The following is a 126,980-nucleotide window of genomic DNA, read 5'->3' as shown; positions in this document are numbered from 1 at the left end:
CTTTGCTGTAGCCTGGAACCGTCTTTTCCAGGTAGCCCCCTGGAGAACTCCCTCACCTCTCCCGTCTTCACAGGTCACCTTCCCTGACCATCCTGTTCCAACACGGCTGCCTCCTGTTCACAGTCCTCCCTGTTGCCCTCCTCCGCCTTACCTTTTATCCTTCTTCCTGACACATTGATGAATTTTGTTGGTTGTCTTTCTATACCCAGTAGAATGTGAGTCCCCAGCAGGGCAGGAGCTTTTCTCCGTTTTCTTCACTGCTAGATCCCTAGCTTCTAGAACTGTGCTGGACACACTGGGACTAGTTATCAAATATTTGTTGAATGAATGAGTGAGTTCAGATGAGAAGTTCTATTTGCCAGCACTTTGTCATCTGCTCAGCCCTATAGTAAGCTGATAGAAGCAGGATCTTCAGGGAGGTTGGCGGACACACCCTTGTTCACTGGTCATAATGATGATTTCCCCCTCATTAGGTGATGGAAAAACACAAACTTAGGACAAAAAAATCAAGTGGAGCAAGAGAGTACTGGGTGGAAACTGAGTCATGAGACCCCAATCCCGTTCACTAGAAGAAAGCTCTGTCGTGCTGACTTCCGAATTCTTCCTGAATGAGAACTGTAAAATACCAAGGAATGGGGTTACAGGGCTGACACAGTAATTTTTAAAGATGCAGTGACTTTTGGCTCAGGTCATGATCTCCAGGTCATGGGATCGGGCCTTGCTTGTTCGAGCACTCTCTCTCTCTCAAATAAATAAATAAATCTTAAAATATAAAAATAAAAACTAAATAATGCAAAGGCACAGGGGGGCCTGGAGGACTCAGTTGGAAGAGCATTCGACTCTTGATCTCGGGTTGTGAGTTCGAGCCCCATGTTGGGTGTAGAGGTTACCTAAATAAATAAGTAAACCTAAAAAAAAAAAAAAAAATGCAAAGACACAAAGAGAAAGCAGAGATTTTATGCTATCTCTGTCCTCTGGTGGGCCCAGCTACAGCTACACAGACCGTGGGGCAAACATATGCAGAGCCATCGGCTAGTGCCCCAGGCACCCTCACCCCTTTGCTCACTCTTTCAAATAAATAAAAATCTTTAAGAAAAAGTAAAAAATAAAAGATTTATTTATTTATCTTAGGGGGGTGGGGGGGGCAGAGGGAGAGGAAGAGAGAGAATCTTAAGCAGGCTCCATGCCCAGCACTTGGCCTGACTTGCAGCTCCATTTTACAACCCTGAGATCATGACCTGAGCCAAAATCAAGCACCCGTAGCTTAACCGACTGGGCCACCCAGGTGCCCTACCCACAATTCCATTTAAATGATCTGCTTTCTGTCCTCCAAATAGGACTTTTCTGGACATTTCACTTAAATGGAATCATTTAGGGGTGCCTGGGTGGCTCAGTGGGTTAAGGCCTCTGCCTTCGGCTCAGGTCATGATCTCAGGGTCCTCTGATCGAGCCCTGCATCAGCCTCTCTGCTCAACGGGGAGCCTGCTTCCCTTTCTCTCTGCCTGCCTCTCTGCCTACTTGTGATCATTGTCTGCCAAAGAAATAAAATCTTTTTTTAAAAATGGGATAATTTAACATCAGTTTTCACAAAATATTATTAAATTTTACATGTACAATTGACAGAATGTATTAATATGTGTTATACTCCATAAAGCTGTTTTTTATTTTTATTTTATTTTTTAAGATTTTATTTGACAGAAAAGTGAGAGAGGGAACACAAGCAGGGGAAGGGGCAGAGGGAGAGGGAGAAGCAGATTCCCCGCTGAGCAAACAGGCCATTGTAGGGCTCCAGCACTCAAACCCAGGACTCTGGGATCATGACCTGAGCCAAAGGCAGACGCTTATCGACTGAGCTACCCAGGCGCCCCATAAAGCTGTTTTTTAAAAAGTAAAACAAAGCAGGGGAAATAGGAATGTAATGTAATGAGACTCAACAATTATCCATTTATGACCAATCTAATTTCATCTATGTACCCATATCCAAATGCCTTGCTCTACTGTTTTGATACAAATTCAAGATTGAATTTTTTGGTAAATATTTTAATATGTGCCTTTAAAAGATACTCTTATTTTTATTTTATTATTTTTAAAATATTTTATTTATTTATTTGAGAGAGAGAGAGAGTGAGCAGGAGGGAGAGGAAGAGAGAATGCAAAGCAAACTCCACTGAGCCTGAAAAGGGGCTCGATCTCTGAATGCTGAGATCATGACCTGAGCAGAAACCTGAGCAGAAACCAAGATCACACACTTAACTGACTGAGCCACCTAGCTGCCCCAAGATACACTTAAAAAAAAGAAAGTAGAGGCACCTGGTTGGCTCAATGGGTTAAGGCCTCTGTCTTCGATCCCAGGGTCTTGGGATCGAGTCCCGCCTCTGGTTCTCTGTTCGGCGGGGAGCCTGCTTCTCTCTCTCTCTGCCTGCCTCTCTGCCTACTTGTGATCTCTGTCTGTCAAATAAATAAATAAAATCTTTAAAAAAAAGTAACCAAAATACCATTATCCCAGCTAAAATACTTAATAAGATTTTTTTAACATCAACAAGTATTCAACTATGGTTCAAATCTCCGATTGTCTTAAAAATGTTGTGTTTGTTTACAGTTCATTTGTTTAAGAGCAGAAGCCATGGGGCACCTGGGTGGCTCAGTCAATTAACTGTCTGCCTTGGGCTTGGGTCATGATCCCAGGCTCCCTGCTTGGTGGGGAATCTGCTTCTCCCTCTGCCTCTCCCCCTGCTTGTGCTCTTTCTCTCTCTGTCAAATAAAGAAAGAAATAAAAATCTTTAAAAGAAAAAAAAAAAGGAACGGAAAGAGATCTTCAGCCACCGAGAAGCTTCCATGTGCCCCATCCCAGTCACAGCCTCCTTATTTCCTCCAAAAGTACACACTGCCCGTACATTTATAGTAATGACCAAAATTGGGCATAAATAAACTTCTTTATGTTTCTTTACGGTTTTATCACCCAAATGTGCATTCCTAGTGCTACAGTTTAAACAGATCCATTTTTTTAGTATTTTCAAAAGTCTCTTTTAATATCCAGCTTTGAGGAAGGATTTTTTTTTGAAGCATTTGTTTTGTGTGAGACACTCAGTGGGCACTGGAGGAACTACAAAAAGGAATAAAGTCTGAGTCTTTATACCGGTCTGGGGAAGGGCCAGCCTTGGCTCAAGAGTTGAGGTCAATTTAATGCCAAGCAGCAACATACGAAGTGTTGAGCAATTCAAAGAAAGCAGAAATCAGGCCTGTGGGGCATGCCTTCCTATTTATCCTCACACTGGTACTGGTTAATACCCAGATCAAACAAACACCTGCTTCTTCACCAAGAGGGAAGAGCAGGGACCAGATTTACCCTCCCATGTTTTGTGTTCATTTATTTTTCAAATGTGATCGTGCTTTCTCAGATATGTTGTAGAGAAAGCAGGGTTGAGAATCTCTGCTCTAATATATACTGTATCCCCCTTACCTGAGTACGTTCTCAGTCCCCTTCCTCCTTCCCCTCTTTTCTCCTTTCCTCCCTTCCTTCCAGCAAGCTCTCTGCCCAGTGGGGCCAGAACTCACGACCTTGAGATTAAGAGTCACATGCTCTGCCCACAGAGCCAGCCAGGTAGGTGCCCTCTGACTCTTATTTCCTCACCATCCTAGTTGCTACGATGTTTTCTTAGGATGGGGATTTTGTGCAGGGAGGGAGCATCTGCTGTTGTTCATCTGTTGTTCGTCTGCTGTTCAGTGTCAGGCATCTGCAGAAGCCAAAATGGGGAGTTCAGCCTTAGTGTTCAAGTTCAGATTTTTTTGTGAATAATTATTAATTTAAAAACTTTATAAAATTTAGCAAGTATGAGTAAAGTTTGGAGAATGGTATATCATATATGCTTGTGTCCACTACTCAGGGTTATCAAATCTTAAAATCTTGTTATATGTGTTTCAGATCTATCTATACATTCTATATATCATAATATCTATTGTAAATATCTGTTATTTTATTTTATTTTTTTAAAGATTTTTATTTATTTATTTGACAGAGATCACAAGCAGGCAGAGAGGCAGGCAGAGAGAGAGGAGGAAGCAGGCTCCCCACTGAGCAGAGAGCCTGATGTGGGGCTCAATTCCAGGACCCCAGGATCACCACCTGAGCCGAAGGAAGAGGCTTTAACCCACTGAGCCACCCAGGTGCCTCGATATCTGTTATTTTAATAATAGATATATATGTATATATAAAATCTATCTATAATAGATATCCATGTATCCAGCAGATATCATATCTAAAATAAATATAATAGATAATAGATTACTTATATGTAATTGTCTATACACGTATACACTAGATCAAACTGGTTGGTTATATTTGTATTTTTCAGATCTTTATATCTTTATTTTTTTCCCACTTGTTAATTACTGAGGTAATTTTTTTGAAATCTCCCTTTGACAGTGTATTTAAATTTTTTCCTTGTAATTTTACCTATTTTCATTTTGTATTCTGAGACTATTATTATGTGTGTACAAGTTTAGAATTTTTATATGTTCTTAGTTGTATACTTTTTGTCCTCATGATGTGATCCACTTTTCCCCCAATAAATTCTTTTAGACTTACATGTTTTTACATTTTCAGTTTTAACATTTTTGTCTCTCTTAAGCAGCTTATACCTGCATTTTAACAAACCTGATGCTCTATCGATGAATTTCTTCCATTTATATTTATTGTGATTACTAACATATTTGGATATTTTCCTATTATCCTCTTTCGTGCTTTATATTTACCATGCTTTTCCTTTCTCTTTCTGTTGTTTGTCACGCTTTTTCCCCCCTGTGGTTTAAACATTTTTTTCTTTGGCATTGCATTAGTGTTAGGTGTACAACATAATGACTTGATATAAGTGTGTGTTGTGAAATGATCACCACAGTAAGTTTAGTTAACATTCATCACCACATAATTACAAATATTTTTTTCTTGAAATGAAAAGTTTTATGATCTACTCTCTTAGCATCTTTCAAATATACAGTGAAGTATTATTAACTATAGTCACTATGCTGTACCTTACATCCCCAGGACTTGTTTATCTTATAACTGGAAATTTGTACCTCTTGACCACTTCCACTTTGCTCAGTGTCCCTCCTACCTTGATTCTGGTAACTCCCAATCTGGCCTCTGTATCTATGAGCTTGTTTTTGTTGTTTTTTTCTTAAGATTGAACATAGCCATTCTAACAAGCACGAGGTGACATATCATTGTGAGTTTTTAAAAGATTTTTTTAAAAGTAATCTCTACACCCAGCATGGGCCTTGAAACTATAACCCGGAGATCAAGAGTTACACATTCTACCAACTGATAGACTGCCAGGCACCCCAAAGATTTTATTTATTTATTATTATTTTTTTAATATTTATTTATTTGACAGACCGAGATCACAAGTAGGTAGAGAGGCAGGCAGAGAGAGAGGGGGAAGCAGGCTCCCCGCTGAGCAGAGAGCCCGATGCGGGGCTCGATCCCAGGACCCTGGAATCACGACCTGAGCCAAAGGCAGAGGCTTTAACCCACTGAGCCACCCAGGTGCCCCCCAAAGATTTTATTTTTAAGTAAGCTCTACACCCAATGTGGGGCTCAAACTTACAACCGGGAGATGGAGAGTTGTATGCTCTACTGACTGAGCCAGCCAGGCGCCCCATCACTGTGGTTCTGATTTGCATTTTCCTAATGATTAGTAACATTGAGCATCTTTTCACATTCCTGTTGGCCATTTGTATGTCTTCTTTGGAAATATATCTGTTCAGGGCCTTTGCCTATTTTTAGTTGGATTATTTGTGGGTTTTTTTTGTGTGTGCTATTGAGTTATATGAGTTCTTTATATATTTTGGGTATTAACCCCTTATCAGATATATGATTTACAAATTTTTTTTTCCCATGCCATAGGTTGTCTTTTCATTTTTCTAATTGGGGGTTGGGGTTTTTGTTTTTGTTTTTGTTTTTTGCTGTGCAGAAGCTTTTTAGTTTGATGTAGTCCCACTTGTTTATTTATTCTTGTTGTTGACTGTACTTTATGTGTCATATTAAAAAAAAAAATCATTGCCAATAACCATGCAAAGGAGCTTTTCCCCTATGTTTTCTTCTAGGAGTTTCATGGTTTCAGGTCTGACATTCGGGTCTGACATGATTACGGGTCCTCAATTAGAGGAGCACCTGGGTGGCTCAGTCGGTTAAGCATCCAACTCATAGTTTTGGCTCAGGTTGTGATGCCAGGGTCATGGAATTGAGTCCCATGTTGGGCTCCTTGTGCAGCACAGAGTCTGCTGGAAATTTTCTTTCTCCCTCTACCTCTACCCCTCCCCTTGCTTACATGCACACTCTCTCTCATTCTCTCATATAAATAAATCTTAAAAAAAAAAAAATAGAAAAGAGGGATACCTGGGTGGCTCAGCCCGTTAAGCATCTGCCTTCGGCTCAGGTCATGATCCCAGAGTTCTGGAATGGAGTCCCACATTAGGCTCCCTGCTCAGTGGGGAACCTGCTTCTCCTTCTGCCTGCCGCTCGCCCTGCTTGTGCTCTCTCTCTCATTCTGACAAATAAATAAATAAAATCTTAAAAAAATAAAACAGAAAACTAAAAAAAATTTTTTTAATTCAATTTGAGTTAATTTTTGTGAGTGATGTAAAATAGGGATTTCATTTCTTTTTTTTTTTTAACATGTGAATATCCAGTTTTCCCAGAACTGTTTATCGAAGACACTGTCTTTTTAAAAAATTGTTATTTTATTACTTTTTAAAGATTTTATTTATTTATTTGACAGAGAGACAGACGGTGAGAGAGGGAACACAGCAAGGGGAGTGGGAGAGGGAGAAGCAGGCTTCCCGCAGAGCAGGGATCCCAATGCAGGGTTGGATCCCAGGACCCTGGGACTGTGACCTGAGCCAAAGGCAGACACTTAATGACCCAGCCACTCAGGCACCCCTCAAATTTTTTTGAATTGAAGTATAGTTGACCCACACTGTTACATTAGTGTCAGGCATACCACATAGTGATTGGATGAGTCCAGATGTATGTTCGGAAGTGTAGCATCCCTCTGTCACCACACAGCACTGTTACAGTACCATTGACTGTACTCCCTATGCTCTTCCTTTCATCCCCATGACTTCCTCCGTAACTAGAAGACTGTATATCCCACTCCCCTTCACCCATTTTGCCCACCCTCCTACCACCTCCTCCTACCTCCTCTCAGCAACCATGTTTACTATCTTATTTAGGAGTCTATTTCTCTTTTATTGTGGGTTGTTTTTTGTTTTTTGTTTTTTTTGTATTTGTTTGTTTTAGATTCCACATGTAAATGAAATCATACAGTATATATCTTTCTCTGTCTGACCTATTCCACTTAGCATAATGCCCTCTGGTCCATCCATGTGGTCACGAGTGGCAAGATCTCATTCTTTTTTGTGGCTGAGTAAGAGCCCACTGTCTCTATACACCACATCTTCTTTATCCATTCTTGTATCGATGGACACTTGGGTTGCTTCCATATCTTGGCTATTGTGAATAAAGCTGCAGTGAACTACAGGGGTGCTTCTGTCTTTCTAAATTAGTGTTTTCATTTTCTTCAGGTAGATACCCAGAAATGGAATTACTGGATCATATGATACCTCTATTTTTAGGGTTTGTGGTTTTTTAAGATTTTATTTATTTATTTGAGAGAGAGTGGGAGAGTGCACAAGCAGAGGGAGGAGCAGAGGAGACAGGGATGGGAGGGGGAAAGAATCCCAAGCAGACTCTGAGCTTAGCTTGGAGCCAGGTGAGGGGCTCGATTTCATGACCCAGAGATCATGACCTGAGCTGAAGCCATGAGTGAGACACACAAGTGGCTGAGCCACCCAGGTGCCCCTGACTGACTTATTTCTCTTAGCATAATACTCTCTAGCTCCTTCCACATTGTTGCAAATGGCAAGATTTCATTCTTTTTAAACATTTGATTTTTAAGTAATCTCTACACCCAGCGTGGGGCTTGAACTTACAACCTCCAGATCAAGAGTCTGCATGCTCTACTGACTGAACTAGCCAGGTGCCCCTATTTTTAGTTTTGTTTTTTTTTTTTAAAGGAACCTCCACACTGTTTTCCACAGTGTTTGCACCAATTTACATTCCCACCAACAGTGTGAGAGGGTTCTCTTTTCTCCACATCCTTGCCAACACTTGCTATTTTTTGTCTTTTTGAGACTAGCCATTCTGATAGGTATGGGGTGATATCTCACTGTGGTTTTGATTTGCATTTCCCTGATGATTAGTGATGTTAAGTATCTTTTCATGTATCCATTGGTCATCTGTATGGAAGAAATTGTCTTTTCTTCACTGAATATCCTTGGCTCCCTTGTCAAATATTAGTTGGCCTTATATGCATGGGTTTTTGTGCTCTTGATTCTGTTCCACTGGTTATATGTCTGTTTTTATGCTGGTACCATACTGTTTTGATACTCTAGCTTTATAACATAGCTTGAAATCAAAAGGTGTGATGCTTCCCATTTTATTCTTCCTTCTCAGAATTGCTTTAGTTATTCAGGGTCTTTGTGGTTCTATATAAATTTTAGGTTTTTTTTTTTCTACTTCTGTAAAAAATGTCATTGGAATCCTGATAAGGATTTCATTGATTCTATAGATGGCTTTGGGTACTATGGTACATTTTCTTGTACCTATTCGCTATTTGTATGTCTTTTTTGGAAAAATGTCATTTAGATCCTCTGCCCATTTTTAAAGTGGACTGTACTTCCCCCCTCCATTGAATTGTATGAGTCCTTTATGTATTTCAGATATTAACCCTTTAACAGATTTATGATTTGCAAGCATTTTTCTCCCATTCCGTAACTTGCTTTCTCATTTTACTGGTTTCCTTTGTTGTTGAGCCTCACCTGTTTAACAAGCAAAAACCTGGGCAGGATCTATGAAACAATGATGTTTGAACATTGGCCATCAGGCAGTGTAGGACAGCGATCCCCCCACCCCCCCAAACTAAAAACAGTCAGGTGAGCTTTTGTTTACCACGCCCACATATTGCCTGCAGGTTTTCTGGGTTTCCAGGCTGAGCCCAGCTGTCTCCTGGAGCTGAGGAGGCAGAGTGGGGAGTCCACGGAGGCCAAGGTAGCTGGTGTGTGGAATAGAGCACAGGACAGAAGAGAGAGCTTTGGAATCTTCAGAGTGATCTCTGTGAGGGTCGGCTGTGGACTGATCAGCACAGGTGTGTGAGGAAACTTGCTGTAGCAGGAAAAGAGCTACCTGAAAGCAGCAAAGTGAACAATTTCGATAACTCACACAACAATGCAAAAAGTGCATGTTCCCTCCAGTCAATGTAGGAAAACCTCATAATTCATGGGGCATGAGGTAAAATATGCTGAAATCTTTTTTTTTTTTTAAGATTTTATTTATTTATTTGACAGAGAGAGATCACAAGTAGGCAGAGAGGCAGGCAGAGAGAGAGAGAGGGAAACAGGCTCCCTGCTGAGCAGAGAGCCCGATGCGGGACTCGATCCCAGGACCCTGAGATCATGACCTGAGCTGAAGGCAGCGGCTTAACCCACTGAGCCACCCAGGCGCCCCGTATGCTGAAGTCTTTTGCCTCAGGGGTGGGGAAAATTATCCCTAGACTAGAAGCTATTAGGTTCCACCTAATAAAGCTTAAAGAGTAAGCCTTAATGGATCAAACTGTTTCTGAGTAAATTAGTTGCATTCTAGAACAAAGCTTAAGAATATTTGCTAAAATACAGAAATATTGTATACAAACAAAAACACAAACCCAACAAAGTAAAATTCGCACTATTTGGCATCCAGTAAAAAAAAAATTATGGTATGGAAAGAAGCAGAAAAATCTGACCCAGAGTGAGAAAAGAGATCAATTGAAAGTGGTCTAGAAAGTATTCAGATAATAAAATTTGTAGGCAGGTACATTAACATGGTTATTATAAGTATTCCATATGCTTAAGAAGTTAGAAGAAAAATCGAACATGAAAGATTTTTGAAAGACCCAGATGTGGGGCGCCTGGTTGGTGTAGTAGTTAAGCATCTGACTCTTGGTTTTGGCTCAGGTCATGATCTCAGGGCTGTGAGATCGAGCCCTATATGGGGCTCCACACCCAGTGTGGGGTCTGCCTGTGACACTCCCTTTCTTCTACTGCCCCTCCCCTGGTTCATACACACACACTCTCTCTCTCTCAAAAATAAATCAATCTTAAAAAAAAAAAAAGACACAGATTAAATTTCTAGAGATGTAAACTAGAATGAAAAATACATCAGATGGGATTAATACCAGCTCAGTTGCTCTAAAAGATAAAATTAATGAACTTGAATACTTATCAGTAGACACTATGTAAAACAAAACACAGTAAGAAAAAAAGACTGGGGAGAAAAGGAACAAAGCATCGGTGAGCTGAGGAAAACTTCAAGTGGGTAATTGGAGTCCTGAAGGAAAGGGAAGGCAGAAAAAATATTTGAGAAAATAATGCCTGAGATTTTTCCAAACTTGATGACAACTATAATTTCACAGCTACAAGAGCTCAACAAACCCTAAGCACAAGAAACATGGGAAAAAACAACAACAACAACACTACATTCGGGAGCCTGAGTGCCTCAGTGGGTTAAGCCTCTGCCTTCAGCTCAGGTCATGATCTCAGGATCCTGGGATGAAGCCCCTAGCTCGCTAGCTCGCTCTCTGCTCAGCGGGGAGCCTGCTTCTCCCTCTCTCTCTGCCTGCTGCTCTGCCTACTTGTGATCTCTCTCTCTGTGTCAGATAAATAAATAAAATCTTAAAAAAAAACCCCAACAACCAAAAAAAACAAACAAAAACTATGTCAACTCACATCATACCCAAATAGCTTTAAAACTGGGACAGAGAGAAAATCCTTAAAGTAGCCACAGGAGTAATGGATATTACATATAGAGAAACAAAGGTAAGGATTATTGCTGATTTCTCATCAGAAACAATACAAGCTAGAGTGACAATCTTATAGTTCTGGGGACAAAAATTGTCAACCTAGAATCCCAACTCAGTACTCAGATTAGGCTGTGTTCTTCAGTGATTTCCTATTTGAAGGTCTAGTTCCCCTGACATTGACTCTGAGATGGAGAGGATCATACAAGAAATTGACCGGGAAGTATTCTGAAGATCAACATCAGTAGAGGAGTGAAGAAAGCAGAACTATTGAAGATGCATTCAATAGAAGTCCCGGCTGACCATAGCAGGAGTTTTGAAAATGGATGTCCCTTCAGAAGTATCCCGAGTTGGGGTGAGGGGGCCAGACCTTTGTCCTCACAGGCTGATGATCATTGGTTGGATATGGATTGTGCCAGAAAGGGTTCATGATGTTGAGTGGGGCAGCTTCCTTCGCCAGGGGCAATTTCCAGAGAGGGAGTCAGCTCAGAGCACTCAGACTTCAGCACCCAAGGCGGCTAAAGGAATGAGTATCTAAATTCTGGAGGGGGATTTGGATGGCTCATGACATTTTCCATTACACTTCCAAAAACCAAGTGTAGAAAATCCAGTCTTCTTAGCATGGCTTACAGGGCCCTATGTAATCTTGAGTATGCCTACCCCCAGCTTACCTTATGCCCTCTTCTCAGCTTGGAAGTCTCTCCCACCCTCTGGCCTGGCCCCTCTTGTCTGTTGCAAAACCTCTAATCCTTCAACTTACGGTGGAATTCACCTCCTCTGAGTGGTCTTGCTGACTCAGTGGCTCTTCCTCCCAGCATCGTGGTTAGGAGCGTGGACTGTGAAGCCAGAGTTTGAACCCCAGTTCTGCCACTTGCTAGCTGTGTAACCCAAGGCAAATTACTCAACCTTTCTGTACCTCAGTTTCCTCCTCTATAAAATGGGTGTAACATTAGTACTGCTGCACTCTAAGGTTGTTATGAGGATTAAATGAGTCAATAGATGTAGAGTTAGAACAGTGTCTGGCAAGAATAAATGGTTGCCATTTGTCATTGCTAATGGAGGCCTTTATGCATTTGTGGAAGGCACAAAGGATGAGAGAGACAAAGTGTAAAGTACGTTCAGAGAATGTTGAGTAATTAAACTGGTCAAAAGGGTGGTAATAGCCTTTATATGGTATTATTACCATGTTGGGAAGAATTTTTAATGTCACAGTAAACTGTGCATTTTGGGCACCTGGGTAGTTCAGTTGGTTAAGCATCTGCCTTCAGCTCAGGTCATGATCCCAGGGTCCTGGTATGGAGTCCTGCATCAGGCTCCCTGTTCAGTGGGCAGTCTGCATCCCCCTCTCCCTCTGCCCCTCCTCCCCATCTCACCCCTGCCTGTACTCTCTGCTTTCTCTCATGCTCTCTCAAATACATAAATAAAATCCTTTTTTAAAAAGAGTGCATCTTGGGATGCCTGGGTGGCTCACTTAGTTAGGCATCTGCCTTTGGCTCAGGTCATGATCTCCAGGTTCTGGGATCAAGCCCCATGTTTCCCTCCCTGCTCAGTGGGCAATCAGCCTGTCCCTCTGCCCCTCTCTCTGCTGCCCCTCCCCCTGCTCCTGTGCACAAGCACGTGCTCTCTCTCGCTCTGAAATAAATAAATAAATAAATGAAATCTTGTAAAAAATAAAAAGAGTGCATCTTATTTGTAATCAGTAAGAAACAATGACAAAATTTGCCAATAGATGGAAAGAAGGGCCAAAGACAGGAACAGGTTGAACCAGGAGGAAAGGCCTATGTGTGGGGAGGTGAGTTCTAGGCAAGGGATGTGTGAGAAGAAATAGGGGACGGAGAGATGCCTGGGTGGCCCAGTCGTTAATCCTCAGTCTCGGCTCAGGACATGAACCTCAGGGTCTTGGGACGGAGCCCCACATTGGGCTCCCTGTACCATGAGAAGCCTGCTTCTCCCTCTCCCACTCCCCCTGCTTGTGTTCCTTCTCTCGCTGTGTCTCTCTCTGTCAACTAAATAAACAAAATCTTAAAAAACAAACAACAACAACAACAACAACAACAACAACAAAACCCTCCTTTCCCCAGGTGAGGGGAAAGGAGTTTAGAGGAAAGTAGTATGAGCACATGGAAGGTGCAGTGGGGCAATCATTTCAGGCTGATAGAGACAGGTAAGGAGTGACAGGGACATGCTGGGAGGGAAGAAGATAAGGGATGATGAAGACAGATGAGGTTTGTGGGGACAGGTAAGGACGGATGGGGTCCTGCCGGAGTGAGAGGTGGCGGTCAAGTGAATGGTGAAACCAGCGAGGAGAACCGAAGAGCTGGAGTGGGACCATCTGAAGGAGAACCCTAAGGCTGCAGGAGTGGAGAGAGGAGCGGAGTGGAATGTGATGTCAGAGAAAGGGCGGTGATGTAAGAGCCGGGCGGTGGGGCGGTGATGTCAGGGTTGGTGCTGATGCTGGCGGCGCAGTGCATTGTGGGCAGCTCCCCGCTCCGCCGCTGCCTTCGCCGTCGCCCGAGGAGGATCGGGGCCGGGCCGGGCCGGGCGGGGATGATCCCAGGCGGGAGGCCGCCGCCGCCGCCGCCACCGCCGCCGGAGGGAGCGGGCAGCCCCGCGCCGCACTGAGCCGCCCCCGCCCCCGCCCCGCCCCGGCCCCGGGGGATGCGCCGCCCCGAGCCGCTGCCTCCGCCGCCGCAGCCGCAGCCGCAGCGGGCACAGAGCAGGTGAGGCGGGGCGGGGCCGGCGGCGGGCCGGCGGGGTCGGGGCGGGGGCTCCCCTGCGGGCTCCGCGGGCCTCGGGCCCGGCTCGCCTCCCAGCGCAGCCTTCCCCAGCTCCCCCTCCCTGGGCCGTGTCCGCCCGAGCCGGGACGCCCGCCGCTGGCCTACACAGCCTGGGCCGCATCCCGAGGCCTGGAACGGCTCCCTGCCCCCCGCCCCCCCAGCCCCAGCACACACACTCGCCCTCGCCAGCCAGCCCCCCACGGCCTCTGCCTCTCGCTTCTCACCGCTGCCCCGGTCCCCACGGCTTCACCCTGCTGTCACCCTGACAAGCCTTCCCAGCTGCCTCCATAACCTCTCTCCCTCGTCCTCACTCCCTCCGTCCCTGAGGCTAGTTGCCTTACCTACTTCCTCACCCCTTCAGCAGTGCCCAGAAGCCCCTCCCGGGGACCTGCTGCTCCCTCACCTGTCATCAGGATCGCTGCTCATCGCCTGCTTCTGTCTTACCCAACCCCCTCCACGGATCCTGTCACCACCCCCCCATCCCTTCCCTTCATCTCTGCCTCCTTCCTCATCTCTTCTCACCTGTTCCCACTACCCCTCACTGGGTTCCTTCACCTCTCCTTACCTGCGCTCCCAGATTCCCACAGACACCTGGCTCACACCTTGCATAGTTACACATCAACACTTCTACTCACACACCATGATGAGCTCCCTCCCTCGTTGTGTCTCCCTGTCTCCCCATCCCACCCCACAATTGGCCCCACACTGTCTGACAGATACTTATAAAAACCTCTTCCACAAGCCCCCTCCCATGGCACACCCATGCCTCCACATACTCAAAGGGTCCTGAGGAGGCAGTAATGGGGCAGCTAAGTTCCTTGTGGTCTGTCGTCCAGCCTAGTCTAAGCTGAGGGCAGTCCTCGGAGTCAGACAGTGAGGATGGTGGACTGGAAGAGGCCGGGAAGCCCCATTTAGCCTTTGCCCGCCACCTCTTTTCCCACCCCACCTGTTCCTTCTTGGCTTGTCCATCTCGAAACTGGTTGCTACATCCCAAATTTCCACACCAACCTATAGAATCTACCATCACAGGACTGGAAGGCCCACCAGGGGTCACAAGCTGCTCCAGGCTCTCTCCCAATCCGTTCAGTTTCTTCTTCGGTCTCGTCCTCAACATGTTTCCACCTTTAGTTCAGAACCCCCCACCCCCTGCCTCCCCCTTTACCCTGCCATTGCCCTCACTGCCCTCTAGATTCCTCATGCCCCATATGCCACTTTGGCAGAAGGTGGGCAGCGGCCTATTTGATTGACATCCCCATGGTTTTGAATCTCTGAAGTTGGGTGGCTTGGAGAAAGAGTCAGCTGAGTCACTTGAAGAAGGATAGGACAAGAGCGACAGTGTCCCTTTGCATGAAGCTCTCTTCTCCACATGTCCCTCATGGCCCTCTATGACCTGTTGAAGGTGGTTTTTATGCCTTTACTACCCCATACTGCCCCCTGTATGAGGATGACTAGACACAGGAGCCTGGGGGAGTTATCCCCACCCCAGGGAAAGACAGGTTTATGGAGTTTTGGCTCCATCCATGCATACCTTGGTCACTATCTTCCTCCCCATCTCCATTCCATCCCACCTCGTCCCCAGCTAGAGCGACTGCTTTCCCACTGTGACTCTCCAGGGTCACTATGAGGGCAGAGTAGTGTGCTTATCCAAAGTGTAGGGGGAAGGGGGAAGAAAGAGAAGAAATGGACGAGGTTGACAGAAATCTCAAAAAGCGGCCCGCTGTCTGTACACATGCATATCACAGACAGACACAACAACATGCATAAGCACCCATGGACAGATGGACAGGAGCAGACACAAAGACACACGGACACACAAAGACATACACATACTCACAGAAGGACACATGTGCAGATACACACACAGACACATACATGTGCACACACATTTGTTTCCCTGGACAACGCTGGTGGGCTTTCCCAAGCCTCACACTCGGGACACTCTCTTTGACATCCAACTTCTACCTCTGCGGCCTTCTTGTTCCGGAGCAGACAGAAAGGTGGGATCAGAGCTCTCAGTGCACACCCACCGCGACCTGCTGCTCCTTGGCATTCCTCCGGCCTCTCACCCCTATCCAATACCCTGTTGTTCCCAAGACCACCCCCCCTATCCACCCAGTTCAGCCTGTCTCTCTCTGTGGGAGTGGCTGCAGGTCTGTGGTCCCTCTGAAATCCATGTGCTGAGTCCATCACCTTTGTTCATCCCATGGATCGCATCTTTGCTTCTGAACCCCATGGCTGTCAGTGAGTTGGACTCACCCCTGAGAATGGTGTGTGCCTCACACAATAGCAGCCTCCTCACTTGGCACTATCCCCAAGGGGCTGCTGTGCAGCTCCTCTCCTTGATTATCCTACCCCCTCTGGTGGATGAGCAGGTCTGCATCACTCTGGGGCGGCTCTCCCACGGGTCACCCCTCGGTCAGCAGGACTCCCTATTTTAGTAAGCTTCAGATGCTCAGCTCCATGAACATTTGGTGTCACCTCTGCATAGGAATGTGTGGGTGCAGGGGGGGGCTCCCATCAAGTCACTCAGATGGATCCTTCTCAGCCCAAGTGTCCCCTACACAAGCATGGGTGGGGGGTAGCAAGTGTCCTCCACGTTAGCATCTCTCTCTTTGGGAAATGCTGTCCCCCGCCAAGCATGCTCACACAGCATTTTCCTCTCCTTTTTTCAACACGTGTGTCCTGTTGCTGGGTTTCCCATCCCCAGTTCCTAGTTTGTGTCTCCCTTCCCGTGAATAGTATTTCTGTCTTCTCTTGTGACCTCCACCGGGGCGTTTACACAGTGCTTCCCCCAGTAACCCCTGGAGCATCTGCCCAGCGGGCCTGGGGAGGATGCCTGCCAGGAGAATGGCGCTCCCCTCCTCCATATCTGCAGGAGGGTCCCCAGTCCTTTGCCTGCCCCACTCACGGCCCCTCCCCACCCACCCCCCAGGTAGATGGCCCCCCCAGGGCAGGCCCTGCGGACACCCCTCCCTCCGGCTGGCGGATGCAGTGCCTAGCGGCTGCTCTTAAGGACGAAACCAACATGAGTGGGGGAGGGGAGCAGGCCGACATACTGCCGGCCAACTACGTGGTCAAGGATCGCTGGAAGGTGGTGAGTGACCCGGCGGGGCCAAGGGAGGGGTGGGAAGAGAAGGGGAGGAGAAGAGCAGAGAGGACCAGAGACCTGTTAAAACAGTTGTCCCCAACTCCTCTCCCCTAAGAGGGAGGTGCCCCCAAGTTCATCTGCATACTGCTTGAGGTCACTATTTTGGCGTACACTTGTGGACAATCGCTTTCTCCCAGCACCCTCTCTCACCCCTTTCCCTGCTGGGTCACGTTGCTCGGGCCCAGCCTGGAACAACTCCTGGTTGGACGTCGGAGCAGGAGCTGCAGAGCTCTGTGGGGGAGGCGGGCGGGGTGGGGGAGGGGGCTCTTTCGTTGCCGGACCTTGGAGAAGGGCAGTGAGTGAGCATGTGTCCCTCCGCTTCCGCAGAGGACGGAAAGGCCTGGCTTCGGGGAAAGAGGCCCTGCGGGCTGCTCCCACCGCAGCCGCACTCCATCTTCTCCTTCCACCCTCCTCCCTTCACTGGTTCCTGCGGCAGGTGCAAGACGCCGAGACTCCATGTCCCAGCGTGCCTTGCTCGTCCAGCCCAGGACTTCGGGCTGTTCGGCCTGCTGGGAGTTGTAGTCCGAGCCTCCTCGGGGTTCAGGCCTGGACGGGAGGGGGACCTGTGAGGGGTTGGGTGAAAGGCAGTGTCTGGGGAGTGGGACCTATGGTAAATCAATCCCTGTCCCCCTTTTCCTCCCGTCGCTTAAGAGCTCTCTGTTGTCCTCTTATTATTGTGGGGGCAGGATGGTGTAGGGCGGATTGCAGGGTGATGTTGTGTGGGCTTGTGGGGAGCCTGGAGGAGAGGAGGGAGAAGAGAGCAGGCCTACATTGAAGCTCTGTTTGGGGGTGTGTGGGAGTTGAGGGGAGAGGCCTAGCTCACCTGGGCTGCAAGGTTGAGGAGAGTGGGACCTGGGTGCTAGCTGGTATCCATGGCAATAACCAGCCCTCCAGCAGGTTCCCTAAAGGCCCAGGGATAGGGGCAAAGGTGGCAGTGTTGTCTGAGATGTCTCAGGGACTGGGAGAGGTGGTGGCACTTGGAGGACCAGAGAGCTGAGGGAAGGAGCCATTTAAGTCCCAGAGAGGACTTCCTGAGAGGAAGAGTGACAGGACAGAAATTGGGAAGGAGGAGCCTGGGCAGTGATCAAGGGAATGAGGGTCTGGCAAAATGAGGAGTGTTCCTTCAAAAACACTCTGGGTCCCCTGACACAAGAGCTTAGTTTCTGACAGATTGGAGGCAGAAGGACATTTGCCCTGAAGAGGTGAGAAAGAGATAGTGTTCACACCATACTGAGTTTGGATTAGAACTTTTCACTGCTTTTTGAGGGAGGGGATGGGAGATGAGTAGAGAGAGAAATGGCAGTGGGGGAGGGGTTGTTGGGGGAAGGGGAAAGTGTTTAATCTCTGCCAGGATGACATCTCTTAACCATCACTCCCTCCCTGGCTCCTGGAGAAATAGAGAGGGTGGGGTACCAGATGCCTCCCGTCAGCCATCTCCCTGTGAGGGGCGGGGGACAGAGACAGGAGGCAGAGCTCAGGAATGGAAGAGAAAATGAGCCCGCCAGGATGAAGGGAGGGGTGGTGGCACTAGGTGGAGTATTTACACATAAGAACATTTGACCCTTCTTGAGGGGTGCTTCTCAGGATCAGAATAGCAGACACCACCACCACTAATAAAAACAGCATTCGTTTTGAGCACTTATTGTTTCCAGACACTGTGCAAAGTGCCTTACCTGCATTATTTCACCAAACAATGGAATAGATATTATTACCCCCTTTTCACAGGTGTGGAAACAGGTACAGAGACTGACTCACCTCCCACGTTCTCAGGACGCCTGGGTGGAACCAGGTCTATCTGACGGCCAGGTCACCGGCCACTAAGCGGTACTGCTTCCCAAGCATTAGCCCACCCAAGAATCAAGAGCACAGAGATGAAGGAGTCTTTTTGACCAGTTCTAGAATAACTTTTTCATTTTACAGAGGAGGAAACGTGGAGGAAAAAACTTAAGAAACTCACTCCAGGTGACCCAGAGCTGGGCCAAGAAACCAGTTTTCCCTTTTCCTAAGTGAATGATGGTCTTATTGTATCATATTTGCCCTTCAGTAGCCCTCCTTTGACAGGGGAGGAGATCCTGAAAAAAATTAGGAGGGAAGGAATAGGGTCTGACAAAAAGAAGTTGAGAGAACATTCTGGTTACCTGGCTTGGACAGGGCTGCATTATGACTTTCATGGGCCCTGGGCGCTTTTGCCTTCATGGATCCCTTTCTCTCTAATAAAGTACTAAAAGCTATATCTTATGACTGCATTGGTATAAAGAGGAATGAATTAACATTACATATTAAAATGTTTTGACCTAAGAGGTCATTTGTTTTCCTTGTGATTTAAAAATATTGAAACATTTTTATGGCCCCCTAAAAGTATTATGGGCCACTGTGCCTGCTATGCCCGATGGGTGAGTGGCGTCTGTAGGGCCTGGGGAGGAGGGGTGTTAGGTGAGTGGGTGGGTGCAGACCCCCAGCTTGCTGCCTCAGGGAGGTTCAGTAATGAGTGTGGCAGGGTATGGAGGGGGTTAGGGGAGAAGAAACAGCTTCTGTTTGGAAGTGAAGATGGCAGAGAAATACCATTGGCCACCCTCAGAAATTGGGGAGCTGGTATTGGAAATATCTTGGTGCCCTGAGCCCTCCTTACCACCTCTTAGGAGGGTTTTGGAGCTTTGCAGATTCGGGCTTGAATCTCAGCACTCACACCTTAAAGCCCTGTGCTGTCACCAGTTGCCGGGAGATCATGGTTAAGAGTGTGGGCTCTGAATCAGAATGCCTGGGTTTAAGGGAAACTTGGCGTTGCTGCTTACTAGCAAGTGTGACCTGGGGCAGAGTACTTAATTCCCTGCGCCTTAGTTTTCCTTCTGTGCAAAATGGTGACTCTTATGACCTTCCGCACTTGTGTTGTCAGGAACCTTAGGGGACGAGCTGAGATGATGTCTGTGTGTCTGGAGCACAGAACCCAAGATGGGGCTTTTGTTCTCTCCCTCGCCCCCTTTCTTTTATGCTGGCACACAACAAACCATAAAGGATTCTAGAAGATACTAGACTCTCCCCTGAGTTTAAAGTCCCCCAGAGGGAGACATGCCGCTTCTTCCCTTGAGTGTGCTTCTATCCCCTCCGGATTCTGAAATTCTAGGAGGGGCGGCTGGGTGGCTCTGTTGGTTAAGTGTCTGCCTTTGGCTTAGGTCATGATCCTAGGGCCCTGGCATCATGCCCCCCCCAATCAGGCTCCCTGCTCAGTGGGGGGCCTGCTTCTACCTCTCCAGCTCCCCCAGCTTGTGCTCTCTCCTTCTTTCTCTGTCAAATAAATAAATAAATAAATAAGTCTTTAAAATGTTTTTTTTTTTAATGAAATTCTTCTAGGAGTCTGACTTAACTTTTGTCTGAAGTACAGAGAGACTCTGGTTTCACACTGTCTTTCCTCCTTTCTCTTTCCCTGTCTCCTTCCTGGGCACAAGAGCCTTCAGGACGCAGCCAGAGGTGCTCTTCTGTCTAAATCTTCCTTTCATCCTCTGTCTCTTCCTGGACTGGTGTCAGCTGTCACCCGCTGGGAGCTCCCAGCCCTGGGCTCTGGCTTGCCCCCTTCCCCCCTCCATCCCCATGCTTCAGCCACCATTAAACATTTAATGGGACTTGAGTGCTGAAGAAGTGCTAAGGGGCGGGCTTAGAGATGCATGGGGCTCAGAGTCCCTTTACAGGCTGGCTGGTCAAAGCAGCCTCCGCCCAATTGCCAGCACGCCCAGCTGTGCTGGTGAGTTAACAAGCCAACGGGAGGCGAGTGAGCCTTCTGGAAGATGTTCAGCGAGAGCAGGCCACCTGTGAGGTGAGCCGTACATCTTTTTTAACCAACTGAGTCCTGGCTTAGAACTCAGCATCTTTTCCTTGTCCCTCATCATTGCCAGCAGCACACTCGCTCTCCAGGAACCCCGGCGCCTCTGACTTGAAATGATTTTAATCCCTCCCCATCACTCAGCTTTGCTCATCTCCCCTGGCTGGCTCTTTCTCCAACTCAGTTCTCCCCTCTGCCTTTTCTCACTGCCTGCCCTGGGACGCTGGAGGAGGAGGGCCTAGAGGGTCAGGTCTGTACTGCCTCGCCCCCTGGGGGGGAATAGACCGACTCTCCAAACCTGCATTCCCACCAGGGTCCCCGCAAGCGCCCCTGGCCCCCAGAGGAGGCTCACCCTGGTTTGGGCATCTGACTAGGGGTCTAGGAAGTGCCGTGAGCTTCAGCAGCAGGCATGGGCAGTGAATACCCTTTGGTGAGAGTCCTCCCCAAATACCCCCTCCCCCCATCACTCTCTCCCTTTAATAACACCTGTCAGGAGACTGCCCACCTGAGGAAGGGCCCGCTTCTCTGGAAGATCCACTTTGAAGCTGGGAGGTTCTGGAAATTCGTTTTCCTTCTGGATGGTGGTGGTTTAATCTAGTCGAGGAGTAGGGGAACGGTGATATTTCTTGTCTTTCCAGAGAAGAAAAGTTTCACGATGGCCCATGATCTCTTTAGAACCCTACAAGGCTCATCTCCATATCTGTATGGAGTCAGAGGTCTCACACCCTCTCCCACCTCCCACTCTGACATCTAGCACTGTGTGTGTGTGTGTGTGTGTGTGTGTGTGTGTGTGTGTGCACGCGCACACACGCATGCACGCCCATGGGCTGAGCTGTCTCTGGCACTAGGAAAGGAGGTGGGGGCCCTGGCGGGTGGGGCAAGGAAGACAGACACAGGGTCCTCCTCTTCAAGGGTAGCCATACCCCCACCAAGGAAGGGCTAGCAATGGATGGGACGCAGAGCCGCTGAGCCTGATCCCTGTGTTTCCTATCCTCTTCTTCCATCTACGTAGCTGAAAAAGATCGGAGGCGGGGGCTTTGGTGAGATCTACGAGGCCATGGACCTGCTGACCAGGGAGAATGTGGCCCTCAAGGTGGAGTCAGCCCAGCAGCCCAAGCAGGTTCTCAAGATGGAGGTGGCTGTGCTCAAAAAGCTGCAAGGTGCGGGTCAAGGGCAGGAGGATGGGCAGAGAGGTGAAGGTTGGGATCTGGGGTCTGGGGCTAAGGGAGAGCTGATGGGGGATGCTGAGACAGGGTGGAGTCTAAGGGCCGTGGTGGGGAGAGGGCCAGGCTGAGGGAGTGGGAGAAGTCATGGGACTAGGAATCAAGAACTCACTGGAGACCCCTGAGGACTGTAAGGGAGGAAGAAGGGGTGGGAGTTGGGAGACCCCTGTCTCTGCCCCCCAGGGAAAAGCCACGTGTGCAGGTTCATTGGCTGTGGCCGGAATGAGAAGTTTAATTACGTAGTGATGCAGCTCCAGGTGAGTCCCCTTGGGGTCCTCCCTCTTGTCCCACAAAAGCTTGGGTTGTGACCATGGGTGTGGGGAGTGGGCACAAATGTCTGGGGATGAGGCTGGGCGGAATGTCAAGTGGTGCCGCGGGGAAGGGGGCAGGGCAGCCAAGCCTAGCCAGCCCCGGCCACCACCCCCAGGGCCGGAACCTGGCCGACCTGCGCCGCAGCCAGCCTCGAGGCACCTTCACGCTGAGCACCACGCTGCGGCTGGGCAAGCAGATCTTGGAGTCCATCGAGGCCATCCACTCCGTGGGCTTCCTGCATCGGGACATCAAGCCGGTGAGGGTTGCCCTCCCTGGCCCCTCCTCCAAAGCGCACCCCCACCACTTCTCCCCTCTCCAGGTCCCATGGTTTCTCCTCCAGAGCTGTGGTTGGGGCAGGAATAGCCTCTTCTACCTGTCCCTTCCTCCTGCTCTCTGCCCCAAGCCCACCTCCTCCTCTCCCCTGCCTGCCAAGAGCACACACCCCTGCCTGCCCCTGGCCCACTTCTCTCCTCTATTCTTCCCTTCTCCCTTACCCCTGCCCTGAGTAGTCCTTGAACTTTGAAAGGTGCTGGGGCTGGGGAAGCATAGAGGAATCTAGGACGAAAGGGACCGAGGGGCTGGGCTTGGTAAGGAATTCCCAGAAGCTGATTGTGTCTTGGATCCCAGTGTTGGAAGAATCTCCAATTCAAATAAGGACTGACAACTGAGGTCCAGAAAGATTGGCTGAATGGCCCAAGGTCACACAGCAAGAACAAGGCAGGTCTGCTGCTGCCTCAGAGCAGGACAGGGTCACTAAGGCACTCAGCCCTGCTGGGGCATCCCAAGGATTGAGGACTGGATGCATACCTCGGTTCAACCCCCAGCTGGGTCATCACCTGCTGTGTGATCTTGGAGAAGCCCCATAATCTCTTTGACCTTGGGAATGCTCAGCTCTCAGATAAGGGGGATCCCACCTGTCTCTCAGATGGGATGTGATGACCTGCGGTCCAAGGTGGTGTTTACACTTAACCATGGTTCTTGGCACCCCTTGAGGTGGGCCGGGTGGGTTTGGAGCCCCACGGTCACAGCTACTGTCTTCCCCAGTCAAACTTTGCCATGGGCAGGCTGCCCTCCACCTACAGAAAGTGCTACATGTTGGACTTCGGGCTGGCGCGACAGTACACCAACACCACGGGGGACGTCCGGCCCGTGAGTATCGCCGCTCGCGGGGACCCCCGGCCGCCCCGCCTGGCTCCCCGACCTGAGCACCCTTCGCCAATTCTTCCTGCAGCTGCCTAAGCAGGCCTGGCCTGGGATTTTCAGTAGGAGCAGTACCTAGCTCGGTCTACACTCAGCCCGTCCCCCCGCCCCCCGCTCCTGGAGCTCTTGTAGTTGCATTAGCCTCACCCCGTGATCCGCACCCTGTGATCTGGCTGCCCACCTGGGTCAGGGACGGACACAGGGGCAGTGAGCAGAGTCAGGAGGTGGGGGTAGCACTGGGGTTGGTGTGTCAGTCTTGGGGGTGGAGGGAGGCAGTCCCGGTTAAAGTAGGCAGAGTTAGGCTCAGTACGCAGGATGGAGATGCGGCCACAGTCAGGGGCGGCGGGTGAGGGCCCTGCTGTGTGTTCTCCCTTTTGCAGCCCCGGAATGTGGCCGGGTTTCGAGGGACTGTTCGTTATGCCTCAGTCAATGCCCACAAGAACCGGGTGAGTGGCAGAGCTGGGCCTGAGGAGGTGGGGGCGTGCGGCCCAGGTCAGGGGCAGAGTGTGCAGCTCAGGAAGAGGGACGGACGGGCAGCCATCGAGGTGGGGACAGAAGTATGGGGCAGGGGCTGGGAGCTGCCACACCAGAGACCACTGTTGGAAGAAGGCTCTGCTGCCATCTCCCTGTGACTTCACCTTCGTCCTTGTTTTTGGAGATTCCCTCCTCTCTGCTCACACCATCCACGTAGGGGGAAGAAGCATGGATGGAAGTTTTGATGTTGGGAGTCTGTGTGTCTTGGAAGGTCAGGGAGAAAGCCATGGTTTCAGGGAGACCTCAGCTCTGCTCACGGGAATTTGGGTGTCCGACCTCCCTGAGGCTAGACCCCCTCAGGAAGGGTCAGTCCCAGGGAAAGACCCGAGAGCTGTGGGTGACTCCCCTCACCGCCCCCCCACCCCCCCAGGAGATGGGCCGCCATGATGACCTGTGGTCCCTTTTCTACATGCTGGTGGAGTTTGCAGTGGGCCAGTTGCCCTGGAGGAAGATCAAGGACAAGGTAAGCCCTGTGGGGCTGGGTCTGAGGAGGTGGAGGGGGCCTGGGGGCACAGGGGCTCCGTCACCCTGTGCCCTCTTGCCTCTAGGAGCAGGTAGGGATGATCAAGGAGAAGTATGAGCACCGAATGCTGCTGAAGCACATGCCCTCCGAGTTCCACCTCTTCCTGGACCACATCGCCAGCCTCGACTACTTCACCAAGCCTGATTACCAGGTGGGAGCCTGCCACCTGGCCCCCGCATCCCTGGACGTCTCCATGGGGGCGACCGTCCCCGGCGGCACCCACACTGCCGGGACCCCACTCCCCTGCTGGCTGAGCCCTGGGCATCTTCCCCGGTCTTCCAACTGCATGACACTGTACTGTGCTCTTGTAAACGGTATTCATAGCTACGAGTTATCAACAGCTGACCCTCTTTTCGGTACTTTTCATGCATTAACTCATTTAAACTTCAAAACAAGCTTTTGGTGATAATGTGTGTTCCTTATGTGATTATTCTAACACTCAACAATTAATGAAGCCAAATGCTTTCAAATATTTCACACCAGAATTCTGCGTTGCCCCCATTTCACAGATGAGGAAACTAAGACCGGATAGCATGGCAGGGTGCAGGGCTGGGCCCAGGCACATCTCCTGACTCCCAAATCCAGAGCTTTTTCCAAGGTGCCACCATCACACCCCTAGGGGACTCACTTAAATCCTGACAGGAGAGGGGGGAATGCATTAGCAGTGTGCTGCCCAGGACCCACAATGTGCCAGGCACAAGTCTCCACACCCCGGAGCACAGCGACAGGCACACAGGGGGCCCTCAGTGAAGTGGGTCCTGCCAGCAGAGAGACCCTGCCCTGCATTCTCAAGAGAGCTAAGTCAGAGCTGGAATGGTCTGCGGGCCTCTGATGGGCTACGGGTGCCCACCACATCCTGAGCCTGGAGCCCTGGTGGTTGGCACAGATGCCTCACTTGAGTGATAGAAGGCTCTGCCCCCCAGTTCTCCCCTGGGGTTCCCCAGACCAGACAGCTGCAAGCAAGTGAGCATACAGTGTGCTATGCTGGGAACAGAGAGCGGCGGATCAAGGAGTGTGTGGGCGGGGGAATCAGGGAAGGCTTCGCAGAGGAGAGGACCAGTGGGTTAGGCTGTGCCGCTAGAGGCAGCAGTCTGTGCGAAGCGTGACCCCAGGTGGTGGCTTTGGGAAACTACCAGAGCTCCGGGGCTCCGGAGATGGTGGGAATGGCAGAGCAGTCTGGGTGGGGATGGTAAGCAGGGGACGGATCCCAGAGGGTTTGGCGTCCAGCCAGTGGGGCTCAAACCAAGATGGTGATTTGCATGCTGATTTGCATATCATGTGCATGTTTTCATTTAAAATCAATGTGCCCTTCTCCTTCCAGTGCCCCCTCTCAGCCCATCCCTGTCCTGGAAGGTCCCTCTCTTCCCCCTGCAATCCCAGCAACTGCACCCTCCTCCTGGCTAGCCCCAGGGTCACCTCTCTGTCCTCCCACCACCCCCACCCCTGCAGTTGATCATGTCGGTGTTTGAGAATAGCATGAAGGAACGGGGCATCGCTGAGAATGAGGCCTTTGACTGGGAGAAGGCGGGCACCGATGCCCTCCTGTCCACGAGCACCTCCACTCCACCCCAGCAGAACACCCGGCAGACGGCAGCCATGTTTGGGTGAGTCTCAGGAGGGATGATGGGCCAGCGGGGGGCCAGGACTGTCACCCAGAAAGTCAGCCCTCTCCTCCTCTTCCTACGTGGACACACCTGACTGTCTTTCCTATTCTTGGTGCTCAACCGTGGGGTTCTCGAGCTCCAGGCAGTTCTACCACCTCTCTGCCTTCAATGGGGGGACACAGCAGGCATTCTCCTTTGGAGTTTTTGACCTCACTAAGGAGTGGGAAGCCCTGAGGGAAATTACCTGAGCCTCACACTTTGTTTCTGTTGTTCACACACATTCCTTTAGGCAGCATGTCCTGAGCCTGTGTCCAGGGCTGGTGGGGCTCAGAGAAAAGACTTATAGCCCCCGCCCTCAGAGTGCTCTTGGGTCTGGGGTATTTGTCATGGACTGGTCCTTGACATCATCCGCGCCGGGTGACCAGAACAAAGACAGAGGCACCGGGGAGGGGCCAGCATGAGGCGGGGCCCCTCGGGCCCCTCACCCTGCCCCGGGGAGGAGCCAGGGAGACAGGGGCAGGGGCTCCGGGAAAGAGACTCTGAAGGGCCTGGTGGCACATCATGGTGCCTCGTTCTGCAAAGATACCGCTTGAGGAGTTCCCAAGTGATTCTTCTCTTCAGACCCCTTCCTGTTCTAAAAGAGGCCAGCCAGTGAACCGCACTGGAAATCTGGTGGGGCCGGGAAAGTAACAGTCTCCTAAAGTGATAGGGGGACATGGTGGCCACGCTGGGCGGCCACATCTCCCTGCAGCCCTGTGCTAGCCTGAGGACGGCCCCGTGCTAGCCTGAGGACGGCCCCCGGGGCAGGCTTGGTGAACTGGGGATGGTGAGGGGCCCACGGACGCCCCCACTCCTGCCGAGGCCTCTCCTGTGACTGCTCCCTGGGGTGGCAGTGACCTGCGGGGCCTGCACTGGGAGGAGAGAGCACCCCTGCCAGCCCCGGCCCCTCCCGGCCTCTCCAGGGTGGTCAACGTGACGCCAGTGCCTGGGGACCTGCTCCGGGAGAACACTGAGGACGTGCTGCAGGGCGAGCACCTGAGCGACCAGGAGAACGCACCTCCAATCTTGCCTGGCCGACCTTCTGAGGGGCTAGGTCCCAGCCCCCACCTGGCCCCCCACCCTGGGGGTCCTGAGGCTGAAGTCTGGGAGGAGACGGATGTCAACCGGAACAAACTCCGGATCAACATCGGCAAAGTAACTGCAGCCAGAGAGAAGGACGTGGGTGGCCTTCCCCCGCTCCCACCCTGGTTCCCAGCCCACGGCCCCCTTCCCGTTCCTCCTGTGTGCCCTCTCCCCAGCCATCCGCCCTTGGGCCCTGCCTCCGTGGCCTGGCCCCATGTCAGGATCACCAGCGTCGACCTCCCTCTGTCTCCTTCACCCTGGGAAAAGCACTTGGCCCACAGCCACCCTGTCGGCCCCCGTTCATGGGACTCCCCTCTCCTGCAGACCCCTTGTGTGGTGGAAGAGGAGCAGAGCCGAGGTGTGGGGGTCCCTAGCTCCCCGGTGCGTGCCCCTCCAGATTCACCGACAACCCCAGTCCGTTCTCTTCGCTACCGGAGGGTCAACAGCCCTGAGTCTGAGAGGCTTTCCACAGCTGACGGGCGGGTGGAACTGCATGAGAGAAGGTAGGTCTGGGGCTGGGCTCACGGCCAGGGGTCCCCTCCCTGGTCCCTTCAGCCTTCACATGGCTGCTCTGAAGGAAAGAGCAGATGCAGCATGGAGGTGGGCAGGGGCCCTGGGAGTGTTGAGGGGGTTGTCCTTGGGCCTGGGGTCGACCTTGGTTGGTCAGTGACAAGGCCTGGAGAGGGGGTTGGGGGTACCGAGGTTCCAGCTCATGTCACGAAGGGATGGAGGGGGGAGGCGGGTTGTTAAAGGGGTAGGCTGGGTCCCCGAGCCCAGGAGGAGGCAAGGGGTGAGCCGGTAGGTGGGTGTGCTTCTAGAATCTCTCCTTACAGACTAATTACAGATGCCTCTGAGGAGCTGACTAGGCTTTCTTCAGCTTTAGGGGAGGGGCCTGGGAGGAGAGACCAGGAAATGCTCCGCTCCAAGAGGGGGTGGATCAAGTTTTGGGGGTCGGGGTGCAGGGATCTGAATGTCATGGGGTCACCTGGTTGGTGGGACAGAGAGTTTAGAGCCAAAATGTGAGGGGGGCCCATGGCCATCAGAGACCAGAGTCAGAACCTCCCTGAGGCCTCTGAGAGATGCCTCCACCCTCGTGTGGCTCTGAGTGGACCTTCACCACATAGCAGGGCTGCGGTCTTCTCTGCACCAGAAAAGGGGCCTTTCCCCAGGGCCCAGCTCAGGAGGCTGGGTTGCTTCTTCCCATCCATGCCACGTGCCTCCTCTTCCCCACCCACGGCCCCTCCTCTGGATTCTGCTCTAAACTGCACCCTGACTCTGTGGTGGGACACGGTGCCCTTTGCAGTGTGGCAGTGCTCAAGACAGAGGAGGCCTGTGCCAGTCCCTGCTGCAACCCCAGGACAGGGGGACACGGGCCCAGTGCCCAGGTTGCCAACAGCCCTCACACTCACAGTCACACTCACACGGGTTGGCCTCCCTGGGACTGAAGACCATGTCTGCATCCATGGTAGCCCAGCCCAGAGGGTCGAGGAAACAAGGAGAGCCAAGGAACAGCAGTGTGGAGGGGGTGTCAGTGGAGAAGAGAGGTGGGAAGGCCCCAAACAGACAGTCCTGAAGAGCAGACTGGCTTGACCCGGTGTGAACCCTTGTTTCAGGGCTAATGGGAAGAGGAGACTGCTGAAGAGAGACTTTCTGGAAGGGAAGGTTCAGGATCTTGTAGGGCAGGTCAGAGGGTTTGGGTGGGTTCTGGGGCTCTTGGGAGCAGGAAAAAGTATGAAGCCGCTGGGATTGGATGCCCACCTTCCCCCTTTCCTTCACTTCCCTTTCCCCCACCTTCAGCCCCTCTCTTCCTTGGGCGCCCTCTCTCCTTATGTCCATCAAAACAAACCATGAGCTCAGGAAAGGAAGCCACATCAGCCATTTTCATGGCAGGCCCTGAATCTCCTCCCTCCGGGATGTGTGTATTTTAAGCCTTATTAAATCAGTAACAATCTCACGGAGAGGAAGGAGGTAAGTGCCACAGACCAGGGCAGAAGGACATTGAGAAAGCCCCACAGTGGCTCCGAGCTGCACCCGTTTCTGTCACAGGCTCGAGGCTGGGGGAGAATGAAAGTTAGCCCCCTGCCCACAGCCCGAGTGGGAGGGTGTGCACCACCCGAGGCAGCCAAGCCTCCCTGGTTCTCAGTGAGGGGGCGCCCTTCCTACAACCAGCGACACCTTCACCTCAGGGCTGGTACCCAGCCCCCTCCCAGGCTGGGAGCCTCTGGAGGTAATGCGAGGTTCCCAGCACAGTGGAAGAGATGTCCTCTGGCAGGGTCACTGGCCCAGCATGAAAAGTCAGGTGGGGCCCAGGCCCTGCCAGGGGAGCTCACAGCCTCTGGGGAAGACTGATATGTAAACACACGTGCTCCACTCTGTGGTGAGAGGGGAACACAGTGCTGGGAAGGCAAACTTGCCCCATCCCCAGCAGAGCAGGATGGAAAGGCTCCCCAAGGAGGTGACATCCTTGCCGGGTGGGACAGCAAAGGGCGTGCCGAGAGTCAGGCACAATGGCACCGAAGTAAGAGCACGCAGGCAGTTCGGTGGGGAAAAGCCAGTGACAGAGATGAGTCTGCCTTGGAGAATGGTGAACCTGGGCCTCGGCCTGGCCACCTGAGTGCCCAACTAAGGAATATGGACTTTGTTCTCCAGGCTGGGAGCCACTGGAGTTTGTTGGGGGTGGTGACACCAGCCAGGCAGGCCTGGAGGGTGATGGTAGAAGAAGCTAGAAAAACCATCTGCCCCCTCGAGGGCCAGGTGGGTGCGTTTGCCTTGACGGCAGTGGGAGGGAACCTCCAACAGGGTATGAGCACCAGATGGGGAACCTAGTGTTGGCTTTCGGGAGATCAGGTCTCCTGGGTGGTCCAGAAGACAGCGTTCCTTGGGCACGGGAGTGAGGTTTCATTTTCTGCTTGTTTGTATTCCTGGAAGGCAGTAAGCATCCAAATCCGCGCGTTGAGTGAATGAATGAATGAATGAATGGGATCTCTATGGGGAGTGAGGTGGGAGGGGGTTGGTAAGCCAGGTGGTGACCAGGCCTGGCCCCGGGTGACAGAGCTGCTCTGGCCAGTGGGTTCCAGGAGGCACGGTCCACCAGGCCACCTTCTCGAGTCCCTTGGAGAGATGGAGAGGCTGGGCACTGAGCCTCACTTGGGGTGGCTTTGCAGGTCACGGATGGATCTGCCCGGCTCTCCCTCGCGCCAGGCCTGCTCCTCGCAGCCGGCCCAGATGCTGTCAGTGGACACAGGCCACCCCGACCGGCAGGCCAGCGGCCGCATGGACGTGTCGGCCTCCGTGGAACAGGAGGCCCTCAGCAACGCCTTCCGCTCTGTGCCACTGGCCGAGGAGGAGGACTTTGACAGCAAGGAGTGGGTCATCATTGACAAGGAGACGGAGCTCAAGGACTTCCCCCCAGGGGCCGAGCCCAGCACATCGGGTACCACGGACGAGGAGCCTGAGGAGCTGCGGCCACTGCCTGAGGAGGGCGAGGAGCGGCGGCGGCCAGGGACAGAGCCAACCCTCAGGCCCCGGGGCCGAGGCGTGCACACCCTGGCTGAGGAGGACCCTCGGCAGACTCCATTCCAGCCCCCACCACCCCAGCTGAGCCAGGCGGAAGGCCGGTCAGAGACATCGCAGCCTCCTACGCCCGGCAGCCCTTCCCACTCGCCACTGCACTCGGGACCCCGCCCTCGACGGAGAGAGTCGGATCCCACGGGCCCTCAGAGACAGGTAAGGTTGGGCTTGCATCCCACTCCCTGCCCCTGGATGCCCACGGTTTTTGCCTGGAGTGTTCCCTGTGGGCTCCCCATGGGCTCCTTGGGGGCTGCTGACTAGCACCCACCAGTTGCAGGCTGTGATGAAGGTAGACAAGTTTAAGGGTCCAAAACCATGCTTGGGGGACGGTCAGAGCTTCCCAGAGGAAGTGCCTCCATGTTCTGAGTTGAGTCTTGCGTGATGAGCAGCCTCAGCCAGGTGACAAAGCAGGAGAAAGGCCTCTGGGGCCAAGGGGACCGTGTGTGCAAAGGCCCGGGGGCGGCAGTCAGAAAGCACTGCCCTGATGGCATGTTGCAGAACAGGTGAGGCTGCGAGGCAGGTCCCCCAGTCCTGGCCCAGAGGGCCTTAGGGTGAAGCTAAAGGGTTAGGGTTTGATTCTGAAGGCTCGGTGAGCCACCCAAGGCTTTTAAACATAGGTGTGCCATGATCCCCTTAGTGCTCTTGAATGAGCCTTCTGGTTGCTGGGTGAAAACGGATGAAAGGGCCCGGAACTACAAGCAGGAAGCCCCACGGCAGGTGCCAGGAGGAGAGCAGCCTGGTGGCTTGGACCAGGACCAGGGCTCTGGATGTGGGGCGGGGTGGATGGAACCAAGAGGTGTTGGAGAAAGAACTGAGGGGCTGTGAACGGGGTTGGGGGTGGTTCTTGGCTGGTGCCCAGAGTTCTGTGTGGACAGCAGTGCCATCACTGAGTGGTTTTGAAGGGAGCATGGCTCCTCAGAGGGTCTAGGGAAAGCCAAGGAGGTGATGCTGGAGGGCTCCAGGGCTGTGCTGTGTTCCAGTCAATCACCCCATGTCAGGGCCCTGCGCCAGGTGGCTCTGGAAAGTGCCAGGGTTCAGGGCCAGGTCAGATCAATCCACTGCATGCGCCGAATGGGAGGCCTGGCCTGGGAGCACGCGGGAGCCTGGGAGAAGGGCAGCCCCAGGCAGGGCCGTGTTCAGGGCCCACCCGCCCTGTCTAGAAAAGAGGGCCTCCGAGCTGAGATCTTCGGGGGTGTGCATCCTCACCGTGCCGTGGACTCTGGGAATCTGGGGCTCAGAAAGTGGAAACTCTGGGCCCCCACCCAGAGTGCTCCTAGCCAACCTGAGTTGGAGGCTCAGGCAAGGCAGGGTGTGGGCCAGCATGACTGGGTTGGGGACCTTGTTCCCACCAAGGCCAGCACTGGAGAGGGAGCAAGATCTGTCTGGCTCCCCTCTCATTTTCTCCTGCTTTCATTCATCCATTCGAAAGCGATAGTCTTCCTGAGCACCTCGCCTATGCTGGGCACCAGAGGCATCAGAGGTCATATATACGCACAGGAAGTTCAGAGTCGAGGAGGGGAGACTGACAGGGGTGGTGTAGGGTAGAGAAACAGTCCAGAATCAAAGTCAGGAGGCCGAGGCTCTGGACCCAGGCCCTCTGTTTGTCCCCTCCTAGTGATTGCAGGCCAGGTGGATCTCAGAGAGGGAGGTAAGCTATCTGGGAGGTTTTCCTCACCTTCCGATTCCTCCTGGGTGTGGGGAACAATCCTTGCAGGGGGGAACCACAGCCAAGCAGGTAAGGGGAGAGAGTTGGGGACGTGGGCACAGGCCTCTTGTACAGTCTCAGTGTTGGGTTCAAGTCCTGCTGGTGCTGTGGGCCCGCCATGAGCTGTATGTGTCTGGAGGGCGTGTTCGGTGTTTGTGGGCCTCGGTTTCCCCACAGCACACTGCATCGAAGTTAGTTAGCCTTCTACTGCTGTGATCACATGCGCTTCCGTGTTCGTGTAGCTCAGGAGGGCACATGGCTGTGGGTCTGCACACACAGCGGCATGTTTATGCAGCATGCCCCGGGTCTGCAGGAGCACAGAGAACCCCGGAGGCCAGGCTGGGGATGGCAAAGCTGAAGGGCTGGGAACCATCAGAGCAGTAATTCCACTGACGGTAACCAGAGCTGCACTCTCTCAGTGCTTCCCTAGGGCACGTGTGTCTTCCTTCCAATAGTGACGTGATAAGGCAAACCTGCCCTTTAATAGATAAGGAAACCGAGGCTGGCAGGATGCTGGGTCACCGGGTGGTGGGTATGGGGGGTGCTGCGGGCAGAGGTAGAGCTGCGGTGAGTGCTGTCTGAGGCCTGTGTGTTTAGGAGAGGAGCAAACACAGGCCAGAGTGGGTGGGGGTGGGGGGCCCTTGTCAGCAGGTGTGCCTTAGGCACAGCAGTGTGCGTGGCGGCCTGTGTGTGTGTGTGTGCACATGGGGGGGTGGTGACATGGTTTACTGAGCATTTCCGTACAGCCCAGTACTGGCGAAGCAGAGACCTTCCTTGTCAAGGGCAGAGGAGGATGAGGGGTGGGGGTGGGGTGGGGACTGGCGCATTTGTTCCTTCTTTCTTTGGTCTGGAGGGAGTCCTGATCTCAGATCTCAGGCTACATGGGGGCTCCCAAGCTTGGCCGATCTTAGAATCACCGTTTGCGGACTCCCCACCCTGCCACCTTTCTGCAGGGACCCCCCTTAGATCTTGCTCCCTCCGCCCAGTGTCTGATGTGTGAACTTCCTCTTAACCCTTAAAGATAAGAGCCCTTGCACTGCTGTTTTCCCCACCCCCCCTCCACCCCGCGCCCCCCCTCCCCACCAAGATAATGTGGAAGCAGGTATCTGTTGTCCTTTGGTGTGAATGCCATGATGCCTTCAACTTTTTCTTTACATGCACCTCACCTTCTCCCCCAGGAAACTGAAGGTGCAGATTAGAAGGGGCTAGAGAGCTAGGCAGAGGGGAAGGCAGCGGACAGAGGGTGTGATTTGGGGGAGGGATGTTTGCCATCCTTTGCCGGCTGTCTCTGGCTGATAACACCGCAGGTCAGTGTTCTCTGAGCAGGTGGACATCTGCCTGACAGCCACGAGAGCATTTCTCTGCCACGTGCCAGGCGGTGTGCTAGGGGCAGGGGGACACAGATGAACAAGGCTCCGCAGTCCTGCCCTTTTGGAGTTCATGGTCTAGAGAGGTGGGGTGAGGATGCCAAGGTGTGGACGTGAAGGTTTATCGGCAACGGCCATAAGGTAGATAACAGAGAACGCTTCTTTGCTAGAATAGGGAGCCTGCCTGGGAAGCAGGGTGGTCTCTCGAAGGCGGTACTTCAGCTGGACATGGGGGGTGAGTGAAAGGGCAGGAGCATGCTGGGATCGAGTCCATCATCCCCCAACCCCTTGCAAGCTGACCAAACTCCTGCTGGGGTGTTAAGCTCAAGCCACACACATGCGCAGTGGGAGGAGCTGTGGGAAGATGCTAGTATGCCTTTCTTTTGGACAGAGGGCCTCAGGCCCCTAATCCTCAGTGCAGCTGGGACCAGGATCCTATGCTTGGCTAAAAAGAAGGTGAAGGGAAAGCAGGGTGAGGGCAGTGACAGTCCTATCAGAATCTTCTCTCTCCTCCTTTCCATTTGGAGGTCTCACATTGGGCCCCTCTGCCCCCATTTGACATCCACACTGAGTGTCCTGGGGCCCCTCCTCTTCAGCTCTCTGGCAGCCGGCCCAAGCCATCCTCAGCCCCCGCCCCCCAAAAGCTATTTATACTGGCTTCAGTCACAGGAAGAGCTGGGGTCAGGGTGGGACAGTTCTGGCGACACCCAAGCCACCATTTCCATCTCCACAGGCCTGAAACACACAGGTCCGCTTTCCCTCTTCCCTCTGAGGGTAGAAGGGCAGAAGGACACAGACAGGATTCTTCCTGATGTCTGTGTTGTGGCCAAGGCCCTCCCAGCAGCTGCCTTGTGGCTGGGCTGGGAGAGGACAGGGAAAAAGCCACTTTGGAGAAATGGTTTCAGTCTGCTCCTCCCTCTCACCCTCTCTATTCCTCTCCTCATTCTTAAGAGTGACGTAAAGGATAATCAGACAGCTCACACGACACAGCATTTACGCCGGGGCAACCCTAAGTGCTGTGCCTGTCATAACATCTAATCCTTACAACAAGCCTATGATCTGGGAAACATGGTCAGCCCCATTTTACAGATGAGGAAGCTGAGGCACGAGAAGTGACTTGCTTGTGTTCACGAGGTAGTAAGTGGTGGAGCTGGGGTGCAAACATGAGTAGCTGGACTCCAGAGTCCTACCCATCTGCTACATTTTGCTGTGGAGTCCTTGCCATCCCCCCCAGCCCGTGATGGCGCAGAGGGCGTGCAAGGAATGTTCTCCCGGCCTCCTAAGGAGTCAGAAAAACAGCTGAGGAGACAGATGGCAGGTAGCAGTTGCAGAAGGGTCTTCCTGTGGGGGAGGATTCCTCAGCTCAGAGGGAACTCTGAACTAGGAAGGGCTAAGGCAGGAAGGCTGCCGGGGGGAGGCGAGTGACCAAGGTCTCTGCAAGGAGACCACGGTGTGAGGAGTGCCAAAGAGGAGGAAGACTGGGAAGGGATTTGGCGGCCAGAGTCTAGGTGCTGGGGCAGAATGGGGCGGCGTGCACGCCCTCCGCCTGCCCAACACTGGCCCCTGCCCGGGACGCCAGCGACGCAGGTGCTGTGAGCGGTGGGCGGCCCCCCGAGACGGAGCTGTCGAGTCTGTGCCTGACACCTCTTTTCCCTCCACTCTCTTGGTCTCTTTCAGTTGGAGGAGGACAGACTCTCGGGGCACTCCCTCCCGCGGTACAGCCCTCTGCGACGACTGGCGTCCTCCGTGTTCTCCTCCTCCACGCTGGAGACCGAGCATTACCCTCACCCTGGCGGCGGCGGCTCCTCCGGTTCCCTCATTCAGCGCAGCCGCTCGGCGGAGAGCAGCCCCGTGCGGGCGCCCCACCGGCGCCACGCGCCCCTCGCCGCCGGCAACCACAGACTCGTGCCCTCGGTGCTCCGCATCTCGCGGTCCCAGCTGCAGCAGGTGTGGGCCCGCTTCACCCACAAGACCTAGGCTGGGCTCCCCCCCCTCCTGGAGGGGGCAGGTGGGGGGGGTGGGGAGCAGGCAGAGACCATGGTTCCTTCCCAGGACGCAATAATCACACACTCATACACCCCATCCCACCCCATCATGCAATACAGCCCCCTGTAACGTTGGCCCAAGGTACTGTAGTGACCAACCCCCCTCCCCCACGTCTCCCTTTGCTTGGTGCCAGCCAAATGGTGCAGGGGGAGGTGGGGCTGTCGGTGCAGCCTCAGGAACAGGACTGAGACACTGGGCTGGAGCCACCAGTGGGGTCCAGAGTCCGGTGGAAAGCAAGGTATCAGGGAGACAAAGCATGCTGGGTCAGAGTCAGTCTGGCGTGGAGGTGATTCTGTTTAATCTGTGATTTCCTGGCATGTCAGGGCCTGGTTTGCCCCCAAGGGGGGTGGCAGAAGACGGACACCCTCCTGGGGTGTGTCTGTCTGTCTGCATAGGGCAAGGCATGTGCCCCTGTGTATGAGATGCGGGCCTAGTCAGCCAGGTTTGGGGTTTGGTAGGAAGGGCCTCCATAGTCAGGAGGCGGGGGGCAGTCCTGTGGCCTAATGGGCCTACCACATGCTACTGTCACAGAGGACAGAGCTCCTGCCTCCCTCATCTGACCCAGGAGGCCTGGAGCTCAGTCCACTCTAGGCTGCCCTTTACCCAAGGGATATATGCCATCAGCCCCTGATGGATTTGGTGGTTTAGCCCAGCCCCTTAGGATCTGAGGATGGATGACTGGGGGCCTGGCATCTGCCCTTCAGAGGAAGCTGGAGCCTTGGGGTGAGGGCACCCATCCTAGAAGCACTGGCAGAGAAGTTAGGTTATTAAGGATGAGGTAGCGCCTGTGAGTTCAGGACAAATCCCAGACAGCAGCAGCCCCACCAGTGTCCCTCTCAGTGAGTGACTCCTTCCTGTAGGTGCTCAGCCAAGCCACTCCCAAGGGGCCATGGTGAAGACAGAGAACGGGGTAGGCAGATCTGCCGGGGATATGCAGATGCAGGGGGTGGGGCGGGTCAGGATGTCAGATCACTATGTCTTTTCTGATCATTTCTCAGCCCCCAACCTGTCACTGCAGGGACCTCCAAGGTTCCTTTTCCTCATTCCTGCCCCTGTCAGCCAGCACCTCTGTTTCCCTAGGCAATGGAGTAGTGGTGAAGAGGGGTGCCAGGAAGGGTAGTGCCTATACAGAAAGAGAAGGAAAGGTTGAGACCTGAAGGTTTGCAAAATATTTATTGCAGTGAGACCATATCTGTGTATATGCTTGTGTGCATGCATGAATACTTGTGAGTATGAATGTTCTTATACATGAGCATATGTGCATGAGGCAGGCCTGCCATGGATAGATGCTCAGGCTGTGCACTGCACAATTCCAGGGAGTACCGTTTACATTGACCGCAGTGTGAATGACACCACTGAATTTGCAGTGCCGCAGTCCTATGTATATGGGTGTGTGTGAAGGTGTACTTGTGTGTGTCAGGGAGTCAGAAAAATATTTGTGCAGTCCTTGGTAGTTTCCTATGTACCTACTCTCATCTTGGCTCCTCTTTCTACTGCCTTCTCCCTTTGACTCTTCCTTCCCAACTCAACTCCCTTCAACTCCCCAGCTATCTCTGGTTGGAGTAGAGGCCTCAGGATCCTTGCCCCAGCTTGGGGATGTCATAGGAAGGTGGGCAATGCTGTTTGGCTAAAATGTCCTCATGGCTTGTTGGCTCTGTGTATAGCTAACTCACATGAGCTATGCCCACACTCACTACATTCTTTTCTTCAAAATCTGTTCTTTTTGGAGGATGTCTAGGCCAAGAGCACCGTCCTCATCTAGGAATGAAAGCCAGATTCGTGCCCTAGTACTGGTGCCGCACCCTCACCTTATCCCAGCTGCTTACTTCTGAATGTCCCCAAGGTCAAGCCTCTGTGGCTCTCCAGTCTGTCTCGGGTGGTGCTGTATTTGGCTCTGGCAGAGGGTAGAGGAGAGGTCAGGGTAGACCCTTTAAAAAGAAAGGACAGAAAACACAAAGCACAAAGGTTAGGGGGTGGGATGAACAGTAGCCCCACTCCCGCCTTCCACATTCCGCCACTGCCCCCTTGGCTACTCCCTTCCTCTTTGGCCCTCTTTCCATCCACCCAGCGAGTGGCAGGGGGTGAAGTAAAGGGGAGTCTGTCCACCAGCAGCTCCAAAAGTCAGCAGCCGTGGGGTGTGGGGGCAGGGCCCATGCTATCTGGGGTTAGATGAGACCAAGCACTCAGTTATCCGGCATTCCCTTCCAGAGGGTTCCACTACCTGAGCACGGCTCCCACTCAGTGACCAGAACCCTGAGGTACTCTAAGATCCCAAAGTGCCTTGTGACTTATCAAAGATGATGGCACTAGCTTCAGCCTCGTTTTAGCATTAAGTACATATTTCTGTTTCCAAAGCCATTGGAGGTGGAATATCCTGTTAAGCATTCCAAAGGTGGCTGAATTTTCACACAGACACAGACATAGACACAGACACACATACACACCCCAAAACTGATTCCTGTGGGAGAGGGTGTGTCCTTTAAAGTAAGATCATGATTCAAATATTTTGTCCTTTAAGGGACATCCTTTTGCATACCCTCGCTGGTAGTGGGAGAGCATCTTGTTGGCCATAAAGCTCTAAGCCAACAAGAGAGCATCTTGATAACATGATTATCCTTTGAGGGTGGCTCCGATTTCTGGAATTAGCCCAGGCCATGTGAAGCCACATGAATTGGGTCAAGTTCACGTGCAGCTCGGCAGAGCCATGCATGGTTTGGACTTGAGTTCCTAGTTTCTAGGGCCCAGGCTGGGTAGGGAAGTTGTGAGTCTGCAGTGTTGTCAGGCTCTTTTTCTCCAGAAGGGTTTCCCAAGGAGGAGGTCAGAATGTTTCAAGAAATGATTCCCTGCTGGGGAAAAATGCACAGCCTCCTCAGGGTCAGCTGTGAAAAGAGGTAGCACTCTTTGCTGTACTTGGAAATGGTGTTTTTGTGCTTTATAGTCACACTCTGAGTATAGTGGTGGCTTCCAATTATTAATTTTTTATTTTATTAAACAGTCACTAGCAGCAGTGCTTATTACGTGCCAGGCAGTGATCTAAGCACTTTACAAAATTAACTCATTTAATCCTCATAATAGTTTATGAGGTTGATCCCAGTATTATTTGCATTTAATGGATTAACCAGATTATTTAACTTACAAAAACATAAAAACACCTGCCAATGCCGAATAACTGAGGTCTTGTTGGATAGAAGTTTTAGAGTGTTTTTCTGTGTAGTGATCTATTTACTGTCCTTCCTGCTTGGCCCCTTCTCACTCTATCTAAAAGGAAGGGGTTGTCTCCAAGCCAGACTCTCCTTCCTTCTCCATTTCCACCTGATGGTGTCCCCGGGGGTGTGGGATGGTGTAGGGCAGAAGAGGTCACTCCAGAGTACCAGGGTTGGTTGAAAAGACCCACCCTATCTCTCCAGAGACCCCGCCCTCTCCATTCCACAACCCCAAGTAGCTCTGGAGATTCAGTGGGTGGGGTAAGAGCTACAGTTTGAAGGCAGAGCTCAGAACCATGACCTTGAGGTAGGGGGTGGGGGTTCCTGGGCTTCGGGCTCACAGATAGGGCAGGTACTGGCATGGGTGAGGCAAGGGTCACCAACTCACACCTCAACAGGGGCTAAGCCATGTCAAACAGTGGCAGGTTTGGGGACTGTGGTAAGTGGGAGATGCACTCCCACTGGTGTGAGCTCAGCCAACTATTGCCACTATCTTCCAATTTTTATGTGAAATCTCCCGATTTTTAATTATTGGCATCAAATTTTAAAAAAACACAACTTTTTAAAGAAAAATCACTGTGAGCCAAACAAAACTGGTTTAAGGGCAGAGACTCTGAACTCCGTTTGCAATCTCTGTGAGCCTGAGGACTCCCCACTCCCTTCTGTCCAAGGCTGCGGCACTTCAAGGAGGATGGTGTTCTTCCTGGGACCTCAAGTCAGGTGGGCTTCTTCGAGGAGGCAGCTCACACCCAGTGGAGATGTGTGGTGTTGGTGTATGCTGTGTGTACATGTCGGTGACCTCATAGTTTGTGTGCCTGAATGCGTGTGGGCCAGTGGACTTGTTTGTGGTAAATGGGGTCCCCATGGTAGGACCAGTATTTTCTCTGACGGCACAGGACCCTGGGTCAGTGAAAAATGCTCTAGTGAATTCTCAGTAATGAATAGACATCCCTACGCACTCAAGGCAGCTTGGGTCACAGCAATAACCACTCAACACTCATCCCAACGACTAGCATCCCGAACCCATCAATCTCCCTCTGCATTTCCAGTTTTAAGGAAAATGGGCACAGCCTTGCCCAGCACATGGGGGAATGATGGCACCTTTGAGCCATGCTGGCATATTAATCCTTGCTTCCCCAGCCAAGAGGGGTGGGCAGACCCCTTCAATCCCAGGAAAGTAGGGGTCCTCTCTGTAGAGGGTCCCAGGACCCTCCTTTTCTCTCCTCTGCCCTGCCTAGGTCCCTTTTTCTGGGGAGGGGTGGTGCTGTCTGCCCAGGCAGTGGTCGGGGGAGCTTGGGCCACTGGATGGCTGGGGAGCTGTGGCAAATGTGTCTGTACTGAGTGGCCGGGGAGACCATGCTTAGGAGTGTGTGGGGACCTCTGGCTGTGGGAGGATGGAATATTCTCTGCTGTCTTTGGGTTGCTTTGGTACCTGAGGAAGGAAGCATGACCCCTAAGGAAGGCCTGAATGTCACCCCACCCTACCCCAAACCCCACTGAGATTCCAACCCAAAGGGCAGGAATCGGCCCACCCCAGAGGCAGTCCTTGATAACAAGGAGTGTGGCAAATCACTCTCCTTAAGCTGGGGGGCATGTCCCCAAAGTTTGCATTATTCCCATTAGGGCCAGAGGTGCCCCCTAGGACTAGTGGGTCAGTCTCTGAAAATTTTAAAGCATCCTTCTCCCTAAGGGAGAGGCTCCCAGCCTGAGGACCACATCCCTCAAATATCCCCAATGGTTCCCCCATAGCACCCAGTGGGCTCCCCAGCTCAGGGCGCCTCGGAGCCTGAGCGGGCCCCTTCCCCCAAGTAAAGAGTTGAAAAGCAGTGGGGGAGGAGGGGCAATGAAGCCCAAAGGCCTGTGGGAACTTTTCTAGACGCTCCTTCCATTTGGCTCCGCCGTCAGTCCCACTTTATCCTCCCTTCTACCTGCACAGTCTTTGCGGGTGCAGGGGGGTGGGGTTCACCTTGCCACGAGTAACTGGCCCTCACACATACACACGCACACGCACACTCCACAGCTGCGCGCACATTTCATCCACTCTCCGGACAGCAAACTAGCAGCCCCCCGCTGGGAGAGCACAAAGGCCGCGTTTCCGGGCACCTCTCACAGGTTTCTAACTCTACTGTAACAGGACCCAACCACCACTTCCCGCCCCCGGGGCCCGCCCCCACACTCCTGCCCCCGCGGCCAACGCGCCACGAATGTACGGTCGGTCGTCTTAACTAGCTGCTACGCGCGCGACCAGGGTACCGGCCGGCCTCCGAGCCCCGCCCCCGCCCCGCCCCGCCTCTGCGCGCGCCCCAGCCGAGCTGCCTGCTGCTAAAGTCCCCCGTTCCCGGGTGAGCCCCCTTGCCACCCCGCCCTCGCGCCAACTTTGTGTTTGCTTTCCCTCTCCCCGGGTTCGCGGCCGCTGGGCCCCCTGACCCCGGGGCGCGGCCTCGCCCCTCAGTGCTTCCAGGGCCGGGGTGCAGACGAGGGGCTGGGCGGAGGAACTGGCCAGTTCTCCGGGCTCTAAGGGCCCCCGTCACCCCACCCCTATCTCTGTTACCTCGCCGCCCACAGCCTCCCCCTGCTCCCATAATTGGCCTTGCAATTGGATGCCAAAGAGCCCAGAGTTGAGGGGGAGCCAAGCTTTGAGCCTAGGTCTCTCAGAGCCACCCAACACCCCCTTTTTGCCCACGCCTCTTCGTCTGTCTCTCCTGCCCGACCCCACTCCATGACTGAGGGCCCTGGGGGTCCCCAAACACGCCCCCACTTCCAGCTCTTCTCCCTCCCCACCCCCGAAAATAAAACTCAGGGACCAACATCTGCTTCCTTTGCACTTGCTCCGTCGACCCCCCCCCTCCCACTGGAGGGGCTTCCGTGGGGGAGCAGGCGGGGTTGGGGGCCCTAATGTTTGACAATATTTCGCAAGGAGAGGGCTGGCCCCTGCCCCCTGAGAGGTAGGACTGGTGAGAAGGAGGGAAGCTCAGCCCCGGGCCCAGCTGAGCCTCTTCCAGGGACCCGAGGATCCCCTCCCAGCATGGGGAGACGCTTCCTAATCGTGGTGGGGAGGGGAGCGAGGGATGGGAAGGGGTTGGGGAGAGGACCCTTCCGGAAGTCCCGAATTCCAGCCAGTTTATTCCTAAGTCTCCCCCTCCCATCATACCCCCCACCCTTTTTTGTACTGCAATAATACTGTATTATAAGCTTGCACTATTCCCCAACCTGGCCAGCGTAAGCATGCACGAAAAACTCAAACACATACACACACACACACACACACACACACACGCACAAACACACACGGGACGCTTTTTTTTTTTTTTTTTTTTTCCCCTTCCTCTCCGGGGTGCGTCCTCAGTGTACATAGCGGCGTCGGGGGGTGGGGGAGCCTGGGCCCGGGTGGAAAAGCATGCACTGAGCCCCCACCCCTAGACTGCGAGTACTGTACAAATCCAACACTTGAAACCGACACGCACACGCGCGGCGCCGCCACGGGGGTGGGACACGGACACGCACCCATGCGCACACGGCCGCGCACGGGCGGGGGTGGGGGTCGCCCCGCCGTCTCGCGTCGTTGCGCGAGGGATCTTGTGCCTTTTTTAGTCCCTGTATGTTAATGCAGACAATCCGGAGAGCTTGTGTACTACCAAATCCTGATTAAAGACGCCTTCCAGGAACCTGCGACTCGCCTTCTTTCTTTTCATCCTTCTCCTTCCTAACCCACCACCCAACAGGCAGAGGGCAAGGGCTAGTCTTGCTGATTCTGGGATCCGGTCTGGGGGCAAATTCCAGATAAATGGATCCAGCCCCACAGCCCCTAAGACAAGGATGGGGACGGGAAGGGGGAATCCTGAGAGGTCTCCACCAAGGTGGACTCCAGGAGCCCTTGCCCTGCTGGCAGTCTCCTTTCATCCGCAGGAAGGTGATAGGGATGGAACCTGGTCTCTAGGGCTGGACTCCTAATTGCCAACTTGCTGGAGGAGGGATAGGAAGTAGAGGGGTGGGCACCTAGATCTATTCTCTGTGGATCAGTCTACTGAAGCCGTGCGCGCGCGCGTGTGTGTGTGTGCGTGTGTGTGTGTGTATGTATGTAAGGAGGCCAGGAAGTCTGGGGAGCCCTGTGAAGGGACTCTGGGAGTCTTTCCCTGCCCCTCTGCTCTGATGGGGGAACTGAGACAGCTCTAGTGTGGGGGAGAATGGTCTGTCCAGGGGGGTCAGTGAGAGAGTGGATTGTGCAGAGCCTGGGGGTGGGGTGCTCTCACCGGGCCACACTTTACTCCTTGGGGCCTAAAGCAAGTGTGGGGGCAGAAGAAGGGCAAGCTACAGCTGCATTTCTTGAGCTAGAATGTTCCCACGCTGTCAGCTCCTTGCCCCGGGCAGGTTTGGATGGGCTGGAGACACCAAGATCTGGGAGTCAAGTGTGCGAGTATCTGTAGAGACCTGGGTAGGCAGCCACCTTCTCGGGTTATCTTAGCCCTTCCACCCAGATGACTGTCAATGGCCAGTGTGCCAGGGTGGGTGGCACCCCTGGGTGTAGGGTGGAGGAGCAGAGGGAGGGCTGGAGGGCTCCTGGCTTGGCAGATGTGGTTTGAGTGTGCAGACCCAGACAGACCGACGACAGACAGGTGAGAAATCTGGGGAAGCTGGTGGTGGGCAAAGGGGACCACACTGCCAACGTCTCTGGTTTTCAAGTGGGGAAATTATGGCAATTGGGGGCTCCCCTGGGGAGGAGAGATGGGAAGGGTGCTGGGGGTGGCTGCTGAGGGAGAAGGAAGGGGAGCACGGCTGTGAGAGGCTTGTTGGGAGGGGGAAAGGGTCATGGTCCATCCTCCGGCTTTGGTCACTCAACAGTCCCCCTTCTTTGACCTTGGGACTGTGGGCTGAAGTGCAGTGTGCTGTGTCTGGGCTTGGCCAGGGTCCAAGCAGGAGAGCCGCTCTCTGTACTCTGTCTGGGGAATGGGGGTAGGTGGACAAACCCACCCCTGGGGGTGTTGCTAGTGTCAGGCAATTCAAGGCTGAGGAGAGACCAGTTTTGGTGGCAGGAAAAGATCAGAGGCGGGTCCATCCACCTCCCTCCACTTTTCCTGCTGACTGGAGTAAACATGGACTTGGCTGGGCTCTGAAGTTGGTGAAGCCGAAGTCTTTGGATCTGGACTCCATGGAGGCAAGGGGAGGGCTAGGGCTTTCATTCTCTCTGAGGGTCTCAGCTCCAGCAGCCTGCCTCCCCTCTTCCATGACTCACCCTTACCGCATCCGCCATTCCCTCAGAATCACCAGGGAGCTTTAAAAGATTTCTGGGCCTCATCTTGGACCTGAATCTGGGGGCAAGGGGAGTGGGACTCAGGGCTCTATAGGTTTTTAAAAAGCTCCCCTAGATAATGCTGTACCAAGCCAAGCTGGAGAACCACAAATATAATTGGAATCATAAAGGATCGCTGCTCTGGAGAGGGAGTAGGAAGACGTGAGTTCCCCCAGGCCCTGATTTTCCCTTGCTGAAGCGCAGTAGGCTTGCTGCCCCCTGAGCTGGAATGGGAGAGTGTCACTGGTATCCCCCTCTCATGGTGTCTGCCAGCCTTCTGGACCAAGCACACAGAGGCTGGCTAAGGATTGAGGCTGAATGAATGAGCACAGGGTAGCATGGGCAAATGCATGAATAGTCACTGGGCACAGGCATTCAGGAGAGGCTGGGTGGGGGTGAAGGAGGACTTCCCCCTCTCTGAGGAGGGAGGAATTGAGCCCAGGCCTGCCCTCCCCAACAAGGAGCTGCGTGGGGAGGTGTGGAGGGATCCTGAATTGGGAAACACAGCAGGTCCAGATGCCAGCTGGCCAGTGGGCTTGTCAGTGATCCTTAGGGCAAAGCTGTCCCCACTCTGAGATTCATGGCTCTTCCTGCTAAAGGGCACAGGATACCAGGTTTCCCTGCATGGGAGGGTGGGAGGCCAGTGAGGCAATGGAAAGAGTTTGGGATTCTGAGCCACCTTGATTGATGTGCTTTGTGAAGTGGGCATGCCAGTGGCTCTCTCTAGGCCTGTGTCCTATTCTGACCTTGTCACTGAAGCCTGATTTCAGTTCTTATTCCCCCTCCTTCCCGTGAAGTGGAAGGGGAGGGCTTTGAGATGGAAGAGAGAAGGTTCGAGCTATGATGATCTGACACAGACACTGTGAGTGGAGGGTCTGTCCTACAGATGGGATTTTCTAAAGAGATCCAGGGCCTGGCCAGAAGGATGCTCAAAGTGTCAGAGATGGGACAGAGAAAACAGGCAGAGACGCTGGGTGGGACGCATCTGGTGTTGGGTGGGTGAGTTCTGAGCTGGACAGGAGGGAGACATGATCAGAGCTGTGTCTCTCTATAGGTCCTTGGCACCTACACCACAGTCACGACACACCCAGGACCTCATAGCACCCCTCCACCTCTGCCTAGTCATCTTTAGCCTTAGTGTTGGTAACTGAGCATGGCAGAGGGCTGCAGCACACGGCCTGGCACAGAACCAGGGCTTAATGTTTGTTGAATAAATGAATGAATGAATGAATGAATGAATAATGGGAATGGTGTAGAAAAAGAAAACAATTGCCAGGGACTTCCGGCCTGGATGTGAAGAAGACTAAGCACTAAGGAAGTCCCCTGCCTGGCTCAGACAGGGTGGGTAAGTGTCCTGCCTGGGGTCTGATGCTACCCCATCTTGCACCCCCTCCCACCATTATCAGTCCTCATAGATGGTCTGACCATGAGAAAGACTATGGCAATTGAGGAAGGGAGAAGTCACAGCCTTGGGCAGAGCCTCAGCTTAGGGGATTCCCACCTTCCCTTCCACCTGCCTTCTGGCTGCTTGCTAATTGGCCTCAGCTGGGAGAGCCCCTCCTTTTCTCACCACTCTCTCTCCCATGGGTGCGGCATCGGGGCATTGCTGGGGTTGGAGAGGGAGGCAGTGATCTCCAGACCAGGGAGCAGGGCAGAGGGCAGGAGGCAGGCTGGGAGGGAGCTGACATTTATTGAGTATCTGAGTATTGAGCTGTATGCCAGACCATTGCTTATCTGACCTCATTTATGATCACAATCTCTGTGGAGTGTGCATTATCACAATTTCATCCCCCCTCTTTTTTGGTCAAATGTAGTTTTTTAAAAAATTTAAATTAAATTAATTAACATATAGTGTATTTTTGGTTTCAGAGGTAGAGGTTAGTGATTCATCAGTCTTACAGAATACCCAGTGCTCATTCCATCCCGTGCCCTCCTTAATGCCCATCACCCAGTTACCCCATCCTCCACCCCCCTTCCCTCCAGCAACCCTCAGTTTGTTTCCTATGATTGAGTCTCTTATGGTTGGTCTCCCTCTCTGATTTCGTCTTATTTTATCTTTCTCTCCCTTCTCTTATGATCCTCTGTTTTGTTTCTTAAATTCCGCATAGCAGTGAGATCATGTGATATTTGTCTTTCTCTAATTGACTAATTTCACTTAGTCTAACACCCTCAAGTTCCATCCACATCGTTGCAAACCCATATTATTTCCTAATAGAGAGACTGCACACTCTGTGAAAACAAGGACCACATTTGTCTCTTTCAGTATGTGATCCACGGATTCACGGCCTCTACCATCTTGGCCAGGACAATAGACATCCCAGGACTTCTTCTAGAAAGAAAGAAAAAGAGAAAGGAAGAATGAGAGAGAGAGAGAGAGAGAGAGAGAGAGAGAGAGAAAGGCCTGGTCAGGCCCTCAAGGGGCGCGGTGGTGTCTCTAGCGGGATGTGAGAAAACAAGTAGAAAGGGGGTTGATGATGCCTGCTTGGTGGGTGGACAGGAAGGTTTTCTGAAAGATTGGTTGAGCTCAGTCCTGGAGGAAGGACAGGTATTTGTCATGTGAGTAGAGGGAGTGACAGGATCCCCAGGCAGCGGGGACCACCAGAGGGAAAGACAGCGGTGTGAGAAGCGACTAGCACTTAGGGAACTGCTGGTGGCATCAGCAGGCAAGCGTACAGGGCAAGGATCCCAGGGCGCAGCTCCAGCTCAGAGTGAGCTCAGAGCAGAAGGGGAGGAGCCAGGTCATGGGGGCGGGGCAGCGTTGCCAAGTGCCCAGTCTAGAATTGGAACTGTCCCCTGAGGACTGTGGGGCTATTGTAGGTTTCTGCAAGTTGGAAGCAGAGAGATAGGATCAGATTTCAGTTTCAGGAAGATCCCTCTAGCAGCTGTAGGGAGAATGGTTAGGTGGGCGGGAGAGAACAAGTGGCTAGGGAACCCCCCTCCCCACCCCCCTGGTCCTGATAGGGCTGTGCCCATACAGCTGAGGCAGCAGGCGCAGAGGTTGAAGAATACTCAGCAGGACTCCCTGCAAGTCTGGATGGCACCTGGAGGTGTTGGAGGTGTCCGATCTCTGGGGCTTCTGATCTGGAGGGGCTGTGTTTAGGAAGACGGGGCCCAGCATGTTCAAAAAGGCTGACAAAGCACTGGACGCTGTCAGCTCCATCCCCACCTGAAATGAAGCTATGTCAGCCCCGGGTGGGGCCTGGTGCACTAGGGGTGCCGGAGATGTGTGTGTGAGTGTGCATGTGCGTGTGCGTGTGTTGACTAGGTCAGAGCTGGAGAAGATGCAAGGGCTAAGGTCCTGACAGGGTGATCAGGCCTTTCTAGTCTGAAAAGATCCTTAGTCTGGAAGGCTAAGGGGAGACGTGGCAGGAGTCCAGAAAACCAAGAGCATAGGCCATCACATTGCCAAGGGCTCTGCCCAAAGCTTCAAAAGGGAAAACTAAATCAAGTGGAAAGAAACTGCCTTTTGTAAGCTAGCTGCAAATTCCCGGAAGAACTGTGGACTCAACACACAGCTGGGGAGGGCTGGAGAATTCCTGAGCAAGAGGCCAGGAAAGGGCAGGAGGGAAGAGGGCGCTGGAGCTCCAATGGCACCCAGCCTGCATTTTGGGGTGTGGAGGACAGCTGAACTTTGCCCTGCTCCTGCACAGGCTTTGATAGCCCTGGTCGCCAGCTCCTTGACTGCAGAGAAAGCCTGTCCTGTAAGGAGGCAGCAAGGGCTGACCCAGACGCTTGCCACTCCTTCTGGACCTGGTTTCGTCCTCTGTCAAAGGGAGATCCACACCATGCCTCTGATGACTTGCCGCTGTCATTGTCTTCTATTGATTGAACTAAAGCTGGCTCTGGGTTTCAGAGGCAGGGAGGAGAGTGAAGGAAGTGGGAGATGGGAGACAGAGGAACTGCCAGCTTCGGGGCCAGGGGCCTCAGGGGGAGCTGGAGCATGCACACAATCCTTCCTCAGAGACTTTCTGAGCACTCATTAGGTGCCAGGGACCCTTCTAGGCCTTGGGGGATAGAGCAATGAACAAGACAGACCCAGTGCTCAGCCTCAGGGAGCACAATTTCTGGCGCATGCACCTGGGCATGTGGGCCTCCCAGCTTGTGGGTGCAGTGCTGGTGTCATCGGGCCCTGCAGGGCAGGTGACATCAGCGAATCCCTGTGTGTGCCCCTTGCAGGTGTTCTCCGTGGCGCCCCCGTTTGAGGTCAATGGTCTCCCGCGAGCTGTGCCTCTGAGCCTGCCCTACCAGGACTTCAAGAAAGATCTCTCTGATTACCGAGAACGGGCTCGGTTGCTCAACAGGGTCCGGAGGGTGGGCTTCTCCCACATGCTGCTCACCACCCCCCAGGTACCACTGGCTCCTGTTCAGCCTCAAGCTAATGGGAAGGACGAAGAGGAAGAGGAGGAGGAGGAAGAGGAGGAGGAAGAGGAGGAAGAGGAGGAGGAAGAGGAGGAGGAGGAGGAAGAGGAGGAGGAGGAAGAGGAGGAGGAAGAGGAGGAAGAGGAGGAGGAAGAGGAGGAAGAGGAGGAAGAGGAGGAAGCAGTGGCTCTAGGGGAGGTGCTGAGGCCTCGCAGTGGCTCTAGCAGTGAGGGGAGTGAAAGGAGCACAGACCGGAGTCAGGAGGGTGCCCCATCCACGCTGCTGGCTGACGACCAGAAGGAGTCCAGGGGCCGGGCCTCCATGGCTGACGGGGACCTGGAGCCCGAGGAGGGCTCCAAAACGCTGGTGCTCGTCTCCCCTGGCGACATGAAGAAGTCGCCCGTCACTGCCGACCTGGCCCCCGACCCTGACCTGGGCACTCTGGCTGCCCTCACTCCTCAGCAAGAGCGGCCCCAGCCCACTGGCAGCCAGCTGGACGTGTCTGAGCCGGGCACCCTGTCCTCTGTCCTCAAGTCTGAGCCCAAGCCCCCTGGACCTGGGACGGGGCAGGGGGCCGGGGCAGTGACCACAGGGGCGGGAGGGGTGGCCGTCACCTCCTCACCCTTCACCAAAGTTGAGAGGACCTTTGTGCACATTGCGGAGAAAACCCACCTCAACGTCATGTCTTCTGGCGGACAAGCGTCCCGGCCTGAGGAGCTGGGCGCTGGGGGTGAACTGGGCCTGGAGGCGCCCTCTGATGGGAGGGCTGTGGAGGAGGGGGCCTCCCTGCCCCTAGAGAATGGCATTGCCCAGTCAGGGCTGGAGAGTGGTGCTCTGGCTAGCGCTCCCGGGGACACCGCCCCGGAGGTGGCCACAGACTCACTGCCCAGTGGCCCAGCCCTTGCCAACGGGCCAATTCCAGTGTCCCCGCTGGAGCCAGGCCCCGAGAAACTGGCCACCATCTCCCCCAGCCGCCACGCCATGGCAGGCGCTCGCCCCAGGAGCCGGATCCCCGTCCTGCTGTCTGAGGAGGACACAGGCTCGGAGCCCTCAGGCTCCCTGTCGGCCAAAGAGCGGTGGGGCAAGAGGGTCCGGCCACAGCAGGACCTGGCGCGTCTGGTGATGGAGAAGAGGCAGGGCCGCCTGCTCTTGCGGCTGGCCTCCGGGGCCTCGTCCTCCTCCAGTGAGGAGCAGCGCCGGGCTTCAGAGACGCTCTCCGGCACTGGCTCCGAGGAGGACACACCTGCCTCGGAGCCTGCTGCCCCCAGGAAGGCTGGGCGGGCAGCCGCCACCCGGAGCCGGATTCCCCGTCCCATCAGCATCCGCATGCCCACGCCTGCCGCAGCCCAGCAGCCTTCTGCTGCCAGCAGACCCCATGGCGCTGCCCCTGCCTCTGACACAGCCATCACCAGCAGGTGAGAAACCACAGCTGGCCCTACGGTGGCCAGATGGTGACCGCAGAAGGCCTCCAACTGCGGGAGCTTCCCCAGAGCCAAGGTCAGGGCCTAGCAAGGATGCGGAGAAGGATACTTCCTGTTCTCCACCTCCCCAGCTAAGTGTCTCCTCCCGCTCAGGTTCCAGCCCTGTCACTGGGCTCAAGGGAGTGGCTACAGTGAACATGTCTAGAGGGGTCATCGGGACGCCAAGCTTGGGGAAGGTGAATGGGGGCCAGTGGGGCTCACACACATCCTCTGGTGTGCCATGAGGCATTTGAAGCCAAAGGTTAAAGACCAGAGTAGTTGGAAGAAAACATTATTCATATCGATGTAAACACGGGTAGGTGGTAGAGTAGAATGTAAAATCCATGAGAATTTTAAAGATGAAACAGAGAGGCCAGGTAGTAGTCTCAGGAGCCTGTGGCCCCTAGAGGTCCTGCCCAGGAGGACGGAGCACCAGCCCTAGTTTATCCACCTGTGCCTGGTCTCCACAGCCTCACCCAGGTCTGAAGCCGCAGGGCTCCAGGGCTCAGTGCTCAGCGATTAAAAAAAAAAAAAAAAAAAGATTTTATTTCTTTATTTTGACAGAGACAGAGCACAAGTAGGCAGAGCAGCAAGCAGAGGGAGAGGGAGAAGCAGGCTCCCCGCTGAGTGTTCAGCGATTCTGAAAATGTCTCTCCCTTTTTGTTTCTTTGCCCTTCTCTTTTCTCTTGCCTTCTGCCCCCTCTCCTTGTCCCACAGGCTCCAGTTGCAGAAGCCTCCAGGGTCGGCCGTCGCTGCTGATCTCCGCCCCAAACAGCCCCCCGGCCGGGGCCCAGGGCCCGGGAGAGCCCCAGCCGGCACCAGGCCCCCTGCCCCGCGCAGTCCAGGCCCCTCCGCCTCTGCCGCGCCGCGCCACCCCAGCGCGTCCCCCCGGAGCCAGTCCCTGTCCCGCAAGGAGAGCTCCTCCCCCTCGCACCAGGCCCGGCCCACCGGGCCCCCGCCACGGGGCGCCCCGCAGGCCCGGGCCCAGCCTGATGGCACCCCCTCCCCGGGGGGGCCCAAGAAAGGACCCAGAGGGAAACTCCAGACTCAGCGCGCAGCAACCAAAGGCCGGGCGGGGGTCGTGGAGGGCCGGGCCGGGGCCAGATAATGACGCGCGCGGCTCTCCGCGGCCCCCCACCCTCACCCCGGCCCCCCACCCGCAGCCGGCCACACTGAAACAGCTCCCAGCACAGCCTTACGCGCCTGACGCGCGCCACCCGCGGCCCCAGCTTCCCGCCTGCACCCGCGAGGACGCGCGCCAGCACTCGCCGCGCCCGCCCCCCGGCCGGGCCGGAGGGGGGCGCCGCGCCGCGGGGGGAGGGCCCAACCCCCCGTCCTCTGCCCCATCTCCGTGACCCCTGCCCTCCCCCTGCCGCCCTTCGGGTGGGGCAGGCTCACCCTTGGCCCCGGGGAAGGCTCAGCCACTTTTTCACCGAGGACTCCAGTAATGGGGACGCCCTCCCCCACCCCTTCGCCCACCCGCCAGGCCTCTGCTGCTCTCCGTGCTCCTCCAGGGACCTCTGCTTACACCACCTGCGGCGCCTTCCCTCTTCCCGGCCTTCTTCCAGCCCAAGCCCACCTGCACGGAAAGGCAGCCTCGAATTCCGGAAGTGGAAGTTCCAGCCAACCCCACAATCTCCTGGGAGCTGTGGTGGTCCCCTTAGCTACCAGGCTGGGGTTGGGGAGCTGGGACCTAGGGACCACTGGTCTACTCAGGTGTGAGAGGGCAGGTCTGACCAGCCCAAATTCAGCTCCATCCTGGACACCCCTGTGGGAGGTAGTGGGCAGGTGATTAGGGGGCTGCTCTCCTGCACCCCCAGGGTGCAAAGTTCTCCTCCCCATAAATTTGGGTGGGTCCTCAGTGGGAACCGTAGAGTGTGTGTGTGGGCTGCCTTCCTGGGCACATGTTTCCCAATGGGAAGTTGGCGGGGGGCTTTAAAAAAGGTTTCACCCTCTCCCTTGGCCTCCTGATCTAGTGCTCAGGACCCCTTACCATCAGGAATTCCTTCTTGCCATCTAACCTCAACCCTGCCGGCTGCAGTTTCAGCCAACCTCCCTCTCTCTTGAGTTCAATGGAGGTGGAGAATGGCTGGTTTTCATCTTCTCTGCACTGGCCATTTAGAGATTCAGGGACTCAGTTCTGGCCGGGTCACACTTTCTGTCCTCCTGGGGATGGGGAGGGGGCTGGATCAGACCATCATCTTCCCCAGTGGGTAGAGAAAGCAGAAACAGGCAGGTAGACAGCTGGCCCCTGGACTCAAGGTGGAAAGGCCTTTCTAACTTCCAGATTGTGTGCTTGTGTGATGGTTCCGACCCAAGTCCCCTTCTCCCCCAGCTCACCCTTCAGCCTATCCCTTCTTGTACTAACCCCAGCCCATGCAGCTGAGCTGTCCCTGCAGAGGATGAGGGCTGTGATGCTCCATGAATGGATATGGGGCTTCCTTCTGGGTCTGGCTCCTGCATAGCTCATCCCACCTCATCACGAGCCTCAACTGCCTCCGTCTGGGCCAAGCAGCACCCTGGCTGCAAAAGGGACAGCCAAACTGTCTATCTGGGACAGGTCCCCTGCAGGCCTCCTCAGACCTCAGCACCCTCAGCCTCTGTCCCCTGGCCTGGCCCCTCTGTTCTTCTCTGGGTCCCAGAAGCAAGGCAAGGCAACCATGGGAAGAGGAAGAAAGACCCCAACATGCCCCAGCTGTCTGGCAGTATCAAGCCACCATCACTTAGAAGGACGCCCGTGAGGAAGTTGGCTCTGGAAGCAGCCTGGAGGTTGCTGAAGCCTCTCTTGGAGAGTCAGCAGGCTCGGGCAGCTCTTCCCACACCAAGGTGGTGGCTTCTCTGCAAACGAGCCCAGGGGAGGACTCCAGGTTGGACAAGGTCCATCTCATGCTGACACAGAAGCTCCCAGAACACTCAGGAAACCTCTCCGGACAGAGCCCTCTTTGTCAACCCGAGACCCTCCCAAGGCCTCTACTGCCCTCTGGGTCCAGCAGAGAGGGTGGAAGAGGGGGCACTCCCTCCCACCTAGAGCTTCTCCGAATGACAATCAGCTCGTGCCAGGTGGGGACCAGGGCATGACCCCCAGTGCCCAGGTCCTGGGCCTGCTCCTTGCCACCAACCGAACTGTGAATGTAGGGCCCCCAGCTTCACCCCTGCCCCAGGACCAACAACACCCTGGTTTGGTGTTGGGAGGAAAAGGGGGCGGCCTGAGAGAGCCCCAGACCCATCCCACCCCCAGCTTCACCCAGCACTGGAGCTGGGCAGAGACGAAAAACCCTGTCTGCTCTTGGGATTCCAGACCTCCCTAGGGCTCCCATCTATCCTCGGGCCTCTGCGTCGGGCCTCTGCGTCATTGAATGTCACCGAGGGAAGGAGGGGAAGGGGCGACTGTGGAGGGGACCAGGGGACTGTCTCTGCTCCTCTCCCCAGGAAGGATCCAGGGCAGAGGAAACCACACCTCCCCGTGTCCCTACCCCCAGCAGCAGCCTCTTTCCCCTCGAGCACCCATCCCCTCCACCTAGCACCTATCCCCTCCACCAAGCTGTCCTGGTCCCAAACCCCTTCCCTGTAAAAGAGTGTCACACCCCACCCCCACCATCACCCCACCCCTCTAGCACTTCCCCATTACCACAACCTGTGTCATTGGCTCAGATGCAGGTCTGCTCACCCAGAACATGCCTCCCCTCCCAAGTCACACTGTGTACGAAGCGGGTGTAGGAGAAGGGCCGTGCCCCAGGCACATGGGCTCCCCCTTTCCCAGCCCCTTACTGGGGCCTGGCTCAGTCTTCTCAGCTCTGGGGATCAGCCCTGGCGGGGAGGAGTTGGGGGGGGCAGAGAGATGCACTTCCCCTCCCCCAGGGAAGCCACTGAAGAATGTTTACATGCCAAACAGAATGTAACACCCTTCCCCACCTCTTCCCAGTCACTGCATGGCCTCTGCCCGCCCTGCACCAGCCCACCCCCACCCCAACACCCTGGAAGCCGCTGTCATGATTAGATCGGGTCTTGGAAGGGAAGTAGCCATCACACCATTAAAAAGCCTGTGGACCTTTCGTTTTGTTGGCCTGGACTCTTCTTTCTTTGGGGAGGAGGGCAAAGCCCAGGTCCTGGGGCTAGGGGTGGGCAGTGGGGAAGAGTGCAGGTTGGTGGACAAGTAGGTAGGAACCATCGTGGAAGCAGATTGTCTCTACAGAGCTGCAAACAGAAGCTGAGGACAGGACAGATACAGGGTCACACTGGGCTGCCCTCTGTCTCTGACTGCAGAGCCTGCCGTGCTCAGCTCCCCTGGCTGTCTCTCCAAGGGTGGGAGACTGAGTCCTGCTTTGTGCCAGCCCGCCGAGAGGGAGGGAGGAGGAATTTTCATTGCCCCGAAGTAACAGACACAAAGGAGTGTAAGCTAAGCAGCTCCCAGGCAAAGAGAAACCATGGCCATTATTCTAGCAACATCTGTAGAAGTTATAAATGAATGTAGTCTGTGACCTAGCATCTCCACTTCTAGACATATGTCCTTTAGAGGGCCCGGGTAGACTTGCCAAATTCCATGTGTGCAAAGTTACTCACCGTGGTATACTGCACGGAACTCAACAAAGCCTCAGCCGTGATCTCACACTCAAAACATCTAGAAATGGGAGCTTTCTCGTTAAACTGGCACAGACTCATCTGCTATCTTGATCTTGGGGTCATGGGATCAGGCCCTATGTTGGGCGTGGAGCCTTCTTTTAAAAACATTCAGAAGCAGTCTGAACGTCCCCTGATTGGGGCTGATCCGGAAAGCGTGGCCTCCCGTACGGTGGGGGCCCCATCGCAGGGTACTGTGAGGCTCCACGGTGAAGGGGGTGCATGTGCTTTTACACGCCTAAGGACTGGCCTCCGAACATGAGAGTATGTGGGAGAGCGGAGTGTATGCTGTTCGGCTGTTTGCACGAGTGAGAGGAGTCTGGTTCGCTTCAGGGAGAGGGGCTGGGGCGGGGGAGGGGAAGCTTTCCTGCAGGGTACTTGCTGTACCTTTTGCCTTTTGGACCCTATTTCAGCGGGTGTGAAATTTTCACCGAGGCCATACACAGTTTCCATCCCAGGACACACTCCTGGCTGTGCCTGGGGTCAGAGGGAAAGGGGCCTAGCTCGGAAGTTCTGCTTTCCCTCCAAGAAAACCACGCACATGTAGCTCTAGCTCTGACGTTCCAGAGCATGTGTAACTGTCTCCTGTTCTTGCCTTGCCCCCTGTGGTCCCCTTGCTTCTGACACATGTGCCAGGGGCTCTAGGTCCTAATTTGCCAGACTTCAGAGGGATCGCCACATGCTTTCAGCTTCCTTCTTGTTTAAAAATGTCAAAAGCAGAGGCGCCTGAGTGGCTCAGTCAATTAAGCAGCTGACTCTTGGTTTCCATGCAGCTGGTGAGCTCAGGGCCTTGATCTCAGGGTCTTGGGATCAAGCTCCAAGTCAGACTCTGTGCTTGTGGGGGGGGGGGGTCTGCTCAAGACTCTCTCTCCCTCTACCCCTCTTACCCCCCCACCACATGTGCATGGGCTCTCTCTCTCTCTCTCTCTCAAGTAAATAAATAAATCTTTAAAAAATATAGTCAAGGGGCTCCTGGGTGGCTCAGTCATTGTTAAGCGTCTGCCTTCAGCTCAGGTTTTGATCCCAGGGTCCTGGGATTGATCCCTGCCTCAGGCTCCCTGCTTGATGGGAGCCTGCTTCTCCCTCTCCCTCTGCCTGCTGCTCCCCCTGCCTGTGCTCTCTGTCAAGTGAATGAATAAAATCTTAAAAAAAAAAAAAAAGTAAAAAACAGATCATATTTAGAGTATAAAGGCAAATGTAAACAGCATATAAAATAAAATAGTAAAGTCCCCCCATCCATGAATCTGATCATCTAGAGGTAACTCCTATGAATGGCTTCTTCTTCTCTCTCTTTTTTAAAGATTTTATTTTGAGATTTATTTATTTATTTGAGAGAGAGACAGAGAGTGCTCTCGAGCGTGTGTGCAAGTGGAGGGAGGGGCAGAGGGAGAGAATACTCAAGTGGGTGCCCTGCTGATTATGGAGCTGGGGTGGGGAACAGGGAACTCAACATGGGGCTCAGTTGATCCCACCAACAAAGAGATCATGACTGGGATGGAAAGCAAGTGTTGGATGTCCAAGCGACTGAGTCATCCACACACCCCTGAAAGATTTTATTTTTTAAGTAATCTCTACACCCAACGTGGGGCTCAAACTCATAATCCCAAGATCGAGTCACATGCTCTACCAACTGAGCCAGCCAGACGCCTCAATGACTTCTTTCTTATGTTTATAATACCTCTCTCCCAGGGCACCTGGGTGGCTCAGTCAGTTAAGCGTCTGCCTTCAGCTCTGGTCATGATCTCAGGGTCCTGGAATTGAGCCCCACATTGGACTTCCTGCTCAGCAGGTAACCTGCTTTTCCCTTTCCCTCTGCCTGCTGCTGCCCCTGCTTGTGCGTGCTCTCTCTCTCTGTCAAATAAATAATACAATCTTGAAAAAATAATCATAGTTCTCTCCCTCCCTCTTTCCCTGTCCTCCCCATAAATAGAAGAGCATGTTACACTTGCTATTCCGAAACATAATTTTGATGCCCAACAATATGTCTTAAAATACAGTTTGTGGTATATTCATAGAGTTGTGCAACCGTCACCGCAATCAATTTTAGAACATTTTTATCACCCCCAAAAGAAACGCCTTATCCATTAGCAGTCAACCCTAACCCTAGGCAGCCACTAATCTACTTTCTGTTTCTGTATAGATTTGCCTTTTTGGACATTTCATATACTATGTGAAATGGATTTCATAAAATATATGAGCCTGCCCAATGCTCCATGGGTGAGGACTTGCCCAGGTCCTGGCCAACCTTCTCTCTACTTCCCGAGAAAGAGAGTTCTCTTTTCTGTCCTATGGCCCAGAGAGCTCTAAGGACAGGGACCCAGAGAAATAAGCAACTTCATCAAGGTTTCTCAGTCAGGGGCTAGAGAGGAGCCACAAAATCAAGGACATTGGAGGGGGCTTTTTTAGTAGAGAGAGACCCTTGGGGATTACACTGGAGAAGAGAGACAGGGTGGGAGTGTGGAGACTGTGCCTCTGATCATCAGACACAGGGGCCTGCTGAGATTTTCCCACTGGCTAATCAGGAGTCAAGGCCAGAATAAGAGCTGAGACTAACCCAAGATAGAAGAATGGTCAGGATGATCTTCTAAGTCCCTAGCAGATCATGGTGATGAGGTGATGGAGGAGGGGAGGCCGCATGGTCATGGGAAAGTGGCCATAGGTCAGAGGGACACATGATACAAGCCCATTTTCACCAACTCCAGGTGGCATCTTCTGCATTTCTTCTCATTCATGTACCCTTAAACCCAAAGTGGCATAATATCGCCCATTACCATACCACCACCATCAACATTCGCTACCTGTATGTCCATTACCCAACTCTAACTTTATTGCTGGCACCATCATTACTCAAATCACAGGTCCCCTTCTCCCAAACTAGGCTCCATTACCACCACCACCACCATCAACACTACTAGCCTCTGATGACATAATGAGTAACAAGAGAGAGAAGATTCTTGCTCTCAAGGAACTTACACATCTTCGTCCACTGGTAGAACATGGTGGTCCACCACCACCACCACCATCATTATCATCTACCACATAATCCTTGTCACCACCACTGCCTTATAACCAGATCACTATTACCACTATCCTAGACCCATACCCCTTATCCCTACTCCAATCACTCCCATTACCATCCGTTTATCATCAGTATTCTCATTTGAACACAATTACATCATCCCATCACCATACTTTTCACTACAACTGATACCATCAGTTGGAATTAATTCCACCATCATTGCCACCATCATCATTGCAGGAAATAAGTACATGGGTTGTAGCAATGGTTAATGGTCAGTGAAGCCCCAGCGAAGATGGGGAGGTCATTTGAGGTCACTCAATGTAGAGAGGGACAAAAGGGTAAGAAGTCCATATTGGAAGCAATCCCATATAGGGAAATGTTTATCCTAAGAACTTATTCTTCCCCAAACCCTCCAACAGTTTTAGCAATAATTTCAACTAAGGAGATGCTATTTTTTTCCAGTGCACAAGTCTCTCCTTCTCATGTAGTCGGGTATAAATGAATGCTTCCCCCAGCTTGGCCTCTGAGCTCAGGTTTGGATTCCCAGGTTGGAGAGGAATGAGGATGGTTAAATATTTAATCAAAATCAGCTCTTAACTGGTGATTTAGAGCTGATCTGCCCTCTGGTTAGACCCTAGGTTTCAAACCTTGCCTGCCTAATTCTATCATCTGTCTCCAGACATCATGGCCACTGTCACCCCTACTCCTTGATGACATGAGAGAGGAGAGAGGCCATATAGGCTGGGGGCCTATACCTATAGCCAGGAGTACAGTTAATACCAAATCATTCTCTGCAGAAAGGGGCTAAGATTCAGATCTGAGTTTCTTAGGAGCCAATGCATAAGGGGAGAGGTAACAACCATCTGACTATCAGCTCTTTCTTTCTTTCTTTTTTTTTTAAATTAAATATTTTATTTATTTATTTGACAGACAGAGATCACAAGCAGGCAGAGCAGCAGGCAGAGAGAAAGAGGAGGAAGTAGGCTCCCTGCTGAGCAGAGAGCCCGATGCGGGACTTGATCCCAGGACTCTGGGATCATGACCTGAGCCGAAGGCAGTGGCTTTAACCCACTGAGCCACCCAGGCGCCCCTATCAGCTCTTTCTCATGTTAAGGTGGGAGAGACATGTGGTGGTGGCAGGGGGAAGGCACCACAGCCAATGCCCAGACTTGGCCTCATTGGCGGTTTCCCCTGGCTGTGAAAACTTCAGAGTGAGCTACTGGATGGACCACAGAGGTAAGAAGTCAGCAAAAGTTAGCTCTCCAAGATGCGAAGGGTTGTGGTATTTTATTTGTTTGTTTGTTCATATTTATTTATTTATATTTATTTATTAGTTTGATCTTAGGGTCTGGCTTGAACTCCAGACCCTAAGATCAAGAGTTGCATGTTCTACCAATGGGGCCAACCAGGTGCCCTGGTATTTTATATTCTTACATAAATAATATGATTCTATAGTATTAAATGAGGGAGGAACCCACAGTGTAGAGGTCACATGTCGGTGAGAGCAAGAGGGGCAGCTTGGGTGTCCACCGGGTGAACAAGAGGGAGAGGCCAGTGCTGACTGGGGGACCATACCAGGGTGGGAGGAGTCGGCAGGCTGGTGTGTTTGGGGACATGGAGGGACAGGGGATGTCAGGGAAGGGCCAGGAGGAAATAGAGGGAGGCACCGAGCTTGGGGGGAATCGTGTGGGCTGAAGGAAGGAGCTGGACTTTCACCCTCCAGCAGTGGGAGGGCTTTGCCCTGAGCCACTGCCATGTCAGTTTTGTGTTTTAAAAATGTCCTCTGTGGGCACCTGGGTGGCTCAGTGGGTTAAGCCTCTGCCTTGGGCTCAGGTCATGATCTCAAGGTCCTGGGATGGAGCCCCACATTGGCCTCTCTGCTCAGCAGGGAGCCTGCTTCCCCCCCACCCCTGCCTGCCTCTCTGCCTACTTGTGATCCCTCTCTCTCATCAAATAAATAAACAAATCTTTAAAAAAAAAAAAAAAGTCCTCTGTGGCAGGTGTGTGGCAAGTGGGCTGACAGGAGTGAGACCAGAGGCTAGGAGGTGTGTTCACCTGGTTCTGATCCTCCTGCTGGACGGTGTGCTCACCGAGGGCAGGAGCTGTGTCTGAGCCATCTGGGCACTCTGTGGAATGCTTGTGTCTCTTTCTATTATCACCTGTCACTGCCCTTGCCCCCAAGTTATTAGCACCACCCTTACTGCACACCATGTCACTGACTAAGTTCCCTTCCAGAGGCATCTCAGGGAACCCAGCAGCTTAGGTCAAAGGCCTGGGCCAGAGGCAGGGGTCCTGGTCCTCTCTCCAGTTACGCTGCTGAGTCCCAGAGTGGCCCTAGCCAGCACACCCCCTCCGCCCCATTTCCTTAGCTGTTCAAAGTGAGGGTTAGATTAGACTAGTGGTTTTTAAACTTTTTTTTAGGTTTACAAGTCAATTTGTTTAGAAATCTGGAGTCCTTGGGATCTGTGGGTGGCCTGGTCGATTGGGCATCTGCTTTTGATTCAGGTCATGACCCCAGGGTCCTGGGATCGATTCCCTGAAGCAGACTCCTTGCTCAGTGGGGAGTCTGCTTCTTCCTCTGCCTCTGCCCCTCCCCCTGCTTGTGCTTGCTCTCTCTCTCTCTGACAAATAAATAAATAAAAATCCTAAAAGAGAAAAAGAAATCTGGAGCTTTTGGAAAAAATCTGATGACCTCCTCCTACCTCTGCCAACCCAGAGTTTGGAGAAGCAGAGCAGAATGAAGCCGGTAGTGCTGGTCTGTGCTGTGCTTTTGCTGCAGAGGTCATGAACGAGAACTGAATGTGGGAGACCAGACAGATCCTGAGTCTTAGGCATTGCTGGTAGGCATGGCAGGACCTTGGCAAGCCCTCTCTTTCCCTACCTAGCCAATCCCCCAAAGGGAAGCTCCGAAAATAGGGGTAGGGGGCAGGCAGGAGGCATTGCGTGTATGGCAAATGGGAGAGTGATGGGTCTGGGATCCCCCAGAGTGGCCAGGCTGCCCAGTCAGTTCCAGGTGGGGGTCTAAGGGTTTACAGAGGGTTTGTGGCTCAGCAGAAAGAACTCTTCACCTGGTTACCGCCTGGCCCTCAGTCTTTTTTTTTTTTTTTAATTTTTCTTTATTTTCTCCTTCCTTCCTTCCTTCCTTCCTTCCTTTCTTTTTTTATTTTTTTTAAATTTTAAAAAATTTTTAAAAATTTTTTTTAAAGATTTTATTTATTTATTTGACAGAGAGAGATCACAAGTAGACGGAGAGGCAGGCAGAGAGAGAGAGAGAGAGAGAGAGAGAGGGAAGCAGGCTCCCTGCTGAGCAGAGAGCCCGATGCGGGACTCAATCCCAGGACCCTGAGATCATGACCTGAGCCGAAGGCAGTGGCTTAACCCACTGAGCCACCCAGGCGCCCCATTTTTTTAAAAATTTTTTAAAGATTTTTATTTATTTGACAGAGAGATCACAAGTAGGCAGAGAGGCAGGCAGAGAGAGGGGGAAGCAGGCTCCCCGCTGAGCAGAGAGCCCGATGTGGGGCTCGATCCCAGGACCCTGAGATCATGACCTGAGCCGAAGGCAGAGGCCTTAACCCACTGAGCCACCCAGGCGCCCCCCTTCCTTTCTTTTTAAAATTTATTTGAGAGAGAGCATAAGCAAGGGGAGCGGCAGGCAGAGGGAGAGGAAGAAGCAAGCAACCTCCCCCCTGAGCTGGGCGTCCAAGTCAGAGCCCAAGCCCAGGGTCCCGGATCATGACCCAAGCCGAAGGCAGAGGGTCAACCACCACCCTCCCTCCTTTTAAAAAGATTTATTTATTTATTTGAGATAGAGAGAGAGAGGGAGTGAGCAAGGGGAAGGCAGAGGGAGAGAAGCAGACTCCCCGCTGAACGACCGATGAGATCATGGCCTGAGCCGAAACCACCTGTTGGATGCTTCACCAGCTGAGCCGCCCAGGAAGCCCCTGGCCCTCAGTCTTGAATCTTGGGGGCCCAGCAGAGCTGTGGCTTCATTAGGTAAGGCTGACCTAAATCTCCCATGGAACAAAGGGCATCCCAGGAGAGTTGTCACCATGCCCTGGAGGACTCCTCCTCTTAGGGACTCTTGGAGCTCTGTCGATCAAGGGGTCAGGGGCTCACTTCCTACACATCCCAGCTACCCCATCATGGCAACCCGAGGCTAGCCCACTTGGTCCCTGAGCACCGATCTGTAAGTCCCAGAGCCACGGAGTCGGTGACCTCCCAATGGATGGCAGCCCCTCCCCCAGGCCAAAAAGACCTCCCAAACAGACCGGGATCCCTGAAGACCTGGTTACCAGGGAGGGCCCAGTGCTGGCCCAGCCCCTGGGCTGGATTCCGACTGCAGGCTCTCTGCTCTTCAGACTAACTGGTCCCGCCTCCAGAGTCCAAGGGTCCAAGTGGTGGGTGGGCCATGCTGTCCTGAGCACTACAGAGGAAGGTGGCACTGAGAACCGTTGGTGGGTGGGCAGCATGAGATTCGAGGAGCTGCTAGAGCAGGTGGGCGGCTTTGGGCCCTTCCAGCTGTGCAATGTGGCCCTGCTGGCCCTTCCCCGAGTGCTGCTGCCCATGCACTTCCTCCTGCCCGTCTTCCTGGCGGCTGTACCTGCCCACCGCTGTGCGCTGCCTGGTGCCCCCGCCAACTTCAGCCACCAGGACACATGGCTGGAGGCCCACCTGCCCCGGGAGCCTGACGGCACCCTCAGCTCCTGCCTCTACTTCACCCACTCCCAGGCCCTCCCCAACACCACATTTTGGGGAGCGGACCAGAGCCCTGGGCAGCTGGAGGGTGAGCCCTCCACAGCACCCTGCCCTCAGGGCTGGGACTACGACCGCTCCGAGTTCTCCTCCACCATTGTAACCGAGGTACCCGTGTGTGAGACCGGGGGACACGAGAGTGGGATGGGCCTACCACTGCCTTGGGTGATTACTGTGTGGGCAGGAGATGCATTACCTTACTTTTAAGAATCTGTTTACCTATCTGTAGATGGGATCTATGAATTTAAAGCAGTGAGCTTTGTTCCTGGCCCGTAGTAAGGAGCCCTTACGGGGAGCTGCTAGTGTTAGCTGGGAGGGGATTAAGGCAGGGAAGGGCTAAGATGGCTCCAGGGAGCTGGGAGAGAGAGTTGAGAAAGGTGTTTCTACAGTAGGAGGCGAAGAAACCATACAGGCCTCCTTCTTTCTCTTCTTCTTTTTGGTCCCAGGTCTGGGATTTATATAATCCGTCCAGAGGTGAACGCAGATGGGGGCATTCTGTCTGGAGAGGAGCAGACCTGTTGTCAAAGAGAAGGCCCTCCATGAAAAGAAACTGACGCTGCAGGACTGGGGGGGGGGTGCAAAGTCTCGTACCCCTCAAGCTGGGGTGAATAGTTGAGGGTTTCTTATCTGACATGGAGGTGCCAGGATGGGACTGTTGACCTTGGAAGGCCCCAGAGTCTAGAGAGGAAGGGTCGGTGCTAGCTGGAGAGGGCCTGTATCCATGGGAGTCCCCTCCCTGTTTGTCCCTGCAGTGGGACCTCGTGTGTGAGCAGAAAGGCCTGAACAAAGCCACTTCCACTTTCTTTTTTGCTGGTGTGCTGGTGGGGGCTGTGGCCTTCGGATACCTGTCTGACAGGTGGGGTGCAGTGGGGGGTGGGCAGGGGAGTGGGTGGGGAGCCCTCTCCCACTAGCTGGGGTTATGGGCCTGTTCTACCTCTGTCGTGAGACCTCCCCTCTTCATAGGGAGCTGACCCCGCGTGACCCCTGTGCAGGTTCGGGCGACGCCGTCTGCTGCTGGTGGCCTATGTGAGTTCCCTGGTGCTAGGCCTGGCATCTGCAGCCTCGGTCAGCTACATCATGTTCGTCATCACCCGCACCCTCACTGGCGCAGCTCTGGCTGGCTTCACCATCATCGTGATGCCACTGGGTAAGGCAGGCAAAGGATGGGCAGGGCCTAGGAGACTGGAGGGAGGCAGTTGTCAAGGGTGAGACTAAACCCCTCTGGTCCTTGCTAATTTTCTTCCTGTCTCTGGCCCCTGCCCTGGGCCCAGAAATGGAATGGCTGGACGTGGGGCACCGCACCGTGGCAGGTGTCCTGAGCGGCACCTTCTGGACAGTGGGCGTGATGCTCTTGGCACTGGTCGGGTACCTGATACGGGACTGGCGATGGCTTCTGCTGGCTGTCACTCTGCCTTGTGCCCCAGGCATCCTCAGCCTCTGGTGAGGACTGTGGGCAGCTTGGGAGTGGGAGATAGAGGAACTCTGAGATAGAATTACTATTATTATTTTTTAAAGATTTTATTTATTTATTTGAGAGAGAGAGAGACAGAGTGAGAGAGCATGAGAGGGGAGGTCAGAGGGAGAAGCAGAATCCCCATGGAGCCGGGAGCCTGATGTGGGACTCGATCCTAGGACTCCGGGATCATGACCTGAGCCTAAGGCAGTCGCTTAACCAACTGAGCCACCCAGGCGCCCCCCCGAGATAGAACTAATCAGAGGCTGAGATTCGAATACAGAATGACTGAGAGATGAAGAGAAAGTCAGTGACTGAGAAATGGAAAAAGAGAGAAAGAGAAACCAACCAGTACAAAGAAGATGGCACTGGACATGAGAAGCAGAGAAACACAGGACAACGTATAGAGAGATGGTGGAGAGACCAAAACAGAATCAGTGAGAGAAAGTGTCAGAGGCCAGACCTGAAAGGCAGATTCAGAGGGACAGATAGAGATGGTCGGAGGAGCGACAAGAGAGACAGGGACGGAGAGATAGGGCCAGCACAGGGATAGGGAGTCCCAGCAGGAGGGTAGGAAGCCAGGCAGGGTGGCCATTTCATTGCCTCCCCAAAATGAACTGGCTTTTGATTCCCCTCGGGGATTTCTGTGTGTCTGTCTCTCCTTCACCCTATCACCGGTGGGAGAAGTGGGTGGCTGATGCTGGGGGTTGTGGTCTCAGGAATGAAACCAATCCAGCTGGAGAGAAGGGAATCCTAGGCTGTGGCGGATCCAGGCCTGGGCAAGGAAGTGTGGGAGAAGGTGGCTTTTAAGTTGGGCCTTAAAGGATGAATTAAAGTCCGTCAGGTGAGGAGGGTTTGGGCCATGTTGAGAGACTGCATGGGCAAGAGTCTGGAGGTTGACAGGCTGTGGTATGTGCAGGAGGGAGATGTGGCTGTGGGTGCTGACTTTGCCTGAAGGGCCTCCTGCTGTCTGTCCCCCAGGTGGGTGCCCGAGTCTGCACGCTGGCTTCTGACCCAGGGCCGTGTGGAGGAGGCCCACAGGTACTTGCTCCGCTGTGCCAGGCTCAATGGGCAGCTCGTGGGTGAAGACGGCCTGAGCCAGGAGGTGAGGGAGAATGTGTGTGTGTGTGAGTGCACGTGCGTGCATGAGAGGGACGTGCATGTGTGTGTGTGAGGCCTATGTCAAGCGCCCCCTTCCTGGGGCCCAGTGTGTGTGTGCAGGAAAAGTTTCTGGCCTCCAGTGGACAGCTCCAAACTCTTCAAAATGTCCTGCCTGGCTCTGGTGGGCCACATCCTTTACTCAGGGCCCACCCTATTCAGCTTGCAAGTGCATCCCCACCCCCACTGCTGAAGAAGGAAGAGTAGAGACCCAGGAAGATCAATGTGCCTAGCTAAGCCATGTGCCTAAGCCAACTCTGATGTCACAAACTCTCCTTCTCTCCCACCAGGCCCTGAACAAAGTGGCCACTCGGGAGCGAGTGGTTCAAAGACCCTCCTACCTAGACCTGTTCCGGACCCCACGGCTCCGACACATCTCACTGTGCTGCATGGTGATGTGGTAAGGAGGGGGCCTGGCCTGGGCCTGGCAGGGTGGGCATCGGTGGACAGAAGGGCGGCAGACTCCGGGATGGTGCTGAGTGTGAGAGGAAGATGGACAAGTGAACTGTAACTGTGCAGAGCAGGACGACCAGCCCTTGGGGGCAGGGGACTCTGGAAAGTCACAGATGGAGCAGTCATCAGAGGTGGGGTTCAGATGCAGGCTCTGCCACTTCCTTGCTCTGAGACCTTGGACAGGTCACAACACCGAGCCTCAGAGCCCCTTCTGCAAAACAGGACACTGTTAGTTCCTACCTCAAGGCTTGCTGTGAAGATTAGGTAAAGACGCTTTGGCCATTGGCACTTGCTGCACACTCCCAGGGGTTATGGGGACAGGGAAGGTGGTGGGCATTGGGCTCTGGAGGTGGGGGAGGCGGTCCTTCTAAAAAGTCAAGGTTCCCTAAAAAGAGAGAACAAGGAGCCAGCGTGAAAAGGGGGGGGCACCCTGAGTGGCATCCTGACCCCTTTCAGGTTTGGAGTGAATTTCTCCTATTATGGCCTGAGCCTGGACGTGTCGGGGCTGGGGCTGAACGTGTACCAAACGCAGCTGCTGTTCGGGGCTGTTGAGCTGCCCTCCAAGCTGCTGGTCTACCTGTTGGTGCGCCACATGGGACGCCGTCTCACGCAAGCAGGAATGCTCCTGGGCACGGCCCTTGCTTTGGGTATCAGTCTGCTGGTGCCCTCTGGTGAGCCCCCACCTACTGCCCGGAGGCCCCGCCTCCTGCCCAAGAAGGCCCGCCCTTTCCCGGAACCGCCTGCTCAAAGTCCAGCGCTCGGGGAACCTCCCATCGCTGGAACTCTGGGTCTCCCGCAAGGCCCGCTCACTACCCGAACCCCTTTTCCTCCAGAGATGGGCACATGGAGCATCGCCCTGGCTGTGATAGGGAAAGGTTTTTCTGAAGCTGCCTTCACCACTGCCTACCTGTTCACGTCGGAGTTGTACCCTACTGTGCTCAGGTGAGGGGAGCCTGGGTTCCAGGCAACCCACCTGGGGGAGGGCTTGTAGTCACATCTTTTTACCAGCAACCCCACCCCCCAACACACACACTCACACTGCCACCCAGAGGGCTTGTAGTCACATCTTTTTACCAACACCACACACACTGCAGCCCAGTTCCTCCTACCCGGTCCTTAGACGGAACCCAGAATACAAGAGCTAATCAGAGCTGTCTGTGTTTGTTTAAATCTGGTAGAAGGCAGAGCATTTTATTGTTACTAAGTGACCCTGAGCGAGGTCACACTTCTCTAGGCCTCTTTAAAAGAAAAGTCACAAAAAGTGCTATCTGCCCTTCCCTTCCCATTCACTACAGCCCCAGGCAGTGCTGCCTAGGGGGTTGTCTCTGGACTTAAGGCCTGCTCCCCCCCCCTTTTTTTTTTTTTACCTTTTTAAAGACTGTATTCATTTGAGAGAGAGATGAGAGAGAAAGAGAGAACATGAAGTGGGGAGAGGGTCAGACAGGGAGAAGGAAAGGGAGAGAATCTCAAGCAGACTCCCACAGAGCTGAGGCGGGGCTTCATCCCTCAACCCCCAGATCATGACCTGAACCAAAATCCAGAGTGGCCATGCCCAACCAATTTAGCCACCCAGGCACTCCTTGACATCCTTTCAACTAGCTATTGGCAGGTGGGGACTGGGTAAATTTAGAAAGCCTTGTTCCTCCTCTACCAACATGGCAGGGTCTCTAGGAGCTGGGACCTTCTTCCTTCCACACTACGCTTTCCCTACCCGCTTTCTGATGACTTTTCCTTCAGCAGTACCTGATTGATTCTGTCAGAATGGGGGTCCCATCCTCTGGTGAATACTGGCTTGGGGTCCCTGGCCTGGGGACAGATGGGAAGACCACCTGGAAGAAGCCTCAGCTTTCTTAGCCATCTAGGGAGAAGGGGGCTCAGGACATGCCAGCCCAGGATGGGAGCCCTCTGAGGCATGACCCTAAGTAGTTGTGAACACCCACCCGTTCCCCCATCCTCTCTCTGAGCAGACAGACAGGGATGGGGCTGACTTCACTGGTGGGCCGGCTGGGGGGCTCTCTGGCCCCACTGGCAGCTTTGCTGGATGGAGTATGGCTGTCACTGCCCAAGCTCACTTATGGGGGGATCGCCTTGCTGGCTGCCTGCACTGCCCTCCTGCTACCAGAGACGAGGCAAGCACAGCTGCCAGAGACCATCCAGGACGTGGAGAGGAGGTGTGCACAGAACGACTGTTTGTGTGAGCACATGCATGTGGGAATGAGTGCTCAAGTACCTGACGCCTTAGGTAGGATGCAGAGAGGACGTGTCTGCATGTTGTGTATCTGGTGCTTCTATGCATGTGTGCATGGGCATATGACTTGAGGCATGTAAAAGTATACAAGTCCATATGTGTGTGTACATGGATATCCAAGATTGCTCAGGAAGAGGTGGATGTGTGCACACTCAGGTATGCCTGTGCATCAGGGATGTGTGCAAGCATGTGTGGGAGTCACCTGCGGGAGTACCCATGTTTGTATACTAGCAGATGGGGGGAGGTGTAGGCCAGCCCTGATGGGGCAGGCTCGGGTGGGAGGCCCAGGGGCTAAACCCCACCACTGCTCATGACTCCTTCCTCCCCAGTGCCCCATCCAGCCTTCAGGAGGAAGAGATGCCCATGAAGCAGGTCCAGGACTGAGTGGTATCGGGACAGGCTCTCCATAGAAGTTCTGCAGCAGGGGCTGGAAGACCAGAAGGAGCATCAAGCCCCATCCCCAGGGCTGGGGTGGCCAACAGTGCCCCCTCTCTGTGCTCATTCAGCCTCGACTATTTGGCCTCCAGCAGCTGGGTGACTTCCTAGAATGCAGTCGGCTGCTGAATAATTCTGGTACCCTTGGTATGGCTGGGGGGAGTTCTAGAAATGAAGGTGCCCCAAGGGTTTGGGGCAGCATGGACGAGCCCTGGATGGGAAGCCAGTCTGCCCCTGTGATCTGATCACAACTTTGCCACTGATTTGCTGTGTGACCTTTGGCATGTGGCTTTCCCTCTCAAGGCTTCAGTCTGTTCATCTCTCGAATGGATAATGAAGGCTCTTAGTAGACCTCACCACAGGATCTATCTTTTGTCAGGCTCAAACGAGATGCCGAATAACGTGCTTCCTCTAGAGATGGTGCTAAAGAAGGGACTGCCCTATGATGACTTCTAGCACCAACAGGCTTGTGGGCATGCTCTCCACTGTGTGGTACTGGGAGCTTCCCGGGTCGAGGGTAACCAGGAGAACAGAGCTCTTTGTTCCCATGATTGGCCCTATACCTCCCAGGCACTTTGCAGGGTGATGCATCCCCCACCCCACGCCTCCCATCTTCCACCCCATTGTTTAGGCCTCATGCCCAAAGAAGAGTTGAAGGCATGGGAGCCAACATTTTATTGGAGAAGCCAGAATAAACACGTTTCTTAAGTACCTTGAAATTACAGAATTTGCTAGGAAAAGGGACTGGGAAGGCCGGGAGGACACCCTTTAAAATGTGGTGGTCTATGTCCTCCTGGCCAGACAGGAACGAAGTGAGGAATCAGCAAGGTCTAGGCTCCCTGGTCTACCATGGAGCCTAGGCCCAGGCCACTGGAAGACCACCCCCTCCCGCCCCCGCCACCCCATGGGACTGGAGAATTTTGTAGCTCCCACTCAACCATGGAGGGGATGGTATGAGGCCTGAGTTAGAGTGACCTCTCCTGTGAGCGTCTCATTTGGATTTTATCTCCACGGGGTCATAGATGTAGCAGCCCACATCACCAATGTTCACACCTGAGGGAGAGAGCCCCGTCACCAAGGGCCTTGGGGGTGGGGGTTGTTGGGCTGAGGGATGAAGGGAATCGGGAGGGGCCTGGGTGTGTTTGACTATAGGGGAAGTTGTCCACACATCCCCACATGCCATACTTTAGGCCCGCTGTCTGGGGTGGGGCTGCCCACCTTTGGGGCCAAACAGGTAGCCGTAGCAGGGGATGTGGCAGTAGGGGACGCCGTCATGCTGGGACATAGAGAGAAAAGAGAGCCATCTCAGCTTGGCTCCCTTCCCATCTCCAGCCTACCTCCTCTCAACATAAGTACCCATCCCTGCCCCGTTCACCTCAGCATGACTCCCAGCAGTCAGGGTCTTCCGGCAGCGCTGGCACCTCAGACAGGGTCGGTGCCAGTTTCTACCCAAAGACATCACCTTCTCAGCTGGTGGTGGAGAGAACTGGTAATTCTAGGGCAGGGCAATGAGACCTACCTGCTTTGCACCACCTCCCTACACTTTGATGCCCATCCTCTTCCCTCCTCCCCAAGCTTCCCATTGTCACTTACCAAAATAGACAGGTTCCTCACAGCCAGGGCACAGTGAAGTCTCCCCAGTGAATGTCTTCATGTGGGGAGGGCCTTTAAGGGGAAGAGGCCCTGGCTAGGGCTGAGGTGGGGGCCAGGCCTAAGCAGGGCCCTTCAGCACCAGCTTGCACATGGCTTCTTCAAAAAGCCATGCTCATCCTGGAGCACTCCACCCAGCTCGCCATAGATCTCCTTTCTTCGGCAGAGCTGAGTCTCCTATGACCCCCACCTCCTGTCCCCAACCTTTCTGCAGAAGGGACCCCCTGCTTCCTTCTCCTCCCAGGGGTTCAGGTGCCCACTAGCTCAACCCTGGTCAGCAACTCTATCCTCAGGAAACCTGAGCTGATACAGGAGCAGGCCAGGGCATGGGTGTCAGGTGTTAGGGAGCATGGCGTCATTGCCCACTCTAGGGAATGGGAGGAAGGTACAGGGAGAGGAGAGAAGTGGAAGAATAAGAGGGGCTAACCCTGTCTCAATGACCTCTCACTCCTCGGTCATTCCTTCCATGGCCTTGGCTTGGGAGAGGCCTGAATTCCAGGCCAGCTTTGCCTGACTCGCTGTGTGACTGCACAATGCCACTTGCTCTCTCCAAACCTTGGTTTCCTCACCTGTAAAATGCAGGTGATAATGCCATCTACCCAATTTACCTCTTAACTCAGCAGCTGACATCAGAGAACCCCCCCAAAAAGGGCCACGAGTAAGAGAAGACTTTGCCACAAACGAAGTTATAGGAATGTGAAGCAGAAGACTAAGTGGGAGACCTGTTCCAGCCTGGGGATGAGGAGTAGCTGCGGCCCAACTTCACTTACTTTTCTTGCCCTGGGGGAAGCCAGTCCTGGGCCTGGGGGGGCTGAAACTGCTGGGGCTGAGGGGAGTGGTGCTGGCTGGGGTGGGAGTGGGAGGATTGTAGAGGTAGGAGCCCACACCACCAATGTTCACCCCTGCAGAGAAAATAGTGGCTGTCAGGCTTGAACCTCCAGTTCCCGGCCACAAAGAGGGTCCTGCTGTCCCCTGGCCTCTTCTAGGCTGGTACTTACCCCTGGGTCCGAAGAGAGCCCCATAGCATGGCTTGTGGCAATATGGCCTCCCGTTGTGCTAGGCACAAGCAGAGGAAAGAGGGCTGCTCAGGACTAAAGGCCTGGGGTAGGGTGGTGGTGGTGGTGGGGTCTCCTGTGTCCCACAGGCCTTCTCTCAGGACAGACTGCCAGGTGTGTCTGTCCATTGGCCTGGGCTTGTGGGGCCGGGAGAGGTGTAGGGTGAGCATGTCAGAATTGCCACTGTGGTCAGGAGAATGAGCAAGAGCAGGTCAGAAAACCGTGGCTTCCCTCCCCTCCCCACCAAAAGGAATGGGGTCCAACAGCACAACTCAGGTATCCCAAATCCTGGCTGGTGTGGGGCCCTCCGAGTAGGTGGTCTTGGTATTTGCTGAGGTTGCCTTTAGTGAGCCTCCTGAGTCGAAACTGGGGGCTGGTGCTTAGGGGACAGTGACAGATAGCCCTGGCTAGGCCTCACCTCTGCATGCCCTCCTGGGGACAGGACGCTGTGGCAGCGCTCACATTTCAGGCAGAAGCGGTGCCAGTTCTTGCCCAGGGAGCTCACCTTCTCCGCTGTGGGGGACAAGGTGGAACCGGGCAGTGGGGAGATAGGCCACGCAGCGGGGGGCCCCCTTTTCCCTCCTTAGCCCCGCCCGCCTGCTTCCTAGACACTGTGAGGAGTGTCCCGGGAAGTTCAGCTCGAACCCGCCCGAGTGCCCTGCGCTCCCAGAGGTGGAAAGAGGGTCTGAGGCCACACTGTCGTAAACTCCTCCAACGCCCCGGCTCACACTCGCCCCATCTCCCCCTCCTCAGCCCGGGCCTCACCGAAGAAAACGGGTTGCTGGCAACGCGGGCAGGTCCAGCTCATGGCTCCGCTCAGCGCAGCCCGCGCCTCACACAGTAGGCACCAAGGTGGGGGGCTTCGGTCCCGCCCCCTCCGCCGGCCCCGCCCATGGCTCCGCTGGGAGCCTCATTGGGCTGAAACAGTAGCTCTTCGCCGCCTATTGGCCGTCAGAAATTTAGACCAATTCCACCTGGGAGACGCCGGCGATTTCGCAGTTACTTCCAAAAGCTGAAGTCTCCGACCCGTGTAGGTGACAGAGGGACTTGTAGCCAGACGGGAAAGGAAGAGAGCAGTGAAGACGCCGGGGGGTGGGGGGGTGCCGTGGGCCGGAGAGGGCACTAGTTTCTGTCTTCGAACAAAGGGGAAAATTGTCCAGAGGGCGGACTTCATGAAAACACTGTAATTTCCTCAAAGCTAAGGGTCAGCCTTCTTTGAAATGGCTTAACTCCGCCTTGACCCTCTCAGGAGGTTAAGAGGGTCGGAATCTGGAGCGCATCTCTGCCACTTACTCTCTGGCTTCAGGCAAATTTCCTCTGCATCCATTTTGTTTGCACAATGAGTATGATGATTAATCTCTACCTCATAGGATTGTTGTGGGAATGAAGCTAGTACGCGTAAAGGGCCCAGTGCTTGGCACATAGCTGCTATAAAAGCGATAGCTATCATTAAGATGGATCCCATAATGAACTCAAAAGACTCTTTGGTAGCCTCAAAGTGTGGTCTGGATACAATGGTTTTCTTGTGAAATTACAAAGTGTGTTAAATTTAAATATATAACTCAGACACAACACAATTAGATATTCCTAATTTAGTTTCAAGGTTTTAATATTTGTTACCAGTAGCCCAAGAGTGTTTCAAAGGACACTTCAAGAAAACCCACACAGAAAGGAAGAAAATATTTGCAAACATAGTATCTGATAAGGATCTAGTAATAAGAATATATAAAGGACTCTTACACGTCAACAAAGACAACCCAATTTAAAAACAGGCAAATAATTTGAATAGACATTTTTCTAAAGAAGATATACACATGGCCAACAAGCACATGAAAAGGTGCTCAACATCATTAGTCATTTAGGGAAAAGGAAAATCAGGATCACAATGAGATACCATTTTAGAAGTATTAGAATGGTATAATAAAAAAGATAAGTAATAACAAGTATTAGGATGTGTCAAAATTGGATTCCTCATATGCTACTGATGAGAATGTAAAATAGTGCAGCCCTTTGAAAAACATCCTGGTAATTCCAGGTTAAAAAGGTTAAAAGGAGTTAAAAAGGTTAAAAGTTAAAAAGGTCAAAAGGTTAAAAAGAGTTGCCGTATGATCCAGCAATTGCAATCCTGGGTATATACTGAAGAGAAATGAAAGCATATGTCCACATGAAAACTTGCACATGAATGTTCATAGTACTGCTATTCACAACAGCTGAAAGTCCATCAGCTGATAAACAGATGAGCAACGTGGCTTATCTGTGCTAGAACAGGACTCAGCCATAAAAAGGAATGGAGTACTGATGCACACTACAACCTGAATGAGCCATAAAAACATGCTAAATGAAAGAAGCCAGACATACAACACCATATACTGTAGGCTTCCATTTATATGAAATGTCCAGAAAAGGGAAATCCATAAAGACAGAAAAGTGGATTAGTCATTCCTAGGGGTGTGGAGGAGGGGCAACTGGGCATATCTGCTGAGGAGGTATTAGATAGATCTCTTTGTGGGGAGATGAGAATGGTCTGGAATGAGTGATGATAGTTGGACAACCTCATGAATATACTAAAAATTAATGAATTGTGTATCTTAGAAGGGTGAATTTTATATGTGAATAATTCCTCAATAATAATAATAATAATGGACGGGGCACCTGGGTGGCTCAGTGGGTTAAAGCCTCTGCCTTCGGCTCAGGTCATGATCCCAGGGTCCTGGGATAGAGCCCCGCATCAGACTCTCTGCTCAGCAGGGAGCCTGCTTCCTCCTCTCTCTCTGCCTGCTTCTCTGCCTGCTTGTGATCTCTGTTTGTCAAATAAATAAATAAAATCTTTAAAAAAAAATAATAATGGCCAAAGATTATTTTTTTTAAAAGGCAGCTCAGGAAATGAGGGTCAGGAAAGAGAGCTAATTGCTGTGTGCCAGTGCCCCAGCAGAGAAAACAATCCCTTGATGAAGTATTAGGTGGTGAAATGAAGAATTTTCTGGGGTAAATTCCTTTGTTTTGTCATATCAGCCCAGAAACAGCTCAAGGGGGTGTGGGTGCTGAGCTTAGCCTTCAGCTGCAGTCCTGTGTCCTGCTGGGTGAAAGGGGTCCTATCTGTGTCTCAGGAGTTCGAGAGCCTCTCTGGACTTCAGTTCCCTCCCTGGGCAATGGGATAGGAATGGTGTCTATGAATTTCCACTCAACATTCCTCTTTCCTCAGTTGTCTCTATCCATACTTTCTTCTTATAACACTTGTTTTATCCTCCTTGTTGACCTCTAAAGGTAGAAGCCTGCATACCATGAAACAAATTTGTCTATATTTTCTCATTATCTGTTTCTCGTTTTGGGAACTATTTCAAGATCCTTAGTTTTATACCTGTTTCTTGATGGGCTTCTTTAACAAACTTGAAAAACAGTCTCAGTCTCCACCAATATTTTACTTTTGTGTTTCTGCTTCTCTCGTTCATTTCTTCTTCCAGAAGGCAGCTTGAGGTTCACTGTTTTTTGCTCTCTATGGCTCTCATGGAGAAGGTCTTACTTCAGGAGGTTGGGAGGACTTCATTGTAGTCATTCATAGACACTGTATTTATTGTCCTTTAGAAAGGTTAGCTTCATTGGCCCACAGAACTATCCTTAGAATTTCTGGGGCATATCAAATCATCTTTCGCTGAGGCTCTGCAGCTCTTTCTGTGTTGGGTCACCTTGGACACATACCTCAGCCCTGTATAGAGGTCATCTTTACCAGAGCATCCAGCACAGGACCCCACATAAAGAAACAGGTGTCGGAGTGTGAGCACCATGGTGCCTTCACACAACTTGCACTGAGTCAGTGGGGCAAGTGCTTTACTGCTCCTGTCTTCTGGGGCCTTCCTGCATTGCATGGCCGTGACAAACACAGTATGCCTTATCTCTTCTCTTTCAGTGCTTAGGAAAGGCTAGTTGAGGCTCCTCCTTTCCAAATATTGGCCATCCAGTTGCAAGTACAGCAAATCATAGTATTCCACTCTTCCTTGACTGGCTTCTATTATTCTGTCTCTAAAAGAGGCTTTGTAAAGATTGCTAACAGGGAAAATGAACACTTCTTGTAGGAATGCATTTGCAGTTACTGACGGTGGCTGTTCTGAACACTTTGTGTGACCTAAAGCCTCTAACATGATAGTTTAATGAATACCACAAATGGTTAAGTTCAGTAGAGTGTACGTAGCACCCAATCAGCTGTCAGGGTGGAGTTTGTGTCCTCTGAGAGGCAGATCCCTCTTTAATAAAGATGATTGTTCCCTTGGTGCCCCTCAAATACCCCCTACTTTTTCCTGCACAGACCTGTCACATTATCTGTATAGTTGTGTTACACTTATTTACTTGTTGGGCTTTCTTCAACCAACATGACTGATTCTTATCTGTGTACCTATAGCACCAAGTACAGTGGGGGTGCTCAGTATGATAGTTATTATTTTTTTTTTAAGATTTTATTTATTTATTTGACAGAGAAATCACAAGTAGGCAGAGAGGCAGGCAGAGAGAGAGAGGAGGAAGCAGGCTCCCTGCCGAGCAGAGAGCCCGATGCGGGGCTCGATCCCAGGACTCTGAGATCATGACCTGAGCCGAAGGCAGTGGCTTAACCCACTAAGCCACCCAGGCGCCCCATATAGTTATTATTTTTTAAAGACTTTTATTTTTGGGGCACCTGGGTGTCTCAGTGGGTTAAAGCCTCTGCCTTCGGCTCAGGTCATGATCCCAGGGTCCTGGGATCGAGCCCCGCATCGGGCTCTCTGCTCAGCATGGAGCCTGCTTCCCCCTCTCTCTCTGCCTGCCTTTCTGCCTACTTATGATCTCTGTTAAATAAATAAAATCTTAAAAAAAAATACTTTTATTTTTAGGTAATTCGTATGCCCAACATGGGGCTCAAACTCACAACCCTGAGATCAAGAGTCACTTGCTCCACTGACTGAGCCAGCTGGGTGCCCCTATTTTTATTATTAATGAAATCCATCCCTTACACTTATTTCATGTTTTTAGGCTCTATTGTTAGGTACATTTGTTTTCAGACTGTTGGTAGTTTTTGATGAATTGACACTTTTATTGTTATGAAGCTGAAGAAATAAGCTTTCCAACAAGATGAGTGGTGGTGAAGATAATGACCCCAAACACCTGAGGGCTGTCACATGGATGAGGCATTAGGGCACTACTGAGACCCCTGGAGAGAGGTCACAGAGAAGCAGATTGGGATTCTGTCCAAGGAAAGAACGTTCTTACAGAGCCCAAACACGGGGTGGCTGCTTCAGATAGTAGGAGCTTCCTATCTCTGGATGTCATAAATAACACTGGAGAACAAAACAACTGATCACTAGTGTTGCCGAAGGGATGCAAGCATCATACACAGACAGATCTTCGAGTTTTCCTCACAATTTGGCAGTATATGATTCTGTGATTCTATTACCAAAGAAGAGTTTCAAATTTGTGTTAGCAAGAGAGCACTGTTAAAACAGTGACAGCTAGGGGCGCCTGGGTGGCTCAGTGGGTTGAGCCTCTGCCTTCTGCTCAGGTCATGGTCTCAGGGCCCTGGAATCGAGCCCCGCATCTGGTTCTCTGCTCAGCAGAGCTTCCTTCCCCCCTCCGCCTGCCTCTCTACCTACTAGTGATCTCTGTCAGATAATAAATAAAATCTTAAAAACAAAACAGTGACAGCTACCACCCATGGAGCACCAGCCACAGTCACTGTACTTGTTATTTATGATCCTATAACACCCAGGTGAGGGGTTTAAATGCTACATTATCGGGGCACCTGGGTAGCTCAGTTGGTTAAATGTCTGCTTTGGCTCAGGTCATGATCCCGGCTCAGCAGGGGAGTCTGCTTTTCCCTCTCTCTCTGCCCGTGCTTGTATGCTCTCTCTCAAATAATAAATAAATGAAAAATGCTACATCATCAATTGTACATAAAAGCAAACTGGCTTGGAGAGGTTAAGAGATTTGTTCAAATCATACAGACTCAGGATTCTCAAGTTCATACTCTTTCCACTCCCTGCTCCTAAGCATGGTTTCTGCTAAGCTGCCCATGTGTTTGAGTCTGAAAGGATATTATCCTTGTCTACACAGCACCTCTGCGCCCAAAGGTAAGAGAACCTCTCCAAGTAAATAATGAATGGGTTGCAAGAGACGGGAATGTCATTAAAGCTTTTCCATGGCTTTTCAGTGCCCTCAAGGTAAAGTTTTTAACTTGGCTCTAAGTACCTCACCTTTCCAGTTCTAGCCATTCCTCCTGTTTCTCCCTCCAACCGCTAAATGAGCTTCTTAAACCTGCCAAATCCTTTTCTGCCTCAGAACCTTTGCAAATGCTATCTCCGTTCTGGGAACTTGCTTCCTGAATATCTTCACCTCACTAATTCCTGCCTAACTTCAGTTCCCCCTCACCCACTCAATATCAGGCTATTGGGCCCAGGCATTCTCTCCCATAGCATCCTGTGCTGGAGGGCCAAGGGGGTACAATCAATGACAACTGTTTTTTCCCTACTTGACAGCTCAACCGAACAAGGGGAAAAAGGCAAATAGAGACTCATGATAAAGGCTACATTTGTAGCTTAGTGGGAGAATAAAAGAGGTCTGCCAACTTCCTGCCCTACCTGCTCCTACCCAGGAACCTGGGCTTTATCTACCCCATTAGTCTGTAAGCTCCATGAGGGCAGGGACCAGGAATGCTTTGCCAAACACTGTGTATGCTTCCAATGCCTTGCTTAATCTCTGATACATAGTGCTCAAGAAATACTTATTGGTGAAAGAATGTTAAATGTTATACACAAGTCTCCCTCTAATGTGAGTAGATGAGGGCTAGTGAGGAGATGTGGAGTTAGGAGGGGACTGGTAGGAGTTGAGAGTGTCATTACAACAAAAGCCCTGGAGTAAGGGAAGCTTAGGTGCCTAGGAGTAAGAACACAGGAGTTCGTTTCTTCATACCCATGAGGATCAGCATGTATGAAGCAAACCAGAATATGACTTAAACTGATCCTGATTATAAACACTAGATAATGAAAAGAGTACTGAAAAATCTGCTCTGGCAGCAAACCAGTTCCACTAATTGCAGTCATTCACAAGAACTTACTAATTAAGCTTAATTAGCATGTGGCGCAATTATGTCTATCATTAAATACATGGCAAATGAGAGAATATGGGAAGGTGTTATGTAAACTGTAAAGCACCTTACAAATATGACTGCTATAATGTGTCAGGTTAGCACTGAGTTTTGATTACAACTATAAAGTCCACTTATTTTTAACTTTGTAGACTTGTTCAAGTATATGGGCATATGCTTAAACTTTTAAGGCATTATCAAAAACTTTGTTCCTTAATGGCTCTTGAAAGGTTCCACTAAGTTCTGGTATGTTAATGAAAAATTAGTCTTACCTCTTGATCACTGTGTCACTTAACCTTTACTACCCATAACCTGTGTGCTTTCTCATTCCATCTTCTGAGTATCTCCTCTAACTAGAAAGCTTTACTTTCTACCGCTTATGTTACTTAAAACAATAAAAATAGAAACATACACACAAGACAAAAACAGACTGAAATGTTTTCTTAAAACCACACTAGCAAGTCTGTTTGACTTTTTCCCTTGTTTTCCAGCATCTGCTTGCTGCCATTACATGAACCTGCTGAGAGCATTCTGTGTATAGCTACTTGTGGTTAGTTAGCTGCTTGCGGTTATTGACTGGGCTATATTTTGTGACTGAGTGGCATCAGCTGGGCTAATTCAGAATCAAGGCTGCAGGAAATAACACTCTGATCCCTCACCGTGGTTGCCTTCAACTCACACTCATGAAGAAATCAACAACAGCTTTAAATAGTGGTTTTCCATACAAAGATGGGCTTGGTTTCTCAAATATCACTTGGAAATGTGTATTTTATCTAAAAATATATGAAAATAACTATATCCAGATAATTTGCAGCATGAAAAATGTATCCATATGCTGCTGGAAACTGAGAAGAAAACAAGAGGAGTGAAACTTGGTGGTCAGCTTGCTTATAGATCTGACAGATGGTGACAATACTCCGTGATGTGAACTGTCAGCAACTTCCTCATCCCATTTTTTATAATATAAAAGAATAGTCCTTCCAGTCCTTTTCATTATCTATGTTAAGGAAAACTAAAACAGTTTAATTTTATGAATTCAGAAAAATGCAAAAGCTTACCTTTTTATAGAGTTTCTGAAACTCAAAATCACAGAACCAGGAGTCAAGTTCCAGGCTCTTCCCAACTCCAAAATGACTGGGCTTTTTCCTCTTCTCTGGAGCTTTTGGAAGAGGCAGAGCTATAATATCTTTACTCATAATCTCTTACTACCACCCCAACACGACCACCAAAAACAGGGCATCAATTACCAGTATCTTGTGGAGACAAGAATTTATGCATCCATCTTGTGATAAAAAGCCACAAAGAGGAAGGCTATAAAAACCAAGGCGGCACTGAATCTTTGCAGCTCTATAGGGGACATTTTATTTTCTACTTAGAAGCATTTCCTTTGAAGAACCTCATCTTCCCCCATTATAGATTGTTCAGTAGGGTAGATCTTGTTCTTCCATGATGAGCTTCTGATCAGGGCCTGGTCTGAGTACTTTATCCACCTGGCCACAGGAATTGTTTAGGGATAGAAGTGTGGCTCAAATCGCACTCATCCTTTTCCCTGAGACTTTTCCATAAGACTTTTTGGTGTTATCAGGAAAAATACTCTCTCATTTCCTAGACAGAAACCTTGTAAGGACCATAGCAGGCTCAAGACTGCAGGGGCTATTTTGCCCCTGAGTGAAGAGAAAATGAGGCCAAGCAAAGCTGAGAGAAATTGGAAGGGAGGGTCCTAAGGACATCTCTGACCTCCAGGATCTAACTCTGCCCCAGTTTCCCGGTATCAAGCAATAAATTATCCCCTATCCATTTTTTTCTTAAGCTTGTTTGAGTTAGATTTCTGTTAGAACCAAGAGTCCTAATTAATACAACGTTCATCTTTATACAGTTCTTGTGCTTCTTCTTGTATTTAAGAATTACATCATGGTGTATAAAGTTCTGACACTGTGAATTGCTTTATTTTCTTAATGCATGATTTTTAGGATAACCATGTAAGAAAAAAGACTAGAAAATGATATGTAAAAAATTGGACAAGTTATCCAATTAAACAACAGGCAAAGAATTTGGATAGTTTTCCAAATGGCCAATAAGCACATGAAAAACATGCTTGACATCATTAGTCATTAAAGAAATATAAATCAAAACCAGAAGGATATACTATACTATTTTATATCCACTAGGATGGCTAAAATCAAAAAAGAAAAAGAGAAAATAGCAAGCATTGGAAAAGATGTGGAGAAAATGAAACCCTCATATTTCTGGTAGGAGGGTAAAGTGATGCAACTTCTGTGGAAAACAGTTTGACAGTTCCTCAAAAAGTTAAATATATTGTGATTTCACAGAAATGGCAGACGGAGTTACAAGAATCAGTCCTCCACTAAAGCTATCATTAAGCTGGCAAAAACGGATAGAAGGAACTTTTTCAGAACTCTGGAATCTAATAAAACTTAGAGTGGAGTCCAACCAGTGGTGTGCTTAATAAAAAAAGTAGCTGTTAAATGTTATGGCATTTTTGTTTACCCGTCTACCATCCCCCATTCCCCAGTTTGGTGGTGGCCGTGGAACAGTAGTCCACATTCCTGGTGTGGCTTGCTAGTGCCAGGGGAGGAGAGATGCACCCTATTCGCAAAAGACTGTGGCTGTCAATTGTGCCCTGTCTGCTGGTTCCCTGAGGGATGCATGCTGAGTCTGACTTTTTTTTTTTTTTTTTCCCTCCCCAGCCTGGAGAGCTTTCCAAATAGCATCTGTTCAAAGTACTTAAAGACCCGTGCTACTGGTGACTGCCTAGAGCAAGAGACAGAGAACTGAAAAAGCAGCAGATGAATCTAAAAGCCTGGGAAGTAGAAGACTGAGGAGGAAACTACATGGGGAAATAAGGACTCTGAAGGGCTACTGTGTGATTGGGGAAATCCATCAAACAAAGTGCATGCCCAGGGACAGATGCATGTTCAAAAAAGACCTGAGAATATCCTAGGCTTGCACCTTTAGCTGATCTTTGGGTTCCATGCAATCAGGAGGTGAAGGCTAAGGCAGAGTTTCAGGCAAATTGGCTTAGCACTGAAGAAGTGCCCCAGCTCAGAGCCAAGCTACAAAAGCCTGGAGAGGTGCTCGTGGTGTTTTTGGTCCAGCCACTTAAGGAAACCTCTGTCAGGTCACTGACTGACTGCTGAAATAATGGAACAGAGTTTCAGTGATCACACACAACAAGAAATGCAAAAATAGTTTAGGAAAATCAATGAACAAACGGATGACAATAGTCTTCAATAACCAGAAACAACAAATGGATGACAATAGTCTTCAATAATCAGGGTATCTGATTCCCAGACTGACACAGTTTAATATTCAAAATGTTCATTTTTAAACAAAAAAATCACAAGATATATAAAGAATAAAGAACATATGGTTCATTCACAGAAAAAAAAAGAGAAGTTTACAGAAATCATCACCAAGGAAACCCAAACACTGGACTTACCAGGCAAATATTTTATTTTTTTTTTTAAGATTTTTTTTTATTTTAAGTAATCTCTACACCCAACATGGGGTTCAAACTCACAACCCCAAGATCAAGAATTGCATGTTCTAACCACTAAGCCAGCCAGGCACCCCATTTGACAAATACTTTATTTTATTTTTATTATTTTAAATATTTTATTTATTTATTTGACAGACAGAGATCACAAGTAGGCAGAGAGGCAGGCAGAGAGGCAGGCAGAGAGAGAGAGAGAGGCAGGGAAGCAGGCTCCCTGCTGAGCAGAAAGCCCCATGTGGGGCTTGATCCCAGGACCCTGGGATCATGACCCGAGCTGAAGGCAGAGGCTTTAACCCACTGAGTCACGCAGCCAGCTCCTTGGCAAATATTTTAAATCAAATGTCTTAAATGTGCTCAAAGAGCTAAAGAAAACAATAGACAAAAAATAACTAAAGGAAACTAGGAGAATGAAGAAATGAACAAATAAAGAATATCCATAAAGATATATACATTATTTATTATATTTATATGCATTTATTATTATAATATCATATAAGAACTAAATGAAAATTCTCCAGAATAGGTCATATGTTAGTCCACAAAACTCAATACATTTAAAAAGATTTAAATCATACAAAGTATCTTCTCCAACCACAGTAAAGTTAAAAATCAACAAGAGAAGGAAAACTGGAAAATTCACAAAATGTGGAAATTAAACAACACGCTCTTAAGTAACCAAAGGGTCAAAGAAGAACTCACAGGAAAATGATAAAATACTTTGAGATGGATGAAAATGAAAACACAACATATCAAAACACATGGGATGCAGTGAAAACAGTGCTAAGAGGGAAATTATAGCTATGAACATTTTAAAAACGAAGATCTCAAATCAATAACCTAACTTTATACCTTGAGGAACTAGGAAAAAAAGAGCCAACTAAACTAAAAGATAGTAGGAGGAAAAAAATCATAAAGATTACAGCAGGGATGAATGAAGTAGGGAAAAAGAACAATAGAATCAAAGCAACCAAGAGTTGATACTTTGAAAAGACAAAATTGGCAAAACTTTAGCTGAATTAAAAAAAAAAGCTTTAGCTAAATTTACTTAGAAAAAAAGGGAAGATGCAAGTAACAAAAATCAGAAATGAAAGTAGGGCATTAGTACTGACCTTACGAAATAAAAAAGCATTATAAGATAATACTGTGAACAGCTGTATGATTAAGTAGGAACCAGACAAGGATGTCACTTTTACTGCTGCTTTTAAACATTGTACTGGAAGTTCTAGCTAAAGCAATTAGGGAAGAAAAAGAAAAGGTATCCAAATTGGGAAGGAGGAAGTAAAACTATCTCTATTCTCAAATGACATGATCTTATAATATACACTATACATACATTATATATTATATTAAAGAATCCACATATACACACAAAACTAGAAGAAATGAACAAGTTCAGCAAAGTTTCAAGGTATAAGATCAACACATTGAAGTGCATTGTGTTTCTGTACACCTGCAATAAATAGTCCAAAAGGAAATTAAGAAACAATTCCATTTACAATAGCATACAAAAGAATAAAATACAGAAGAATAAATTTAGCCAGGACATGAAAGACATACACAAAAACTATAAAATACTGCTGAAAGATATTGAAGAAGACCTAATAAACAAAAAGGTATCCCATCTATGTTCATGTACTGGAAGATCTAATATTGTCAAAATGGTAATGCTATCCAAAGTGATCTATAGGTCTAAAACAATCCCTATCAAATTTCCAATGACCCTTTTTGCAGAAATGAAAAGGCAATCTTCAAATTCATATGAAACCGCAAGGTGGCCCAAGCAGCAAAATAATCTTTTTTTTTTTTTAAAGATTTTATTTGACAGACAGAGATCACAAGTAGGCAGAGAGATAGGCAGAAAGAGCGGGGGGTGGGGGGAAGCAGGCTCCCTGCTGAGCAGAGAGCCCGATGTGGGGCTCGATCCCAGAACCCTGGGATCATGACCTGAGCTGAAGGCAGAGGCTTTAACCCACTGAGCCATCCAGGCGCCCCCATAAACAGCAAAATAATCTTAAAGAAGAACAAAGTTGGAAGTCTTATACTTCTCAATTTCAAAACTTGCTATAGAACTACAGTGATCAAAATAGAGTACTGGCATCAAGATGACATATAAACCAATGGAATAGAATTGAGACTCCAGAAATAAATCTATACATCCACAGCCAATCAATTTCCAACAAAAATGCCTAGACCATTCAAAGTAGAAAAAATAATCTCTTTAACAATCTGCTGGAACAACTGTACTTCCACATACAAAAGAATGCAGTTGGACCCTACCTCACACTATATACAAAAATTAACTCAAAACAGATCAACAACCTAAACATAAGTGCTAAAACTAAAAAATTCTTAGAAGAAAACATAGGGGTAAATCTTTGTGGTCTTGGATTAGCAATGAATTCTTAAATATTATGCTGGAACCACAAGTAATAAAAGAGAAAATGGATAAACTAGATTTGATTAAAATTAAAATCTTTTGTGCATCAACAGGTATAATGAAGAATGTGAAAAGACAACATATAGCATGGGAGAAAATACCTGCAAATCATATATCTGATAAAGGTCTTGTATCCAGAATATATAAAGAATCCTTACAATTCTAGAATGAAGAGACAAACAACCCAATTTAAAAAATGGGCAAAGGACTTGAGTAGGCATTTCTCTAAAGAAGGTATGTAAAAGGCCAAAAAACACATGAAAAGATGCTCAATATCATTAGTTATCAAGGAAAGGTAAATTAAACCACAATGAAACACTAGGATGGCTATAATATATATAAAAAAGAAATTAACAAGTGTTATCAATATGGAGAAATTAGAACCACTGTACATTCCTGAAAGGGATGTAAAATGATTCAGGTGCTGTGGAAAAGTTTGGCAGTTTCTCAAAAAGTTAAACAAAATAATCAAATGACTCTGCAATTCCACTTCTAGTTATATTCTGAAAAGAAGTGAAAACAGGTACTCAAACACGTACTTATCCATGTGAAAACAGGTACTCAAACATATACTCATTCAGGAATGTACAGCAGTACTACTCACAACAGCTAAAAGGTGGAAATAACCCAAATGTCCATCAGTGAATGAACGGATAAACAAATTATGGTATACACATACAATGCAATATTATTCAGCCATAAAAGATAATGAACTACTGATGCATGCTACAACATAGGCTAACCTCAAAAGCATTATGCTAAATGAAAGAAGCCAGACAGAGGAGGTCACATATCCTATGACTCCATTTTTGTGAAATAACCAGAATGCGTACATCATAGTGACAGAAAGCAGATTGGCAATTGCCAGGGGCGGCAGGGAGGTAGGAATGAGAACTAACTGCTTAATAGACACAAGGTTTTATTTTGGGGTGATGAAACGGTTTTGGAACTAGACAGAGGTGATGGTTATACAACACTGTGAATGGACTAAATGCCACTTGTTTATTTTAAAGTGGTTATTTAGTTATGTGAATTTCACCTCCATAAAACAAATAAACAAACACAATACCTGAGACAGCAGTCAGAAAAGTGGTTACATTTCAGAAAAGTAGTGACTGGAAGAGGACATGAGAGGGCTTCTGGGATGTTGGTCATATTTTATTTTTTAATTTGGGTGTTGGATACCCAGTTGTGGTCATTATCTTAAAATTTTGGGGCTTAGCAATTGTGATGTGTGTACTTTTTTTTTTTTAAAGATTTTATTTATTTGACAGAGAGAGATCACAAGTAGGCAGAGAGACAAGCAGAGAGAGAGAGAGAGAGAGGAGGAAGCAGACTCCCTGCCTAGCAGAGAGCCCAATGCGGGACTTGATCCCAGGGCTCTGAGATCATGACCTGAGCCGAAGGCAGACGTTTGTACGCTTGTACCTGAGCCACCCAGGCAGCCCCATGTACTTTTGTTTTTTATGTGCATCTTGTACTTTAACATAAAACTTAAAAAAAAAAAAAAAAAGTTAGGAGGGCGCCTGGGTGGCTCAGTGGGTTAAGCTGCTGCCTTCGGCTCAGGTCATGATCTCAGGGTCCTGGGATCGAGTCCCGCATCAGGCTCTCTGCTCAGCGAGAAGCCTGTTTCCCTCTCTCTCTCTCTCTCTCTCTGCCTGCCTCTCCGTCTACTTGTGATCTCTCTGTCAAATGAATAAATAAAATCTTTAAAAAAAAAAAAAAGTTAGAGTTACCATGACCCAGGATATACCCAAGAGAACTGAAAAACATGTCCACACAAACACTTGTATACAAATGTTCACTTTCATAGCAGCATTATTCATAATAGCCCCAAAGTGGAAATAACTCAAAATCCCATCAACTAGTAGAGACACAAAATGTGGTATATTCATGCAGAGTATTATTCAACTATAAAATACAGTGAAGTACTGACACATGGTACAACATGATGAATGAACCTTGAAAACAATGTTAAACGAAAGGAGCCAGACACAAAAGAGCACACACTGTATGACTCCCTTTATACGAATTGCCAACAGGTAAATCCACGGAGATGGAAAGCAGATTGGTGACTGCCAACAGCTTTGGGGCAGGGAAGAATTGGGAGTGTCTGTTCATGGGTATGTTTCTTTAGGAGGGGTGGTAGATACGTTCTGGAATTGGATAGTGGTGATAGCTGCATGATTTTTTTTTTCTTTTAAGATTTTATTTATTTGACAGAATGAGAGAGAGAGAGAGAGAGAGAGAGTGTGTGTGTGTGTTAGTGAATGTACAAGCAGGGGGAGTGGCAGGGAGAGGGAGAAGCAGGCTCCCACAGAGTAGGAAGCCTGATGTAGGGCTCTATCCCAGGACCCTGGGATCATGACCTGAGCTGAAGGCAGACGCTTAACTGACTGAGCCACCCAGGCACCCCATAGTTGCATAATCTTGAAGATACTAAAAACCACTGGATTTTATACTTTAAAAAAATATATATTTTATTTGAGAGAGTGAGAGAAAGAGAGCACAAGCAGGGGAGGGGCAGAGGGAGGAGAAGCATGCTCCCCACTGAGCAGGAAGCCCCATGTGGGACTCTATCCCAGAAAGCTGGGATCATGACCTGAGCTGAAGGCAGATGCTTAACTGACTGAGCCACCCAGGCGCCCTGGATTTGACACTGTAAAATGGTGAATTTTATGTTACAAGAGACTTAATATTATATGAAATACATTTCAATAAAAAAGATCTTAAATATTTTCACAATGTATGTGAACTCTAGTATATTAAAGAAAAGAAGTTCAAAGGGAAAATATTACTCTGGAAGTATTCCCTTCCCCCTGCCCATCCTTCAGATCAGCACCTCTTAGAGGTGGACCTCAGATACCAATGGAGAATGGAGGTAGATCAGTTGCAGTTAGGAATAAAAACTGTGACCAAGAGTCCTGATTGTCCCTGAGCAGAGGAATGTGGTAGCTGATGCGAAACAGATCTTGGGCTGGAGCAAGGGAAAGAAAGTTAAAAGTGGTGGTGACAAAGTGTTGGCAGCCCTGGCACCAGAGCGTTTCCATTGCTTCATCCACAGGGTGGATGCCTTAGGAATGAGTAGTCTTTAACTGATTTCAGCCTCAATAGCCAGAAACCCTGAGATATTTCGTACCCCTTACTCCTTACTTCTTACTCTTTCGATGGCTCTGGTTGGATATTACACAGTTCTTTATACTTCTAGTGTTATGAGTATTCCCCAAACCTACACAAACTATAGATTTATTTGGGTAGTAAACTAGACCTCTAGGATTCTAAAAATGCCGGGATTTACAAATCAGGAACAAAAGTAGGCTAACAGTTTTAAGGGTAAATCTGGATCAGAGGCAGCTCAGATTTAAATGAATATCAGAGTTTAAAGGACTTTTAGGTCAGCTAAATTTTATTTGCTTTTGGTTCTCATCCTCCACAGACCCGAAGTGCAAAAAGGAGAAAATGAATTACCTACGGGCATTTTAGATGGAGAGGAAGGGGTTTCCTTGGTAGTCTGAAATGATGCTTGCCTGCTTCTGTGTGCCAGAAGTTTCAGTGGGTATAGGAGAGATAGTGAGACTGAATGGAAACTAGTTGACAGCTGTCCTGAAGTCTAAAATCCCAGGATTTTTCAAATACCACCTTTGTGATTTTCTCCCCATCCTCCCACTTCTTTTGTCTACACATACCCCACTCCTCTAAGGACATACCCAATTTATACCTTGATTCTTAAATGGACCAGTAATGAAGCTGAAATAGTAGATGTTCTACTTGCTAGGAAAACTGGGACCCAGGCTCCAGGAGGGATGAGAAGATCTGAAAGTCACAGCTTTAACGTAAGTATCAGGGCACAAAATGAGAGATGGAAGTTAGGAGATAAACTGAGATGAGTGGCAAGTTTAAAATATGTATCTCTATGCCTCTTATCTTATTCCTCTTTGATAATGATACAGACATACATTCACAACATATTTGCTCACCCAACTCACCATTTCCTGGCAGCTGAGGGCCTTCTCCACAACCCAAGTCTGTCCCAGCAGTCATACCTACCTTCTGGAAGTCAGACCCTAGAGGTGACTGCCTATTGACCCCAAGGGTGCTCATCATTTCTTTGGTCTCTGTGACTTCTATCCCTGCCTCTCTGAGGCAAAGATGTCTTTTGGAGTTCTTCTTTCTAGAAATCTGGACTTTGGCAACTGCTTCTGAAAAGGAAGGAAGAAAGGTAGGCAAGAGTGAGCAAATGTCTTCATAGTCAACCTCATATAGGTAGGCTATAGGAGAGCTGGGTAGTTTAGCAGGGACAGAACATCAGAGAGAAGATGAAAGAAATAATACCTCAATATGCTTTTTTACCTCTTTGCAATCTTTCTCTGTACCCTCTATCATGTAACTGCCTCTACTTTCACCCTGTTTACTCACTTCCCTTAAACATGCTCATTTCCATTGCTTTCTACAAAATACTTCCTCTCCTGATCCTCCACAAGTGGAATGAACAAAAGCCTATAAAGTGATTAATCTATACATCTAGATACAAATTATCTTCTATTCTCTTGCATGCAACAAAGACTTTGTGATATATTTTTGTGTACCTGCATTACAGGTAAAGCTCTGTAAAGACAGGCAGTTTGATTTATAGAATTTCATGTCCAAATGCTTGTACACTTGGAAATGCATAACCAGCCAAACAGAAGTAGGAGCAAGAGAAAGGGAAGAAGAAAAAAAGAAAAGACTAATATTCTTCAAGAATGGAGACTGAGTGAATGTTGCCCAGCCAGCCTTGAAGGGAATAGAGGAATTTAGGGAGTCTTGTGGGAAAAGCAGCAGGAAACTATTTGTAATGCTAGAAAACTATTGAGAGGAATGACGACAGGGATGTACTGAGTAGGAGACACATACTTTAAAAACAAGACAAAACACTGTTTTTTAATATATAAAAGTACACAAAAGGAAAAAAATTAACCCTGGTTTATAATTCCACAGCATCAAATAACCCTTACTGACATAAAATTACATATTTTACATGTGTGTACCTATTTTATATGTGCATGAAATATTTGTATTTTATATAAAATGCATTTTATGGTCAGGATGTTGAAACAAAAAATATAGAATAAAAAAAGAAAGCGTTCCTTCTCCTTCTACCAATGGCAACTTTTTTGTTGTTGTTGTTGGTTTCCTTCCAGAAATCAAACTGGCAGCTTGATTTTGGATTCTGGTTCTGATGAGGTGACAAGAGGATGTTGGGCCAAATCAGAGATCTGGGGTTTGACTGATTTCAACATGCCTATGAAATATGGCTGGAAGGAGAAAGTTAGCCATCTGAATATCAAAGTACCCAAAGCAGCCTTTGATTTCTAACACTATGGTCAGTTTACCCCCATTCCCAACCTCAGTTTTTCTTCCAGAAGCTTCAGGGGCAATGTGTCCCCCTCCTGGCCCGACACCACTATTCCAGAATGCTGCTGAAATGAAGGCCGACAGCCTTGATATGCATTCATTGCCACAGACAGTGCTTTGTATACAAAGATCCAGGACAGAAGCAGGGTAGCTGTTTCTGGAGTGCTAAGTACCCAACAAATACAAAAGCAATTTGTAGCTTTCACCCACTTATAAACTGCTCAATATTTACAATCAGTTAATAAAAAATAGCTACTATTACCACACTGATTCTTTTAACAAATTTTTATTGAGTACTCTATGTGTGTCAAGCAACTGTGCACTGGGAATACAATGGAAAAAAAGTAAGCAAAGGCAGACTTCCTGCTTAGGAGAGTTTATAAACACATAAATGTAAAATTAAAACCACATTGCTACAGTGAAAACGTACACAGCCCTTTGAAAGTATATAAGGTTTATGGGCAAATCATCATGGCAGTGTTTTTTTTTTTAATGATAGATTTTCATTATCAGTTCAACTGCTTGGCTTATATCAATGAACACTGTGAATGTATACATAATTTTTTTGGTTAAAAATTATGTATTATAAATAATAAAAATTATCATAAAATTCAACTCTATAAAGAAATGTGTTCACAATCACAAACTCTTATTTGTCCATGTTCTCACAAAACTGTTAATAGTTTAATTTTATTAATTAATTAACTAGTTAATTAATTATCTAAGCAATAAATTTCTTGCCCCAGGGTTGGTAGGTTTGTTTTGTTAATGTGAGACCCAAGGTTTAGGCTTGAACTCATGACCCTGATATCAAGAGTCATATGCTCTACCAACTGGGCCAGCCAGGCACCCTAGGAATATAATTTTAAAAACCCATCTCACTTTCTTTGTAGGCTATCTCCTCTCTGAACCTGTCTCCACCTTCTTCTTTTTTAAAAATACACTTAATGTCCCTGTTGGATGCCTGTATCTCTATGTCCAAGCTTCCCTGTCCAACACCTTACCATTCTTCTTTAGTCCCTGAACCTGGCAGCCTGATAAATGAACATATGGCCTGGCATGCTTTGATACCAAAGCATTTAGCTAACTTTTTGACTTTTACATTTTTTTTAGAGATGGAACTTTATTAGGTACAATGGGAATACTTACCTGAAAGGTTTAAGAGTCTTATATGCCCTGAAACTAGCTGTAAATAGGAGAACGATGGCTCATGAAGCAAGAGGTCTCCATTCACAAAGCCAAGGGGATTTCTGGGGGATTATTTACACAACTTAAGTAAAATTAGGTGTTTGCCCAAATTTAAAACTAACTGCTGATGATGTATTCTCACAGTCGAGGGAGTCTAATAAAAACTTTCTGGTGTCTGCAGAATTTTAAAGTAGTTATAGATGTTACCATAAACAACATGTAAAGATTAGGGCCCCCTCCTTGCATGTGCCTTTGTCTACAAAGGTGAACATTTATTCAGTGCTATCATAGTACTGAATAAAAAGAAGTAGGTCCTACCTTTAGGTTCTGGCAACTGGGTTAGAGCTCTGCCTTTCCTTTCACAGGGCTTCTCTGGATGGGCTATAAAACTAGACCCCAACGATCAAAGAGGAATCACACTTCTGGCCTAGACTAAAGGCTCTCCCTTTGATAGTTCAAGGCAGATATAAAGACTGACATTGCTTCTTACAAGCAGGCATTCATTATTCTAGAAAAAGGCTGAAGTTATCAAAAGAATACAAAAGTAATAGCTCAAAGTACTCCAGTCCCAGCTACTTGAATTAGTTCTGTACGTCGTAGATTTTGCCTCTCTTCTCTTCCCTACCTTATCCTTCCCATGAGTCCCCCTCCCAATCCAAAGAATAAGATTTTGATTTACCCCTCCCCACTCTAAACGCACCCATCTCTCCCCAAAGGGAGATGAATTTACTAAGTGAAGAGGCCAGAAAATCAGTAACAACTGGCATTTTAACTTGTACGTTCTCTGAATTCCTGTAGATAGGCTGGTAGAATAGGGAGGGAGTAGTTCTCCAGAAAAACAAATATATTTCTGAAGCTCATCTGGGTTTACGTTTGTCTAAAGGGTACCTTCTGAGTCACTCTATGGTTTCTGGGCCAGAAAAGTGCCTAAATAGCAGGCCTAGGAGGACTACTCAGGATGGCATGACCCTGGACATATTTGGGGCTGAGATGGAAGACAATGATCCTCATTTTAAAGAAGGAAAAAAAAATCCCTATGGAACAGTGAGGTGAAGTAACTTGTCCAAAATCACAGCAAGGCAAATGGCTGAGGGACATCACAGACTGGACTCTCCCAAATATGTGCTCTTTCCACAACATGATGAACAACAGAGGCCAGGACATCTTCTAAATAGACATTACTCAAGAAAAACTAGCCTCCCCAGAGTCAACATAGGATTCTGCACCTCTGCATACAAGTTAACAGGGAAAAAAGCATTCTGAGGGGAAAAGGTCAACTTTGCATTATTTTTGAGTGGGTAGAAGATAAGACTCTGATGCCTCTGTTGAGCCAGGTTATAAATTTCTGACAACAAGGATGTCAAAAGGAAACTGGGACAGAGATTAGGAAATCTGAGGACTAAGCTCTCTGGTCCCTAAGAATGCCCTCAGCAAGAACACGAATGTTCTTGGGGGAGTTCAGCTTCCAGAGTAGCATAGAGAGAGCCAACATAAGGGTATATGAAAGGCTTCACAATAGGGAGATGCCAAAACCAGACCATTGTTGGCTACTCACTACCCATCCAGGCACCACTGGGGCATAGATTACATAATTTCACAATCTCACATGAAGAAAACAGCCCCAACAGGTGGGGAAAAAGAAACTGGGAGGGAGGAGATAGACAACAGGATAGCAGGAGTTCACTTTTCTAGTTTTCCTGTGGAGTTCAAATGTGTGTGGTTCAAAACAAAAATCAAGAAAGAAACATGAGGTTAATGCATTTATTCCAAGTAATTAACACATCAAAAATAAAATTAAACTTGTCCAAGCCAACTCATAAATTCTTTAATCTTTTGAACAAAATGTACAACCCAAAACATCACACTATGGTGGAAATAACTTGGGAAAGGGAGAGGTAGAGGAAGGAATACATATGTATTGAGGAACAGAGAATGAGTCCAATCCCAAAACAAGTTTCAGCTCTTCTACCTCTTCAGAACAGAAATGGCTGCTAAACAATTTAACACAAAGTGTTACTGGATCACAATACAATGAACAAAAGGCCATTTCAAAAATAAAAGTGACCCAAAAAGCATATTTGCATCTGGCATTCAGCCATGAATCAGCCTTACCGATTTGTCGTCTTCCAAAAGTGAACCTGCTAGATTTTCTTCCACGTTTATTGAGGCCATTTCCAAACAGGTTTGTGGGTTAGCAGGACCATCTCAAGCAAAGGCAACAGAAGAAAGGAAGTATGGGGTTGACACATGGCACAAGGAAGTAAACAGTAAACAAAAGAGCTACTCACGCTGCATTTCAAACAATGTTAAGGCAGGCGCATCCAAATGGAAGCCTAAGAGATGAACAATCCTTCCTTCATTAGTAGTTTTCCACTTCAGCAGGCTTTCTGGTGTTTATCCCAGAGATCCATCAGCTGCCCAGGAAATTGGGTAGGAATACAACATAGCAATTGCATAAGTCAGCTCTGTCTCCCTCCTCCCCCATATTCCAGAAATGGCAGAGTCAAAGCCAAAATACAATCAAAGCACACTGTGTGGTGAGCCAGACAGACATTTGATTTTAATGACAAAGTAGGAGAAAGTAAATTGGCAAAATAATAATAATAATAATAATAATAATAACAGAAAATACTTTTTTACAGATATGTATAGAAGTTATGATTGATTCATCTGGTATCTTAAGGAAAAAAAAAAAAAACAGAAAAGAGGTAAATTTTTTGGCTTCCGTGAACATTTACTGTAAGATGCTGACTGCATCTCTTGGTGTAGATTCCAGATGAGACAGCCAACTAGTCCTGGATCATCTGGGCACCTGATATCTAGAAGCCAATTTGATTCATCCGCAAGAAGCTCTCGATGTGTATTCTTAGTCATGAACACTGGATGCTGTTTGGTCCTGGGTGGCAGCAACTGGAGCTTCTTGAGCGGGTATTTCCTGAGGGACCATATTGCCTCCAACTACTTGTTCCCTTGTAGGGGACCCTGAAGCCAGAGATTTTACCAAATTCAAAGGATGGTCACTGTCCTCATCCGCTTGAGGAACTGTTAGCTGTGTTATGGACACTTTCGGTATTTCTAGCTGTAGTGGACCCATCTCCAGGGAACTACACTCAGGAGCGTCACCTGGCTCAGACAGAGGAGAACATAACTTCTCTTTTTGAACTCCGGGTGTCCGTGTAACAAATTCAACAAGGTCTGGAAGGCAAGGAGACGGCCCAAGGCCTGCAGGATTAATTGGTTCTGATTCCAATCTGAGTGAATCTTGTTTCTCTAATTGAGAAGTTTCTTCTACTTCCTCAGGCATCATTCCTCCTGCTAACAGGTCAAGTGCTTGGTGTGTTCCCTCTAGGTTCCCTAAGCCAAGGTCAACATTTTCTATAGGAAGTCCAGTTTTCAAAATGTTAGGAGTGATCCTTCCACTTCTGGGATTAGATGAATTTTGTTCACCCTCTGCTCCAAAGCTAAGCACCAGGGTTTTGGGAGAATCTAATGGAAACTCAGAGAAGGATGGGACTGGTTCCAAGTCACTGAGAGTGGAGGGATTATGTCCTATAGGTGACATAGAATTTTCTTCACGTAGTTTCTGAGACAGGGCAGTTGGGGATCTATGCACTTGGTCTACCCGAGGATTGCAGAAATCAACACTTAGATTCCCCAGGTTCCCCAGGGCAGCAAGCTCTTCTACTTTTAAGTCTGTAACTTCAAAGTTTTCTAAGGCCTTGCTTCCTCTTGTCACGGTCAATTCTGGATGGACATCTCGTAGCTCCAGGGCTTCTGTTTCTGGTTTCTCTGGGCTCTCCCAGGTCTCTGACTTCTTATTTTCATCCCAAACAGCCAGTTCATAAATCCTTTTACCTTGAAAGTCTTTTGATCTTTCTCTCTTGAGTTTGAGGCTTCTGTAACTAGTTCTGGAAGCTGATTCTGCAGCTGAATTTTCTTGCCACTCTTTACTATCAGTTGAAACTCCTTGCTCCTGAGCACTATCTGTTAAACACATATCTAATCTGGCTGGGGACTGGAGAAGCAATTCTGGGGTAGACATTTTCACATGTACATCTTGTGGGTTCTGGAGTAAAGATCTAGCCTCTGATGGAAAGGAGTCTATTTTTGCCTTTGTGGAAGAAAGGGCCTGTGCACTCAAGTCGATCACTACTTTACCTTGAGTTTCACTTCTTGTCATCAATTTCTTAGACTGTTCAGGCTTTTTGTCAGTCATTTGTAACTTGGGCTGTTCTATTTCACCCACCCATGCACATCTGTTCCCACGGTTCAAATTAGAATCCTCTATGCTATTGGGCCCAACACAGTTACCTGTTCCCTCTTCTACCATCACCTCAGAAAGCTTTGGTCTCTTTTCTTTTAGTTCAGTATTTCCCTCTCCCTCACTTTCCCCACAACCTTTAGATTTGTGGAGCTCTTGGCTTTCCTCATCCTGGTTACCAGATTCCATAAGGTTGGTTTCTACCAACTTCTGAGATTCCATGATCTGACAGTGTGTATCTGACAATTGAGGGCGTGGCTCTACACCTGGTGGCCCTGGCTCTCCCAGGTCAAGTTCGATTTTTTCGCCTGGAGATATATCCCTATTAGCATCACTCTGGAAGGAACTACAAGTCCACATGGCCAAAGTGTCTGTCTTTGGGGTAACAGTTTCATAAGGCCTGCTTTGGCACAACCTCGTCAGAGGTTGTAGGAAGCCATAGCTACTGCCTCTGCTCTTTGAGTCTGTGCGTTCTACCACTGACCATTTCCCTAGAGACACCAGAGGTTTTGGAACGGGCTTTTCAGGGTTGCTGACTAAAGGAGCAGAGATCAAACTTTTATCTGGAGGCAACTCCTCTTGGGATGCACTGTTGTTCAAAGTAGAAGTGGAAGAGGTATCTGAACTTTCCACTTTAGGAAGATGGCTGTTTTCCCCATTGGCCAATAGACCACCACTCAGCTTAGTTTCAGGTGTCCCCTTTCCACCACTACTGTAGAATATATCATACAGGTCCTTAGCATTGGCTGTGGCTAAGCATGAATTTCGCTTTTCCAATTTTTTGGCTTGTTCACTGAATACACTTGAGAGGGGAGGTGGAGGACGCACTAACACAGAGAAAAAGGTCTGGTCTCTGTCACTCTCACTCACCCCAGGAGCCGTCTCATCAGAAGGGATGGCAGCTGGCTGTGCTGAGGCCATGATGGCTATTGGCAACACAGGATTCAAAATGTTAGGACCCAGGAAGCTGGGGCTGAGTGTGTGAGATACCGGTGGGTTTGATTTGACCGGTGCTAAGATGGCATTTGTTTGAGTAGGAGATGGGGAAGCTAGATGAGGTATAACTGGGGGTGGCGGAGGTGGTGGTGGAGGGGGTGGTGGAGGAGGTGGCAGCATTTGTTCAGGTATATGGGATGGCTCATTCTTTTCAGCCAGTACCATTTTTTCCTCTGGAGACCCTTTCAGAATCACCTCTTCCCCTCCAAATGCTTTGGAGATGATGTCAGGAGGCAAGAGGAGATCAGCTGAAGACTCTTTAACCACTGGCAGAGGCTTAGCAGTAGTTCCAGAAGACTTGATGGACAGAAAGGTGTTAAGAGGCGCTGGCTTGCTCACTGTGGCTGAACCTGATTTGCGGAGTACTGTAGATGGGATGGGCAGGTTGGGTCGGATCTTAGTCTGGGTTGAAGTTGTAACAACAGGCATCCATGGGCTAGTGTGTGCGACAACCGTTTTCCCAGAGAGCTTGATTTTGATGGGCTTTGCCTTCCCAGCCTCGGCTTTGCCATCCTCTTTGTCCTTACTGTTTTCCATAACCTCTTCCTTGTGAATACTTGTGGCCATTGAACCTTTTTCCTCCTCTTTCTCTGCCTTCTTCCAGCTGAATTTCCCAAAAGAGGAAGATGTTGGTGATTCTTTCTTTACCTCTTCCTTTAACTGGAGTTTGATGCTAGCTTTCCTTTTACTTTCAGCCTTTTCAGGGGAGTTCCCACCCTCAGAGAGTTGGTCCTCTAGTTCCTCAGAGACTTTGTCATCCTCTTTTACTTCCTTCATGACCTTTGCCTTTTTTTCTTTCTTCTCTTCCTTTGGTTTCTCACTAAGTTTACGCTTTAGTTCACTCTGTCGTCGCCGTTCTGTCTCCAGGACCACAGCTAAGCCAGCTTGGCGGTCCAGATTCCGTCGCTCCTCATACAATGGGTTTTCAACCACATATTTCTGGGAAGAGAAAAGATAGAGGCTCAACAACTGGTCAAAATACAGTTAGAAATAAAATCTTGGCTCTGTTACTGTTGGAATTCAACTGGTAGAAACTCCTGAAGAAGAGTCATCTTCAAGGATATAGATGGTTCTACCAAGTCAGCATCTCTTAATAGGATTGAAGAAAACTTCCTAGTAATTACATGGTATTTAAAGTATTAATGACTTTTCCTGACTCTAAAGTCTGACAAAGTCAAAAGGATTACTGTAGAAAGTGGGAAACTCCACAACTACTACAAAGACCAACCTTATATTTCTCATTGTGCTGGTGACCCTTCACATGTTGCTCTCCAGAAATTGGATCCCCCAAAAATTCCTCACAGAGCTGGCAGTAATATCCAGTGATGGGAATCAGAAACTCAGAACCTGGAAGAAGTAGAAGTCAAGAAAATAAGTCATTTTCACCCAGGATGTCATTAAAGGAAATCCCACTTCCCCTTTGTAATAAAAAAGTTAATGGTATATAGGACCTTACCCATTTTCAAGTCAGAAGTACCATTTAGATGAATCCAAATGGCACAGTCTTTCCAATTTAAAGCTTGAACTCAGGACCTTTGGCCCTTCTCCCTCTTGGAAACACTAATTAGTTAATTCAGGGGTTTTCTGTTTCAAACTCATTTCTGTTGTTGATGCCCCTCAAACTCCAACTACCACTAAGCACTGTAGGAAATTTAAAAACTATATTCCCAAAAAGCTCAGCACCATTTGTATGAGGGTCTCTCATGCTGGTATGAATTACTCAGGAATCTACCTTCTGTAGATTAGCACTACTTATGAAGGTAAGAATCTGAGAAGTATAAAGACAAAGAAACTTTCTACTTTTCAACCTACCCCCAATAACAACTATTCAAAAATATTTTATAGCTCTCAGTCGAAAAAGCAGTTAAACTACTATACCTTTTACTGTTCTTTTACCTGAATTTCAAATAAGTAAGATTTTGGTACATAAGTCATTGAAAAAAAAGTTATATGTGCATTAAAAAAAATTTTTTTTTTTTTAATGTAGGCTCCACGCCCAGTATGGGGCTTGAACTCATGACCCCAAAATCAAGAGTTGCATGCTCTGCCAGCTGGGCCAGCCAGGCACCCCTCAGTTATATTTTAAAGTAGGTATGTGTATGTTTAACATTTGTTAGAATTTTGGCCATATGGGTAGAGATCATTTTTGTTGTATAGATCTCTTTATTTCTTCAGGCTCGGGCACACTGTTTTGCACACAGAAGGAATCCTTACACCTTTGTTAACAAAATGGTTATTTCTCACCCTATGCTGCTTCCTAGCACCTTAATTCAGGGACATCTCTTATTTGGCTAAATGTAAGAAAACCACAGAGGAGGCAGGGGGGAACATACCTTTTGCAGGAACAGTTATCTTGTCAGTACGCTTTACAGCATCTTGCTTGGCCTCACTCTGGGTCTTTGAAGCCCAAGGTCTGTTGTAGGGATCCAGTGTCTATTTGCAAGAGGCAGAGGCGCTCACACAACAGCACTAAAATTCAATGACCCACTTTTCTCTTTTTTTCCCCCACACCAGGGGGACCAGAAACCCCCAGCTACCCACCCCCACCCTCTCTGCCAACTGTTTAAACGGAAATCACCTGTGGAAAAGGTAAACACATGTTAGAGCAAGTACTAGCAATGGATAAAATGAAACAAATAATCAGGTACTCAAGGAATCAAAAGAGGCAGAAGCCTCACTTACACTTGTCATGGTGTTTAGTTACAGGTAGGTCCCCTGGACTGAGCCCTGGGGATGATGTCTCCTTTGATGGTATCTCTTGGGTCTTCAGATTGGGGCTCCTGCCCATACGAGAATGTTTCATTTTCCAGCTTTGTAATGCAGATAGGGGTGCAGAAGTTTGAAGGGAAGGAGGGCAAGAATGGAAATAATAGCGGGCAAGATACCTACCTGTGTGTGCTTCTTATTGTGCATATGAGTGAAGAAGTCAAACATGGTTCCACAGATGGTGTTGCAGTCTTTGCACCAGTGATTGCCAGCATCATAATACTCATAGGCAGCAATAGGCTGATCAGACTGCTTAGTAGCTGGCTGGGGGCTCTCAGCAGGCTTGGGGCTCTTAGTATGGGAATTCTCACTGTTTACCTTTGATTCCTAGAGGGAAAACACCTGCACTCAGAAGGAATTCTAGATCTGTCTTTTCTTAGAAAAAGCAGGTAGCTTACCGCAGTAATTGATACAGGGCCACATGACCATATTTCCAGTGCCTAAAGCTATATAAACTGGGGAAAACGTCATGAGAAATCTGTCTACAAGGCTCAAACGGAACTAGACTCCATAGTGCTACCTTATCATGGAGAATACATCATAATGGCAATATATTTACTTATATATCTTAAAATAGAAAAATACTCAAGATTATGAGTATAATGGTGGCCTCTGGAGGGGGAAGCTGAGAACAAGGATGGACAGGAGTCTTTTTACTATACACCCTTTGGTAGATGTTGAATGTGTTCCCTATGCAATTAAATACATTAGTTAAATTTATTTTTATTTATTTATTTATTTATTTTTAAAGATTTTTATTTATTTGACAGATCACAAGTAGGCAGAGAGGCAGGCAGAGAGAGAGAGGAGGAGGAGGCAGGCTCCCTGCTGAGCAGAGAGCCCAATGTGAGGCTCGATCCCAGGACCCTGGGATCATGACCTGAGCCGAAGGCAGAGGCTTTAACCACTGAGCCACCCAGGCGCCCCACATTAGTTAAATTTAGAAATCATAACGACACCCAAGAAGAAAAGACAAGACAATATGGAAGAGGTAACTGACAGGTTAAGCAAATACAGAAAACACGTAATAATGAACCCACTTCTCATAGACACATCCTGGTATACAAAACTGGAGAGAAAGGCTGGTGTTGTGCATAGATAAATCAGACAGGTATCTATGTGGGATGACTTCAAAGAATCTGGGTAAAATATTTGGAGCTGCCTAAAATACCAACCATCATTAGAATTTAACACCTTTGAGTTAATAAGAATCCTCTTTTAAAATATATCAACTCTAAAAAACCCATATCAACTCCTCATATTAAGTTATTAACAAAAATACTTTAATATGAATTCATGTGTCAGCAAGCTGGGAGCAAGGTATTTAGGAAGTGAGAATTTTGGTACTGTTGAGGAGGGAGGCACAGAAAACAAATAATTTGGAACAGAGGAAGGTAAGTATGAATGAAGAGAAAAGATCAGAGAACTGGGCACATGGGCTGGTGGGAAGAGGAAGACAGGCTGGAGAAAGAGAAATAATTTAACTTCAAAGATACTCTTTCCTTACTAGGGTCTTGTTTAAAAGTCACTAAAGAAATCACACCCAGCAGAAAAGGGATGGGCACATGTATACACTGTGGGCAAGTATTAACTGGCACCACATTTCTGCAAGGTAATCTAGGAATACATACTAAACACCTCAAAATTCTTTATGCCCTGACCTAGCAATTCCACTCCTTGACATTTATCTGAAGTAAATTATTATGTCAAAGAGGAGATGATCTGACTGGTTAAAAAAATGTTGGTATTTGTGTGACAAAAAACAAGGTCATTAAAAATGATGTTACAGGGGCGCCTGGGTGGCTCAGTGGGTTAAAGCCGCTGCCTTCGGCTCAGGTCATGATCCCAGGGTCCTGGGATCAAGCCCTGCATCGGGCTCTCTGCTCAGCGGGGAGCCTGCTTCCCTTCCTCTCTCTCTCTGCCTGCCTCTCTGCCTACTTGTGATCTCTGTCTGTCAAATAAATAAATAAAATCTTTAAAAAAAAATGATGTTACAGAAATCTATTAACATGGTAAAATGTTCATGATATACTGAAAAAAGCAAATAACTAAGTACATTTGAATAATCAATAAAGATATGTAAATAGGCATAGAATATCAAGTGTCACCTTATCCAAATAACTTTCTGTAACTACTCTATATCCCTTACCCCATTTTCTTTTTTTAGACACTTGTCATTACCTAATCTGTACTTGTTTATTATTTATTTTCTCCCACATTTCACAAGAATTAGAACCTCTGTTTAGTTCCCTACTATACTTCCCCACCATCTAAAATAGTGCCTGTCACTTTTTTAGAGATCAATAAATATTTGTTTAATATACAATCTTCTGTTTAATAAACAAAAGATGAGTAGTTGGAATATTATATACCAAGATATTAATGACAGTAGTCTACAGATAGATGAATTATGGAATTTTGTATATGTGTGTTGATTTTTATGAAATGAATAGAAAAAGAAAGAAAACCTTAAACCACTGATGCATTTTAAAGAGAGGCAAAGAAAGAAGATATACCAACCAGGTAGGAAAGAGGCTGTAGACACAACATTCCTTACTACTGAAATGAATACTGAATTATAACATATCCATGTTGGCCTCAGAGAATGTGAAGCCTCATTCAAATCAAGGTGATTGGTCATTATGGGGCTGGTGCACAAATGGACCCCAAACAATGTATAAGTCAACTATAAAGGGCCAGAACTTTCAAGCTCTTTTCCATCAAAGGCCCTGAACTGAGTGCCCTGGTATAAAAAAGAGTATAGTCCTACCAGATTGAAAAAGAGAACTCTCTCAGGAAAAATGGAAAAATTAGAGCTTTGTTGATAGGGAATACAGAATATCCTCTTCTCTATCTCCCCAACATTAAGTGAGCATCTACTATGTCATAGACAAAGTGGATGCCACTGGAAACACAAAGATAAATGAGTTCTATCCTTTTATTATCAGGGAGTTCTTACTTAGTGGAAGAGATGGGCATGAGAACAGACATAATCAAGTTTTTTTTTTAAGATTTTATTTGACAGAGAGCACAAGAGAGAGAGAGAAAGCACACACAAGCAGGGGTAGCAGCAGAGGGAGAGGGAGAAGCAGACATCCCTCTGAGCATGAAGCCCAATGTAGGGGCTCGATCCAAGGACCCTGGGATCATGACCTGCCTGAGCTGAAGGCAGACACTTAACTGACTGAGCCACCCAGGCCACCCCCATAATCAAGTTTTAAATAAGACAGAATGAAATAAATCTTATAAAGAAACCATAATATATTATGGGAGGGCTGACTATATATGAATATATTCTTTAATATATTAAAGAAGGGCCGATTAATTGGGGTAGAATTCAGGAATTTTTCATGGAGTAGGATGGTATTCAAATTGGGCCTTAGGGGTGAGCAGGGCTGGAAGAAAGATAATGTTAAGAGGATTATTAATGAAAAATCAGAGAGGCATAATAGCAAATTGCACATTTGGAAAAGTGCAAGCATTCTGAGGTGACAGGAGTATAAGAGGTAGTGCAAAATTTCCTAAACACTACTCATTTACTATGTGCCAGGCACTGAGCTATGATTTGAGGACAATATTGGAGAATGAGATGGAGATTTTCCTTAACCATTTGAACCTTAAAATCCAACTGAGGGAACCCGTGTAATTATATAATTACAACTGTCAGAAATGCTAAGAAAAAAAAATGACACATTATTACAAGAGTGTCTATCAGGCAAATATAATAGACTGGGAAATCAAGGAAGAGAGGCAGGGTAATAATCTAAGCTACCCTCTGAAGGATGAACATAAGTTAGGAGAGAAGACAGATCTGCACAGTAACCAGAAAGAAAGAAGATCTATAGACATTAGAGGGGGTGATGTATTTGAGGAATGAAAAAGCCAGTAATCGGGATGCCTGGGTGGCTTAGTTGGTTGAGCGTCTCCCTTCAGCTTTGGTCATGATCTCAGGGTCCTGGTATCATGTCCTGTCCCCCAGCTGGGCTCCCTGCTCAGCAGGGAGCCTGCTTCTCCCTCTGCCTGCCACTCCCCCTGCTTGTGCTTGCACACCCTAACAAATAAATAAAAACTTCAAAAAAAAAAAAAAAAAAAAAGGCCAGTAATGAGGGGTGCCTGGCCAGCTATGATGGTAGAGAATGCAACTTTTTTTTTAAAGATTTTATTTATTTATTTGACAGAGAGAGATCACAAGTAGGCAGAGAGGCAGGCAGGCAGGGCGGGGTGGTGGTGGGGGGAAGCAGGCTCCCTGCTGAGCAGAGCTCCTGATGCGGGGCTTGACCCCGGGACCCTGGGATCATGACCTGAGCTGAAGGCAGACACTTAACGACTAAGCCACCCAGGCGCCCCTAGAGATTACTTAAAAAAAAAAAAAAAAAGGAAGGATGAAGAAAAGGCCAATAATGAAATTATAATGAGCAAGGGGGAAAAGAAGCATGAAATGAGGCTGAAGAGGCAGGCAAGGGAGTACTGCAATCACTGGCTATATGTGGAGAAAGGATTAAGAGTGTAGTCATACAAGCAGGAATTGTAGGTGGCTTGAACTTGGAGGGCAATAAAGATGGTAAGATGGATGAAACCAAGATTTACGTCAGAGGGAGAACTGAAAGAACCCGTCATTGATTCAGTATGGAGCAGTTAGGGAGAGGGAAGCACTGATAAAGCTTTTCAGGTTTTTGGCATGAAAACTGTTGGGACAGTGGAGCCACTGAGATGGAGAACATTGAAGGCAGGAAAGAGGGAGGATGCGCACATCATTAGTTTAGATTAGGATATGTTGATTTTATTTTTTTAAAAAGATTGTATTTATTTGAGAGAGGGAGAGACAGGTAGAGAGGGAACACAAATGGGGAGTAGGAGAGGGAGAAGCAGGCTCCCCTCTAAGCAGGAAGCCTGATGCAGGGCTCGATCCCAGGACCCTGAGATCATAACCTGAGCCAAAGGCAGACGCTCAACCCACTGAGCCACCCAGATGCCCCAGGCTATGTTGATTTTAAAGTGTCTATGAAACAATGAAATGGAAATGGTGAATAAAATGTTGGACACTCAAATTTGGACCTCACCAGACTCATTTGAGCTAGAATATAAAACGGGAAGTAGTCAGTATGGTATTTAGTATAGACCTGGATGAAATGACCTAGGGAGAGAGCATAATTCTGGAGAACTGGGTTAAAACTAAGTCCTGCAGAACTAAAATATTTAAAGATTAGGTATAAGACAATAGGCAGTAAAGGAGACTAAGTAGCAGCAGCCAGCATACTAGGAGGGAAAGAAATGTGAGAGAAGCCAAGAGAAGAAAGCATTTTTAGGAAACAGTGGTTTCCTGTATCAAATACTGATTTGAGAACTTACACGTATTCACTGGCCATAAAGCATGGCGGTGTCCCTGTTGCTAACTGTGAATGCACAAAATGATATATAGAAGCTACAAGAAGATTAGAAAACCATGCTGGTGTGGGTGTGTGGGTGTGTGGTGTGGTGGTGTGAGTAACGGCTAGAACAAAAACATGGGAGGCCTTGAATGCTAAGGATTTGTGATTCTACCCTGGGGACAATGGGAACCATTAAAATTCTGAAGTAAAGTCCTATGATCTGATCTGTGCTTTACAAAAGCATGTTATGCTTTTAACTCATAACTCTAATATGAGTTAAGAACAGGTTGGAAAAGGAAACTAAGGAAATGCTTAGTTAGAAGGCTTCTTTAGGAGTCCATGGAAATAAAAGATATAATAGAAACGGAAAAGCTGAGTTGTTACCTTGCTGGTGGAAGAGGAATTTGAGGATGAGGACACTTTTTCTGGGCTCCTAGATTTTTCCGCTTTTCCAGGCTTCTCTGTAGTCTCTTTACAGTCATTTGAAGACTTTTGGGATTTATCCAAAATGTTAATTCCCAAGATCTGAGCCACTTTGTCCAGTTCAGACTGCTTCTTTTCGGCCTCTTCTGCCTCTTGTCGAAGTTCTGCAATGTCCTTCATAATGTTATCTTGAAGCCGACTCACCTCCACCAGGAGCGGGTCTTTATGGCCATCCTTCTCCCTTCGTTTCTTGCGTAGCATTTCCCCTGAGTAGTCAAATGTCAAAAGAAACAAACACAAGAAAATTAAGACAAGTCATTTTTCTGTTGTAAGTAGTAATCTCCCAAGAGTTTATGGTGACAAAATCTTTGCCATTAAAACATTCCTTCCTAAAAGCAAGAGAGACTCTCCTTCCACATGGGCTAGTTTAGGTGAAGTTTCTTTCCTCCCTTTTTTTCTTTTTAAATTTTATTTATGAGAGAGAGTGAGCATGAGCAGGGGGCAGAGGGAGAGAGAGAAGCAGACTCTCCTCTGAGGAGGGTGCCTGACTCGGGGCTCCACCCCAGGACCCCAGGATCATGACTTAAGCCAAAGGCAGACATTTAACCAAGTGAGCTAGTCAGGCACCCCTAGGTCAAGATTCTATGGAGGTAAAGGATGAGACTACATTATCTCTTATGTAGGAGTTATTAGTTAAGGATCTACAGGCAGGCTTCAAGAACTCCATGAATCCCCAAAATGGTATATAAAAGTTTGTATGCATTTGTCCTTAGGTTGTTAACTATGAATCCAGGGATACCTGGGTGAGTTAGTTGGTTAAGTGTCTGGCTCTTGGTTTCGGTTGGTTCATGATCTCAGGGTCCTGGGATCAAGCCCTGCAACGGGCTTCCTGCTCAGTCTGCGGTCTGCTTCAATACCTCTCTCCCACTTCCCTTGCCCCTCCCTGGCATGTTCTCACTTCCTCTAAAATAAATAAATCACTCTTAAAAACACCCCAAAAACCCAAACTATGAATCCAGTGGCAGTCTTCTTCAGAAAACCAAAGTATTATTCAGAGGCCAAAAACCATACAGTCACATCTTTGACTTTATGTGATTTAAGGATCCTTCACCAGTACTTGCATTGAGTGTTGGGTTTTGCCTCAGGTTTACCTCATGTTATCTCCTATTCCAAACTGCAGGTCTTCATGAAATAATCCTCACCAGATCACTAACTAAATTTCTCATCCCAAAACAGTCTAAACCCACATAGAAGAAACTATATCTTTTCCCTGTGTTCTGCAATGCTATCAAGCTGTAATATTTAGAAGCCTTGTTATGTTCTTTCCTCAGTGTGTATGTGAATTTCTAAAAGAACAGATGAAGAGATGGAGTCAAAGAGGCATCATGGAACATCTTTTTGTGCCAAAGGAAGTACTCAGAAATGATGGGGACATATCAAAGGACACAGAAATCAACTCAAAGGGGCTCCCATTGGCCAAAGCTGGGGCAATTTGGGCACGAAAATGAATGACAGTAAATTATTATAACTTGTTGAATGAAGAGTCCATGCATTCACACCAACATAAATGGATCAATGAATGGGAGAAGAGGGATGGGCAGGAAGCTCTTCATCATGGTAGAAAACCAACTCATGAAAGTAGAAGGAATGATGAAATTAGAAAATCACTATTTAACAACCATCACAATAACTGATTCAGGCAAGAATCACCAAAGAATGCTAAAATTATTAAGAGGAAATTTGAGGAGTAACTGAATATTTATTCCTAACAAATATCTCTCCCATAAGTTACTTACTAATTATAGAGGATAAAATAATAACTTTCCAGTGAAGACACCTTTGAAGATACCACCTTAACCAAATGATCAAAGTTGACCTCACCAGTAATGGGACTGAAATCAACACCTGATATGAACACAGCATCACTTCTGTGATGTTCCTGTCAAAAATGCATAACCTAAATTTAATCGTAAGGAAACATCACGCAAACCAAAATTAAAGGACATTCTACAAATACGTGACTTTTCTTCTAAAATGTCAATGTCATGAAACAAAGATTCAGGAACTGTTACAGAAAAAGGAGAGTAAAAGAACATGACAACTGAATGCTGTGCATAATCTTGCATTTTCTTTTGCTTTAGGGCATTATTAGGAGAACCAGTGAAATAGAAGTAAGATCAATAGACTAGTACAACATTATGGTTAATTTCCTAATTTAGGAAAGTGTACTATGGTTATGCAAGCAAATTCTTTGTTGTTAGGGGTTTGTTCACTTCATCTTTTTTTTTTTTTTTTTTTGAAAATGAGCCCCTCGGGAGAGAACCAGTTCTGCTGTTGGTCAGATCTCTAAGCTCTATCTCTGCAGGACATTCAAACTGAAGGTTCCAATGAAGTTTTTCTTGCTCATTTGTTTCTCTTGTATTGTACCTCTTTGTGTTTGAAGCGATTCACTTTTTTTTTAAAGATTTTTTTTATTTATTTGACACAGACAGAGAGATCCCAAGTAGGCAGAGAGGCAGGCAGAGAGAGAGAGGCAGAAGCAGGCTCCCTGCTGAGCAGAGAGCCCGATGCGGGGCTCGATCCCAGGACCCTGAGATCATGACCTGGGCTGAAGGCAGAGGCCTAACCCACTGAGCCACCCAGGTGCCCCTGTTCACTTCATCTTCACAATGAAGTATTTAGGAGTAAAGGAGTATCGTATGTAAAACTTATTCTTAAGGAATTCAGGAAAAATCACACACACACACACACCCCACACAAAGATTGAAAGGGAAAAAGGGATGGAGCTTTTGGTATGGTAAAATATGGTATATTGGTATGGTAACTAAGGTAAATATGCTGATAATCATAGAGACTACCTGAGAATTCTTTACACTATTATTTTAACATTTTATTGCAACTTCTCTTTAAGTCCAATTAAGTCAAAATTTTTTAAAAATTAAGGCTTCAGGTCACTGAACCTGAGAGTCCTCACAGCTCAACTGGGTTTCCTATTCAAGTTACTCCAAAAAGGCAGTCACACATAAGAGTGTCTGATACCTTGTTGTTTATGAAGCCGCTCCAATTCAGTCCTGAGGTAGTACATCTTCTTCTGGCGAGCTTCCCGGTCACTCTTCAACTTTTCCCTCTCTTCAATAACCTGCAAAGTACAACATCCTTCAGCCTCCAACATCTTCCCTTTTCTACTGCTCTCTTCCATCAGCCTTTATGCTAGATGGTATCAGAATCCAAGGATCCAAATGTCTGCACACAAAAGTTCTGAGTTTATACCAAAGGTGATATTTCATTCTGACCCAAATTCCAGAATAAAATTATCCTTTTCAGAGCTACATTGCTCAGAAAGGGTTATTTTTATGCACAAAGCACTATATATTTTTTTTTTCCTGGGGTGGGGTGGGGGGGGTCAGATGGAGAGGTGGAGACAGAAAATCTCAAGCGGGCTCCACAGCATGGATCACAACAAGGGGCTCAATCCCACCACCTGAGATCATGACCTGGCCCAAAACCAAGAGTCAGATGTTCAACCGGCTGAGCCATCCAGGCGCTCCAGGAAATGCTATACTATTGACAGTAACCTAAAGCTACTGACAGCAACTATTCGACAGGGGTTCTGAGCTCAAAGGGAACCATCAAGAAGGGAGTTAATAAGTGTTATAGGGGATACACTGTGATAGGTGCATTACATATATCTTCTTTAATCCTCATGACATTATCTGTTTTACAGTAAGAAAACTGAGGTTGTGAAAGATTAAGTAACATACCCAAGGTCATACAGTAAAAAAACAGGGCATACAGTAAAATTCAGGGCACCTGAGTGGCTCAGTTGTCCAAGTGTCTACCTTCGGCTAAGGTCATGATCCTAGGGAATTGAGTCCCACATCAGGCTTCCTGCTCAGCGGGGAGCTTGCTTCTCCCTCTGCCCCTCCTCCCTGCTTGTGGTCTCTCTTTCTTTCTTTCTCTCAAATAAATAATTTTTAGAGAAAAATGTAAAATCCAGGTATATAAATCAAATCAAGTCAAATCAAATCCAGGTACATATAGCCAAAAGCCCACAATGTTTCAACTGTATTACTACTACTTGATGGAAAAAACAAATATAGCTTGTCTATAATGGATTAGTGTGGAAAACCCATGTATTATCAGCCCTGACTTAGTGCTAGGTTCTTGAAGGAGTAGTAAAGGGAAAGCATTCAGTCTACAAACAGTGTCTGTGCAATCTCAGGTTTTGTCTGCATTGAACCTCCTTCTCTTTCTGGAGTTTAGAGTATCAAGAATTAATTTCTGTCTTCCCAAGAATTAGTTACATTTCCTTTAAACCAGAAAAAAAAATGACTGGCCCTTCATTTTTTTCCCTTTTGTTTTGTTTTGTTTTTTCCTCCTCAGGTTTTCATTACTTTACTAGCAAAACAAATTTATACATATTACATTTTTATGTTCCTAAACAAAGTGAGTTATTAGTTACTAAGGGAATGCATTAATTTTTCCATTTGAATTTCTGCTATTCTGTATTCCTCATCCCTACGTAATTTTTACCTACTGTTTTCAAACACCTAGAATTGTTACATCATTACCCCAGCCACTGCTCCTTTCCTATACCTGAGAACACAATGAACTTTGTAGTATAAAGACTATTTTTTTTAAAGTGTCATAAAAAAAGTGGTGTTATTCCCGGACTCTAAAACAAATCAGAACAAGCAAAACTTATTTCTTGGGTTTAATTACCAAGCAACAACCAGGTATTAACTTTTAACCTACATAATCACTATAGGAAAAAGATCCAAAACTCACTAAGGTGAAAACAGGTCTACTGATTCTGCTTCACCCAATCCAATTTTGGTTTCTCGCTCCCTGATGAGGTCATATTGAAAACTTCAAGGCTCTCAAGTGCTACCCATAGGGTTCTAAGGCCAGTAATTTTGATAGAGACACTTAGAAAAAAAAAGGAAGTCAAGAAATCACAGTGGGACCTAGGGCCAGAATTCAGTTTAGTCCTAATGAGAAAAATGGGAGGGGGGGGTATATGCATTACTTAGAGTGAGGACAGCAGCCTCCAAAAACTTCAAGGACCTTACTCCCTCTAAAAGACAAAATACCAATTTACATTAAAATAGGAAGGCCCAGGCACAGGTTGCCAAAGCTAATATTCACCTTCAGTTTCTGGGAAGCGCGGTTCTTCTCATCAGAGATCTTCTCCGGATTGTATCTTATGAGTGATGGGATGGACACCTGGACAGGCACTTGAGCAGTAGGAATTGAGCTTAGCACTGACTCCTCCTGTTTGGGCTCATCAGGAGTCACAGTGGGGATCACACGGAGATTGGGACGGCTACGAGTAGCTTGTTTGGTAACAGGTATTACCCTGTGTGGTTCAGGTAGAGAATGGTTGGAAGGCTGAGAAGCAGGGTACATGGGCCACCTAGAGGCTGCATATGCCATGTAATGCCTATAGGCATCGAAGGAAGCAGGGGGAATGGCAGGTCCCTGGTAGTTTGGAGGTATCCGAGCTGCAGCAAACTGAGATGCCCTTGGCATATGAAACTGAGATAATGAAGCAGGATGTGGAAGTCTAATTGGGGCAGATGGGGCTGATGGTAACATGCATCTGACGGCCACAGATGACTGAAAACCACTGCCAACTACCTCTGGCCCTGCAATATGACCCACTGAATGGTCAGACTTTAGAAACGGGGGGCTGTTTTTTGTGAGCAGGTAAGGATCTACAGGGGAGACTGGATGTGGATGGGACACCTCTGGGGAGTGGGTATTGCTATGGTGTGCCTCCCTGCTCTCCAGTCTGTGAGGATCTGAGGAGTGCCGATCAGCTGAGAAATGGTGGTCAACTGAGGGACAGTGGTCTGCTGAAAAGTGCTGGTCAACTGATGAACGGCGGTCGGCTGAGGAACGTGATGGTTTCTTGCCATGAAGTCGTTCCTGGGTGCGGGCAGCCAGTTTACTAATCTCTGCTACCCCAATATCCAGCCCTATGGTCTTAAGCAAGTCATGAATCTTGGCGTATTCTGGATTGGTGTCTTCTATTGATTCTAGTTTTACAGCTGGAGCTGAAGAGGGCAGGGAGCTTGCCTTCTGTCTCAAGACTTCACTCTCAGAGCCCCCAAGGGGCTTTGGTGGAGATTCGGCCTTTAAATCCTCTTCTTCATCCCCATAGAGAAATTTCTCCTCATCCTCAATATCAGGGAAACTACGGCGCCTTTTTTCCTGTGTACTGGTAGAGTCTGCCAACATGCTCAAAATGCGGGAAAAACCACTGCCATCCTGGCTAGCCCTCTCATGGGGCAGCAAGAAGTCTGTGTGTCGCTCAGGCCCCTCAGCCTTCATATTCAATTTCTCCTTGTGGCACAGAAAACTTCCAAACTTTTCTCTGAGAGGACTGTTGTCTTTGGGTATCCCAGGGAGAGGACCCCATTGGTAGAGGTTGCCCTGAGGTTCCTTTAGGGTAGTCTCTACCATAGCTCCCTTGTTTTCAATCTCGGAGGCAAAAGCAGCAATAGCACCACTTAGTGGAAGAGATGGGTGACCAGAGTAGACAGGGTGATCCTGGCTGGAGCTGGTACTGCTGGAAAAACTCTCAAGCTGCAAAGACAAGCATAAGTGATTTAGCCTCGATGCAGAATCTCAGAAAACTAATAACTGAAATAGATACTTAAATACTTTGTTCTTCTTGAATTAATAGGGGAATGATAAGTATGAATGAAAGAGAGGTGCAGTATGCTTAGGCAGGTTCAAGATTCGGGTCTCCATCTCTCCAGATGCTTCTGCTGAAGCAAGGGGAAATAAGAAGGCAGACTAGCATGAATTCTCACTTTTGCCCATTTGTTGTAATCCTTATCAAAGAATATGAATTCATATTCATATTTCCTCAAAGAGGAAATAAATGCATATAAAAATGGAGCTGCTTTGGTTCAAGTGGGATCAGGAAACTGTGAAACCCTAACTGATCAGCCTTCCCTTGCTTCCTTATGCCCCCTTAGGTACTTCTTCAGAAACCTCTGACTCCTAAAAGCATAGCTAAAAACTAGTGCTCATGCCTGATCATCATTTCACAGATGAAAAAAAATAACAAGGCCCAGAATGGTGAGGTGACTTGCCTAAAAATTGCACAGCAAGTGGCAGCAGTGGGACCAGAATCAGAATCTCCTGATTTCTGGTCTAGTGTCCTACCACTCATAAATCTTGTCTTCTCTCTAAAGAGAAATGAGGAAAATTCAGATCATCTCCTATCTGTGCCCTTTAAACTTAATTTCAAAGATATCCACATTCCAAGATTCCTACAGGGCTATCCAATTTAGAGAAAAAACTTACAATAAATACCCAAAAATGTTTATTTAGAAAGCCTAATATATGACAATAGAAGCCCTCTACTGATGCACTGTTAGGCCTACAGTTTCCTTTGGAGAATCCTGGAAGATACAGCTCATAAGCCTAACAAGGTTGTTCCAGGATATATTACAAAGATATCACTAGAAACATACACCCCTGAGAAAGTAACCAAGTTTTAAGATATTAGAGGGACTAGCAAGAGACCCTAGAAATGCAGCAGAGACCTGAATGGAAGGCTCCATGTCCACCTCAATCCGTTTCTTCAGAATTGACTTCTTGGGCATCACAGATACTTCCTCAGGCCGATGTAAAGAATATCCTGGCTCCGATGCTGTTAGGACACCTGATAGTCCGGGAATGGGACAGCTATTGTCACCACCATCAACTCCAACCAGCTCCTGACTCAAGCTCCTACTTCGTTCCTCCTCTTCCTCTCGTTTTCGCCTGGCAAGGTCCAGCTCTCGAAACTCAGGATCTAGAAACCTAGGGCTTGGGCTTCGTCTACGCTGTCGATAGTTGCGGGTCCCTGATGTAAAACCTGAGTGATCACCTCCCATGCTGTGTATCTTCTCTGTGTCATCATAACGGGGCCGTTTGGCCTCCCGACTCCTTTCCTCGGGTCTTATGGAGTAGGAGCCTTTGAGTTTATCTCTATTCCTTTCTGTTCCCCGCAACAGCTCATCATGACAACTGATATGGGGACTATAATCAGAACGATGCAGGAAAGTTTCTCTTGTCCGGTAGTCCTCATCAAGTTGTCCTAAGAATGGACTAAGAGGTCCCTCCTCCCGGGAAATATATCGTTCCAGACCTCGAGAGCATTGGGAACTTCGAGTGAAGACAGAATCGTCAGTCAGGTCATCCCTGAGGAAAGAGACAAGCGTCACTGAATACAATGGACTTGGAAACAGCGAGACCAGGCAAGACTAAGAGCCTGACATTCAAGCAAGGGGCTACAGACAAAACTCAAGACAAAACACAATAATCATGAAGTCTAAGAACAAACCCATGGAACATTTCCTCTCCCTTTCTCCAGGACACAAGCAGCTTTAGCCTCTAACCAAGGGGAGATAGTACTAGTCTGTCTGGACAGAGCTCATAGGCTAATCTCTTTGAGTAGACTTCGGAGATGCAGACTATCACACTAGGGTTTGGGAGATCTGAAAATACCACTACCAGACTACAAAAAGCCTGGGATTACACAACTCCACACTAGCTTAAATTCTAGCTCTTTATTACCAAAATTGTGGTGTGAATCAGCAGCATCTGTATTACCCAGGAACTTTTTAGAAAAGTGGACTCTCAGGCTCCATCCAGGCCTACTGAACCAGAATCTGCATTTTAATAGGATCTTCAGGTAATAGGTATGCACTTTAAAATCTGAGGAACACCAGGCCAGATCAATGATTTTAAGCTATGTTTTACAGAGATTCTGAAGACTGCTCAGGAGCTGCCTAAAAGAAAGACATGTTAAGAAAGCACACCCGGGGGCGCCTGGGTGGCTCAGTGGGTTAAGCCGCTGCCTTCGGCTCGGGTCATGATCTCAGGGTCCTGGGATCGAGTCCCGCATCGGGCTCTCTGCTCAGCAAGAAGCCTGCTTCCCTCTCTCTCTCTGCCTGCCTCTATGTCTACTTGTGATCTCTCTCTGTCAAATAAATAAATAAAATCTTTAAAAAAAAAAAAAAGAAAGAAAGCACACCCGGGGGGCACCTGGGTGGCTCAGTGGGTTAAGCCTCTGCCTTCAGCTCAGGTCATGATCTCAGGGTCTTGGGATCAAGCCCCGCATTGGGCTCTCTGTTCAGCAGGGAGCCTGCTTCCCCCTCTCTCTCTGCCTGCCTCTCTGCCTACTTGTGATCTCTGTCTGTCAAATAAATAAATAAAATCTTTAAAAAAAAAAAAAAAAAAGAAAGCACACCCAGGCAGCACCTGGGTGGCTCAGTTAAGTGTGTGACTTCAGCTCAGGGTTCTGGGATGGAGCCCTACATTGGGCTCCATGCTCAGAGGGGGGTCTGCTTCTCATCCTTGCCCTCTTCCCCGCCCCTTGCTTGTGCTCACTCTAATAAATGAATAAAATCTTAAAAAAAAAAGAAAGAAAGAAAAAAAGCAAAGCCTGCATGGCTCTGGGTCTTCCACCTCACTGAAACTGTACTAGCTCTAATTTTATCTGTTTATGAGATAAAATTCTATATATCATTTAGAAAAGAAGTGTTTCACTGTAGGGAAAATTTTTTTAACTACTGAGCTACCTAACTGGCTTTACTTTCTCACAGTTTTAGAAGGTTCTCCAATGCTTTGTTTTGCTAGTTCGCATATTAAAAGCCATAAAATTCCTTCACAGCCTGTTTAATTCCCTCTTTTCTACTTTGCTTGGATATCCAGAGGCACCCTGCTAGTCCTGAGTCTGGAAAAAGTATGTGATCATTTGGCTCACTATATGTTTTTATTTCATAAAAATAATACAGTCTTGGACCTTTGTGGCATGAAGATAAAAATATAGGCTGGAACACCTGTCCGTTCAGAGTTCTGTACTACACATAACAGTCCTAATCTTTTTGGGTACTGTAGTCACAGAGCTTCTACTGCCCCCCCAAACAATCTCTGATTTAATCACAGGTGGAAATAAAGATCCTCCAGCACTTTGAGCATACAACTTTAAATAATCTGAATGAAAAATTTACAGGTCACTCACATTCCATTCACACTGGTGTTTTCTACAGTTTCCAGTACCTAGCCTTATTTTTTGAAAGTTTCTAAGAATTAGCTTTTCTTTCATTTTGTTTGATTTTTTAGTTGCTTTCTCTGGGACTGAGTTAGTAGAACATCACAGAATGGCCTTTTCTTATTCACCAGTCCTTCCTTTGTTTTAGACCTGGGTAATAGCTATAAATAACCTTATGAAAGACTACTGAAGATAAACTTTATCACGTCCACTAAAAAAAAATGCCACGTGGATGGGAATCCACGTTCCTATAACTCACCTGCTCCCCAAGAATCAGGACAATTTTGAGCTTTCAATATAGCATAAAATAGGGGGAAAAATGGGATTGAACAAAGGACGAACTCTGAAATCAAACCAGAGTAAAACATTTTGCTCTATAGGTTTGTTGGCCATGAACATACCTATTTCCAGGGAAGAATGTCCATGAGTTGCTCCATTGCTACCATCTACCATAGAAAACTCTGATTGTATTAGTTTAGCGGGGAAAGATACAGGCTCCACAGGTAATGGCAAATTCATCCATACTTCCATGTTCAGCTCCACACTAAAACTATTACATATTACCAAATAACTTACCAGCTCAAGATCTAATCCAGCCCTATATATCAAGAAGTCAGAAATAATGAGATGACTCCTCCCAGTCTTGTCTTGTAATCTCTCAGTCCAGACTTGTAATCTCCAGCAAAAGGAGGCAAACAAAAACAAAAACAAAAAAACCCCCAAAACAAAACAAAAAAAAACCCACAATGAAAAAATGCACATTAACAGCTTAAAGAATGAGCTATCACGTAAACACAGGGCAGAAATTAAATTGCTTATTAGAAGCTCATGTCCTCCTTTCCCAGGTCTCCCAAAGGATAAGAGAAAGCACTAGCTGCAGTAAAAGTAAGCCCTAAAAAGGCAACCATACCCTGTAGCTCAGAATAGTCCAGGGACCCACTCTCTCTGAAAGCTTTAGTTAAATCCAACTCTTTTCTAAAATAAGGTCTATCTATTTAAAAAATTGACTGTTGGATGTAGGTGATGAGTACATGAGGGCTCACTGTCCTATTCTACTTTTTTTTTTTAAGATTTAATTAGCATTATTAAGCTATTCATGAATTGGGCAGCATCTCATCTAGCAAGTAGAGGGGAGCTCCCTCTCAGTACTTTTCTATTTATGAATTGCATTACATCAGTCAAAAGAAATATAACATATATCCACATAAAAGTTTATACACCAATTGTTCATAGCTGCATTATTCACAATAGCCAAATCATGGAAACAACCCAAATTTATCTATCCATTCATCACTGATAAATGGATAAACAAAACCCACACAATGAAGTATTACTGGCAGTAAAAAGGAAAGAAGTACTATTATATGCTACTACATGAGTGAGTCTTGAAAAATATTATGCTGGGGCACCTGGGTGGTTCAGTGGGTTAAAGCCTCTGCCTTCGGCTCAGGTCATGATCCCAGGGTTCTGGGACTGAGCCCCACATCAGGATCTCTGCTCAGCAGGGAGCGTGCTTCCTCCAATCTCTCTGCCTGCCTTTCTGCCTACTTGTGATCTCACTCTCTGTCAAATAAATAAATAAAATCTTAAAAAAAAAGAAAAATATTATGCTAAGTGAAAGAGGCAAGTACATATGAAATGTCCAGAATAGGCAAATCTATAGAGACAGAAAGTAGATTAGTCATAAACTAGGGCAGGTGGTGGGGTTAACTAATAAATAGCTAAGAGTAGAGGTAATAAAACTATTCTAAAACTGATCACAGTAGTGAATTCACAACTCTAAGAATATACTAAAAGTCACTGAACTGTACAACTTTACATGGGTGTATTTTATGGTATGTGAATTATGGCTCGATAAAGCTATTAAAAAATATATGTGATAAAAAAAGGAAAAAAATCCTCCAGAGCCCAAACAGCCCATTCTTTTCCTCTGCTGATTCCCCAAAATGCTGGAAGAAAACTGTGTGCTTCTGTCTTTTCCCTATGGCAAACTGGAGGGAAAAAATCCTGCTCCTTCAACCTATGTTAAGGCAAGAAGGGTTAAGAATTCCATGAATGGAACACACAATGTGTGTGCAGAGTACTTGGTTAACACGGGAAACTGACCTCACGTCCACAAATCTTCAAAAGCTGACTGTTTTCATACAACCTGTTCATGTTCCCTTTCCAGAGTAAGTTACATTAATACATAGAGGAATGCCAAGGTGAGAACACAGACAACTCTGGCAATTTGGCTGTAATCCAAACTGGATATAAAGTTTAATATATTCAATAAGGGAAGAGAAAGAATACCAGGGTCCCAGGAAAATGTTTATTTATTTATTTTTAAAGATTTTATTTTTGGATGCCTGGGTGGCTCAGTCGGTTAAGCGTCTGCCTTTGGCTCAGGTCATGATCCCAGGGTCCTTGGATGGAGTCTCACATTGGGCTCCTTGCTCAGTAGGGAGATTGCCTCTGCCTCTACCTGCTGCTCTCCCTGCTTGTGCTTGCTCTCTTGTTCTTTCTCTGACAAATAAATAAATAAAATCTTAAAAAAAAAAACACTAAAGATTTTATTTTTGGGTAATCTCTATATCCCACATTGGGCTTGAACTCACAACCTCAAGAACAAGAGTCAAATACCCTACTGACTGAGCCAGCCAGGTGTGCCCAGGAAAAAATGTAAAACACCTACATACAAAGTACAAAAATGGCCTGGACCTAGAAATGGTCAGGCTGAAGACTAGACACTCTATGAGGAGACATCCTGAGAATGCCAATGGTCCTATGACCCAATTTTAGTAGACTGTAATTATCCACACAAACCATATTGAGCAAAAGTACACAGAACAAACATCAAAATAATGGACTGGTACCTCCTTCTATTCTTCTTCCTTAAATAATCTTTATATCCAACATGGGGCTCAAACTCGTAACCATGAGATCAAGAGTTGTATGCTCTACCAACTGCCCCAGCCACGTGCCCCACTGGTAGCTCCTTTGAGAACCTTAATCTCATTTTCTCTAAAATAGACTTGTCTCTCTGAAACACATGATTCTGGAAAGAAAACTAGTGTCCCAAACTCCCTAAAAGGAAAATTTTAATTTTTACAACTTAAAAAAAGACAATTAGCTCTCTGAAGCACACGTGCATAACGAAGCTATGGAAAGGGGAGGTGACAGCCTAGACCTAAGAGGAAATGCTAGTTACCTCAAAACCTTAACAAGGAAGGAAGAGAGTCACACCATGCACCACCTACTCAATCATCTCCCAAAATAGAAGCAGTCAGAAGGGCAAGGGCTTTTGCCTCAATTAAGGGACACAGTCACATACCTTGAAGCCCTATCTTCAGAAGCTTATGTTGTATGACCTAGAACTGTCCTGCCTTGCTTTGCCACATCAAATTGCCACTACGGCTTTGAAGAAAATATTACCAAAGGGTAGCACTGGTCTTCAGACTGCCTGCCCAGTTGTCCCCCACCTGTCTGCCTATGGTCCGTGTACCACTGCATGAACAGTCTCAGTTTGTAAGACTATCACATTGATTTGTTGCTACTGCTAATCATTGTGAAAACTCCCAGTATACTGGGCAGAGACTGTAAAAGACATGGCTCTCAGCTCTCAGAAAGAGTGCTTTCCCTGTACTCCCATTCTTATTTATTTACTTTCCTGAGGTGAGACATACCTAATGTGATTACTTCCCATATAGAGTTAAGTTCCTAATACCCGGGACCTATTACACTCTGTGGAGTATGTTTGTCCTTTCTCAGCATTCCACAGTTATAAAGTAGTAACTGAAATTAAACATTTTTAAAGACCTTTAACTTTCCATTAATGTTTACATATTTAGATGCATACATTAGACATAAATTTATCTAAGCCCTTTCTGAACCTGTATTTCAACCTGATCAAGCTGAAAAACAACACCACTAAAAGATTACCTATTTTGTCCAGAACTTTCCTTTGTAGAAAGGATCCTAGTTCCAGTATCTTAGAATCCTTATCATCTCAACTGTTTTTAATCTGGGGAACTCTGCTTATGTACCTTCAGCTTTCCGGATGGACTAGGATGACATTCTGAAGTCTTCTACATAACTCTTTCAGCAACAGAGTCTACATCAATACACTATTCCCAGTCAGAAAGCCTTTTCCAATGCAGTACTTTGTACTGGATATAGGACATAACTTCAGTGTTGGCACCACTCTTTCAAATACATCATGCAGAAAAGAGCAACTTTTCTACCTTCCTCAAATGAAGCCTACCTGTCCACGTCCTCCAGATTATCCACTGGTGACCCCAGTCGATCACTAAGCCGCCGCCGTTCTGGTATGCCAACACAGAAATGGTCATTGCCAACAGTGATCCTTAAGCTCTGTTCCAAAGAAGAGTCAGAACGCAGACCAGGAGAGCGCCTCTACAAAAGTAAAAGACAATGTAGTAGTCCAGAGGATCAAGACATCCCTATACCCAAAAATGTACTCCTCCTTAGTTACAAAGTAGCCCAACACGGAGAGAAATGGCTATGGTAAGATTCTATCCCCAGAATAAAGCACATTTAAAAAAATCTTTTTTTTTTTTTTTTTTTAAGATTTTTAAAATTTGACATAGAGACACAGCAAGAGAGGGAACACAAGCAGGAGGAATGGGGAAAGGGATAAGAAGCTTCAGCAGGACTTGATCCCAGGACCTTGAAATCATGACCCGAGCTTAAGGCAGATGCTTAAAAACTGAGCCACCCAGGTGCCCCAACAAATCATTTTCTTAGATGAAAGGCCACACTTCCAACCCTCCCCACCAGTGCCCTTTCATTCTTTCATTTACTAGTACTGGGCATGGGACGAGAAGAGTAAATTAAGTCTCTTCTCAGAATCTCTACATACACTCACTCTTCATCACAGTGAAGGAAGCAAAAAACTTTTTTTTTTTTTAAAGTACTTCTGATAGCGGAAAATTATTAAAACATGATAACATGAAAGAGATTAGGGAAAAGGAGCTACTTCAGAGAGAATGGTTAAAGGTGGCTTTCCTGAGGTGATACTATTTAACTTTACACTTGAATGATGAGATGTCAGCCTTGCAAACAGATGGAAGAATGTTTCAGGCAAAAAGAACAAGCTCTGTAATACGCTTAGTGTGTTCTGGGTAACAGAAAAGCAGCTAGTGTGACTGCAGCAAAGTGACAGAGGACAGGGAGAAGCCAGTTAGGAAATTTGGATTTCATTCTTAGTGCAGTAAGAAGCCACGGAAAGATTTCCAGCACAAGAGTGATATGATCTGACTACATTCTTCCTCTAGATGCTTGCATTGCTCATCCTCTCATCTCCTTCAGGTCTTTGTTAAAGTCACCTTCCCAGGCCTTCCCTGGCTACCCTATTAAAAAGTATTAACTCCTTTCTCTGTTCTTGTTTGTTCTTAGTACTTAGTTCTATTTAACATGCCAAAATAATTTACTTCTCCATCTTATTTATTATCTGACTCCCTCTGGTAGAATATAAGCTCTATGAGGGCAGGGGTTTTTTCACTGTTCATGTTGTAACCCCAGTGCCCAGAACAGTGCCTAATAAATGCTAGACGTTTAATAAATACTTCTCAAATGTATATAATGACGATTTAAAAAATGATTTTGATTGATGGGTGCAGAATATACTGGGTGGTAACAAGAATATAAAGGATCCTAAGAGATGGAAAGTAATAGGACTTAGACTAGAGAGATGGTAGGAGGACAGTTTGGGGAATGTATCCTGGAGTGAGAGCTGACAAATTAGATGAAGTGACTGACAGCCTGCACCTGGAAAAGGGAGAAAATCACTGTTTCTGGAGAGCAACGGATGAGGTCTTTTACTGAGACAGAAAAGCCCAGAGCACTGGAGAAAAGAGAGGTTATGGAAACTAGTATTCAACTTTCTTTGCTTCCTCTGTAGAAGTGCTTGATTCCTCAGACTATACCTGCTCAGCTATGAAAATCTTAGCATAGTGACAAGTCAATTCACCTATGAGCAGAGTACTTAGAGTACTCTGACTCCAATATTTTTAGAAAGCCACCCCACCCAAGAAAACAGAAACTCTGTCATTGGGTTTTTAAAAAAAGACTGGTGAACTGAAAATAAAAACAAATTCCAAAACACCAGCCCCAGGCCAGAGGTGGTTATGGGGAAAGGTTAATATTACATCTAATTTTTTTAAAGATTTTATTTTGGGGGAGCACCTGGATGGCTCAGTTGATGGAGCACGTGACTCTTGATCTCATGGTCATGAGTTCAAGACCCACACTAGGCATGGAGCCTACTTCTAAGAAAGGCAGGCAGGAAGAAAGACAAACAGAAAGAGGGAGAGAAACACAGAAAGAAAGAAAGAAAGAAAGAAAGATTTCATGTTTTAAGTAGTCTCTCCACCCAACCTGGGGCTTGAACTCACAATCCTGAGATCAAAAGTCACACAGTCTACCAACTTAAGCTGGACAGGCCCCCCTAAACTTCTTAACCTCATGTTCTGTTCCTTGAGCAGGAGAACAAAACCGTGAAAATCACGGGTGCCAGGAACCAGGTAGATATGGATTGAATCACAGCTACACCACTTCTTAGCCATGTGACATTAAGTTGCTCAAACCTCTCTGAATACCTCAGCTAGTCAATAACGCGATTTTCACTGCATCGGCTCACAAGGCTGTGACTGTTCAAAGAGAATGTGTAAAGTGAAGGGCTAGTTATAATCCTGCCACATAACTCAGTAAGTGGTGGCAGTTATTACAATGACTGTGGACTCACAGTTCATTTCGGAGAAGCACCTCCTGTTTGCTAAGTTTACACCCGAGGGGTCTATGCTGATGGGGTTTAGGCAACCCTAACTGGCCACAAAGACATTCCGGCTTCTTTTCCAAGACCTCTGGAGCAGCTCAGGTCTAAGGGGATACCAAACCACTGAACTCTGAGGAAACTGCACAAGTACCAGGCACACGGTTTGGAGGGCATTCCCCTCGCCCTGGCAAACTTTTCCGCATCTCACCTAGAGTGAGAGAAACAGCCTATTCCAGAAACGGTGCACTGCCTCCCGACCAGGCGCCCGTTTAGGTCCCAAGCCCGTTATTGTGCAAAAAGGGATCCCGGGGCTGACAGGGTACCTCCAGGTTCGGGCGTCGCTGAGGGAGCCCGTGGGGGGGGGTGGTGGTGGAGGGCCCTCGATCCTGGGACTCTGGCCTGGAGGCCTCGGGGCGCCTGTGCTGCGGGCGTTTCTGGAGGCGGGAAGCCCGGGTGAGGGGGCTAGGGTATAGAGGGAGTCTCGGTCGTGGGGTGGGATTACCCGGCTGCCGCTGTCGCCTGGATGGTCTCCGCGGCCGTCCCGGGCGAACTCGGCGCGGGACTCCCCCCGGCTGCTGCCTCGGAAACCGGCCGAGCCCGGCGGGAAGAGTCGTCGGCCCCGCGGCGGCGATGGGGAGCCACGACGGGCCCGCGGCGGGGAGGGGGAAACGCGACGACCCCGCGGCGGGGAAGGCGAGGCCCGGCGGCCGCGGGGCGGGGACGGAGAGCCGCGGCGACCCCGCGGCGGGGACGGAGAGGCCCGGCGGCCGCGGTGCCCTGAAGGCGAGCGGGGCCGGCGAGCGGGGTTCCGCGACGAGGAGGAGCCGGAGGGCGGCGGCGAGGTGCGGCGAGCCGGGCCTGAGGAGGAGCCGGAGCTGCGGCCGGTGCGGGGGCCGCCCCCGCCGCTCTCTTTAGGCCGGTGCGAAGAGACGGAGGAGCGGGCGCCGCTGCGGTACATGGCTCCGGGAGCAGCGGCCACGGCAGCAGCTCCGACCCAGGGGCACCCCGGACGCGGGGCCCCAGCGCGCCGCTGCAGCTGCAGCCTCGGCGGCCACAGCCGCCCCGCGCCGCCCCCGCAGCCGGAGCCGCCCCCTCCCCTCGGCCCCGCGCCGCCCCTGGGGCCCGGCCAAGCGCGCGGCCGCGGCAGGCGGTTGGACGCGCGAGCACGCGTCCGACACACCCCCCCGCCCTCCGGGGCTCCCCGCTCCTCCACTCAGGGAGCGGCCACAGAAGCCAGAAGTGGGGAGGAGCGCAGAAGCCGGAGTGAGGCAGGCGGAGGGGAGGGGAAGCGGAGCGCGCGCGACCTGCGCCCCGCACGCTCCGCCCCAAGCCGGCAAGATGGCGGCGGGAAAGCCGCCCACTTCCCCTCCCCCGGTGGCCACGTGACTTCGAGGGCCTCCGCGCGGGTAGGGCCTGGCGGAAGAGACGGGATTAGAGGGAGCTAAACAGGATTTTCCGGGGGGTGCTCGAAGCTTGGGGACGTCGCGGGAGCATCTTCGCCCTGTCCCTGTCCCCTAAACCTGCTAATTTACGTGGGGACAATAAGTGGTTATAAGTTATGGGATACGAATAACCCCCAAAACATTAGGTATGGCGCAAGTATAGCAAGAATGACCACCAACGCCCCGGCCCCCACAGGAGCCTCAGCCATCATTTTACTTTCCATCTCTCCTGAATTCTGGCGACTGAAATCGAGGACAGGATAATACAGAATGGGGATGTGTTGAGGGGCGAAGAGTCAAACCCAGAGCAGACATCAGAGTAAATTGTTGGCTCTCTCAACCAGAATACTTTTGGTCGTGGGGGAAGTCACTCACTGCCAAAGGCTCTGTAGCATGACAGGAGGCCTAGAGAGTTTTTGTGAGCGATTCGGAACCTCAGTCTATGACCAGAATTTCCCTGGACGCCTGGCTGTAGTAGTCCCCAGTTTTAGCCTGCAAAAGTCCAGAAAAAGTCAACACATGAAAGAAGAAAAACAGTGCTCAAAAACATGAAAAAAAAAGTTGATTTTTTAAAAGCTTTAAAGTTTTTTAAAGTTGAGTTTAATCAAACTCTTCCAAACAAAACAGTGCCTTGATGATTTTCACCTCTCAACTAGAAACACAAAATTCGAAATTGGTAAGAAAATCAAGTTTCTAATTCCAAAGCAAAGGCAGAACAAATTTTTTTTAACCACAAAATTTCCATTTTCTAATTTATGTTTCTTTTCTTTTTTAAATTTCTATTGATTTGAGAGAGAGAGAGAAAGGGAGAGTGTGAGAGGGGAGGTCAGAGGGAGCAGCAGCCTCCCAGTGGAGCTGGGAGCCCCGTGCGGGACTTGATCCTGGGACTCTGAGCTCATGACCTGAGCTGAAGGCAGTTACCCAATCAACTGAGCCACCCAGGCGCCCCATAATTTATGTTTCCATTTTAAATCTGAAATATATCCAATATTATGTGTTTATATAATGACATTTGCTTATAACATAGCTCAGTAACAACAAAGTACATTTAAAAAATATCTATTTATCTGCCAGAGAGAGAGAGAAAGCACAAGTCAGGGAGCAGCAGGCAGACAGAGACGCTGACTCCCTGCTGAGCAAGAAGCCAGAGGCAGGACTGGATCCTAGGACCGGAAGATCATGACCTGATCCAGAGGCAGACAACTAACTGACCCATCCAGGCACCCCCAGCATTTGCATTTTTGATCCTTGACTTTTGGGTTTCACATCTTAAGGTCTTCATCATGTCAAGATTATCAATATATTCCATGCATGTTTTAACACTTGAATGATTTTGTTTTCCCAGGTTAGTTTATCTGGAATTTTATGTGTGAATCCTTACATAATCATTCTATTAAGTTAAAATCTAAAATCACTTTTCATGGATGGTCAATTTTGTTCAAACATGAATTGGTATTACCAGTATAGTGTATACTGCAACAGTGAGGGAATGAAAGAAACTTGGCAAATGCTCATCATTCACATCTCAGTCCACTTCTGTTGTTCTTTTAGTTGTGTAATTTAACAGTAAAGAGATTTCGTTGGGGTGCCCGGGTGGTTCACTGGGTTAAGCCTCTGCCTTCTGCTCAGGTCATGATCTCAGGGTCCTGGGATCGAGCCCGGCATCAGGCTCTCTGCTCAGTGGGGAGCCTGCTTCCCCCTCTCTCTGTTTGCCTGCTTCTCTGCCTACTTGTGATCTCTGTCAAATAAATAAATAAAATCTTAAAAAAAAAGAGATTTTGTTAATGGGATTTCTTTGTGAAAAAATAAAATACCAGTATCAATGATGGACATCGATCACCGATAAAGTGATGGCTCTTAACCAGAACGTATGAGTTTTATGTAAGGTTTCTGTATAGTTTAGAACATATTTCATAAAGTGTCCTATGCAACAGAGACCTCCACTCGGCACACCAACTAAGTAACGTTCTAAAAGGCCTGTCAGAGTGAAATGGGGAAAAATCCTGGTCAAACCATCACCTATGACCCATTTTTTCAAACAATGAACTTTCTAACTGCCTGCTTCCAAACAGCAGGCAGCCCACGGAACACATTGTAAGGATGGAGGACTGCTTCTATGAGGAAAGCTCCCTGAGGTACAAGTCACATGATAGTTGCTTCAGTTGTCAAGAACTTCTTACTGGGCCTGCACAAATGTCCACAGGTGACCTTTTGACATGGAAGAGACCGAAATCTCCGCCCTCTGATCATGTCAATACACCATCTCTGAACAGGCGACGAATGAAAAAGCATGACAAGGCACTGTGCCTGAGTAGATCAACAATTCCTTGACCTTTAATCACCCTTTTTTTTTTTAAGATTTTATTTATTTATTTGACAGAGAGATCACAAGTAGGCAGAGAGGCAGTCAGAGAGAGAGAAGAGGAAGCAGGCTCCCCGCCGAGCAGAGAGCCCGATGCAGGCCTCGATCCCAGGACCCTGGGACCATGACCTGAGCCGAAGGCAGAGGCTTTAACCCACTGAGCCACCCAGGCGCCCTTAATCACCCTTTCTAACTTCCAATCCCATTCACCCGTGTTCTCCCTAAAATCCCATAAATGCTCAAGACTCCTTCGCACAGGAAGGGAGCTTTGAGACTGGTTCTCCCATCTCCATGCTTGGCTGCCTTGCAAATAAATTCCTTTCTCTGCCATCTACCTGCAAGTCTCAGTGATTGGCTTGCTGTACATGGGGCAAAATGAACCTGGTTAGGTAACTGTTGGGTCGGCAGCTCTGGGAATGCAGGAGGAACAATAAAATGGCGACCTCTTCCCTTATGACTCCCCTGCCAGAAGGACATATGCACGAGGGCACGTCACCATAAGTAAACCGATACCTGTGCAAGGAACAGGAACGTCAGGACTCCCCCTACCCTCCAACCACCAAATACCTTACCATATATAGTTGTGAACCAACGCCCGGAATACCTTACTTTATATGGCTGTGAACCTATGCCCTGTCTTAACCCAAATAACAGACCCACTCGACCCCTTCCCGGGCACGACTTCCCCAACTCTCTTCTCCTGAGTCAGAGAACCTCGCCCGAGGGCGCCTTTAATAAACCTTGCCTTGTGCCTATCTCGCCGGGTGTGGTGTATATCTCGCCTGTAAAACCTTACAATAACAAAGGGTCACAGTGTATGTAAGCTGAGCTGCCATATAAAATAGTCTAGAAGTGCCTGCATAGCGCAGTTGGTTGAGCATCTGACTTTTGGATTTTAGGTCAGGACGGCGAGATCCAGCCCAGCCTGAGGCTCTCTGCTCAGAGCAGAATCTGCCTGAGACTCCTTCTCCCTCTCCCTCTGCCCCTCCTGCTGCTCTCTCTCTCTCTCTCTCTCAAATAAATAAATAAATCCAAAATAATAAAATAGTCTGGATAAGATGATTTTAGTCATCTCTGGCTTAGTGAGATCAGGAGATCTGGGAATCTGACAGACCTTAGTCGGGCACATTGACATCTGTGTTTCCTCTCATTTGGGGCACAAAGAAGGCTACTCCATTCCCTCTTTCAGAAAGGGGACAATGTGACTATTTCTATCCACTACAGACTGTGAATGGAAGCACTTCCAGGCCCAATCAGGAAAGAACAGTTAAAAGACTTCCATGCTCTCTCCTCCCTTGCTGGGACAACTGAGGAAGCCACATTTTCCAGATGGTACAGCCTATCAATTTGAGTCCCTGAGTGACTTCGTAGAGCAGAGTACCACACGCTACGTTGAGTAGAACATACACCATGAGCATGAAATAAAGCTTCATTGTGTAAACACTGAGATTTTGACGGATAATTTCCTACCATAGTAAAACCTCCCAAATGTGACTATTATGAAGGTATTTTTGGGTGGTTTTGTTTTTTTCTTATTTGTATTTTCTGACTTTTGGGTTATTTATAGTACTTATATAAAATAAAAAAAAACATTAAATTATTTTGATGAAAAAATGATTTAAAGTATGGGGGCACCTGGCTGGCTCATGCTACTCTTGATCACACTCCATGAGTTCATGTTGTGGAGGCCGAGAAAAATTAAGGCCATCCCACCTCAGGTTTAGCCTTAGCATAAGTACAGCCATCTTAGCTTCGGCAGCCATCTCAGGCCCCTGTGACCAAGGGCTGAACTTTTCCCTACTTTATTTTAGTTCCAGGAACCCCCACCCTGCTTTAGTTCCAAGAAAGTACCCTACCCTGCAACACCCCAGCAACAGTTAATTAGCTTACTGCAGAAAA

At 48.6% G+C, this 126,980-nt stretch overlaps 4 protein-coding genes across 16 annotated transcripts; 2 read left to right on the top strand and 2 right to left on the bottom strand.

The window, feature by feature from the left end:
- Positions 1-13,554: 13,554 nt before the first annotated feature.
- On the top strand, positions 13,555-54,185 carry TTBK1 (tau tubulin kinase 1). Of its 3 annotated transcripts, none has more exons than XM_047733520.1 (15): positions 13,555-13,609; positions 16,599-16,760; positions 21,641-21,788; positions 22,035-22,108; positions 22,279-22,419; positions 23,208-23,312; positions 23,744-23,809; positions 24,268-24,360; positions 24,446-24,571; positions 25,870-26,024; positions 26,987-27,218; positions 27,471-27,649; positions 30,311-30,872; positions 48,501-50,098; positions 50,861-54,185. In XM_047733520.1, the coding sequence occupies exons 2-15, from the start codon at positions 16,653-16,655 to the stop codon at positions 51,249-51,251; spliced, it is 3,978 nt and encodes a 1,325-aa protein (XP_047589476.1). In that variant the 5' UTR covers positions 13,555-13,609; positions 16,599-16,652; the 3' UTR covers positions 51,252-54,185. The 3 variants fall into 3 exon arrangements, with proteins under 3 accessions (XP_047589476.1, XP_047589474.1, XP_047589475.1); XM_047733518.1 differs by having other exon boundaries at positions 26,987-27,242; XM_047733519.1 differs by having other exon boundaries at positions 13,561-13,609; positions 16,603-16,760; positions 26,987-27,242.
- Positions 54,186-62,174: 7,989 nt separating this feature from the next.
- Positions 62,175-68,640, top strand: SLC22A7 (solute carrier family 22 member 7). Of its 3 annotated transcripts, XM_047733531.1 has the most exons (10): positions 62,175-62,645; positions 63,290-63,393; positions 63,530-63,684; positions 63,809-63,977; positions 64,972-65,095; positions 65,439-65,548; positions 66,058-66,272; positions 66,435-66,543; positions 67,569-67,772; positions 68,179-68,640. In XM_047733531.1, the coding sequence occupies exons 1-10, from the start codon at positions 62,253-62,255 to the stop codon at positions 68,231-68,233; spliced, it is 1,638 nt and encodes a 545-aa protein (XP_047589487.1). In that variant the 5' UTR covers positions 62,175-62,252; the 3' UTR covers positions 68,234-68,640. The 3 variants fall into 3 exon arrangements, with proteins under 3 accessions (XP_047589487.1, XP_047589488.1, XP_047589489.1); XM_047733532.1 differs by lacking the exon at positions 63,290-63,393 and having other exon boundaries at positions 64,972-65,031; XM_047733533.1 differs by lacking the exons at positions 63,290-63,393; positions 63,809-63,977.
- A 304-nt stretch (positions 68,641-68,944) lies between these two features.
- CRIP3 (cysteine rich protein 3) lies at positions 68,945-72,064 on the bottom strand. 6 transcript variants are annotated; one of them, XM_047733544.1, is made up of 8 exons: positions 71,755-72,061; positions 71,408-71,502; positions 70,933-70,990; positions 70,705-70,836; positions 69,878-69,949; positions 69,660-69,754; positions 69,503-69,560; positions 68,945-69,337 (listed from the first exon to the last, which is right to left on the bottom strand). In XM_047733544.1, the coding sequence occupies exons 1-8, from the start codon at positions 71,795-71,797 to the stop codon at positions 69,276-69,278; spliced, it is 615 nt and encodes a 204-aa protein (XP_047589500.1). In that variant the 5' UTR covers positions 71,798-72,061; the 3' UTR covers positions 68,945-69,275. The 6 variants fall into 6 exon arrangements, with proteins under 6 accessions (XP_047589500.1, XP_047589503.1, XP_047589501.1 ...); XM_047733547.1 differs by lacking the exon at positions 69,503-69,560 and having other exon boundaries at positions 71,755-72,064; XM_047733545.1 differs by lacking the exon at positions 69,878-69,949 and having other exon boundaries at positions 71,755-72,062.
- Positions 72,065-86,731: 14,667 nt separating this feature from the next.
- ZNF318 (zinc finger protein 318) lies at positions 86,732-122,483 on the bottom strand. 4 transcript variants are annotated; one of them, XM_047733512.1, is made up of 10 exons: positions 121,780-122,442; positions 118,746-118,897; positions 112,008-112,647; positions 109,594-111,036; positions 107,485-107,584; positions 104,407-104,711; positions 98,777-98,980; positions 98,221-98,320; positions 97,116-97,234; positions 92,378-96,826 (listed from the first exon to the last, which is right to left on the bottom strand). In XM_047733512.1, the coding sequence occupies exons 1-10, from the start codon at positions 122,233-122,235 to the stop codon at positions 93,497-93,499; spliced, it is 6,849 nt and encodes a 2,282-aa protein (XP_047589468.1). In that variant the 5' UTR covers positions 122,236-122,442; the 3' UTR covers positions 92,378-93,496. The 4 variants fall into 4 exon arrangements, 3 of the variants coding, with proteins under 3 accessions (XP_047589470.1, XP_047589468.1, XP_047589469.1); XR_007128116.1 differs by lacking the exon at positions 92,378-96,826 and adding an exon at positions 98,570-98,667 and having other exon boundaries at positions 97,219-97,234; positions 121,780-122,483; XM_047733513.1 differs by lacking the exons at positions 92,378-96,826; positions 97,116-97,234; positions 98,221-98,320 and adding exons at positions 98,455-98,465; positions 98,570-98,667 and having other exon boundaries at positions 121,780-122,483.
- Between the last annotated feature and the right edge of the window lie 4,497 nt (positions 122,484-126,980).

Source organism: Lutra lutra, chromosome 6 (genome assembly GCF_902655055.1).
Source record: "Lutra lutra chromosome 6, mLutLut1.2, whole genome shotgun sequence".
Classification (NCBI taxonomy): Eukaryota; Metazoa; Chordata; class Mammalia; order Carnivora; family Mustelidae; genus Lutra; species Lutra lutra.
This window is presented reverse-complemented; position numbering and strand designations above follow the sequence as displayed.

Coding starts and splice junctions, on each gene's coding strand:
- CRIP3 (XM_047733544.1), bottom strand. CDS start 71,797: ATGAGCTGGACCTGCCCGCGTTGCCAGCAACCCGTTTTCTTCG. Junction 71,503..71,754: donor CCAGCAACCCGTTTTCTTCG/GTGAGGCCCGGG, acceptor TGTCCCCCACAG/CGGAGAAGGTGAGCTCCCTG. Junction 69,561..69,659: donor CTGCTGGGAGTCATGCTGAG/GTGAACGGGGCA, acceptor TCTATGTCCCAG/CATGACGGCGTCCCCTACTG.
- TTBK1 (XM_047733518.1), top strand. CDS start 16,653: ATGCAGTGCCTAGCGGCTGCTCTTAAGGACGAAACCAACATGAGTGGG. Junction 21,789..22,034: donor TGTGCTCAAAAAGCTGCAAG/GTGCGGGTCAAG, acceptor TCTGCCCCCCAG/GGAAAAGCCACGTGTGCAGG. Junction 24,572..25,869: donor TCACCAAGCCTGATTACCAG/GTGGGAGCCTGC, acceptor CCACCCCTGCAG/TTGATCATGTCGGTGTTTGA.
- ZNF318 (XM_047733512.1), bottom strand. CDS start 122,235: ATGTACCGCAGCGGCGCCCGCTCCTCCGTCTCTTCGCACCGGCCTAAA. Junction 98,321..98,776: donor ACAATAAGAAGCACACACAG/GTAGGTATCTTG, acceptor TCTTGCAAATAG/ACACTGGATCCCTACAACAG. Junction 96,827..97,115: donor AGCACAATGAGAAATATAAG/GTTGGTCTTTGT, acceptor TTCTCTTCCCAG/AAATATGTGGTTGAAAACCC.
- SLC22A7 (XM_047733531.1), top strand. CDS start 62,253: ATGAGATTCGAGGAGCTGCTAGAGCAGGTGGGCGGCTTTGGGCCCTTC. Junction 63,394..63,529: donor TTCGGATACCTGTCTGACAG/GTGGGGTGCAGT, acceptor ACCCCTGTGCAG/GTTCGGGCGACGCCGTCTGC. Junction 65,549..66,057: donor CTGTGCTGCATGGTGATGTG/GTAAGGAGGGGG, acceptor GACCCCTTTCAG/GTTTGGAGTGAATTTCTCCT.